At 42.6% G+C, this 144,179-nt stretch overlaps 4 protein-coding genes across 5 annotated transcripts in view; 3 read left to right on the top strand and 1 right to left on the bottom strand.

Annotated features, from left to right (window-relative positions):
- The window catches only part of dnajc24 (DnaJ (Hsp40) homolog, subfamily C, member 24), an 11,058-nt gene extending 8,624 nt beyond the window's left edge, over window positions 1–2,434 (bottom strand). The window contains exons 1-3 of one of the 2 annotated variants that reach the window (XM_079163609.1): window positions 2,360–2,434; window positions 1,089–1,192; window positions 708–843 (exon numbers count right to left, since the gene is read on the bottom strand). In XM_079163609.1, coding sequence (XP_079019735.1) covers window positions 708–843; window positions 1,089–1,190 — 238 coding nt within the window. In that variant the 5' untranslated portion in view covers window positions 1,191–1,192; window positions 2,360–2,434. Of the gene's footprint in view, window positions 1–707; window positions 844–1,088; window positions 1,196–2,359 lie in introns of both variants that reach the window. The other variant, XM_079163610.1, reaches the window with a different exon arrangement.
- Window positions 2,435–74,707: 72,273 nt separating this feature from the next.
- Window positions 74,708–117,976, top strand: ripor1 (RHO family interacting cell polarization regulator 1; the record flags this gene model as incomplete). The annotated part of the gene is made up of 24 exons (XM_079162485.1): window positions 74,708–74,726; window positions 83,026–83,149; window positions 84,667–84,852; window positions 85,809–85,887; window positions 86,248–86,271; window positions 88,453–88,506; window positions 91,458–91,607; window positions 91,864–91,927; window positions 93,472–93,515; window positions 94,219–94,344; window positions 95,868–96,016; window positions 97,999–98,131; window positions 102,087–102,212; window positions 103,396–103,568; window positions 103,734–104,439; window positions 108,423–108,559; window positions 112,106–112,217; window positions 113,238–113,373; window positions 114,891–115,052; window positions 115,137–115,295; window positions 116,301–116,497; window positions 117,279–117,362; window positions 117,454–117,544; window positions 117,879–117,976. The coding sequence occupies 24 exons, from the start codon at window positions 74,708–74,710 to the stop codon at window positions 117,974–117,976; spliced, it is 3,333 nt and encodes a 1,110-aa protein (XP_079018611.1).
- Window positions 117,977–124,704: 6,728 nt separating this feature from the next.
- LOC306698363 (transcriptional repressor CTCF-like) lies at window positions 124,705–138,089 on the top strand. Its single transcript, XM_079162638.1, has 16 exons — window positions 124,705–124,933; window positions 128,493–128,670; window positions 128,814–128,944; window positions 129,123–129,227; window positions 129,330–129,509; window positions 129,836–130,048; window positions 130,192–130,354; window positions 130,968–131,138; window positions 131,276–131,409; window positions 131,638–131,758; window positions 132,142–132,291; window positions 132,387–132,547; window positions 134,368–134,550; window positions 134,643–134,775; window positions 134,876–135,139; window positions 135,734–138,089. The coding sequence occupies exons 2-16, from the start codon at window positions 128,505–128,507 to the stop codon at window positions 135,979–135,981; spliced, it is 2,523 nt and encodes an 840-aa protein (XP_079018764.1). The 5' UTR covers window positions 124,705–124,933; window positions 128,493–128,504; the 3' UTR covers window positions 135,982–138,089.
- Window positions 138,090–139,834: 1,745 nt separating this feature from the next.
- carmil2 (capping protein regulator and myosin 1 linker 2) overlaps window positions 139,835–144,179 on the top strand; it is a gene marked incomplete at both ends in the record, with an annotated part of 56,590 nt that continues 52,245 nt past the window's right edge. The window contains one exon of the mRNA XM_079163572.1: window positions 139,835–139,862. Within this exon, the coding sequence (XP_079019698.1) occupies window positions 139,835–139,862 (28 nt within the window). The remainder of the gene's footprint in view (window positions 139,863–144,179) is intronic.

The raw sequence follows: 144,179 nt of genomic DNA on the forward strand, positions 1-144,179 counted from the left end.
TTCATGAGCGGACGGAGGAGAGTGTAGGAATGCAGCAGAACGTAGTGTCAGCCAACATTTACAGTTATTCAGTCACAGCAAGTTACCTTCCATAAAGATGATACCAATGAGTAATACAGCTGAGGTATGTTTCTGTTGTCAGAGAACTAAATGAGTATGAAACAGGGATTCATTGGTGCTTTCACAAAATATTCACCCATTGAGATTTCTGATAAATCATCATCAGTAATGTGGATATAATGACTCGGTGGGTGAAGGCACATGATAGAACAGTGTGGTAAGTGATGCAGCCTTAAAAAACTAGAAAAAGATTCATCGTATAACGCATTACAAAATCACAATATATATTTTCATATCACTATATCGATAAAATACCGATACGTTGTCCAGCACTAGCATGAATCATAAAGGGGCGGCTGTGGCTCAGGGGTTGGAGTGAGTCGTCTACCGATTGAAAAGTCGTTAGTTCGATCCCCAGCTCCTCCAGTCCGCTGCCAGTGCCGTTGGGCAAAATGCTGAACCCCACACGGCTCTGGAAGGCTGTGTGAGTGGGTGTGAATGAGCACTTAGATGAGCAGCTTGAATGCCCAGTAAGCCATTAACCTATGACGTCATCACAAACAATAATAACGACTAAAGTTTGTCTTGGAAACTAAACAATGAGCATAAAGTGACAAAGGTAGATCAAGTGAAATGTGAGATCCTACCTCTCCTCTGCAGGTCATACTGTCTTCTGGTGCTCAGGTCACTAAGGATCCTCCAGGCTGCATCAACTTCTAGAAACTTCTTCACTCCAGACTCTGCTTCTGAAGAACTCCCCCCTCCAAGACGGTCCGGGTGGTACTGTGAGGCACACAGGCACTTATCTTCAGCTATACTTTACAATCTACTAGTAGCAGGTCGAGAGGATCACTTGTGTGTCTTTAACATATTAGGGTTCAGCTAAATATTTAGTACTAACAGAACAATCATGTGTTTCTGTTTGGACTTGGTTCAGACTTTGACCATTGTGTGATGGACTGCAGTAACAGACAGACACACAGCAGGAGTTGCTTCACACCGACACAGACACAGAGCAGTGTGTTTACCTGTAAGGCCAGCTGCTGGTACCTGTGTCTGAGCTGCTGGACTGAGTCTGAGGGGCTGGCTCCCAGGACAGCGTACAGGTCCTCCTCCACTGCTTCACACATCCCTGCTGGGACACAACGCTGACATCAGACTGACGCATCATTAACACTAACTTCTACGGGCAGAGCCAATGCTATTTCCTCTGGCCTGCATATAGAAGCACCAGAGGATTCATTGTTGCCTCCAATGCATATCTGTAACTTTCATAACGTATTTAAAACCTGCTGGATCAGTTGCTTTTGCAGCAAAACCAGTATGAGGACAGGTAAACACAACCAAGCACACTCCTCTAAAGCCCCAACACGGTATGTGTGACGGTCAGAGCTGCAGATGGACGAACAGTGGGCAGTCTGTCTGTCTGTGTATGACTGTCCTTTGCAAGCAGTCATACAGTTCTCTACAATACTGAAGCAGCACTTCTGGAGGCCAACAATCTGCCCGTCAGCGCTGCAAATGGCACCAGTCCTCTGACTAACATCTCTGTTAATGTACACCGTGTAGTTGGGTTATGTGAGAGATCATCACTATTAAATCACAATCTGTCTTAAAACTCAACATTGATTAGTGAATGGAAACAAAAATGACCAGCAAGCACTTTGATCAGCGTTAATATTCGTAGTCAAGTCATTGTGGAAGAAAAACATGTAAAAATTATATAGTTATAGCTTCTCACACGTGAATATTAATACGTTAAATATCTTTGCGTTTCGGATTGTTGATCAGACAAAGCAAGGCATTTGAAGACACCACCTGTGCTTTGGGGTACTGTGAGGGACTATGATGTGATGATGTAGGTAATGTATACAGCACATGAAGTGGAAAAACGTTCTCAAGCTAAAGTCTTTTCCAGCCTTTATTGTGGGCTCTCAACAACACTAATTATGATTAAAATCACTCTAGGTCAAGTTTCTTTTAGCAAGCAGCTCAGTAATATGCTAATTTCAAGAGCTGGAGACAATGCAGCGTTATCACCGTACACGCGCGCACACGTTACACTAACGGTACTAAACTACGACTATGGCTGTGTCTTCCCACGTACTGTCACATTATCTACCGAGTGGTATGGAGCATGACAGTGTTTGGTAGATCTTCACAGTATGTAACTGCATGAACCAGTGTTCTCCGAGTTAAAGACATGTTTAAAGAAGCCGGAAGTCTGGTTATTGTTCTCATTGAACACGCATTTCATCTTCTATCTGTTTGAGTTCTGTGTGTAAAGCCCTGCGCATACCTCAAAAACAAGCTGTCACCTGAGAGACGACATGGTAGTGTCCCACGATGTTATGTGTCCCCCTGAAAAAAAATGCTGGTTGTTTTTTGGTCCGCTGGCTGCCTGACTTCCGCTGGAGAGAACGACGACTTCCGGTCTTTTTTCGTTTTAATATTTTCTAGAATAAAAGCGCTACAACTCAGTGGGAGAGCAACACAATACAAATATACATTCAGTTCAATGTATATTCTTCACCATCGGATCATTACTGTAACCTTTTAAATAGTTACTATTGCATATAACAATCTACAATTCTAAATGTGCACTAAGTGGTATTGTGTATTGATGTAAAAGATGAAAAGAAGTTTAATAGACATAAGGATATCAATATGTGGACGTATGGATATTTATTTGATATAAATATGCCCTATGCGTGTTTTATTAGATCTATTACTGCTACTGATTGCCATATAAGCTCAACTGTTATAGGATTGTCTATCATAATCTTCTTCTTCTTCCTCCTCTGGTAAACTGTTTGAATAAACAATATTACCAAGTTCACACATCCGCTGAAGTCGTGAATTGTCAGGAGGACAACATAACTCTCCGCCTACTGTTTGAGCCATAATAGGATGATGATGTGACAGAAACATTGCAAGAATGAAGTCATCGTGATGGGTATTCTGGTTTCAGATATCAAAACTAACTTTGATAGTTCCTAACATTGATGTACTAACCTAGTGGTACAGGCAGTGACCACCACTGGAAAAGGTAAATGGACTTGTACTTGTAGCGCCACTCAAAATGCTTTAACGATGTAATTTCACATTCATACACTGATGTCAGGAGCTACTATGCAAGGACTAACTAACATTAACACAACCTTCGCACAGCTTACGGGGGCAAGTGAGGTTAAGTGTCTTGCCAAAGGGCACATCGGCATGGACTGGAGGAGCTGTGGATCAAACCTCCGATATACTGATTAAAGGACAGCTCGCTCTACCTCTGGGCCACAGCCGCCCCTATGTAGTCCAGAACATAGAACAAAAGATGGTAATGTAATTTGAATATACATTTCAAAATGATCGTTATGAAAGCCAAGATCATAGTGTTGAATTCCACTGCCAGACCTGGGAAACAGCAGCCAGGAAAGAGCAGCACGAGACCACATGCTGGGAGATATTTCCCGAAAATACAGACCAGAAGCGATCTGTTAATTGAAATGGGAACAGAGGAGATGAGGTGACACAATGACACCTTTAAGATCTGACTTCCTGTCTGTCACTCATTTATGGCTCTTTAACGAGACCACAGAGGGAGGGAGGGAAGCAGAGACGCTCAGTGACTGACATTGTTGTGCAGTTAATTATTTCTTCATTTTGGGCGAATTAAGGGTCAATTAGTCAAGTGAAAAAATATTCACTGTCAAAATGGGGGGCTGTAGTTACCACTTTATTAAATGTACAGGACTGTACAGTCTCATGCAGTCCAATACAACTGTCCTGCAATAAACCCGCTCTTTGTGAAGCTTTGCTGGCGGTTTGGTATCACACAGATGTTTTTTAATGCTTTGTCCTCCCCATACACGGTTTATGAGCCATTATAATAATAATAATAATAATAACTTTATTTGTATATAGCGTAGTGCTTTGACAGACAAAGCAGCAAAAGCAAGGCAATAATAACAATAGCAGAAGGCTCAGTGAGATAGTCAATACGATAAAAATGAACTGAGAAATAAATAAAATAGTAAAATAATTTAGTAAAAACAACAAATAAAAATAAAACAGAAAAGCGACGACATCACATAAAAGCCTGTCTGTAAAAATGTGTTTTAAGAAGTGATTCAAAAGAGGTTACTGATTCTGCGAGCCTTATCTCCTGTAGCAGGTCGTTCCAAAGCCGAGGGGTCCTGATGGAGACAAAACTCGGTCACCTTTAGTTTTCACAGCCGGAAGGGCCCCACCTGAGGATCTAAGGCGGCGAGCTGCCTCATAAGGTGTCAACATCTCCTCTACCAGAGCCATACATGCTTTAAAAGTGATCCGTAACATCTTAAAATCAATTCTAAAACGAACCAAGTGAAGAGAAGCCAGGATTGGGGTGATGTGATGTTGTCTGTTAAAACCAGTGAGAAACCGAGCTGCTGCGTTCTGAACTTGTTGGAGGAGAGAGAGTGACTTTTGGTTAATGCCAGAGAGAATTGGCCCCTGGCACAGACATACAAAAGGCCCCACCACTGCTCCTACATAGAAGCGAGACCCACAGACTTTATAGTTGTATGGACTCTTCTTTGTGTATTTTTGTGTGTCTTTGTAGTAGTTACACACCTCTGTGTGATATTGTGTCACTTTGTAGTTTTTTCTTTTGTCGATTTGTAATTGTTCTTTTGTTTTTGTAGTTATGTTTTGTCTGTGGATGTTTTGCCTCATTTTGTAGTCATTTTGAGTCTCTTTGTAGTTGCTTTGTTTCTCTTTGTCGTCATTTCGGGTCTCGTAGTATTTTTGTGTCTCTTTGTAGAATTGTTGAGTCTCTTTGTAATTGTTTTAAGTCTCTGTGTAGTTGCTTTGTGTCTCTTTGTAGTCATTTTGAGTCTCTTTGTAGTTGCTTTGTTTCTCTTTGTGGTCATTTTGAGTGTCGTCGTAGTTGCTTTGTGTCTCTTTGTGGTCATTTTGGGTCTCTTTGTAGTCATTGTCTCTCTTTGTAGTCATTTTGGGTCTCTTTGTAGTTGTTTTGTTTCTCTCTATGTAGTCATTTCGAGTCTTTTTGTTGTTGCTTTGTGTCTCTCTGTAGTCGTTTTGAGTCTGTTTGTAGTTGCTTTTTCTCTTTGTAGTAATTTGGAGTCTCTTTGCAGTTGCTCTGGTATCTTTGTTTTTGTTTTGTGTCCCTTTGTAGTGTTTTATGTTTCTTTGTGATCATTTTGAGTCTTTTCCTGTTTAGTACGTGTCTCTTAGAGTGATATGTTGTAGTTGAAGGCCAGGGGGACCCCTGGGCCTGTGCCAGGTAGGCCCATTCAGGAATCCATCCATGGTCCTCCCACATATGGAAGGACATATTATTAGTGTGGTAAAACAGTCCAGACTTAACAAAATGATCCACACTCATAACTGCCTTAAAACAGAATTTAAGTTGATGACTGTTCTTTTTCTCATAGATAGTGTTAGGTCACTGACGGATGGAGCAATTCAAAGCTTGGATGAACATAAAAATCATCTACGTTTGATTCATTAGTACATGAGATGACTAACTGTATAAGAAAATACAGTTCTTTAATAGAAAGTCAAAAGCTTTACTCTTTCTAAAAGCATTGTGGAAACGATAAAATGGCCGGATGCAGGTAAGAGTTGAATTCCTCAGTGCATCTATACTAGTAGGGCTCAGAAAAACTGCTGGTGTTCCACTAAGTTGATTCTTTTAAAACCCTGTTTGTGTTAATAAAGTTGGCGCAATCAAAAATTGTATTCTGCAATGCATTGCAACTTATGTAAGTGAACAGAAGGCAACCACTGTAAGTAAAATTGGCTGATGATTTTGTGATAAAGCATGCTGTAAATCAGGTGATATGAAAAGTATTAACCATTGTAATAGTTGTCAATGACTGGTCCCTCGCATGTATTCAAAACCTTACATGCTAGAGCTGATGGTAGAAGAGTGTCTAAGTATCGTCCCACCGTACCTGCTCCTGTCCATTCCTGTTCCAGGGTGTTGATCTGGGTTAAGGTTAATGATTTCTTCTGATGACTGTCAGTAGCGCAGGTGGCAATATAGGTTTTGTATGATTCAGAGAGAGTAGGCCCTCCAACAATATATAAGGTGGAGAACGCCAGGCCCTTGTGAATGATTCAGACAGCAACCTTGTAACTATGCCTGTGTTTGAAGATTTGAATTGAACTCTCATTCAATTAAAGGCAGGGGTGGTAAACTTCAAAATGTATCTAACCGAAAAACCCAGTTGCCAACTTTTCCCAATGAAAGTAGCCAGCAACATTAGCTCCAAAAGTCACCAAGTCTGCAACACTGACCATTTGTCCCTTCAGGCCTCCCTCCAAAGCTTCTGGAGAGTTATCAGTCCAGGAGATCGTGCAAGAAAGCAGATCTTGTTATCGTTCAGACGTGTGTGGCCCATCAGCGGTTCTGCAGGATTATTTGGCAGAGGTTGATCCATCTGAAAATCGAATCACCTACAGTATGTGAGTGGATTTCGGGAACCGCTGTACACAGCTGTTGAGATGCATTTTAATCATTAGTTAATCATTGCTCAACATTGAAATGTCAATCCTGCACTCATTGTTCATTATTTGTCTTCAGGTCTAATAAATTAACTTCTTGATTCAGCTGTGTGAGAATGGATATATTACAGAAAGCCCAACAGAAAGCCCAAAAATGTAAAACAACAAGTTAAGTACGGTTTAAAAGTTAGTTAACACCTTGCCAATTATGTGTTTTGTAGTAAATAACACACAAAAAACAGGAAGGGTCCTTTAAGTCCAAAAAGGCCCCCACCACTGCCCCAGGGCACACAGAGCCTAGTCAAACTTGTAGGGTGTGCGTATGAGTGTGTGTGTGTGTGGGTGTTGGCTAGCACTCTCAGACATAGAGCAGCTGTTCATTAGAAATGTGTGAGCTGAAGAAACAACACAGAAGATAAAAACAGCAATCTCTGGCTCATTAACGATAGAAAAGAACAACCAGCCAGAGACGATGCACACACACACTCACACACACACACACACACACAAGCACGCACACACACACAGGCCCGTCTACCTGCTTGTTAATTACAAAAGACAATAAAAAACATGATAAATGAGCAGAATAATACAAAGAGCTTCAACATGTCAGTGAGACAGAATCAGTGACCCACACGTCACATTCCTCCTCTGCAGCCCATCTGACTCCAAACAGACTGAAGAATGCACACACACAAAGAAAATGGAGAACAGCTGTTCATTAGAAAGGTGTTAACTAAAATAATAATCATCAACAATGAAAAAACAACAACTACATAAAGAACTCTCTCATTATCTACTGTTGCTGTTATTGTCTCTAATGGACAAACAACACACTTAACGCCCACATCCCAAAAAAACCTCCTCTGCCCTTCATTTGGATTTAGTGTTGGAGGAAAAGGCTAAGATGCAGCGAGTCTGAAAAAAGAGTCCTTGTTATTTAAGACCAGTGACAACGTTGAATAGTTCATTTCAGACAGAATGACCATTTCAAATTGTATCGACTAGATCCAGTCCATTGAGCTCGCTTTGTCCAATTCACAGCATGCGGACACAGTCAGTATACCTTTAGTAGCTAGCATAGCATAGAAGTGCTAACGCCAGTTAATGATGTCCTAACATACTCTGCTAATGTTAGCTCCACAGGTTTTAGAAATGAATATCTCCATTGTGCAAAACACGGGGGGGCTCGGGGGTCCGAGATGCCTTGATTGACCCCCTGAAAGCCTGAAAAGCAACATTTCTGTGATTCTCTAAAATCATTATTATTTAATTATTTGTCTCTTGCAGTTGTCCATAAAATGTGTTTTAAAAGCGTACTAATGGCCAGCCGTTTTCAGAGCACTTTGCAGAACACAGATTAACAAACATGAACCATGACTGAGACAGCCAGCCAGAGCAACAGGTTGACTAAAGCGAGCCTGTCCTCACGTCTGTCGGTGGACCTCTATAGACCACTTTGGGAAAATTTGAACTAATGCCTTTTGTGAAAACCTGGAACATCTCTTCTCTTCTTGGATACCAGGACGACAGGGAGAGGAAGTCTGTGTGTCGGGTTCGTGAGAGAGAGGCGAGTGTGCTGTGAGTATTCTGTTGAGTGTAGTTGGTGCATTGGGAAGTTGTGTGAGTGACCTTATTGTTAACAATATAATATACAGCCTAGTTGCCTTGGCTTGCATCCATGAAATATTGTATATTGCGTATTAAGTCTTTGTAGGACTTCAGCATAACACTGGAGCGTCATTACTGTATATCTCCTTCCAACCTCTTCCAGTAACGAGTATCACTATAAACCTTTAACCCTGACTAGCTCCAAATCCACTAAAGCAGTCTGAACATGAAGAACATCTGACACCATTACATGATAGAGTGGGAGAGTTGTCAGACCCTGGTTGGAGCTGGCCGATGCTACGCTATGATTGGCCAGTCTGCATTTGAGGGGTGGGACAATCAACATTAGGGTCAATTGTAACCTAAACTAAAGGATCCTCTCTAAGGAGGCCCCCCCGAAACCCGCTTCTAAACAGGAACCAGTTCTAAATGATTAAAACCCGGAGTATTGATGCGGTCCCTCGTTAACGGTTCTGCTATCGGTACTTTTTTAGTCCTCGTCTCAAACGTCCTCTCTCTGTCTCTTTGTCTTTGTCTCCGGCTCAGCACAGCGTGAGACTCACATCATGATCAGAGAGAAGAGAACATTTTAGAACTCTGGTTGTCTCAAGCACAATACAAAGTAAGGGAGGAAACAGCAGCAGTTCATCACAACATGTGACCAACAAGCAGAACATCAATCTGTTTGTGGAGCAGTTGAATCAGAAGAACAGGATAATTAATGAAAGGTAATCACAGGTGCATCATTGATTAGCTGAGAATGTATTTGAAAGATTTTAAAACTTCTTGTGTTTCTGCTCAAGAAAGACTAAAATAATAAATCAATGTTGATTCTTTTCTTAATAACTGTCTTTTTCTCACAATATAATCAAAAAGAACCAATCAGCAGTATCGATAAGAGTGCTGGTCTGGATCAAATCCTAATCCTCTCTTCCTTCTTAGTGAGGCTTTAGATCTTACACTGTAATATTTTCTCATACACAATCTCACGGCTGCTAACATCGTTAGCTTTTCATCGTCAGTCACACCATGCCTCCCACAACCTGCCTCAAACACACACACACACACACACATACTGTAAATACAGGCGACTGCAAACTACTAGTGCATGTAAACACACTGGGGTGTAAAAAGACCCCACCTCATCCTAACCACAGCTCTGTTACACACACACACACACACACACACACACACTGTCTGCCCACCACCTGCTTTCCTCTCTTGGCCTAGTGACACACTCAGTTGTCAAGGAGTGTGTGTGTGTGTGTGTGTGCGTGCGTGCGTGCGTGTGTGTGTGTGTGATTGATGACGGGTCGCATCTCGCTGTGCTCTGAAACACTTCACTGATTTAAACTGCTGAACCAGCAAGCGGCTGTCTGTGCATGTGTGTGTGTCGCAGTAGGTCTGAGCCAGAGAAACACAGCTGGTCAACACGAGTTCCCCGGCAGCTGCTTCCTCAAGAAAACCTTGTACACTTCAAAAGCCGGCAAGCCCGCCCAACTGTTTACACTTATTCTTGTTGTTGAACACACTCCAACTCGTGCTGCTGCCTCGTGAAGCTGGTGATAATTACACCTAGAATCTATTTGTATGACATTTACAATGAATAAAGTATTAAGGATTTAGTTTGATCCACCAAGTCCTGAGAAAAGCGCCCAACTGTCTTTGGCTGCTCCATTCCTTCACTTCGGCTCGTTGCCATTTCCTGCTGTGCTGGTGGATTCAATCAGCTTTGATCAGGTTTGAGCCTGAACTGTATGTGGGGGGTCAGTGAAAGCTGGAAGGAGTCAACCTTATCAACTAGCAACCAACCAATGATATGAAAGTAGCAGAAACAATTCATTATTTGAAACTAGACTACATTTAAACTTTTAACTTAAATATTTTACCATGTTTTTGAATCAAAGTAACTAACAATTTCTTAAATTGGTCCAGTAACGAGGGAGCAAAATGAGCTGCGTAAATGTAAATGTTGAGTCACTAAAAGTGTTTTTTGTGTCTGACTACATTATGTAAAGAACCTTTTTCTTTACCTTTCGCTTGATCCAGTCTGTTTGTTATCGTGTCCAAGTCCACTCAAGGACAAGTCTCACTGTAACATGTGAACAGGATCACGATACTGTTTAGTCTGCAGCGTCCTCCCTCAATACTGGAGCACTTTCCCAAGTTGTTGTCCTCATTAGTCAGTTACACACAAAAATACAGGTTAAAAAATACCAAAGTTACCCTTAAGGCAAATATCATACCATGTAACAAAAACAGTGTGGCCCAGACAGCATAAATAATCATAATTAAATGAAAATATGTCATTGTCTATGTTTACTATGTTTTTCTCAGCATGTGCTTTTACAGCCTTGTGTTCATTGTTACATGTGCATCTGGTTCATAATGATAACTTCTATTAATAGATGACATTACTTGATGAATTGCTGAAGGGGTGAGGAGAGGGTGACTCAACCACCTCATTGGCTCGCTGCTACCAGGTCTGCTAAGTGACCAGCTGGCCTGTTCATTGGTTGACTGGTTGTTTACTTTGCAGACTGACAGACTGCTCAATAAACCATCTGACTAACGGGCTGATTGGCTGGTGGACTGACAGGCAGGCTGATGCTCTTGTGATTTTGGTGACTGATATCAGTCCACTCTCTAGTCTGTTATGAAGACTTCACTTTCGGGGTTATGCCACAAATGTGTCATCGTGGACACTTTGACTTGGTTGATATCTCTTACCATTAGAAATGTACCCAATTCTTTCCACCTGTAAATCTGACATACCCTACCTGTCATAATAGCCCCAACTGAATTCCAACGAAAGGAATAAAGTAATATTTTTGGCAAATGCTAATATAATACTAATGGGGTTCATACGTTTAAGGTTTTTATTGTGGAAAAGACTCTGAAGCGGTCCCTAATAATAGTGCAAATGAGCACTTTAACAAGTGTATGCCAAATGCAATATGTCTAAATACTGTCCACAACATCCATTTGTCACTAGACAAACCTAAGCAAAGAGAGTTGAGGGCCAAAAGTAAACAGCTAACTAAAATTACAATATACATTTTTGTATTTTATTATTTGAGTCTAAATTATGTCAGTAAGTAAAAAACATCAAGGAGAAAATACAGGGTGCTCTCAGTTGCGAAGTAGGTAAACTCCAGGTGAATACGAGATGATCTGCAAGTCAAAATCAACTGTGGACTTCTGGGCATTCTCACTCACAAAGTCAAGGATGAGGTTATAATCCCCGGACCTCACTTTGACAATCACTGCTGTGAACTCTAGTGCTTCACTCACAGTAAGACCAAGTATGTCTTGGATGTGTCATATGGAGCCTAATTGTATGCAAAAATGGATTCATGAGAAAACAACCCCAATCATCATGACTTGAACTCTGCCGGGATTTACTTTTCTCTGTAAATGAGGCCCTGCTGTATTTCTGTCGTCGAGTATATTTCTGTCACTGTGTACTTAAGAGTGTGCGTACTGTCTGTCTGTGTGTGTGTGTGTGCTTGTCCTTTTTGTGTGTTCGTTCACAGTGGACTGGGTGTTATGGATGTGTCAGTGTGTGTGCTGAAGCATAAGTGTGGGGCATGGGTATGTGTTCATGCATGCAGGGAATTAATTCCGAGTGTGTGTGTGTTGAAGCGTACTCCCTGTATTAATCGTATGTGTGTGTGAATTCAAATGGAGTGGAAGTTCATACAAACTCAAACAAGTAGGAACAACTTTGAGACTGAACTCTTCATGTCCAACTACTGGATGAAATCTCAGCTCAATATCTACATTTAACATGGACAATTAAAAGGTGTGCATGGATGTAGTTTTCCAAAGATAAAGTAAAATCCAATATTTTATGAAACTCTCCTACAAATACACTGCATGGTGATGTCAGACCATCTGTCTAACACTTTGGTCCAGATCTACTGGACAGACTGTGGACGTCCATGTTCCTCAGAGGATGATTCCTGATGATAACCTCCTGGTGGAGGATGCTCCATCTTTGCAAAAAACAAAATTCACATTGTTCCGAAGGACCATTACTCAGAAAATACAAACTCTCCACAACCGGAAGCGCATGGCTAATTATTATGCAGAAAGACATCATCGGACCTTCCCAGTCACAACATCTTTCTTTCTACCATGGCTATGGTCTGGCCCGCCCTACTCTGCCTCTGGTTTGTTTTCCCTGATATTCTAACTCTGAACTAATCTCACCCCTCATGCTAACCTAAGCAAACAAACCAACAAAGGCATCGCGTAATAACACGCAACATGGTGGGTCAAGAAATCGGGAAGTTCTAATGACGTCATTCTGCACAAAGATTCGCTGTGTGTTTGTTAAATGGGGAGTTTGTGTTTTCCAACAGTGGCCGTTTCTTTTCGAGATAACGGGGTGATGAACAAATGGGCCTCTGGTCCACGAGGACATTTTTCAGACTATTAAAGATTTGGAATAATAGAATAGAATAATAGTATGCCTGCTTGGATAGGTTCAGCGTATCAAAGCACTGCTGAACCCAAAGAAACAAGTTAATGCTACCTGGGACAAATTATGTCCGAATGATTTTGAGTCTGGTTTCAGAGCCATTGCAGAGGTCTTGGTGAAAGGCCCATTAGAAGCCATTATTGTTGTTTAAAGCAAACAGTCGCCTCTCCATGTAGTTGCGTCAAACGCACCTAAATCACACTGGTAACTGCCAGTAGCTCCTCAAAGGACGGTGGTTGGTCCGGTAACAGGCTGGCCAGAAACAAACGCATGACTTGAAGCCTGACAAAATGGATTTTCATGTGATATGCCATCAATTCTTATGTGGTCTTGTGATGGTAAGTATTATCCATCACTAACAAGTGAAGTGTGGCAGAAATCCACTTGTGTTTTTGTTAGCGATAAAAAAACAGACACAGAAAAATACATCAGACGTATACAGAGAAAAGTCCTGTTTGAAATTTTAAAATGCAGTCAGCTGAACATTCATATGTCATAGCAATAGAAGGAAACAACGACTACATGCGTTCAGGATGAACATGTCAAAAACATTTTCAACTAGACTAACTTCAAATGAGCTGTGATAAATGTGACCATTAGTGAACACACATACACACACTCACAATGCTGAGATGTTCAGACCTAAGAAACAAGGGCAAATGAAATCCACCTTTGTATTAAGGATTGTTTGACTAAAGACAAATGCTGACCTGAGCTGATCAATTCATCATTGCTTGACAGGACACTCATTAAACGTATAGCATATAACATGAACTACTCCTAATCCAATATGATGGAGCATGTGATCATTTATATTATTTTAAGGCATGAAAAACTAAAAAGTTTGGTTTCCTTTGTAACTAAATGTATATACAATATAGTTTATCCCTTTTGATATTACACTGGTTCCTTTCCTTTGATTGATTATAGAAATACTGCTATTTGCAGCTTTAAATAAATTAAGTAGTGCCATATATATTTCCTCTCAACCTCACAAAACTCATCACTACATTTACCCACAAACCAAACTATAAATGATCACACTTGTACACTGATTATGGTTATGAGGCCCAGTCCTGGAAGCATTGAAATCCAGCAGCCCCTCAAAATGTCTGTTGGACTACAAACCGACAAATGAAGCACTTGTCAACCAGCAGATTATTGCATCTTGCTCCTGCGACCGGCAATTTTCTGCTTGGTTGTCTGATCACTGTGTTCACTGAGGTGGCTTCACAGTGTCTCTCTCTAATTATGAATCTGTTTCTGATAGAAGCTGCAGTAAATCAAAGTTTGTGTCCAACTTTCTAATTATTTATCTGACTTCAATATTGTTACTGCTAGTGAATGACCTGCCTTCACATCATAATAACACAGAGTGCAGAGCCGTGGAAAATGTTGATTTGACGTTTAATCAATTTGTGCTGTGAAGCGGATCAGAAATCCTGCACTGTCTATTTCATTACATCTATTTTAAGTTGCCTTAACATTGAAAAACACACTTATTGACTGCTTACATTAGTTGTATTTTTTATGAAGAACATTAAGAAAGATTACAGAGCAAATGGAAAATCAGAGAACAACTCAACTCAATAACTTCATTTTAGCATACCTATTTAACTTAATGTCCTACTTAACTGAAAGCTATCAAGCAAAAAAGCCTTCCATTCTATAACTAACCCATTCATCTCAAATTGTGATTTTTTTGGTTAGTATTCTTTTTTGACAGGAGGACTCATAATCGAGCAAAAGTGCCGTCTTGGGTGCCCCAAAGGTAGATAAAACACGATAAAGTGTTGATGAAATGCCCTCTTGGATCCCTTCCAGTGGAGAAAACGTGATAAAGTGCCATATGTAAAATGTCCCAAACCCACATTTGCATTTATGTGGAATCATCACACATTCACAAAGAAAGTAGGTTTTTTTCAAACCCAAATTGTCTTTTCTTGATATTTTAATCTTTTTGTTTAATAATACTCATATAAGAATGATTACTTTGACCAACAATGTTGTCATTTCCAATCCTTTTTTGCTGTCTTTGTACCGTAAGGCCTAACGAACGTGTCAAGTACATTTAACTTCCTTATAAAACATCAGCAAAGCAGTATTTTTAAATATAGCATAATTTACATCCATGTTTACTGACTTGCAGTCTTCTTTTTCCCTGCCTTTGTTTGTGCACTGCATCGCAGAGGCACAGTATAGTATCACAACCTGTAGATCAGAGATGTCTCATAGAAAAACAGCTCCATAGCGCTACTAGAGGTCTAAATTCCTAAAGGGAACCTTCACCATTTTTTATTTGGGAATTAAATTGATTAATAAAACATGCTGTTTGTACAGTGGCATTTGTTGTATACTATGTGAATATAAAGTACTGAGCAATGTCTATACTAGGCTCCAGATATTCACATTTTGGATTTATAGAACTGGGAATTTGTAAATGCAGTAATGGCCTGTGTAATAGCCAAGAACTGACATGTAGCTACTTCAACAATATATTAGCTCTGTGACTGATACAGTAGGCCTGCCATGAGGGAAAATCCAGCACCTAATATGATAAAACTGTGTAAATGAAGAGATTTATAAGGAAAACTTGGTTTCAGCACCAGGAGCTGTCCACAGTTTAAAGACATATCCATCTTGACCTCTTTCTCTTTAGCATCAGTGGGTGAATTGTTCTCGCCAGAAAACCGGCTCCTCTTTATCCTCCCCAACATCTGAAGATACAGATGAGGAGGGGGAACAGAGTCTAGCTGGACACAGAGGCCTTGGAGGGCTGGTCAGGATGGCAGCGGTGAAACTCCTTGATGAGAGGGGCATCCAGAATGTGTCGAGCTGGAACCCAGGATCTTTCTCCTGGACCATAGCCTTCCCAGTCGACCAGGTATTGTAGGCCTCTCCCACGGCGGCGGGAACGAACCAGGCGGCGAACCGTGTAGGCAAGACCTCCATTGATGAATTGAGGTGGCGGTGGAGGCTGAGCAGCAGGAACCAGTGGACTCTCTCGAACCATCATTCCACCTTGGAGACGTGGAATGACAGGTGGACCCGCATGGACCGGGGCAGCTTGACTGCTGCAGGATTGATGACCTTCTGGATCCTGAATGGGCCAATGAACCTGGGTGCCAAATTCTTAGACTCTACCTGCAAGGGTAGGTCCCGGGTTGACAGCCACACTTTCTGGCCAGCCTGGTAGATGGGGGCTTTGGTACGGCGCCGGTTGGCCGCTGTGGAGTACCGGTTGGCTGGGCGGAGGAGCGCTGCTCTGGCTTCGGCCCAGGTACGGCGGCTGCGGTGGACGAAGGCCTGGGCAGACGGTCATGAAACCTCCATCTCCAGGGCAGGGAACAGTGGTGGTTGGAAACCATAAGCACACTGGAATGGGCAGAGCTGGTCAGGGTGTTGAGGACATACTCCATCGACAGGAGCAGCTGAGAACAGGACGATGGATGCTTGGAGACCAAGTGCCGTAGAGCCGTCTCCATCTCCTGGTTCTTGCGCTCAGTCTGGCCATCAGACTGTGGATGGAATCCAGATGACAGGCTGGCTGTAGCCCCAATAAGTGTGCAGAACTCCCTCCAGAATACTGACGTAAACTGAGGTCCCGGTCAGAGACCACGTCACTGGGGAGACCATGGAGCTGGAAGACATGCAGCAGGACCAGCTCAGCAGTCTCTTTGGCCGAGGGGAGCTTGGGCAAGGGCACAAAGTGGGCCATCTTGCTGAACCGATCTACCACCGTTAGGATGGTGGTGTGTTTGTTGGACAGTGGTAGACCGGTAACAAAGTCCAAGGAGATGTGGGACCAGGGCCGATGGGGCACAGGCAGAGGTTGCAGGAAACCAGCGGGAGCCTGATGGGATGACTTGTGCTGGTTGCAGACAGGACAGGCGTTGACAAACTCCCGGGTGTCTTTCTCCAGAGTAGCCCACCAGAACCTCTGCTGCAGGACCTCTCTGGTACGCTGGATCCCGGAGTGGCAAGTGAGTCTGGAGCTGTGGGTCCACTTGAGGACATCAAACCTCAGGGTCTGATGGATGAACTGGCAGTGAGGAGCTTGAACCGGGCCGGTCCTCCAGGGCGGCCTTGACTCTCTCCTCTATCTCCCAGGTGATCGAAGCAACAAAGACGGGGGCAGAAAGGATATTGTTATTGCCAATATGGAATCCCCCTTCTCCACAAACTCGCGGGACAGTGCGCCAGGCTTGACGTTGCGGGTACCGGGCCGGTAACAGAGGGAAAAGTTGAATCGAGTAAAAAACAGGGACCATCTAGCTTGCCGAGAGATGTACTCGAGGTTCTTGTGATCAGTTCATACCAAAAAGGGCAGACTAGTTCCCTAAAGCCAGTGGCGCCATTCTTCAAAGGCCAGATTAAGGGCCAGCAGCTCTTACCAATGTCATAGTTCCTTTCAGCTGGGGACAGCCACCTAGAAAAGAAGGCGCAGGGGTGGAGCTGCTGGTCGTTGGCAGCCCGCTGGGATAGGATGGCTCCCACCCCAACATCGGAGGCATCCACCTCCACAACATACTGTGTCTCAGGATCAGGAACTTGGAGGATAGGTGCAGAAGTAAACCGGGCCTTAAGGTTGTGGAAGGCCTCCTCAGCCAAGGGGGACCACTGGAAACGCACCTTGGATGAGGTAAGGGCCATGAGTGGAGCAGCCACGGTGCTATACCCGCGGATGAACCTTCGGTAGAAGTTAGCGAACCCCAGTAACTGTTGCAGCTGTTTATGTGAGTCAAGGACGAGCCAGGACGTAACAGCTGACACCTTGGCAGGATCCATCTGCACGATCCCCTGTCCCACGATGTACCCCAAGAAGGAGACAGATGAGGGGTGGAATTCACACTTCTCTGCCTTAACGAACAGAGAATTATCAAGGAGGCATTAAAGGACTGCTTGGACATGGTGAATGTGCTCCACTCGGAACCTGGAGAAAATTAGAATGTCGTCCAGGTAGACAAACACATGCCTGCTTAAAATGTCTCTTCTCTCAGCACATCATTAACCTGGGCCTGGAAGAAGGCTGGGGCATTGGTGAGGCCAAAGGGCATAACCAGGTACTCGTAATGTCCAGTAGGGGTGTTGAAAGCCGTCTTCCACTCGTCATCCCCCCGGATCCAGACCAAGTGGTAGGCATTGCGCAGGTCTAGCTTGGTGAAGATGGTGGCTTCCTGCAGCAACTCAAAGGCAGAGGAGATGAGTGGGAGTGGGTAGCGGTTCTCAATGGTAATGTCGTTGAGACCCAGCACCAGCAGGTGAAAAAGAGGGACGGAAGATCCCAGCAGCTAGAGAGGAATTTATGTACGCCTCCATGGCCTCTCTTTCAAGTGCAGACAAGGAATAGAGGCGACCCCTGGGTGGAGTGGTGGCTGGTTGCAGGTCAATGGCACAATCGTAGGGGCGATGTGGAGGCAGAGATGAGGCCATGGCCTTATTGAATACCTCCTGATAGTCATGGTATTCAGTAAGCACCCCTGACAGGTCTGAAGCAGAGCTGGAACAGTCTGACTGCTGGGGTGCAGGAGCTTGTTTCAGGCAAATCAGGTGACAGGATGAGCTCCACCCCAGGATGGCTCCTGTTGCCCAGTCTATTTGGGGGTTATGGCGGCGGAGCCAGAGGTACCCCAGGATTAATGGATGCTGGGGTGACCGCAGGATAAGAAACCGGATGGTCTCATGGTGGTAACCAGACAGGAGCATACAGACTGGCGTGGTCTGGTGAGTCACTGTCCCCAGTAGGTGACCATCCAGGGCGCTGGCAGGAACAGGGCATGGCAGGGGTACCCGGTCGATACCCAGCTGAAGGGCTAGTCCTCAATGATACTGTCGTCAGCAGCAGAGTCAATGAAAGTAGCGAGGGTGTGGGATGCATTCGCGAGCAGAAGCTGAACGTGGCACAGGGGTCTTTGGTTGGGGGAGAGTCTTGTGGTTCGGTTCACCAGTACCTCCCCTACTACTGATGAGCCGTGCCTTTTGCTGGGCACCGGGATATAAAGTGACCAGCCTGGCCACAGTACAGGCAGAGATTCTCCCGGCGGCGGCGCTCACGCTCCTCTGGCGTGAGGCTGGTGTGAGACTTGTTTGACTTGGTTTATTGTTTAGCAAAATGATATTTTTCATTTTTTAAGTGAGCACTGAATACAACCCTCAGTACAGAATGTACATTCATCCAGGACTGGGCTGGATTATGAAAGATTCCCTTCAGTATGTTGTCATCCACACATGAAAAAGTAGATCTCCACAACTGCCTGTTTGTTTAATAATAATGTGTTTTAGGTATTAAATTAGTAACAAAGTGAGGTGGTTACAGGTTAATATGAATACGTTCTAGTCCAGGTTAACAACTATGCCCTCTATAAATGTAGGAAACACAGCTTTTAAACTATAATTATAATGTTACCTTAGCCTTACCTTAATGTCTTATCCCAACTATCAAACTGATATGTTATAATAATGACAAGTGTCTTGTTAAAACACAATAGCTTTGTGTGTAGTAATAAGATAAGTAACACTTCATTTTACAGGTCCCCGAATTTCATGAGTATGTGATAATTAGTAGGTAACGTATTTTACAGTTCTTCAAATTATCCAAAGTTACCCAACATTTATAAAAAATGACCCCAACATTATTTCAAAATTGTATTCCACTAATTCAAATTAAGCAGGTAATAAATAACTGGTAATTTATTTAATACATTTACAGGGAAATCATTTCAACTTCATTGATAGGCATGATGACAATGCTTTATTTCCAGGGCCGCAGTTTTCTGGTAGGTAGGTAATAATTAACAAGCAACTTCTTTGAAGAAAAATTGTAAAGAAGAATAAAAAAAATGTTTAGGTTGAAATCCCTGACCTCAGTTGACTTTATGTGATCTAAAGGTGAGACGCCACGGTGCCATCACACCGTTTGTAGTTTAATTTAGTTTTTGCAATTATGTTAGCGAAGACATGAAGCGGCTATTTCTTACCAAACCAGAGAAGCACTGTTTTCCGTCACACACAAACTTTCTGACAGCTCTAAGTGCTCTGACACACAAACACACACACACAGATTGATAGACACATCGTCTCCTCTTCTTCTCCACACACACACACACACACACACACACACACACACACACACACACACACACACACACATACATACAGAGCTAATGAAGTGTAAACGATATTCCAGACCGCCGCTACAAAAATGGAATTTGCACTTTATGAAACCGTCGCCGCACATACATTTAACACAAACACACACACACCTCACAGCTTTAAAAGGTGTCATTTGTCCGCTTCAGTAACCAAGGTGAATATCCCCCCTGACAGCTCCCAGGAAAGAGACAGGGCAGAGAGGAGCCATTGTCAGCAAAGAAGGAAAGAAAGAAAATAGAACCGCATTTTATTTGAGCTCAAAGTGGTCAAACTTTTTTTACACAACAATATCAAATGTGTAGTTTTCAACCATTTACTCTCAAAGAAAAACAGTGTTTATAGATCAGAAACCCACATGAGCCAGTGAGCAAAGTGTAGGACGGATGTTTAGTTCTATAGTGTCTTCTAACATTAATGGGAGTAAACACTTCCCCTCGAGTTGTGTGAAAACAAACTCATTTTCCACATGATTCCAACATTTTCATCACTACTGAGGTAAATGCTTTCATCACTCATTCACTAGTAATCGATGTCGGTCAAATAGTTGTTCAAACTAAAAAGTGCAATGTACAGGCAGAGCAATTTATGAGAAATATGCTCAAGCTAAGTTCTTATATTTTTTTTAAGTCACGGGCCGCATTGGCCACCCATACTCTAGAGAAGAAGAGAGCGGGACACGGAAGAGAGATGAGGATTGCTGGACTCCTACTATCACCTCCTGGTCATTTCAGGAACAGCAGGCCTGTGTGTGTGTGTGTGTGTGTGTGTGTGTGTGTGTGTGTGTGTGTGTGTGTGTGTGTGTGTGTGTGTGTGTGTGTGTGTGTGTGGGTGGGTGGGTGGGTGGGTGTGTGTGTGTGTGTGTGTGTTTTCTCACGCAGATATGTGTCCTCCATTCATCGGACAAATCACACACACTGATTCTAGTAAGAATGAGCACGAGAGTGTTGAACACAGATAAAGGGCCGGTTCACCTAAACTACTAAATATATTGAAAAAAACAACAACACATGATTTGGTTTTATAATACAATAATATAATGGAGAAGAAACTCTTTCATTCTTTTAATTCACATCTGCAAAGGAAACACTGGTTATGTCCTCCAAAAGTATCCTAAAGCAGGCTGACTTTACTGATGTTTTCTTTAGGAAAAGCTGTAGAAATAGACTTATGAGTCATATGTAATATAGAAATGACTTCATAGGAGGATTCAACCTATCATAATGTCTCACTTCCTCGTATCACTCTCACACAGCCACCCCCTCTCTGTGGGAGTTCTGGATTCTTCCCATAGTCATCTGCAATGACCTTGCTATGGAAAGACCAGGTCTGGAGCCCAGCTGAGACCGGCTGACTGAGTCTTCTTAAACTTACTGCTGATGGAAACCCTATTTCCTGATTGCGCTGCTTCAAAATAAAAGCTTTTAATTTGCTGGGAACTTTTATTCAATCAATCAAACTGTATTTCAGACTCAGGGTCCATATAAGACAAATACAGCAAATTACACATATTGTGAACATTTCTGTAGGAAAATGTGTTTATTGCCGAATTAGCAGTTTGTTTGCGGCTATTTTTAAATCAAACAAGTCTACTAATACTGCAGGGAGGAAGAGTAAACAGAAAAAATAAGGGATGACTTTTATTGTAATGAATAAAAAAAAAAAATGAAATGTGTTTATTACAGTCCACTAATACTGCAGGGAGCATGGATGGATTACTAAAAATGCCAGGAAGGCAGAGTGAGCAGGAAAAACCTTTATTGTGAAGAAGTTATCGGTGTTCATCCATCGTTTTACAGCCGATAAATTCTGTGTGGACACATCCGATCACAAAAGTCACATTGAAAACTCTGTAACCAGACAACATCTTTTCTCTTATAAAATATAAAACATACCGCTTTAAAACTCTTCTGATTGCACAAAGCTCACTTTTGTCTGGCTCGTTCCGGAGGGCACCGTCCTGTTCGCCTTGTTCTGGTTCTGAATGAGTTTACTGCCTCAGGTGGCTGTCAACTGTAACTGTGATTTACTGGCTTTCCCCCCCCCCCCCCCCCCTTCTCTCTGTCTGTTTGTATTTCAGACAGAATGGTAATCATTGGATGACCTAACACCATCTGAAGTTAAATGACTTGGAAACGGCATCGGCACCCTCACACAATACACGTGTCTAAACATATAGTGCAGCCTGTGTGTGTGTGTGTGTGTGTGTGTGTGTGTGTGTGTGTGTGTGTGTGTGTGTGTGTGTGTGTGTGTGTGTGTGTGTGTGTGTGTGTGTGTGTGTGTGTGTGTGTGTGTGTGTGTGTGTGTGTGTGTGTGTGTGTGTGTGTGTGTGTGTGTGTGTGTGTGTGTGTGTGTGTGTGTGTGTGACCGTGTGTGTGTGTGTGACCGTGTGTGTGTGTGACCTGTACTGTTTGCTTGACTGGCTACGACAAGGCTCTTTGTCCTTTTGAATGAAAGCTTGTGGACACACACACACATACGAAGACACAAACACGCGTCCACAAGTCACAGCGGGGGGTGAGAGAGGAGCCTTTTAGCTAATGAGCTTTTTTCAGTCTTCATTTGCTCCCACACTCTCTGCCTCTGCACATATTTGTCCCGCCTGTGTCTCTCCTTCTGTCTCACTTTTTGCCTCCGTTGCAATGTCTCCGTTATTTTCATTAATTCATTCGTCCCTCTGAATCAGCATTTCTGAAAATATGGGTGCTGACCCAAAGTGTATTGGGAACCCTGAGATTAAACATGTTAGGTGTATTCTTTATTCTTTCCTTAGTTTTCTTTTTTTGTTGTTTTCATTCAAAATGCTCCTACATAGTGTATCTTTTGAAGACTGTGTGTAACCTTCTGTATGCATCATGTGCCTGTCAGTCTCCCTGGTACCTGGCTCCTCCCCTCCCTGTAGTGAGTGATGTCAGCGTTAGTCAGATCCAGGTACTCCACAGTCAAGCACCATCAGCCCACACCATGTCAACTTATGTCAAAGCATGAATATAAAGATGAATATCGTTCATATTGTTCAGTCAAAGCACTTTCAAAGCAAAGCCTCAAAGTGTTATGTGTGTCTTTATTTGTCTTGTAGTCGGTTAGTTAGCAAACTCAATCAATGTCCAACAAGGTTTGTGATATGTAAGAAGATTCATTGACTTTTGATCATGTAATCAATGTACTTTCCTTTTATTGACAGTAGGCCGATATAGATGAGTCGCTGGGACACACTAAGCTTCCATTCAGCCCCAATGGAACTCTATATACCCGGCTTTGCGACACAGACAGTACTTCATAACAGTGGGATCTATTCATCGGTGGTTTGGCTCTGATTTGTTTATGTTTATTAAGAATTACCACCTCACGGTTGTATGTAACCAGTCGAGCTGCATTTTACATCCATGTCTGTCCAAAATGACATCACTTCATCATTTTACCCTTTTAGACATTTGTTGAAATTTCAATAATTAGCATATTAACTCTTTTAGTTATGGCCTTAAACTGCCCACCAAAATCTATCAAGTTCATCCTCGAGTCTAAGGGGACATTTGTGCCAAATCTGAAGAAATTCCCTTGAGGCATTCCTGAGATATTGCGTTTACCAGAATGGGACGGAAGTACAACCCAAAAACATAAAGAGCAACGTTTCCATGAGAGGGTCCTGTTTAGTCCTGTTTAGTGTGTATCCTGCATTTAATTAGTTCTACTCCACACAATATGGCATGTCCACATCCTGCTAAGGGGTTTCACACTAATCTTTCCAACAACAGCTACAAGCATATGGCTGTCGGCACTGTCCCAGTAAGATCCAGGTCAAGAACTCTAAGTTCCGATGATCTGGAAAGGTTACATGACAGGCCAGATCACATGACTTCTATCCTTGAGGTGGAACCGCCCCCCCCCCCCCGGCAGAGCTCTGCTCGGCCCCTCTTGTGAAAAAGCTTTAAGTGTTTTACAGCACACTTATGTTTAAGTTTAATGAGGACACACTGAAGAGCAGACTCTGTATCGAACATGAGCTGTGTGTGACCTTCACTGTAATGACTGGTCATCTGTCTGACAAGCCACATCATAAATATCTGATGTTAGATGACCTGTAAATCCATGTCTGTTGACACGAACACGATGAGCTTGGGAGATGAGAAAGTTTTAGCGACAGTGAGTGTAAAACCAGTGCTGTGCAGTCAGGCTATGTAATAATCAAACAAAACCAAAAGTCCAGACTCCCAGAGGCTCCGGTGCCATTACAACCAGCAAGCACACATACTGAGGGTGTTACTGTTCTTTGAGCTAGAGGGTGGCTCTAGGAAAAAAGTATCAGGCTCATTCAAATCAAATGGGTGTATGCCCTTGAGAGCGTGAATATACTAAACATTTTCCTGGTTAACTTCCAGTTCTATTATGAGAAACCTCGTGTGAAAGGTTGACATGTTTTCCTGTTAGTGACACTGCAAGAACGCCAGTGAAGTTTCCAAATGGAAAGGGTTCATCCTCTGGAGAACGAAAAATGTACAAATTGAATGGCAATCACATTTCATTTTGATAGTCTATGAGGACATTTTGGACAGGCCATGGTGCTTAAAAAAAGGACACTGGCAGCAGATTACGGTACAAAACCAGCATGTTACCGTTTATATACAAAGGGTAATAAAACTGAAACTTGTGCATTTAATTCCCAACAAAAAAAAGTAGAAAACAAAATAATTCATACACAATATTGCTGAAGTTTATTACATGTCCTCAATCATTTATACTGCCGACTTTGTAAGAGAAATATTAGAAACATTTATATTTTAAAACTGAAGAGGTACCGTGTTTAGAAGAAACTATAATCACACAAGTAAATGTAAACCTGCATGAACGACTGGATTTGCTAACCAAAGGCAGCGACAAGACACCATAGCACCAACCAGTTACATAAATATATGTGACTGGGTTTTGTGAGTTTGTTCTTGTCATTGTGTTAATTACATTGATTATATGCATTGTCCGTTAATGATGAAGCATCCCGTCATGCGCGTATTAATGTATCTGCACTTCGTGTGTGGATTTGTTTAGCTTAATTTTTACACAAAACAAATAACCTGTAGGGGTTAGAGTTCGGACATTGGATTCTTTTTGGGGTTTGTTTTCTTTGACAAAGCAAGAATTATGGTCTGGAGAAATGGGGATTGTGTGGCGATTGCTTTAGCCCTGTTTGAATCAGTAGGGAACAGCTAAACGCTGCGGGGAGAGTTTTCAGCGTGTGTCCTGCTGTTGTTTTCCTGCTAAGCTAGTTTAGCATAGTGTGCCTCCAAAAACACACGTGCCTCAGCAGAGTACAATGTTGTTCTTCCGTGGTGGGCGTGTCAGGCAGCACGTTGTCTGTTACGTTCGGTGGATTGCCAGGTTGAGCGCAGTGGCTCCACCGAAAGAACATATTTCCCACAATTTAAGCTTAAGCTAGTATTATTCAAACGTATTGTTTGATCCGTAATGCATACCGAATGGTTCAATAGGAATACGTGTATTGTTACGCCCCAAATAACATGTCGCTCTGGCATCATAATGAGGTTATTAGGAGGTGGCTCAATTGAGTAGGACAGCACTGAAGGCCCAGGTATAAAACACACGGCCCACCATTGCATGACAGTGTAAAGGAGAAAGAAAAGAGGAGAAAGAGTTCGAACAGTGTGAGGACTTTGACTGCCTCACTTCTTTATTGTCTTAGAAACACACTTTAGCAACACCAGGTCTCTACTCCCTTTTGTTAGAGTTTTCTTCACCAATTTTAGCAACTGTCATGAAACAGAAGAAACGAAACATTATCAGAGATGTTAACAGTTCAATAATCATGAAAACAAAATACCGGACACTGTCCACGGTTTATGGTGATAGTGTAACTTTACCTCAGCTCCTCGGTTGATCTCCACATGGCTGTGATCAGAAGGATGACTTCTGAAGATGTTCTGTCCAAAGTCACGTTATTATGAAATGCTGTAAGACACCGTTGTAAAGCCACCGTTAATTTGCAGCAATTCATTACGGAGTATGATTTGGTGGCATTTAGTTGTGAGGTTGCAGATTGCAGCCAGCTGAGTAAACCACCCGTCCCTTTTCAAGCGTGTTGGAGAACTAAGGTGGCCTTCAGGTAACGTAAAAACATGAAAGACTCTAGAGCTAGTGTTTGGTTTGTCCCTTCTGGGCTACTGTAGAAATATGGCAGTGCATCATGGTTGGAGTTCCTGAAGAGGACCCACTGTCACGGGAGTTCAGGATAGGACCCAATATCAACCACACGACACAGAATCCGGTACAGAACAGACTTTCACTGGTTTCCCTGTGAACCGACACCGGAAGGTAGGCAGAGTCAACTGTATGGTACCCGTGGTCCGCCACAGGATGGCAGGCGGGATCGACGGTACGGGTTCAAAGACGGTGGTAGACGGTACAGACTGACAACCCGGGCCTGCAGGACCAGGGTTGATATACTGCCAGGAGGATGATTAGTGGGATAAGGATCTGGTGTGTCAGCATGCAGGAGGTAATCGGCTGGAGTGTCCGCAGCTGTGCACCAATCAGGGGTGTGGCCATGGGAGGCGTCTGGAGGCAGAGGAAAAAGACAGAGCACATGGCACACAACAACAAACAGGGGAATGACAGAACACATGAGGAGAGGAGATCAGGGAGGTTAACACACAACGGGTCAGACAGGGATCCTGACATGAACTCCGTATAAAGACATGAAGGGCTCATTCTAAGCTAAAGAAAAGAGCTAAAACTAAGGATTTTTATTCTCAGGTTATTATACACTAATGAAAACATAGTTATGAATATTATGTTATATTTCTGCTAATAGATCCCCTTAAATCCTACACACTGGTTCTTGAGGGTATAACGTGACATTAGCAGCAGCAACACATCTGTATTTCTCTTCACACAGCCAATGGGTGATGGGTGTGGTCAGTGGTGTGTAACCATTTTCCTGACACACCCTGAAGTTAAGCTGTAAAGTAACTGGGACATTTTTTCCCATCTTACATCTTACATCAACAGTCATACAGCTATATGTGAGATGTGAGAAACTTCCGGCTAATTTGAGTTTTCTTCTCGCACATTTACCGCTTTAATCTCAGACAACATCCAAGTTCTTTTCTCGTAAATGTACATCTCGTAAAATTAGTTGTTTTTTTCAGATTATTTTCCCATTCCCCCGGCTCTGATATTTATTGATTTTTACCTACAATAGCCCTGAAACGCCACCATAGTACTAAGATAAGTGTGCAGTGTGTTGGTATCTTGCAACATTTCTTTTGGGGGGGGGGGGGTGTCTCTAAAATTATTAGACAATTATTTACTTGCAATTGTCACTCAAACATTTCTTCACAAATATGAATAGTGGGCGTGTGAGGCAATTATCCGCCGTAAGCACATCCAGCCAAAGCCCCAACAGGTTGCACAAAGCGAGCCTGTTTTCAAGTCTGTGGACCTAATTGGATCCTCTTTGGACAATTTTGATCCAGTGCCTTCTGTGAGAACCTGGATTAAAGCAGGACATTGTCTCTTCTCCTTTTGAATTCCAGGCCGGCAACAAAAAGAAGCCGAGCGAAGGTCAGTGGATCGGGTTGGAGCGTGTGCAGTCTTCAGCCAATTTGACTTGCATACTACGTTTGCTGTTGAGGCTATGTTCTCATCTACTCTTATCTACTGTCATGGTGTGCTCATCAGAATTGCATGTATATAAGCCACATCTTTGGTAAAATTCTACTCCCAAATGTTTTTGGTATAAAGGTATATTATAAATCTGTCTGAAAATGCAAAAACTTAAGAGTAAGTCATGTGATCTAAAAGGATGGGAAATCGTGATAGAAAAGTAAAGAACCAAGACAAATGGGAGAGTGGTAGATAAAGTGGAGGAAGAGGAGGAGGAGGAGGGGGAGTTGATAATTGTGTGTCTGACAGAAGGAGAGAGAGAGAAAGAAGAGGTAGGGTTGCTAATAGTGTGTGTGATGTTGGTATTGATCAGTCGCACAGACAGAGAGGTGGGACGTGACACCATGACCTGACACTGTGGCTAATCGAAAACTAATTCCCCGTCTCCATCATCATCATCATCATCATCATCGGCGACATTCACCTTCTATGACACACACGTTTACAGCTGTGATCGGCCATCGTCCAGCAGCTATTATCTTTGCTCGGATTTCATTTTAAAGAACAACTTGCAGGTTAGAGACCCCAGAGAATCAACGTGTAGGAAAAGGTTGTAGAAACTAGATCTTCACACACAATAATATACACTACAGTGACATCTGGACTATTAAATCTGGAGACGTAACAGAGGGGAGCTTAGTCAAGGTTCAGCAACGAGAAATATGAAATATGAATCACTATGCTAGTTTTGTGACTGAATGAGTTAGAAATGTATATTCACACACATTGACAGACGGCAGTGTTTTAATTGTAATTACAATTCTCTGAATCTCAGAATATTATTTGGCCCTAATACGTCCCAGATGACAGACTCAAATTCCGTCTTTGTATTTGTCTTATTTTCTCGTAAATTTGTACTGATCCAATGTTTGGGTCCAATGGAATTCTGTGATGGATCCAGTGCCCCGGATTGGCCAATACCAAAATTGCTTTCAAAGCCCAGTGCTCCTCCACCTCCAGTGAGCTTTAGGACCCTCCAATAGGATGATGTATTTGGGCCCCCAGCTCCAAAAGTAAAGAACCAGGAACTCAACCGACATACACACACATACACATTTCAGCATTGGCTTCAATATAGAAATGGACATCAGTAAGTCAAATGTATGTAGTGTGTATAAATGATATATATATATATGTCTGTCCTTTCTCTCTCTCTCTCTCTCTCTCTGCTGTCTCTCTCTCTCTCTCTCTCTTCTGTGCGTCTGTCTCTCTCTCTCTCTCTCTCTCTGCTGTCTCTCTTTCTCTCTCTCTTCTGTGCGTCTGTCTCTCTCTCTCTCTCTCTCTCTCTCTGTTGTCCATCTGTCTGTCTCTGTCCATTAGTGAAGGTGTCTCCTCAGGTCGATGTTTAGCGAGGTGACAACTGGGGACGCCCACTTCACTGTAAACATCCAATCATAGACCTTATGACTCCCAGCTGATCCCTGACCCCTCTTCATGCTCAGTGTGTGTGTGTGTTTGTGTGGATCTTTGTGCACACCTCAGACAGAGCACTGAGTGATTACGCTGTCAATAAATGTGTTTATTTGCCGGGGGGGCAGAGTGACGCTTTTCTTGAAAATGAAAAGGTGTTTTGAAGCACTTTGTTGCGAGGCGGAGTGCAGACGTAGCTGTAATCAGATCGCTGTCTGAAGATAATGAGCAGAAATCACAGACTAAAAACGCTCAACGCACAATCGATGCCACCGACGGCAGAAAGATGAAGGCCTTCTGACCAATCGCATCTCAGTGGACACTCTCCTCTACAGCCACAGTGACAACATTAGGAGTGAGTGAGTGCACAGGAGTCTCCTTCAGTCCTTTAATTAGATCTGTGTCAGTACAAGCCACAGAGAAGACGAGTGGCTAAATAAAACCTTGTCTTCAGTTATGTGGATTCATTAGCTCATCTTCTCACCGATGATCGTTACTGCAGTTTTAGTCAGGATGACATGAATGGAAAGGATTCAAAACAATTTACATTTTTGGAAAAGATTAATGATTTGTTTTTTTTAAAACAGATTGATCTCAATGATTCCTCACAGTCATTATTAATGATACATTATATATATATATAATGTATATATATCAGTGGTGGGCCGTCAGGGCCAGCAAAGCCTTCTCTGCTGGCCTAAACACAATCACAAAGTTATAGCTATTTTATAATTTAATAATTTTTCTTAAATACACTACATGTATTATAATTTATAAAAATATTTTCTCTCTTCTTACCCCCCCCCCCCCCCGCGCTGTGTGGGCTTTTGTAGTCTTATTACTTCCTCGTTCATGATTGCGTGGGATATCAGCACATTATTTTTCGTATAGCAACGAATGCTGGATGACAGCAGCCTGCAGTGTGAGACCCTCATGTGGGCATAGTGGGGTCAATGATTCTTGTTGACTATTTCATGGGAGTGATATGTAGGATATTCATTATTCAGCTTGGAGCAGCTCAAACACTAGTTGATCTACCATCGGGGCACTTGTCACTCTGTGGTGTTGCAGTAGATAGCTCATGATGTTGGACTGTGATTGCTTCTGGAGATGTCTGAGCTTTTCATTACATGACAGAGGCCATCATTCAGTTTGTGATTGATTTAAAGAGAAATGATTTTATTTGAAGGGCTCACCAGCAATCTTGAGAGTGGGGAAGCTTTTTTTCATGATGGCGAAGTGATCCATTCAGCAGCTGTAGTAACCACAGGCTCTGGAGGGGTATCCTTCCAAAATGATACGTGTGTGTGTGTGTGTGTGTGTGGGGGGGGGGGGGGGGGGGGGGGGGGGGGGGTAATGAAAATAAAAGACTGAGTCAATTCTGGTTTAGTGGGAACGCATTCAACATTAACCCCCACTTGAAAATAACATAAACCAAAGAGTATATTAATGTGGGTTAAAACAATAAAGACCAATAAAGTCGCCATGATTATCTCATCCAGAGTATTTGATACCTCTTCAAATAATCCTTGGTTTAACACCACAGCAGGCTCTCCTTGAGCAGCTGCTGTATCTGCTCACAGTTTTAGTCATCAGTCAATAAGAATTGCAACCTCAATTTGATTTCATGCTGCACATGATCAACACAGCAGCAGAGCAAAGAAACAAAAGTAAACTGCCTGTCGACTTTAATCTAACAGCTCACTGTGGTTGCTTCCTCTTGCTTCATTACTCCCTTGCAAAATAATTTAAAAAAATCTGCAGACAAAAGAATACCAGTAGCTGTAGAAAATGTTGGGTTTGCATGAGCAAACTAAGATTCATAAGGATGAGATACAAATAAACAAACAGCAGCCCTCTTGCGCTATCTGTAAGCATGAAACAGCAAAACAGCATATATGCTGTTTTGCTGTTTCATACTTACATTTTAGGTTTCTACTAGAGCATGTTCACATGCTTTAATGTTCAAAATCCACATTATTGTTCTTATATTGTCTGTCTGAATGTACCTGTATTAACTTTCTGTCTCAAATGCTCCGTCTCTTTAAGGCCCCATCTCTAAAAAGCCTTTATCTGTTCTGATTGGCTTGTGAGAAAAATTGGCTGCACCTCAGCAAAGGTAGTTCTCAAACCGTGGGTGGAGATACTCAGATGGGGGGGGGGGGGGGGGGGGGGGGCATGGCAGGTTGAATCACAGGTTTTCTCACCAGTGTATGGGCTGGTAACCACGCCAGATGCCGTAATGTATGTAAACAAGCACTGTAAAGTTTTTCATGATGTTTGAATGTCTGATCCTCCTAGAAGCCTCATGCTGGAAGGGTTATATAGCTCGTCTGGCCTGGGAAAGCCTCGGGTCCAGAGGGACGTCAGGAAGGAAGGACGGATGGACATTTATGTAAAAAGATGCAGACAATAAATAGGATCAAATTTGATTTCATGAACTTTAATTCAGAACCTCGATATAAAAGTAGCGGATCATATCTCAGGTTCCATATATATACATCCCACTATCTCCGGCCCAATGTTCCTAGTGTGATGTCAATACATTGTACAGTGATGAGTAACTCCACATACATTAATAATACATAGGGAATACGGAGACTTAGATTATACTGTCAACATATCATAGACTTCTATACTTGATTGCTGTAAAAACAAATGGCGGACGTTGCATGTCGAGGTTCGGTCGCTCCTGTTTTTAACCGGTATCGAATGAAACCTGAGATTTACAAGACTGTTGACGGCAAAGTTATTGTGGAGGATGAGTTGCTTAACTTGAAAAAGAGAGCCGGCAACGTTAAGCCTGTTGTTGGGACCGGAGCTGTGGGCAGCATCAAAACGGTCAAGACCAAGCTGGTGAGTGTCTGCTCCCAGGTTCTCACCAGATCTAGACACTGAAACTGTCGAAAGATCGACACTGTCCACAGAAGTTTCAGCTCATTTAAAGTATCTGCTGAATGCAGTGAGTTTGATGAAATGTACATTCTATTTTGAGCCCGGCAGGGCGGGAGTTACCGGGTCTAACCCGGCACTTGCTGTGGGGGGAATAAGTGTGCCTGCTGGTGCGATGGGCACTCACTGGTCTTACTAAGTGTTTATCCGGGTTTTGTCGTACAACTGTCGTGGCCAGAGCGTAGGGGATAAAGCTCGCCGCATGGTTGTTGACAACCTTTTGGAGAATTGTGACATACTATGTTTACAAGAGACATTCTTACCAAAGCAAGATTTGGAAAAACTGAACTCTCTCAATGATAACTTTCATGGTGCTGGGGAGTCTACAACTGACCTCGGCATGGGAACAGTCAGAGGAAGGATACCAGGGGGTGTGGCTATTCTGTCACGATTAGGCTTTGCCTCTGTGTTCTGTGTTTCTCTACCCTCCTCACTCTACCTGTCAGTCACTCCCTCAGCCTAATTCCCTTCACCTGCATCTGATCACTAATCAAGCACTTCCCCCTCATCAGCACAACTCCTCTCACCTGTTCTTCCCCCTACATAAACTCCTGCCCCTCAGTCACTCCTTGCCAGATCCTTGTATTGTCTACCCGCCCGTTCGGCTAGTCCAGGGGTGGCCAACCCGCGGCTCCCGAGCCGCATGCGGCTCTTTGCCCGGTTTCATGCGGCTCTTACGTTCATATCGAAGTTTGTATTTGTGTTTTTTTAATGTGCGTGTTCGCTTCGCTTGAGTTAAATACGGTATTTTCGTCAAACGCGCATGTGCGGCCACAGATTACGACCCATTTAACGCCGAGACGGACTGTTTGAAAGCCCCGCTAGTCACAGATGAGGCTGCGGCTGAGTTGGAGATGATCGATCTTTGTGAGGAGGACCAACTCAAACCTGCTTTAAGGGAAGGGACCATTGAGTTCTGGAACAGTGTGCCAATGAAAAAATACCCCAATGTCAAACGGGCTGCGCTTAAGATACTGTCAATGTTTGGGTCAACATACGTCTGCGAGTCTGTGTTTTCTACCCTGAAACACGTGAAATCAAAGCATCGATCTGTGCTGACTGACACCCATGTGAAAGAATTGCTTCGAGTGGCAACAACGGAATACAAGCCAGATTTGAAGAGGATTGTTCAAGGCAAGGAATGCCAGAAGTCCCACTAAGTAACATGCATAGTAAAAGAAAAACACTATTGTAAATTATTATATTTTTGTTTGTGGACTTGGTTGAACTGAGAGTTTGTCTGTGTGAGACAGTGCACACAATGTTCATTGTTGAAAATGACTGGCCTGTGGTCTTAGGAGTCCATTTCTGTCATTATCATGTTGGTGTGTGACATTTACAATAAATCTGGCGGAGCAAAGGTATGTGTGTGTGTGAGGAAGGGATAGGGTGATGTTCATGTGTGCCCATGTGTATGATGTGGCTCTTTGCGGTAACACAGTAAAAAATGTGGCTCTTGGTCTTTGACTGGTTGGCCACCCCTGGGCTAGTCCTTTCTCCCGTCTCACTGCCTACCCTGCTGGATTTAACCCCCTCGTCTCTTGTCTCGTCCATGGATTCCCCATTGTGTTCTGTAAGTTGTTGTTGTTCATTAAATATACCCTTTTCACACTACTCTGCCTGGTCTGCGCTTGAGTCCTCCACCATGCCCCGTGACAGAAGGATCTGGCCAAAAGAGGACTCAGCAGACGACCTTTTTCATACCACTCTCTCGGAATGGTATGAACAGTTAGCAGGAACCCGCCTGACCTATGGAGGGCCCCCGAGTGTCCAGAAGGAGAAGAGTGACCTGATGGACTACCTGCTCGACTCTCAAAAGAGGCTGGAACAGTTTTTGGGAACCTGCCAGGCCTATGGAGGGCCTCTAAGCATCCAGAGGGCTAACCGAGAACTAGGCCGCTCTGTTACCCCAAAGAAAAGGCAGAGGCAGAGGAAGGGTCAGTCTTCCGTTCCCGCTGAGCCGCAGCGATCCCCCATTTCCGCTGGGCTGCAGCGATCCCCTGCTCCCGCTAGGCCACAGCTAACTCCAGCTCCCCGTGTCCTGTCGACGGTCCGACCGACTCCAGCTCCCCGTGTCCTGTCGACTCCAGCTCCCCTTGTCCTGTCGACGGTCCGACCGACTCCAGCTGTCGCCTCGGCGGCGCAACCTCTCCCGGACTCGGCGACGCAACCTCTCCCGGACCCGGCCGCCGCCGATGAGGTGAGAATATTCCTAGCAGGCTTTGCCATTTGGTTGAGCCTCGCCGCCTCAGAGCCACAGCAACCTCCTGTGCCTGCCGCTGCCGCCTCCGTGCTGCAGCGACCTCCAGTACCTGCCGCCTCCGAGGAGCAGCGACCTTCAGCTCCTGCCGCCGCCGAGGAGCAATGACCCACAATCCTTGCCGCCGCCGAGGAGCCGCGACCCACAATCCTTGCCGCCGCCGAGGAGCCCCACCCTGTCCAGCCCAGCTCTCCTGAGCTCCAGTCTTCCCAGTCCGGCTCTCCTGAGCCCCAGTCTTCCCAGTCCGGCTCCCCTGAGCCCCAGTGTTCCCAGTCCGGCTCCCCTGAGCCCCAGTGTTCCCAGTCCGGCTCCCCTGAGCCCCAGTGTTCCCAGTCCGGCTCCCCTGAGCCCCAGTGTTCCCAGTCCGGCTCCTCCGAGCTCCAGTCGGAGCCTCAGCCCATCCAGTCCGGCTCCCCCGAGCCTCAGCCCGTCCAGTCCGGCTCCTCCGAGCCTGTCCAGCCTGGCCGTCCGCTGGAGTCCCCGCTTCGAAAGCAAGTCCTGCAGTCCGGCCGACCGCCCGAGATCCAGCCTCTAGAGTCCTGTTCCCTGTCTGATTTCCGGCCTCTAGCGCCCTGTTCACCGTCTGATTTCCGGCCTCTAGAGCCCTGTCCCCCATCTGATTTCCGGCCTCCAGAGCCCTGTTCCCCGTCTGATTTCCGGCCTCCAGAGCCCTGTTCCCCATCTGATTTCCGGCCTATAGCGCCCTGTCCCTCCTCCGGACCCCCTCCACCCACCCGGTTTTGGACTCTGACTCTCGGCCTCGGCGGAATGCTAAACTCCTGCCCCTCAGTCACTCCTTGAATATAAGAAGCTTGACTCATTGATAAATGTGGTCAGGCTTGGTGTTGACTGGTGTATTGCAATACAGTTTACTCATAATGATAAGGAATTCATTATCCTAACTGTTTATACACCCTATGAGTGCAATCACAATGAGGATGAATATCTAAATAGGCTCGCCTTCATCAATTCCTTCATTCAAGATAATACTTCTTCTATATGTCATTGGGGATATGAATGCAGATATCTCAGACACAAGCTCAGTATTTGCCAATCACATGGCTCAGTTTTGTTAAGACAATCATTTTATATTGTCAAGCGAAGTGCTTTTGCCTACAGATACCTATACATTAGTGAGGCCTGGCACACTACGTCATGGCTGGACCGTTGTATTAGTACAGCTGATGCACATGCTTCATTGGGATGTATGGGCATTCTTTATGGAGCAGCAACAACTGATCATATACCTTTTTCTATGTCGATAAATGTTGAACATCTACCGGCACCTAGAGATGCAGCTATTTGTACTGACATTAACTTTAAGGATGTGGTGCATAGAAGAGATCTCTGCTTCATGTACAATGATATTGTAAGTGCTCTGTATAAAGACAGTAAGCCCTACTACAAGCATACAAATAAGACCCATAACGTCAAACCTGGTTGGAACGAGTATGATGCTGAGTATCGTGCTGAAGCCTGTGAAGCTTTCAAATCATGGGCTATAGCTGGAAGACCCAGACAAGGGCTAGTGCTGGAGTACAAGAAGCTCACTAATGCTAGATATAAGTATGCCATTCGCTTCATTTGCAAAAATGATCAAGCCATGAGGGCGGACTCCACGGCCAAGAAGCTGCTAAGCAACAACGTTGTTGATTTTTGGAAAGAAGTGAGAGCTCTTAACTGTAGAACATCTTTACCACAGTGGCGGGCCGTGCATTATATACCTGGGCCTTCTGTGCTGTCCTACTACAGGTGAATTACCTCCTAATAACCTCATTATGACGCATCAATCCAGCAAACCTGCAGCGGATCCACGCATTCCACCACACAAGAGCACGAGCCATTCAAATACTATTCATACAAACGACATGATAGACAAATGAACAGTAGTAACGTTACTATATAAAAAAACAAACGCAGTTTGTCACTTACCAAACTTAAAGAGTTTAATCCGAGAACATCGTTTCACTTCCAGTAAGACGTCCTTCTCAATTCATGGACGCCAGTGATGATAGTCGAGCCTCCCCGGTTGTATTTCGCCGGTCTGCTGCTGCAGGTTCACAGCGGGGCCGGGATCCCACCTCCGCCGGGGCCGGCGGAGACCGCACGTCAGGGCGCCCACCGGCCGGCACAGACCGCACGCCGAGCCGCGGTTGTAGAGCTGTTTCCCTTCGAACGTGTTCGTTGAGTTGTAAATCCACTTGAGTCTCTCCAAAAGTTTTCAAATGCTATGGTGTCCTCAGGTTAGCGTAGCATAGCTCCAAACCCAGCCATAAAATGTGCAACGCTTTTCCGACGCTGTCAGCAAGAAATACCGTTCATACAAATCCTTTTCCTGCTGAGTCAGGGCTGCAGCTGTGGGGTTGACTGACCATTTCTTACGATGTCCAGCTTTTCCTGAAATGTCTTTCTTGAGAAAGGTGTTGTCAGTAACTCCGCCACTAAATCCGTTTCTCCTCCTTATTCAGCCAGTGAGTGTTGAAAAAACAAAGCTAGGTAAAAAAATAAATAAACTACACAAAGCAAAACCTTAAAAGTTTTATTTCTTCCATATCTTTCAATTTGAACTCTTACTCCTCCAACTAAGCTCTGCTGGAAAGTTAAGTTTAATTTCACAATAGTCACGTGCTCGCCCACTGACCAATCACAGCACACGCTGCACCTCACTGCTGAGCTGCTCCTGAAAACAGAGCTGTGTGTTAATGCTGATGTAGCTGTCGGCCAGCTAGTAGCTCTGACACGTCAAAGAATACGCCCAACATGTCAAACTAAAGATCTGATTGGTTGAAGACTATGACAATCAATAATATCGTCCCCATTCACTTAAACTGCACATGGATTCACTGGTGAGTCTGCAGGCCTGGGGCCTCTCTTCTACCTAGAGACACAGAGGTGAAATCTGATTGGATAAAAGCTCTACTTAAAACAAGCTGCACTGGAAGCAGAGCAACTGAGGAGCACAGTAGCTGTGCAATGAGAAAAATATTTGTATAAATTATGATACATGTAGTGTATTTAAGAAAAAGTATTACATTATAAAATAGCTATAACTTTGTGATTGTGTTTAGGCCAGCAGAGAAGGCTTTGCAGGCCCTGACGGACCACCACTGCTTTACCATGCACTGTTGATGGAATTTCAGGACCAGACAACATTGCTGAGTTATGGCGACAGCATTGTAGCACCTTATTCAACTGTATCAAAAGTGATTTGTATAAGGTGGACAATTTTGAGAGTAATGAGTCAATGGCAATTACGTCATATGAGGTGTAGCAAGCTATAAATAAACTGTCCGAAGGCAAAGCAAGTGGTTTAGACCACATTACTGCTGAACACCTTAAAGTTGCTAGTCGAGGTTAGCTCCTCTCCTCGCTATTTGTTTTACTGTCTTCATGATTCACAGCTTGTTACCAGACTCAATGCTGTCTGTTCTCTTAGTCCCAGTCATTAAAAACAAAGCTGGTAAAGTATGTAGCCTAGATAATTACAGGCCCGTTGCTTTGGCCAGCTTACTGTCAAAAGTCCGAGAAAGAATCCTGCTGAACAGAATATATGACTTTATCACCTCCACAGATAACCAGTTCGGCTTTAAAGCCAAACATGGCACTGACTTGTGTTTATATGCCTTAAAGGAAATTGTCAACAAATACAGAGGTCAAAACTCATCAGTTCTGATGTGTTTTATTGATGCCACCAAAGCTTTTGATCGTGTTAATCATAGTAAGTTGTTTTTCAAACTGAGCCAAAGAGGTGTCCTCACATACATTGTGAGGATTCTGGCTTACTGGTATCCAGACTATGCAAGTTAAATGGGGTAAAAGTGTCTCAGCCCCATTTGGGGTTAACAATGGTGTCCGACAAGTTCTGTTTAATCTATATATTGAAGATCTGTCCAAGCAATTGAAAGCCTGTAATACTGGGTGCATGATGGGTAATACTCTGGTTAACCTTCATGTATGCAGATGATCTGGTGATTTCTACTCCATGTAGCGCTGGTCTTCAGCAGCTCCTCACTATATGTGTATATATATATATATATATATATATATGTGTATATATACACTACCGTTCAAAAGTTTGGGGTCACCCAGACAATTTCGTGTCAATTTTCAGTTTCTTCGCAATTTCTCGCATGGAATAGCTTCATTTCTAAGAAGAATAGACTGGCGAGTTTCACATGAAAGTTCTCTTTTTCTGGCCATGTTGAGAGTATAATCGAACCCACAAATGTGATGCTCCAGATACTCCTATGTAGATATTTCATTAAAAACCAGACGTTTCCACCTAGAATAGTCATTAACCACATTAGCAATGTATAGAGTGTATTTCTGATTAATTTAATGTTATCTTCATTGAAAGAAACGGTGCTTTTCTTTGAGAAATAAGGACATTTCTAAGTGACCCCAAACTTTTGAACGGTAGTGTATATGTGTATATATATATATATATATGTACTGTGTATGGTGTGGAACTTGACATAAAATACAACGCCAGTAAGAGTATTATCTTGATCTGTCGTACCAAAGAGGACAAATGTCTACACTTCCCCAACTTCAAATTGTCTGACAAAATTCTTGGTGTCTGTGAAGAAGTGAAATATCTTGGTCATTTTATAACAGAACACATGACCGATGATGAAGACATTTCTAGGCAATGTCATAGGATGTATGCACAACAAACAGTCTCTCACGTTAGTTTGGTCTGTGTACAGATGGAGTGAAGATGTGTCTGTTCAGAGCATATTGTCCACCACTCTACTGCACACTTGTGGTCTAACTACAAAAAAGAGCTTCCAGAGACTTCAAGTAGCTTCTAATGACGCCATGAGAATACTGCTGAAGACACCGAGATGGAGTAGTGCCAGTGAAATGTTTGTGGCTGCACGAGTCAATACTTTACAAACTGTTTTAAGAAATCTCATGTTGTTCAAATTCATTTGTCGACTTAATGACTCTGAAAATCACTCCCAAAATGAGATTATATTGGTTTTAACAAACATAAGGTTTAGTAGCACACACTACCAGTCCAGCTGTGGAGACATTGGTGCAGCTGTCTCTTTGTAAGGCACTGCTAGGCCGATGTACTTTTATTGTTTGTGTATGTCATTTTATGTATTTGTCTCTCTGGACCGTGAGTCTGAAATAAAGTGTATCTATCTATCTATATCCACCTACATCTGAACAGTAATTATAGACAACCTGAGAAGGTCATCTCCTCTCCTTTCTTCCACTCTTTTCTTCTCTCCCCTTTTCCTGTCCTCTCCTCATCACCTCTCTCCTTCACTCCTCCTTTTTCTCCTCTCCTTTCTGTCTTTTCCTACTTTACTCCCTTTCTGTCCATCTCGTTGTCAACAATGCAGCGTCTTTATGGCATTATTTGATAGACAGTGAAAGGAATGAGCCTCTCATTGACATATATCCGATGTAAAGCCCACATTTGAGCTTCAGTCTGCAGTAATTATAGGCAGACAGCGGTTCTATCTATATCAGAACATTAATTACACACTGACCTCGCCGCACACACACAGAACAGTGCAGAACATTAATTACATACTGCTAACGGAGATACGGGATGAGGTGACAACCCAACACTCCTCTCATGACATCATCTGAGAACGTCGGCAATACTCCGATCCAGAGTGTTTAAAGGTGACGTCATTTTCTTTCCAAACTAATAGCAAAAAAAAAAAGTTTAAAGTTTTAAAGTCTACGGGAAGCGGAATATAGAGCGTCTTTAGATTCTGTACTGGGAGTATTCCACAATGAAACGGAATATTTGAGCAACGTACATTTACATCAAATCACTAGCATTTGATTAGACCACTAAAAAGTGGGCGGGCTTTGAATGCAGTGCGAGAAGGAGCTAAAGAGCACTGTGGCTCCACACACACCTCACTTGTCGCTAAACTTTGCAGATTGATTGAATTGGAGTGTGTTATTATTTTAATACCTTTGTTTGCATTTGTTTAAAATGTGTCATTGCCAAGAGCTAAAAAAAAAAGGTTTAAATTAGGCTGCTGAACATATCTGGCTCATCTTTATTTCCTGGTTTTAAAATGTGGCCCAAATAAGAGGACGATATGATATAAATAAATACAAAAAAACAAGTACAAAGACAGATGAGTGCAAGTAAAGTTGTCATCACATATATAAGGATGTACCTCATTGTCATCATACACAATAAACCTAATGGATAATAAGTACATATTTAATAATAAGAGAGAGCCTGAAGTGGCCGCTGTGTCCATGCGGTGACATCACTTGTAGTGACAAACCCACAGAGACCCACTGGACAAACAAGATACAGAATAGTTAACATGTTGTGTTGTATGGAGATTGTGACTCTGGTGAAAATCCAAACACTAATGCTGAAATACTTTCAGGTCGACATCTTACCGATACCGATTTAAACAGGAGATCAACTGAGGAAATGCAATGACCATCTATAAGATAAGATAATCCTTTATTTGTCCCACTGTGGGGAAATTTACAAACGTCTATCTGAATAAAAGTGTTAAATAAATAAACATTTGGAATGGATACATTTCTTGTGCCCATCGTTGGATAAGAAAACTGTCATCCTGCAAAACCTCCCTCCAGACTCCAAGTTCCAACTGAACACGCAGGAGGAGTTCTGATCCTTGTGGTCCTTCGCTGCCATCTTGTGGCAAGTCTTTATCAGGTCAAGACTGTTCAATATGTTGATGATGCCGCAAGGAAACCTGCAGGGAATCAAAGGATGAATTGTTCCAAACTATAAAACACAAGATGGTTCAATCATTTTTTGTTTACCACATATGAAAATGTTTAGAGAAGAATTCAAATAATCTTAATAAACCAAAACATTGCTAATATTGTTCTTGTTTCTCATGTTTTCTGTTATAATCAGCTAGACAACAGATTGCTCACAGGTGTGCGCAGAGCAGGGAGCCGGAGAGGTGACAAGCTGATTGAAATAGCAGGTGTGCAGGAGTACTGTGCCCAGGTAACTGCAGGACAGAAAGAGACTCAGACACACACACACACACACACACATACACACACACACACCAGTGGTGGGCCGTCAGGGCCAGCAAGGCCTTCTCTGCTGGCCTAAACAGAATCACAAAGTTATAGCTATTTTATAATGTAATACTTTTTTTTAAATACACTACATGTATCATAATTTATATAAATATTTTTCCCATTATCTTATTTCCTCAGTTGCTCTGCTTCAGTGCAGCTTGTTTTAAGTAGAGCTTTTATCCAATCAGAGTTCACCTCTGTGTCTCTAGGTAAGAAGAGAGGCCCCAGGCCTGCAGACTCACCAGTGAATCCATGTGCAGTTTAAGTGAATGGGGACGATATTGTTGATTGTCATAGTCTTCAACCAATCAGATCTTTAGTTTGAGATTCTGCCAGAGTGGCCTGCAGGCCTACAGCTACGTCAGCATTACTGCAGCTCACTTTGCAGGAGTGAGGTGCAGTGTGTGCTGTGATTGGTCAGTGGGCGAGCACGTGATTATTGGAAAACCAAACTTAATTTGCCAGCAGAGCTTAGTTGGAGGAGTACGAGTTCAAATTGAAAGAGATTATAACATGTTTAGGGTTTTGCTTTGTGTAGTTTATTTATTTTTTTACCTAGCTTTGTTTTTTCAACACTCAACGGCTGAATAAGGAGGAGAAACGGATTTAGTGGCGGAGTTGACAACTGACAACGTCTTTCTCAAGAAAGACATTTCAGGAAAAGCTGGACATGGTAAGAAATGGTCAGTCAACCCCACAGCTGCAGCCCTGACTCAGCAGGAAAAGGATTTGTATGAACGGTGTTTCTTGCTGACAGCGTCGGAGAAGCGTTGCACATTTTTTAGATGGATGAGGTGGTTCTTAGTGCAACAGTCCTGTTTTGTAGTGCTTGCACTGGGGCCAACGTTAAGAAGCACTTCAACAACCTCCAAGTGCTGATGCAACAAAGGGGGACATTCAATGTGAAGGAAAAAAACATCATTGCTGAAGACTACAAGGTAGTTTTGAAATTACATAACCAATGCTCTAAATATTTATAGATGTTTGTCAGCACATAGCTTTATAGCAATAACAGTAACTTATATAAATAACTCCACCTACGGGACCTACGGCGGACTTTGGGTAAGTACAGCGCAACCATCTGTTTGCTAATCAACAGATATGCAGAATAAACATACTGTGTTACAAACTGATAAAATCAAGACCTGTAACATTGTCTGAGCCAGAATTTTATAAGCGTTACATTTAATTGATGAATGTGTTGGAATTTTTAAGACATTAATAACAATACTGAACTGATTTTTAAAGAATACACCTTTATCTCATCATAGTATTAAATATTGCATAAATTCAACAAACTATTATTTTAGGGTATAAAGATTTACATTAAAATTGACAAACATTTTGAATTATGCTTTTCAGCATGATTTCGGGACCACACCTATCCACACACATTTCCAGGAAATACACTGCCTGGCCAAAAGAAAAGTCGCCACCAAAAAAAAAAGTTCACACTCTAATATTTCGTTGGACCGCCTTTAGCTTTGATTACGGCACGCATTCGCTGTGGCATTGTTTCGATAAGCTTCTGCAATGTCACAAGATTTATTTCCATCCAGTGTTGCATTAATTTCTCACCAAGATCTTGTATTGATGATGGTAGAGTCTGACCGCTGCGCAAAGCCTTCTCCAGCACATCCCAAAGATTCTCAATGGGGTTAAGGTCTGGACTCTGTGGTGGCCAATCCATGTGTGAAAATGATGTCTCATGCTCCCTGAACCACTCTTTCACAATTTGAGCCCGATGAATCCTGGCATTGTCATCTTGGAATATGCCCGTGCCATCAGGGAAGAAAAAATCCATTGATGGAATAACCTGGTCATTCAGTATATTCAGGTAGTCAGCTGACCTCATTCTTTGAGCACATACTGTTGCTGAACCTAGGCTCGTACCTATTTGCTTAGATCCAGATGGCGACTTTTTTTTTGGCCAGGCAGTGTATTTGACAGTGCACCTCGTGATGTTCAAGGTGAAGTGAACGTTTATCATGGGCAAAAAATCCATCTCAATTTGGCTCAGTACTTCCTCCCATATGCCCTCCTGTGGTCTGGAGTGACGCTAGGTACGTTTTACAAGTTTTGTTCAATTATTTAAGTGATCTGAGGTAGCAAAATATGAATCAATATATAATATCAACGTCCACTAATTTCACAATGTTTTAATGTTGTTTAGGGGATCTAGGACGTCATGGGACAGGCCCAGCATACAAGGAAACTCCACAATGAAGTCAGTTAATCCACGAAATCACCACGAAATAGAGTTGTTGGAGGCTTGCTTCTTAAAATGTCGGGATTTTGGTGATGTTTGATATCTTGTAATGGCTGAAAACATTTTGTAATTCTTAAGTTAATTAATTGAACTAAAGCAACAGTTACTTAATTCTGTATCAGCCAAGCAGTAATATCATATTCTTCTTCTTATTATTATCATCTAATTTGATTAAGAGTTCAGTCTCATAAGCAAGCACTATGTCCAGGAAACAGACAAATAAGCTATTTTGTAAAAACAAAAGTATCCCATCAAAGTGTTCTAAAGTCCAAACTGGAGAAGCTGTTGTACCCGGTGCTGGAAAATGATCATGCAAACTGTTAATTCATGCAGTGGGCCCATGTCTAAGGAAGAATCCCACAAAGCACCTAGTTTCAATGGCAAACCCCATCCTGAGAAAGACTTTTTTGAATGTAATTAAAAAGGCACAGGAGCACAAGATACATTCTGTTGCCATACCGGCAATAAGTTCCGGCATCTTCAACTTTCCACTGCCAATATGTGGTGACATATAGTCTCTACGGTCAAACATTACATCAACCAGAAAAAAACCATCAAGTCCATCATTCCATCTGGTAAATAGTCATGAACCTAAAGAGACAGAAATGGAAAAGGCCTGTAGGGAGATACTGGCTGATCCATTGTCAGAGAAAAGGAAGTAAAAAGAAAAAGTATGCGTGTCTGAGAGCCAAGGCAAGACTTACAAGTAACGTTTTTATCCTAATAAAAACATTAAGGTAGAAATATATGGGGTCAGATCAGTCTCAATAATTGCAAATGCACACAGGAAGACTCACAAATGCACACAGAACAATCCACAAATATATTCGATTTATAAATGCACACAGAAGGATTTACAAATAAATTTGATTCACAAATGCACACAGAACGATTCACAAATACATTCCAATGCACACAGAAATAAATTATGATTTATATAAATGTAAAAAAAAAATCACAAATATATTTCTGCATTTGTGTGTATTTGTGTGTGGATTTTTCTATTTGTTTGTGGATTTGTATGTATATTTGTGGATCGTACTGCATTTATTTGTGGATTGCTTCACATTTATTTGTGGGTTTATGAGACTCCCCTGACGTGGCTGGATTCACAAATGCGTTTTTTCACGATGGATCATCTGTAGCCAATCAGATGTCAGCCTCATTTTCAACCAATCACATGAGCGCAGCTCCCCCCTCCCCTCCCCACGAGGCTGCCAGCGTATAATGCTGCGTTCACACCAGCTCTCTCTGACTTTAATTGTATCCATAATAAAAGTTATTGAGAGAAATATCAGATCAGTCCGATCGGCTGCAGCGTCCAATCACATAAGTGATGAACAAAGAGGGGGCACTTCCTTGAAGGGTGTTCTCGTGTGTCCTCGCTCATGGCCTTGCTCACAGCGTCTGGGTCCGTATCCGGACCGCGGTCCACCTATTAGTGATTCTAGATTATTAACCCAGTCTGGCCCTGGAGTAAAATCAGTGTATCTCGGCCTCAGTTATCTGAATCCGCACCCTCCGCTGATGAAGACTTGTTCTTCAACCCCCGTTTAGCATTCAAAGGCAGCATATAGAGATATTGTAGCACATTAACACTACATGTCACACCCATTCATACACTGATACAATTTGGGGTTAAGTGTCTTGCTCAAGGACACATCAACATAGACTAGCGGAGATCGAACCACCGTTCTTCTGATTGAAGGAAGCCCCTGCTCTACCACTGAGCCACAGTCACAATAAGTGTTGATTAGAGTCAACAACGTTCACTCCTTCTGTGGACACCCATAAGTTGAGGCTGCTAAATAAACATAATGAATGACAAATAGTAAGACACACTAATAAAATATGTTGTCAAGGGACTTGTTAGAAAGTACTGTACTTTAATAAACACTTAAAATGTCCTTATATCTGCGCACAACCAGAGATGGGCAAAAATACATCAAAATGTATTTTGATACAAAATACAAAATACCCCCAAATAAATGTATTACAACAAAATACAAAATACTGGTGCCAGAAAATGTAACAAAATACATGTATTTTGTATTTAAAATATAGAAAATACTTTTTTCTAGATTTTCTGCCCCCCCCCCCCCCCCCCCCCCCCCCCCCCCACACACACACACACACAATTAAAGTGCTTTTTTTCAATTTGAGCTGTGTGCCATCTTCATTTAGTATTAACCAGGAACATATACACTGATATTTCCACATCTGAACAAATCTCACAAGTGTTTCTGTTATTATAACATCAACATTATTCAAATAGACCTTGTAGTTAGAGAGATACACTCTTTTGAGTATGGGTATGCAATTTTCGAGCAGAGGCCTAAAATTAGGGCTAGGGGTAAAGAGGCTAAGATAAGCTCGCTGGACCAGAAAGGACAGTCGAGATCGCAGAAGCAGATATTCATCCGAGACTGTCTTGTTGTATTCACAGCGCAATAAATTCACCTGGAAAACTGAATGGACATCATCATCATTCAGTGTGTAACATTTGCACAAAACCAATGCAAGATAAACTGTTTGTAAAAACTCTTTCAGAACGTTGACGTAAATTGGCATTACCTATATCGTGGATCCAGCGATCCGAAGACAAATGATGGTGGGACCTAGTTTTAAAAGGGAGCACAGTTTGAAGACCACGAGATGACCAGCTTTGTGACGTCAGGTAGGCCCAAAGTCACATACCTTCACTCACCTCATCTGAGGATTAGTAGTCATGCACATATAACCACCTGAACCTGTGTAAAGTTAGTATGCGTTTGTTTGTATGGAGGCGTGGGTTCAAATAAATAAACACAGTAATAAATAAATACATGAAATCTGATACCAGTGTTAGATTAATACGCTGTATGCCTCACTGTGTGGAAGTTCCTATGATCACTATTTTATGTCTAAGGCAAAATCAGGCTTGACTTAAACATTGCTTTTCTAACTTTGAAAAACAAAATTAGACAAATAAATACATAGATAAAAATGTACTGAATTGTTATTTATTTAAATATTGGTATCCAATACCGGATCTGCATGCCGTCACCGATAGCTGATTCAGCTATTTGAGTCAGTTTTGGACTGATATCAGAAATATGTTTCGGTATCACTCCATCTGAATGAATAAATATTAACGATAATTACTACTATACAAACCTTGGCGCTCTGTGCATTAGCGTGGGCGGGGCCTCAGGTCTCTGCAGACAGTTGTTGATGTCGTCAGCGGGTCTTTACAGCTCTCTGCTCACGTCTGCTGCTGGATGCGGGATATATTAACCTTTCTAATGCATTTCCTTGCCATAAAACCTTGAATTGCAGCTGTGTTTGAAAGGCGCTGTGACATTAAATGAACCTTATTGCCTTAAGTTCTCAAGCCACTAGACTCGTACTAAACCATCTAAATGTTGCAGAAAGTAATGTTCAGGTGTTTTTAATTGAATTATTCTCTTTAGATGACCAACAGACTAAAGACACTATATTTGGACCAACATGTCAAATCAGTTGAGCTAACCTACTGTATATTTTCAGGCTGTTGGGTGCAAATGAGAAGTCATCAGTGATTGTCCCTGAATTTATACATCAAAATGTATTTTTACACATTCAAATATTAAACATAACAGCAGTACAACTTAGAATTTTCAACAACGATTTACAAGCATGAAATAATTCAAACAAACACATTCAATTACATTTTTTTTTTTTTTTAATTTAAATCACAAATTAAAGATTTGCCTCAGAGGGCTTTACAATCTGTACACATACGACATCCTCTGTCCCAGAACCCTCACATCGAAACAGGAAAAACTCCCCCAAAAACCCCTTTAACAGGGAGAAATGAGGAAGAAACCTGTGGGAAAGCAACAGAGGAGGGATCCCTCTCCCAGGATGGACAGAAGTGCAATAGATGTCATGTGTACAGAATGAACAGAGTTGATGGGTGGGTTGAGTGGGCATTATTGAGGGCAAATCACTGTCAAAATCCGAGAGCGCAAATGAGATCTGTGCGCGAGATCTGTGCTCACACGAGCAAAATTGCTTTTACTGTAGTGAAGGATCTGAAAAATGTTTCATCCACTAATCACTTGTAAGTTATTTGAGTTTGGGAACTTACTTTGCAAATAGTTAATATACAAACAGTGATCCTAACCCTGACTCCAAATCCTTAAACCGGTCAAGAATCTGGAGCCAGGGTTCGGAACGACTGTTTGTATATTAACAGTAAGGACTTACTTTGCAAACAGTTAATATACAAACAGCGATCCTAAACCTGGCTCCAGATCCCTAAACCGGTCAAGAATCTGGAGCCAGGGTTCGGAACGACTGTTTGTATATTAACAGTAAGGACTTACTTGGCAAACAGTTAATATACAAACAGTGGGATCTAACCCTCGCTCCAGATCCTTAAACCGGTCAAGAATCTGGAGCCAGGGTCAGGACCCACTGTCTGTATATGAACTGTTTGCCAAACTCACTTACAAGTAATTAGTGGATGAAAAAGAGCGATGTAAAAGAGCTCGCCAAAGTAAGGCTATCAAAGGCTGTTTGATTTGCACACGTGGGACCTCTACACACGCACGCACGGATCTCATTTATGGATTTTGACAGTGATTTGCCTTCATATTAGGGTTTTGTGTTCATTAGTTAACTCTTTTTGAAGAGTTTAAACTGTTTTTTCTTCGTCTTTTCTTCGTTTTTTCTTAGGGTTTTGTGTTCATTAGTTAACTCTTTTTGAAGAGTTTGAACTGTTTTTTCTTCGTCTCTTCTTCGTTTTTTCTTAGGGTTTTGTGTTCATTAGTTAACTCTTTTTGAAGAGTTTAAACTGTTTTTTCTTCGTCTTTTCTTCGTTTTTTCTTAGGGTTTTGTGTTCATTAGTTAACTCTTTTTGAAGAGTTTAAACTGTTTTTTCTTCGTCTTTTCTTCGATTTTTCTTAGGGTTTTGTGTTCATTAGTTAACTCTTTTTGAAGAGTTTGAACTGTTTTTTCTTCGTCTTTTCTTCGTTTTTTCTTAGGGTTTTGTGTTCATTAGTTAACTCTTTTTGAAGAGTTTGAACTGTTTTTTTCTTCGTTTTTTTCTTAGGGTTTTGTGTTCATTAGTTAACTCTTTTTGAAGAGTTTGAACTGTTTTTTCTTCGTCTTTTCTTCGTTTTTTCTTAGGGTTTTGTGTTCATTAGTTAACTCTTTTTGAAGAGTTTGAACCGTTTTTTCTTCTTCTCCTTGTCGGTGTTCTGGTTCTGAAGATCCTTTTCAGTGGCCTGAAGGAGGGAAGACTTCTCCTGCTGCCAAAGGAGACGCTCGGTTTCTAACAGATCTTCTGTCTTTTTCCGGGCTGCTTTGATCCTGTTTGTCTCCAGTCTCTGCTCCTCCAGCTGGGCTTGGGACTCCTGGTCTCTTTTGAACATCTGCGTAGCTTCCTCCTCCAATGTTTGATGAGTAGCTACGTTCTTCAGCTGGGCATGTTCGAGGTCCCTGCAGGTGCTTTCCAGGTGTTCCGTGAGGGATGACTGTTCCTGGAAACGGAGATGCTCGGCTTCTAACAGATCTTCAGTCTTTTTCAGAACTGCCAAGATGTTGCCGATCTCTGCTCTCTGCTTCTCCAACTTGGCTTGAGACCTCTGGTCTTTTATGATCATCTGCGTAGCTTTCTCCTCCAATGTTCGATGAGTAGCTACGTTCTTCAGCTGGGCATTTTCGAGGTCCGTGCAGGTTTTTTCCAGGTGTTCTGTGATGGATGACTGTTCCTGGAAACGGAGACGCTCTGCTGCTAACAGATCTTCAGTATCTTTCAGAACTGCCATGATCTTGCTGGTCTCTGCTCTCTGCTCCTCCAGCTGGCCTTTATGTGCTGCGAGGAATCTCTGCAGCGTTTGCTTATCATCCCTCTGTGTTCTTCCAAAATCAGCTATGATCTTCACCTGTGTATGATAAAGTTCACGAGCTTTTTTATTCTGGTCTACAAGGGAAGACTTCTCCTCTTCCCATTGTCGATGTCCATTTTTCAGCTCCTGGTCAGCTCTAAGAAGAGCTGCCTTGAGCTTACTGTTGACATCTACCAGTTCAACAATTCTAGCGTGACAGAGGTTCTTAAATAACTCCATCTCAGCCTTGGTGGTGGTTTTAGGCTGAACGTGACGCTCGTGCTCCAGCAGCTCCTGTGTTTCTTTCAGAGCTGCTGCGATCTTGTTGGTCTCTGCCCTCTGCTGCTCCAACTGGCCTTCATGTGCGGCCTGGAATCTTTGCAGTGTTTGCTTAGCCTCCTTCTGTATTCTATCAAAATCAGCTATGATCTTCCCCTGTTTTTGATAAAGTTTACAAGCTCTTTTGTTCTGGTCTACGAGGGAAGACTTCTCCTCGTGCCATTGTTGATGTCCATTTTTCAGCTTGAGACGCTCAGACTCCAGCAGCTCCTGTGTTTCTTTCAGAGCTGCTGCAATCTTGTTTGTCTCCGCTTTCTGTTTGTCCATCTGGACTTGACAGAAAGCCTTAGAAGGGGCTTTCTCCTGACAGACGTTCTGAGATGTCTCCATCTCCCACTCGGTGGATTTCGTGGTTTTGTTTTCGTGGAGAACATCTAGAAAATGTTGCAGACAGTCTTCATCAACTTCTAGGAGGACTCTCCCCTCAGATCTTGTAGGGGTGAGCCTCGCCTCGTTGTCCAACAGTTCACATCTCACTTGTTCCTCCAGTGAACTTAAATAAAAATTCATTGGAGGTTCGACCTCTTTGGAATTGAATTCCATCTCCTTTTGCTGACCCTTCAGCACCTGTCGTGTTTTTTTGTTCAGTGAGCTTTCCATTGCGATTGCCAAATGTGTCTCTGAACCAATTTGCTTGTATATGTGTATGTATATCTGTCTATATGTATCTATGAAATAATCTATGTGAGCTAACTATGGTGTATATGCGTATGTATATATATCTGTCTATATGCTAACTATATGAATCGTCAAATGTGTCTCAGAACCAACTTACCAACCTACTGCACCAACTTACCAACCTACTGCCTGCTGTGAAATGTGTGAGACTTGAAGTAGTGGGTAGGGGCTGAATACCAGTGGGAGGGGCTTAATGACAAAGACAACATTAAAGGCAGAGAATCCGTGATGTCATCATGACACCGTTCTGTCCATGGAGTCCTTCATGGCATCGTTACTATGGATACCAGATTGAATGTTTATCTTTGAATTTATGAATGTAATGATTTCTGATGATCCTTAAAATATGGCAAAGAAATTAAACTATATGTAACCATATATATGTATATGTATATATATGTGTATATATATATATATATATATATATATATATATATATATATATATATATATATATATATATATATATATATATATATATATATATATATATGCAGGGGAGCGTAGTGCTTTCCCTGCTTGGCTGCTTCTCAGACGGCCAATTCAAGATGCCTGCAGAGGTCGTCCTAATCCTGATGTGCACATAAACCCGGAGGGGTTCTGTAGTGTTTAGGACAGTCTGATGCTGGTTGCACACACTTTAACCAGCCGATCTGCCTCGCGTAACTGTGGCATGGCAGTGAGCCACACCACTCCAGTTAGACACAGTAGATGGAATGTGGATTGAAGTGTCAAAAAAAATTAATGTAATACTACATTTACATGTCAATTCTCATAAACTTGATCAAACATAACTGCAGATGGCCGTAAAGAGTCACCAGTGTAAAGGACAGGCCTTCAGTATAGTAGGCCTACAAGTCTACAGGTCAGGACAGACGGGACTTCTGCCTCCATGTCATTAATGTTATAACCGCTGGTTGGAAAATCCTATTGTAGTTATTGTTGCTGTCACAACAATTGACCCATATAAATGTATTACAACAAAATACAAAATACTGGTGCCAGAAAATGTAACAAAATACATGTATTTTGTATTTAAAATATAGGCAATACTTTTTTCTAGATTTTCTGTTTTCTCACAATTTGGTATAGCAGAGCATTCAGGTTTATATAATGTACACAAAGCTCTGGTGAAACCCACAAAAAGGAAGAACAGTCACAGAATGTCAGTGTAACTAAGCAAAGCTATTGAAAGACAACAACTTGATTATGTATATATATATTTTTATTAATGGGACTTAACAGCCCATAAACTTTGGCTTTGTATCAACAAGAAAATATTCATCACATATGACATACAAGCTCCCAATCTCCCTCTTCCTATAGCTAGCTACTCGACTGATAAGCTAACTTGCTAAACACTGGCTATGCACTAGCCTAGACAGCATGCTAGCGTTATTAGCATGTTAGCATCGATCGCTAGCTTGATATTATAACCATCACCATGTATATACAATAGGCTATGTAGCCAGACCCAGACATAAGTTATACATCAAGCTAGTTGACATCTGTCACACTCAGATACAATATTTAACTTGACAGACAATCCGTTGAACTTGAAGATCTGAAGACTGAACTCGTGAACTGTTTCTTGATTTGTGGAGAAAGTATTTTGAGTATTTTAAATACAAAATTACTCCACTCTAAAGTATTTCGTTACAAATTACGTTAGATTTTGAATCGGCCCTATCAAATACAAATTACAAAATACCCAAAAGTAATTGAAATACGTATTTCAAATACAAGTAATAGAAATACTGCCCATCTCTGCGCACAACTACATTATAGTGCGTTACTTCATGGCTGCAGCTCTACCTCATTTCAAACGTCCAGCAGATGGCAGTCTAGTACAACCTGAAGTCTTCTTTTTTTATATTCCTATAATGGGATGTTTCCTTACCAAGGTCAAGTAAAGGAAACACCAAAAAATCAAGTTTACAAATAAATGCAGGTTTTAAATCACACAAAATAGGATGTTTTTAGGCGGTTACTGAATATAGGAAATAGGAGACATTTTGTTCATTTTTCTTAAATTTGAAAATCTCAAACTAGAAAATGAAGACCACCTTTTGTTTTTCACTATTCATTAAGGGGAGCACAGAAAGCATTTAGTGTCCTGGTCGCTCTGAGGCGCCAGGCTCCTGTTCAGGCCCCTATTAAACCCCCAGTTGCTCCTTGTTGCCTAATAGTACATATCCCCACAGTGTAGACTGCAGACAAATACACAGTAGCTTCATGCACACGATAGCTTCAGTCTCAGAAACTAACTGGTACCTCCATTCTGGAATACTACAGTCACTTTGTAGAACTTTCTTTAAACACAAAGAGTGTAGGCTTGGGATCTATTAGCATAATGTGATACAATATTCATAACTATGTTTTCATGAGTGTATAATGACCTCCAACTAAGAATAGTTTTTGTTAGCTCAGAATGGGCCCTTCATATCTATATAGGGAGCTGGTCCTCTTCAGAGTCTGCAGTGTTGTACCACCATATTTCTACAGTAGCCCAGAACGGACAAACCAAACACGGTCTCTAATGAGAGCCTTTCACATTGTTATGTTACCTGAAGGCCACCGTAGTTCTAGCGTACAGCGTGTAGTACAATGCACTTCTCAGAAACGAATAAAATGAATGCTACACACATGTTACATACCCACTTGACAAAGAAATTCTGGGTAACAATAACTTCAAAGCCATTTTACACACTGCAAACACAATTATACACAAACTAATATAATCAACGAGAAGATGTACCACAATATCACGTATTTTTCGCCATGACTCAGCGAACTACGCACTCCGGACAAGGCTACGAACAAAAAGCTAACGGCTAACACGGTCGACCAATACATCAGAAAGCAAGAGAATTCGACACAGAATCCAGAGATATCTTCAGAATTTCTGTCTGTGAAACCATTACAAAGATACAGCCAACAAGCCCCACAAAAACAAGCCGCTCCACCGCTACACAGATGAAAAACAAGGGCTTGCAGGCACCGATAAAGAGTGTCTCTCCAAATGTACAATGGACACACTGTGTCATACACAGAGAAGTTGTCATTGTAACGTTACTCATGCATATACTTTTGAGTCAAATTTATTAATTTAAGATAAATTATTAATTTGCAGGCAAGTTTGCTGATGAAGAATTTCTAATGAAACTGGCCTATCTCAGTGACATATTTGGAAAGCTGAATTAATTAAATCTTCATGGCAAAGATAAGCACCTTCCTCACCTGGCAGACAAGATCAGCGGTTTCACTCGGAAGCTGGAGATGTGGAACAGGAATATTCATTCCTTTGAGAATCTGAGTGAATTTGCTGAAACCAGTGATTTGGATGCCACCACAGTGATTCCTTGTCTCAAAGAGCACATCTCTTCCATGAGAGGATACTTTCAAAAATACTTCCCACACAACAGTGCTCAGAATGACTGGGGGAGAGAGCCCTTCAATGCAGCAGCACCTGCTGATTTCAGCTCTGCTGAAGAGGACCAGTTTATGGAGATGACGTCCGACTCTACCCGGAGGCTGAGGTTTACAGAGGTTTACCGCTCAAACACTGAGTGAGTTCTGGGCTGGCTCTGTGTGGAGAGGGAGCATCCACTCATCAGACAGAGGGCTGTGGGCATTCTGCTTCCCTTCGCCACATCCCACCTCTGTGAGATCGGCTTTTCTGCTGTTGCCTCTCAAAAACACCATACAGATCTAAGCTCAACATTGAGCATGAATTGAGAGTGGCCGGATCAAGTCTGCAACCCCGTTTTAAAAAGAGTTGTAGTGGAAAGCAGCTCATTGCAGCCACTAATACAACCTGATGGCTCACATATCTGCACTCATTTAGTTTGGTTTTGCACAGGTTGCACGTTATTGTTGTTTTGAAAAGATATGCAGTGCAAAACTCAGTAAAACTCTTTATTGCCAAATATTTGTATTTGTTTTGTTTAGTTTTTCACAGGTTGCACTTTATTGTTATTATCTTGAAAAGATATTCAGTGCAAAACAGGTTAATTGCAGCCACAATAAGCAATTTCTTGCCAAATATTAGTTATTTTTTGCACAGATAGAACTTTATTTGCATTGTTCTAACAAAGTGATTGCACATTTTATTTGTTTTTGTCTGATGGAGCAATCTGGTTTACTTGAAAGTGATTGCAATATTCTTTATTCTATTATCACAAAATGTTGTTATTTCAATAAAAGTTACAATTGTTACAATTGTGTTGGGGCGGTGGGGCGTGACAGAAAAAGTTTGATCAAACTAATTGCCGCCCAATAACCAGTAATCCATATGAGCAGCCAGTTTTGGCCGGATGTGAAGTGACTATATTTTAATTTGAAAGGGCCGATCGGAAGTTTTGACGTGAGTTGCGTTGTGCTTGATGCCGCTTAAGTGAATGTTGCTGATGGAAGAAAGCCGCCGCTGAGGGAACGGAGAGGATGTTTCCGAGCAGACAGCACCCGGCTAACGACCACAGCGGTGGACTGAGAGAGGAGCTTTAGTCCACTCTGCTGTTCTTACCGGATAAAGAACACATTTGTGTCCACTGGCTGAGGAGAGGAGCCACAGCACCGCGGCAAACATGTACGTTGGTTCAAATGTTTCTTTTTTCCCTTTCATATCTAACTAGCTGTTACGACACATTGTTTCTCCCGCTAACTCCTCGGGGTTAGAAAGAGTTACCTCTTCTTTCTGGTTGGGGGCTTAGCGTGAACGTTAGTCCGGGACATCTTCCCTAACTGCCTCCGTCTGCTGCAGTCCCGACACGGTCTCTGCCGACCGGCGAGTCAAACCGTGTTCATAAGTCTTTGAATTCTGCTGTAACGGTACCAGCTCGAGCTTCAGTCTGTCGGTGTGAATGAAATGTCCCCTAAAGACTCAGTGAGCGGCACCCGCACGGAGGGACATCTCGAGTCATGTTAGCCGAAGACACCACGGAGAGCTGTGCACTTCTTTAGGGTCTCGTCGCGAGCGTTGTCACTCAGTATGTAGTATTCACATTGGTAGTGAATATTTGTCAAAAACTAAATGTGTCTGTGCACATTCTGTTCATGTGCGCGTGCATGAGACAGTACCTGCGGTAAAGGACAGTGTCCGTGTTCTCACGACCAAAGCTTATGACTGACTATGTGCGCGCGCGTGTGTGTGTGTGTGTGTGTGTGTGTGTGGAGCTGGAGCTGGAGCGTTAACAAAAGAGTTTGTAATGAGAGATTGAGACATGATGAAATTAAAGTTAACGTTGCTTTGATTTGTGTGTGTGTGTGTGTGTGTGTGTGTGTGTGTGTGTGTGTGTGTGTGTGTGGAGCATTTGAGTAGAGTGTTACTACTGAATAAGGTCAGTGTAGATGTTATCATGTAAAATATGTTAGTCTGATAAAGTAAAAATAAATTCTGTTGGGTCACATTTATGTAAAAAAGACCATATGAAAACATTTCACACGTGTCCGTCTGTAGAAAACTGCTCATTCATTAATATGAATTGATAGACTCGCGTACTCCTTCATTAAAGGAATGGAATACAAAATACCAAAAACATGTGACTCAAACTTTGAAATGAAATAGAAAAAAATAAACTTAAAAAAAATATAATGACTAAACATCAAAGAACAGCAGCTTGTCTTTTCATTTTCTATCTCCTGTGTCTTTAATGACATCTGGAATGTTGGAGCTGGTTTCCATCTGTTAGATGATGTTCTGTGTTTGTAGGGTTATGAAAAACAGGAATCACCATAAAACATCCCCAGTTGTTTAAGACAATTGTTTTTGAACATTTTGTGTTTGAATATGCATGTGAAGCATTATTACACACAGAACATAGGAAGTTTGGTGAATGTAAGAAATACTGAAGTGGAGATTTATCATCAGTCTGAGAACAAACTCATTTAGAGAAAACGTCCTTTTTTATCAAAATCAATAAAGTGCATGCAAAGCAAAGATTTTATTTAGCTGGTGTGTCTCGCTTTAAAGAAGACATTTCATTAAAAAGACTGTCTCAACAAAGTCACCACTGAAAACACAGATAGGGAATTTTATCATGCAACCTTTTTTAAACCTTGTTTTTTTTAAATAAAATCATTTAAAAATAATCTGTTTCCAGCTTCTCAAACATGAGAATTTGATGCTTTTTATGTTTCAAATCATTGTAATCTTGTTATGACATCTGACAAGCTGTCTGTCTCCAGATGTGAGTGACAACATTCTTGGCATAACTTTGAAATGCAGCACATACTGCAGTAGTACTCTGACACACACACACACAGTCCTGTTTGATTGTGTTCCAAATGTTGCTTTAATAGGTGAGAAAAACAAAGTGTGGGAACGCTGCCTCTGCGTGGTTCTCCAGAGCCCAGTGAACAGTAGGACCTTTGTGCCGGAGCAGGGCTCTCGCTGTCAGAGGACCTAATTCAGCTAATGATCAGGACGGAGCTAACAAGCTGCATGAAACAGATACAGAGCGGAGGACAGACACTGTACGCACTCATCTGATCCCCAACCATTCAACATCCATGAAGCCAGATGGGTTCCTGTCTTCTACCTTATCTGTGTACTTCTGCTTTAACGTTTTCGCTGGTTTTCTGGCTGTAATGCAGTAAAATGGATGGATGGACAAATCTGGAAAATGTTCGGCAAGAAAATAATAATTCAACATTCAAGGATCTTTTATTGTCATTATGCAACACGGGGATGCACAACCAAATGCAGTTGTAGCCCATTTTCAAGAAACACATGACAAACAAAACAAAAACAGTTTTACATTCATGTAGATCATCTTTTAAATGTTCATCATAAGGAACATAAACAGCAGCAACAGCAACAATTCTCTGACCAGATAATATGGCCGACATCTTCACATTCAAAACTCAACATGAGGAAAACATTGTCCATCAACTCTGACTGACATCAACTTATTTTCCTGCGACTGAACATCAGACAGTCAGGAGCATGCTGGGTAGAGGAGTAGCCTCAGGTCCTAGCTGGGTTAGCTTAGCTTCCATCTCAGCTCTCCTCCCTGAGGCTGCTTGGTGGTGTTTGGTCCGGCAGGTCTGAGTAGGTGGGCGGCGATCGCCTCAAAGTCCGCTGCACCTTTTCAGATGTTGAGTATATTCCATCATAAATGCTCCAGTAATAAACATAATTCTCAGTGATGTACTCCATTAGTATAATAACAGAGGTACTAACACTGTATATAATATACACAGTGAGAATACCAGTCACTGAACAAGAAGACACTGTTCATGTACAGAGTGTAGACACTTAACGTAAAGAGTGTAGACACTGTTAACGTACAGAGTGTAGACACTGTTAATGTACAGAGTGTAGACACTGTTAACGTACAGAGTGTAGACACTTAACGTACAGAGTGTAGACACTGTTAACGTACAGTGTAGACACTTAACGTACAGAGTGTAGACACTGTTAACGTAGAGTGTAGACACTGTTAACGTACAGAGTGTAGACACTTAACGTACAGAGTGTAGACACTTAACGTACAGAGTGTAGACACTGTTAACGTACAGAGTGTAGACACTGTTAACGTACAGAGTGTAGACACTTAACGTACAGAGTGTAGACACTGTTAACGTACAGAGTGTAGACACTTAACGTACAGAGTGTAGACACTGTTAACGTAGAGTGTAGACACTGTTAACGTACAGAGTGTAGACACTTAACGTACAGAGTGTAGACACTTAACGTACAGAGTGTAGACACTGTTAACGTACAGAGTGTAGACACTTAACGTACAGAGTGTAGACACTGTTAACGTAGAGTGTAGACACTGTTAACGTACAGAGTGTAGACACTGTTAACGTACAGAGTGTAGACAATGTTAATGTACAGAGTGTAGACACTTAACGTACAGAGTGTAGACACTTAACGTACAGAGTGTAGACACTGTTAACGTACAGAGTGTAGACACTGTTAACGTACAGAGTGTAGACACTTAACGTACAGAGTGTAGACACTTAACGTACAGAGTGTAGACACTGTTAACGTAAAGAGTGTAGACACTGTTAACGTACAGAGTGTAGACACTTAATGTACAGAGTGTAGACACTGTTAACGTAGAGTGTAGACACTGTTAACGTACAGAGTGTAGACACTGTTAACGTACAGAGTGTAGACACTGTTAATGTACAGAGTGTAGACACTGTTAACGTAGAGTGTAGACACTGTTAATGTACAGAGTGTAGACACTGTTAACGTACAGAGTGTAGACACTGTTAATGTACAGAGTGTAGACACTGTTCATGTACAGAGTGTAGATGTGTTGTTACAGTCAGGTAGCTTTGTGTAGTCCGTGACGTCCGGCCGTCTGTTGTCAGAGGAACAGCTGGTGCTTCGGATTCTTGATTATTTGTTTGGGCTTTTGTTTTCTTTTACAAAGCAGGAATCATGGTCTGGAGAAATGGGCTCATGAAGGAGTAGTGTCACGGGGCTCAATAGCATTCAGCATGTTAGTACAGCCTGGTTTTCCTCTCCAGAGTAGGGTCTCATATCCACGGCTATAAACATACCTTTAGCCCTGTTTGAATCAGTAGGGAACAGCTACCTAAATGCTACGGGGAGAGTTTGTAGCATGTGTGCTGCTTTTGGTTTTCCTGCTAAGCTAGTTTAGCATAGCGTTTATGAAGGCAAATCACTGTCAAAATCCGAGATGGCAAATGAGATCAACGTGCGTGTGTGTAGAGGTCCCGCTCGTGCAAATCAAAAAGCCGCGCAGAATATCTCTGCTTGCGTGTGTAGTAGAGTAAAAAGTACATTATATACCTCTGAGATGTAGTGGAGTAAAAAGTACATTATATACCTCTGAGATGTAGTGGAGTAAAAAGTACATTATTTGCCTCTGAGATGTAGTGCAATCTGAAAACCACCTCCATACCGCCACCTAGCGTCTGTGTCAGAGTGATATGGGGTCAATCTAAAGACGAGGATTGTAACAATGAAATTTAGTTATACAATGGTGACTGGGTCTGCCCACTTGCGTTCACACCAAACGCAGCGCAAATTATTCAGATCATTTTCAATGGACACTGAAGCACAGTGAAGCATCAACCAATCGTTTGTTTTTGTTTCACTATTTCTGGTCCAATCTAAAATATGGAAGAACAGCGTATTGTTGCCGTTAGCCAGTTCCTGGGTGCTATTCAACAACACAACTACACCAACGAGCGATGGAGCTACACGATGTATCTGGACACGCTGGACCGTTTTGTAGCTTTGTCGAGCGCAGTGTGAACACAGAATACCTCCGGGAGGACACTGCGTTTAATGCGCCGTTACCACATGTGTGTGTGTTCATGTTGTTCATGTTGGTTAAGAAAAGAGTGAAGCACCACAGAGAGAGCAGCAGATTGAAGCCTGTGATAATGTACATGTGTTGGCCCACAATAAACCAGCTCTGAGGCCCCAAAAGTAACCTGACATGGTTTACCCAGCCTTAGACCCTCTCGCTGTCTCCCTTTCTCACACACACACACACACACACACACACACACACACACACACACACACACACACACACACACACATGCTCCTTTGAAGTTAATGACTTCCTCTGGTGTAGTAGACTTCCTTGAAGAACTGGACAAACAGCCAATTAACACAGAAACATGGACATAGAAACACTTATACAGACACACACACACGTGCCAGTCTGGACTATTAAAGTTGTAATGACTTTGACTCTTCAGATTGACCGTGCTGTGAAGCTTGGAACATTTTCTACACTTATGTTACAAGTTCTGGAAGATCTTGTAGAACATGCTACATTTTGAAATATGCACTCAGTTGTCAGTTAATTAGAAGTATTTCTAATGTTTAGCACATCAGGGAATATGAAAATAATCTCCTCATTAACTTGAGTGTGGACATGAAACGTGGGATGCAGAAGGGTAAAAAGTGTGACCTGTGTGTTTGAACGTCAGCAAATCATCCAAACGATTCTGCTCTACCAGCCTCTGCTCCGTGGAGTGAAACACAACTTTTCTCTTCAAATTCGGACTGTTGGCTTTCCAAATGATATGCAGATTTTGTAAATGAAAGCGATCATGCTTTGGATTTTGTTTTGGGAGGTATTGTTGTCGAAGCATCTAGGCATTATTATTACCGTTTGAACTGGAGATAGTTAATAATCATACAGTAATAAAGAGGACCCAAATCTTTGCTCATGGGGGAATGTTTGCTCCCTATAAATTAAAGCGTACTGTCTAGAGCTGATCTATATGAAATAACTTCTGTTGTGATTTGGCGACTTATGAATAAAAATGTACTTGATCTGTCGGGTAACATAAAGAATGTTTCTCCTGCACTGGTCAATTTACAGATGTTCTATTTTTGCTTCCATAAAGCGTCTTCTTTCAGACTAGTGGAAAGAAAACATTTATTTTACTACTTACAGAAAACGTGTAACACAATAAATACTCCTCTTAATATGAGTAATGAAGTGGTGAAGTTTCATGGTGATATCTATGAGCGTTTGACTCTATTCACCCGTAGAGTCTCTAAATGTGTGTAATTAACTAAACGTCTCTTTAAAGGACGTTTTCTCTAAATGAGTTTGTTCTCAGAGTCTGATGATAAATCTCCACTTCAGCAGCTCTTACACACACCAAACTGTACACGTTCATTCCTCTCTGTGTTCTGAAGGTTCACACAGAGGCTTGTTTGTATAGAAGTCATAGTCTGATTTATACACATTTTTTTACGATCATTGTGGGAAAAATTGATTTTTTTGAATGCCTGTTGACAATATTTATAGAGTGATACAAAGATATATCCAAAATTCCCTCTGGAAACACGTTGGACTCTAATATGTCGACAAAATGAAAGAAGAATTGTGAACCTGGCTTTTTCTAATGTTCACGTTTCAGTTCTGCGAGATAATACCTCATTTATATATTTAAACATAATTATTCTGAAAACTTTGAACAGTAACAATAATTGTCTTACGGTTTTATGGTGATATCTATTAGTCATATGTGTTAACTTTCAGAAGCCTGATTATATTATCTTGGAACTTCTGATCACATTGATCATGTATTTGCAGTAGATTTGATAGCAGTGGGGTGAAATATGAACTATTGTGTGTGTGGTCAACAAACCATTAGAGTAGTCATCAGCCGTTAAGCACACATGGGTGGGACCTTAAGAACACACTGTTATTATCCCACCTCAGACTTGACCTGACCTGACGTCTAACACAGGTTGTGCTGCTAATCACAGTAATCATATACTGCAGGGACTGAAAGAGCTGCGAGCCCTCTGCTGACCTGCACAACTAAGTGTTATTTTCAGCACTGCTCACTTCTTATGCTGCTGGTTAACAGAGCAGACTGCCTGAAGTGTAGACCAGGAAAAGCCCGCTCATCTTGTCACAATCTCTTCTTCCTCACTCCCGTTGCTCTGCACTGATCCAGGAACGTTTCTTTAACCTGATGAGTTTGTCACAGAGGTTGTCTCTCCTCTCTGCCTCTGGTGGTGTCTGCACATGCAGATGGTTCAGGTGAGAGAGATTATTTAAGGATTACTGGCCTTCTGCCTGTTGGACCAGAGTCATGGCAACAGACAGGTTGGGAAAGACACTCGGTGTTGACTTGAATCCTTATGCAACTAAGACGCAACCCTGTCCAACCCTTGTTGTGTGTGTGTCTTATGGTTTGTAAAGTGATGGATTGTCAGGATGTATCGAATCCCAAGAAATCAAATGGTTGTTTGAACTCCATAAACTACCCAGTACACTACCGTGTGTTCTACCTGCTTTGTGCTCTTACATGTGTGGGATTGGTCGGTGCAGTCGGATGATGTCATGTTAAAGCGGAGTTGCCACCAACTGTGGAGTGTTTGCTTCAGCGTCTTTAAGGGTTGTAAATACTAAGCAGTAGAGGTGAGCTGGTCCTGGACGGGTGAGTCTGTTGCTCCCTCTGGAAGAAGGTGGTGGTGACAAAGAGCGTGCAGACAAAGCAAACAGAGCAGCGCTGAGTCACAGAGCTGCAGAGGTGTAGTGAAGAGGTATCAATCTGGCTCAAGTTCTAAACATCTAAAAGAGACTTATTTCTGTGCCCACAAAGGCCTTTATCGTCGTGTGGGCCGTTACATTTTTCCTGGTCCTACTTTTAAAAACGCTTCATTTAACTAGAGACAACAGAGATGTTCCCAAACCAATGTTTCCTTCCTGAAACCGATCCAGATACCTGATGCCGTTCCAAAACCAGAGTGGGTGTGTATATGTATATGCATGTAGTGTATGGTGTATACTGTATATATACCACAAAAAACACCCCTAATGTATGTATATATGTGTGGGTGTATATATGTGTGTGTGTGTGTGTGTGTGTGTGTATATGTATATGTGTGGGTGTATATATGTGTATTTATCAGTGGCGGGCCGTGGATTTTATACCTGGGCCTTCAGTGCTGTTCTACACTTCTAATAACCTCATTATGACATCACAGCTACGGGTTATTATTTGTTTCGTGTAAAAGCCGCATATTCACATTGTATATTATGTTATATGTTATTATGTTATATGTATATTCACACATATAACACTGCAACATTTGACAAATGAAATAAAATGTTGCATGAAGTTCAACACCTATCATACAAAACACGAAATGCAGAGTGCAGATACATGAATACGAGCATGACGGGACGCTGCGTCATTAACGGACAATACAGTCCAAATCAATGTAACACAATGACAAACTCACAAGAGCAGTCGCATATATTCGTATGACAACAAAGCAACAAATCAATCCAGCAGACCTGCAGCGGATCCACGCATTCCACCACACGAGCACGAGCCATTCAAATACTATTCATAAAAACACCACGATAGACAAATGAACAGTAGAGGTAAACAAACGAAGTTCACTTACCAAATGCTGTCTAACCTCCTTTCTTTGTTGACAAAGAGTTTAATCCCAGTACATCAGTTCCAGTAAGAAGTCCTTCTCCATTCATCGAGCCTCCACAGTTGTATTTCGCCGGGGTCGTCGGCGGCGGGGTGTTCGTCTTCGGCCGCGGACCGGCGAAGGGCGGGCCGCGGTTGTGGAGCTGTTTCCCTGCGAACGTGGTCGTTGAGTTGTAGATCCACTCGAGTCTCTCCAAAAGTACCGACGCTCAGTTAAAATGAAACACATTCCCAGCCATAACATGTGCAACGCTTCTCCGACGCTGCATACAAACCCTTTTCCTGGCTGGTCAGGGCTGCTAGCTGTGGGGTCGTTTCTTACTGTCCAGTTTGTTCAGAAATGTCCTTCTTGAGAAAAGCGTTCCCAGTAACTCCGCCACTAAATCCGTTTCTCCTCTTTCCGCCATTTCATATTAAAAAAACAAAGCTAGGTAAAATGTCTTTCAAATATTTCCACTTGAACTCTGTCTGCTACAACCAAAGGTCTGCTAACAATCATGTTTCGCGGGCACATAGTCACGTGCCCACCCACTGACCAATCACAGCACACTCTGCACCTTGCAGCAGAGAGGCATTTGGACTCTGAGCTGCAGTAATGCTGACGTAACTAGGCCTGCAAACCGCTCTAGTGCGTCCATGAATCTCAAACTAAAGATCTGATTGGTTGAATCAACAATATCGTCCCCATTCAACTTAAACTGCACATGGAAGCACTGGGTGAGTCTGCAGGCCTGGGGCCTCTCTTCTTACGAGAGACACAGAGGTGAAATCTGATTGGATAAAAGCTCTACTTAAAACAAGCTGCACTGGAAGCAGAGCAACTGAGGAGCACAGTAGCTGTGCAATGAGAAAATAAGATAATGGGAAAAATATTTTTATAAATTATAATACATATAAGAAAAAATGAAATGTATTGAAGAAAAAATATGAAATTATAAAATAGCTATAACTTTGTGATTCTGTTTAGGCCAGCAGACTGGTATTTATGTATGCATATATATATATATATATATACACATGGTATATACACATGACCACATTGACATCCATGTTCAGATTGTGAGACTCTGATTCAGGTGATGTTTACAAAACTAATGTAAATTTAGGGACATAAAACAACATTCAACACAATCTAGAAACATCTCGGTCATTTTTCTACCATTATTCTAACACAAGTATTGAAGTATTTCAGTGTGGCTGTGTGTGAACCTATTAGACTGGCTACAAACTAGTAATTAGCCCGCTGCACTCAAGTGACAGTTAAGCTGCTTATTGGCCAGCTGGAGATTAACCAGAAAGTCCCCACTTCACAGGGGTCCACACACACACACACACACACACACACACACACACACACACACACACAGTCATGTGATGCTTAGTGAAGAATAGTCTGTCAGCTCAGTACCAGGCTCATTGTACTTCAGCAGAACGTAACACGTTTCATCATCCAGAGCAGCATTACAGGACAGGGTTTGCTTCTTTAAATCTCTGGAGGGCCGATGTGACGGTGTTACCGATCAACACTTCCTGCTGTTGCTTCACAATAAAGGCCTTCCAGCTAATAAATAGTCATTCAGTTACTTGGAGTAACTTAGCCAAATAATCAGATATTGGTTCATGCACAGAGGCCATGGGACATTTGGCACCGCGGCTGGTGTGATCATTGCGAGATGGTCTCTTGTTACTACTGATGTGAAAAGGGTAGCAGATTAACTTTGAATTCTTAGTAAACTAGACAGAAGATTGCAGAAGAAGAGTTCTTATTGTGATAACATTTTTGATTCTTTGTCTCCAGCTGACATGTTTAAAAAGCAGAACCCTGTCAAAGTGTTGCACGATATGCACTCGATGGCTACATACGAGACATTGTGCTAAATCTGTGTTTCCCATAGGATTTTGTGAGACTATGGTGGGTGGCAACGTCCCTCAGAACAACAGGTTGTATTTGGGTTTTAAAGTTTGAATGCATCAACCTGGTGCACTTTGAGAGCAACGTTCCGAGGCTAGATCTATGAAGAACGTTGTGCTCTTGTAATCAACATTGTGCTCTAGCTAGTGTGACGGATACCCTCACGGTTCAGCACACAGTTTAACGTTAACCATCACAGTGTGAAATAAAGTTTTACTGACATCGTTATCCACCAATATTCAGTAAAATATGTGATCGGGACATCATTAATGCTTCTGATAATGATACATTGTAAACAACTGACCGGAGTAGAACTAATGGACAATGAACGAAGGTCTGCTCACTTACGTTATGATGCGTTCAGGCTGTAACCATCGCCGAAGTGTGAATGGGGAACCTATTGGTTCTTTTCCTTCACATATTTAAAGTGCTGTACCTATGAATCTTGTCAGTTGCCTGTAATGATTACACGGGATATGAATAGGGTCTGTTATTGTTATTATTTAATTTGACCTCGCTGTATAAATTGTGAGGGGGGGGAGTGACGTGAGAGGAGATTGTGTGCGCCGACAGGGGAAGCCGTCGGTGTTTAGTGGACTCAAGAGATCGCGTCTCGCCACGCTTCAGCTGTTGTTGACTTTGTTTGGTTGTCATCGGACTGGTTTGTGTTACTTTAAGGAACTTTGGAACTGATGGGACTCGGGGTTTGAGTGATAGTTTGTAAATGTTTAGTTTATTGTGCCGGAGGACAGCGGGAGCCTCGCGGTTTTTGTTTTGTGTGCTGGAACCGGTATGCCGAATGCTTTTGCTTTATAATAATATATGGTGTTATATTTAACTGACTGTGTGCATTCTTTTGTGTCTGTCATTATAGGGAATAATAGAGAGAGCCTTTCAGCGTGTTTTGTACCTTCAACTATGTTATGCAGTCAGATGCTAGTTTACACTCTAAGCACATTATAATACATCATTAAATCTAATAATTACAAGATTTGTTTTTATTTCCTAATCATTTCAATTGTGTGAAAAAAGTAAAAAAGGATAACATGTAGAATATTTGATGGTTTACTGACTTCACAGTGGTTTAAATGATGTTTGGGACAATAGTGTGGATCCTTGCCGTTGACTATGCATCTCCGCCGTGATGAAGTGAGCGCTCAGTCTTTTCCTCTTCATAGAGGAACGATCTTCATACTGAAGTGGGTGCACGAGGGGATTTTGTAGCGTGGTCGTATGTCTTTCTCTTTAAACAATGCCTATAGACCGTAACGGTTTTGTCCACCACCCTTATCCATCATTATTAGTTACAGGGAAGACAAAATGCTCCCAAACTTGCGATTTAAGTGATGCCGGGAGCTTCTGAAGTTCCTCCGCTCGCCATGATTTTAGACTTTCACCGTTAGATGCTTTTAACCTGCTCCGTTCATGTGAACACACTACTGCTTTATATCTGTTCACTGACACTGGTGAACAGATAATCGGGGACTTGTTACTTGAAAAGGAACAGCAGCAGTAAAACTTTATTACACACTATGATGATTACACTGTAAAAAAAAATAATGTAAATACTCAATTGATCCGCGGTTCACAAGTGATCCGTTACACCACTAGAAGATACCATATTTGGAATGAGGAGGACACCTTATATGTCTCTGGTAACTAGAGATTGAGACCATAAACTCATGTTTACTGAGGTAATAAATCAAGAGAGAAGTAGTCATTTTCTCATAGACTTCTATACAACCAGAGGAATCGCCCCCTGGTGGACATTAGAGACAATGCAGGTTTTAGAACACTTCCACATGGCTTCACTGGGCAGAACCGGAGGTTGCTGCCTGGCCCCGACACAGTACCTGGAAGTAACACTGGGTTTCTACTACAGGTTAGCAGCTTAAGTTCGAGTAGATAAAAACACTGTTAACTGCATTCCTTACAGTTTTATCCATGTATTTTGGGGAGTTTTCAGGATGCTAAAAAATGACAAAAACCTCAGAAGTGTTCCTCTCATAGAACTCCATGCATTGCTACAGTATGTGGAGCAATACATTGACAAACCTGCTGTGATACGTTGCGGTTGCTAAGCTGTGATTGGACCACTGCTGTTCAGAGGAGGGGTTTAGCAAATGATCAGTGGGCAGTGAATGAATATGCATCGGGTGTATATGATGACGAGGTTTGAGGTTAACGTGTAGGTTTAACAGCCCAGGTCTCATGACCTCTGGTCTAATCTGGGTAGCAGATCTAATGCAGTGTGTGAAATTCTAAAAAATATGAAGCAGCAGCAAAAATAACCTCATCCAAGGAAAAGGAAACAGGTCACCCACAGACTGTTCTCCATTCTCTGCTGGTCCATGTCAACAAATAGTTTCTCACAGACGCAGAAGTGAAACTCAGCTGAAACAACGAGTAGCCGTTAAAGCTGCCTTTAAAACCCTTACTACAGTGTGCGTGTGTGTGTGTGTGTGTGTGTGTGTGTGTGTGTGTGTGTGTGTGTGTGTGTGTGTGTGTGTGTGTGTGTGTGTGTGTGTGTGTGTGTGTGTGCGTGTGTTTTACTTCAGTCTCAGGCCGTGCCAGCCTCCATGAATCTTCACTGTGAAGTCTTCTGGAATCTTCTGTTTATGAAATCCTCCCCATAACGCTGCCCTGTGGTCTCTCTGTCTTCTTCACTGACTGTTTGTAGCATGAACTGTAGTGACGTGTGTGTGTGTGTGTGTGTGTGTGTGTGCACCATGAACATGTAATAACTGTCAAAGCCGAGGTAAACACAAGGTTTAAAGCCCATTCTGTGAACTTGTGATGTTTGTAGAGAAGCAGGCAGGATGTGCATTATCATCATTCTATCAACCACTATCCCACAGAGATCTCTGGCACTTCTACTACACAATTAATCCATCCTGAGAAATTACAACCAGGGTGTAGCTGAAGGTTTTTCTGTTGCATGTTTTTTCATCTTGAAAGACTGAGATAATGAGAGAAATAATTTCAACCAGAAGTATTACAGCCGGTCCATTATACAAAATTGTCTATACTTGACATTCAACGGTTTTTATACTGGTAATCCAATTTTGTGTCAGTCACTACACTATGAAATAGGAACTTGCAGAAACTTCAAAGATAATCCATCATTGAATAAACGTATTTATATATGTTTGATCAGCCCCGGGGGTATCAAGATTTTAAAAGTGGCAGAAAAGCATCAAAGCTGCTCTACAGTAACGTCACAATAAGAGAAACACCGCTGGTGTTTTAGATGACGGAGCGGCCAGCAGAGGGAGGCCTCTCAACACAGTCCGTGCTCACCACATGATGACACCGTCAACTCGGACAAGAACGTACTGTTACTGCAAAGGACATTTCGCTGTGATAGACTGGCCATGCAGGACGTTCATTCTTCTGTTCGGGAATGAAGTGAAACTAGCGGCTGCCTGGTGGGTCGGACACTTTGAAAAGAATGTTATGCTTTGGAAAATGGCCAACTGTCAAGGAAAGTGTACAAACGTTGTAGTAAATGGGCAAAACTGCTGTAGACCTTTACACCTGCTAGTTAAATGAGCTATACGCGCTGGCTGAGTGCAGGTTGCTACAGCTAACGGCTAGCATAAATTTAAATTGTATGGACCCAGTAGTAGAGCAGAAATGCCCCCTATTAGATTATTTTTTATATATGTTAACAGTTCTTGCACCTTTGAGGGAAGAGGAGGAATATTGGGTGAGTAATGGCAAACCTCCTCCACAGTCCTGCCCGTACTATTCCACTCAACAGATTACCGAAATGCACCAAGAAACGCAGTGAAGAAGAAGACTGCAAGCTGGCGAACATAGATGTAAACAATGCTGGATTTTAAATACTGTAAGAAATGATTCGTGAGGAAGGACAATGCCTTTAACACACAACTGTTTTAGTGAGTAACACTAAATGTAACAACAAAGGAAACATTTCTAGGGCCCCTTTAAATTCTGCTACAGCAGAGCTCCAAGAGCCACAAAGAACAACACAACCTTTGGTGGAGGAGCTTATCGAAAAAGCTGAGGGGAAACAAACAGACCTGATCTAGAAATAGGAATGTAAAGAATGTGGCTTCATTTCAGCAAGGTGTGTGTGTGTGTGTGTGTGTGTGTGTGTGTGTGTGTGTGTGTGTGTGTGTGTGTGTGTGTGTGTGTGTGTGTGTGTGTGTGTATTACGTGTTGGGCCAGCATTGCTTTGAACCCAAAGAACAACATTTGAGCTCACTGTTGCAACTAAAATCAGTCCTTACAGACAGGCTCACCTCCCACTAACATTCTTGGGTAGTTAAAGGTCCCACGTGATATTTTTGTTGCAGTAGTTGCGGTTTGCAAACCCAACCTTCAAAGTTGGCTCCTCCTCCCCGGCTCATTGAGGGTGAGGGTGCTCCCCAACCCCCAGATTCACTCTGGTTTTGGAATGAGTTTCGTCGTTTTGGGTTTCTCAACCATTTTCTTAGCCTCCTCTTGGATTTGTGCTCACGATCCAGCACCTACGTTTTTATAGAGGTTGACGCCCAGAAAAGTCCAAAAGACAGCGAAATAAGAAGAAAAGAGAAAATACAGGCAGAGGGCAGGCGCTCCCCACACAGATGATATATGTTATATTATATGTGTTATATTCTATTATATAAGTGGGTGTAGTAAGTAAGTAGTAAGTGGATGTAGTTTCTTGGACCACCAGTTAGTTTGTGGACTACGTTTTGAAGCCTTGAGTCGACTTCGGCCGTCACCATCTTGGTTGTTTGGAACCAGAAGTGACACAATGTGGCCGACTGTGTCTCAGTGGTAGAGCAGGGTTCGATCCCCGGCTCCGCTAGTCCATGACAGTGTCCTTGGGCAAGACACTTAAGCCCAAGTTGCTACGATGTTCCTGCAGTGTATGAATGGGTGTAAACTGGAGTTAGTCCTGATGGGCAGGTGGCACCTTGCATGGTAGCACCTGCCATCAGTATGTGAATGGGTGAATGATGACATGTGTGTTAAAACATTTAAGTGGTCGAAACACTAGAAAACAACTATACAAGTACAGTCCATTTACACAAGAGGGAGGAGCTAAGTACAACTGAACGCCGAATAAGACATTTCAAGCGAACTGTTATGCCGTGTTCACACCAAACGCGGCGCGAATTCTTCGCTCGAGTAGATTACATACAAAGTCTATGCACAGACGCGATGAGACTGGAGTGACGCGAATTTGCCCCCAATGCATGAGTTGAAATTTTTCAACTTCTGCGAAAAAATGGCGTGACGCTGTGATAAATACTGTATCCGTCTGTGTTCACCCAGAGCTCTACGATCCCTCATAACAGTAGAGACCGGACCAAACTATGTGTATACATGTGTGTGTGTGAACCATATGGTACAAACAATGAAATAGACACTGCCGTATTTACGTCTAGATGACGTTATTGTGAGTGTTGATGGAGCTGCTACCATGTTAGCATAGCCTAGCACCGTTCGATCCGAGCGCCATTGAGAAAACAAGTACAAATCGGCATCATTACGTAGTTATTTCGGAGTCCCTTTTTGTCGGTTTATTGCCGTTAAATCACAGCCAAATCAGTTTATTGTGTGTTCATACGACGTGTGGCTCGCTAGACACAGTGAGCTCGATGAAATCCACGGAGCTCCTCCGGACTATGTTATGAACCAGACATGACGGCGTTTAGTTCCCCGTGATATCTGGGACTTCCACAACACGTACTGAGCAGAAATAGAGGTGATTTTTTCCACGGTTGATGGCGGACAGTTGAACGGCTTTCAGGGCAATAAGCCACGCCCCCTCTCCGGCGCGTCCAGCGCTATTCACGCGACTGAACACAAATAGGCCCCGGAGAGACCGGCGGCGCGAATGACGTGATTAACGCGATTCGCGCCGCGCCAATCGCGTTTGGTGTGAACACGGCATTACAAAATATCTTTCATGAACACACTGTGAAAAGGTTAAAGTTGTAAGACGAAATCACGGACAATTCTCAGACACAACAACACTGTGATAGCAACCTGTCAATCACCGTGCAGCCCCGCCCTAAAGCATCCCCTGCTTTATGGTCTGTTTGACTCTAAATGGACCATCATTTACTAAATGAACATCATGCTGTATTGAAGAAGACTTGAAACTAGAGATTGAGACCATAAACTCATGTTTACAATGTTTACTGAGCTAATAAATCAAGAGAGAAGTAGAGTCATTTTCTCATAGACTTTTATACAATCTGACTTTTTGCAGCTAGAGAAGTCGTCCGCATGACGCTGCCACTACCAGGCTTTATGGTGGGAAAAGTGTGTTTTCTGATCACACGTTTTGTTTCAGTCAACTGTGACGACCCAGCCTCTAACATGGTGGCTGATTGCCTGATGCAGAGCACCTGGTCCTGGAGCATAGAAGCCCTGCTCCAGTGTTGCTCTGCCCTGGTCTTTCTCTGGCATACTTGGAGTGATCTCTGCCAGTGGCGACCGATTATATTCTGGTTTGGTCTTCTTTGGTTTCGCTGACAACACCTCCACACTTCATCACACATGCATCCATGCTCACATTACTGATATACTGACTGACACACTTCACAAAGGTAATAATTTCCTTATTTAGTTAACAATAAATACGTTACTTTACCACCATCCCTTGTGTCTTGTCCATATTTGTCATGGCCTAAGAGCCGGGTTGTGACACAACCAACATTTTGTCTTCATGCCCGAAAAACTTGATTTTGGTCTCAACACTATCCCACATATTACTTCAGTTTTTTTTTTACATCAGCCTTAAAGCTGTGAAATATAAATAATTCGGGCAGCAGCTGCTTTACACACTGTGGTCTCAATGTGGAAATCTGTTAAACTGTGTATTCTGTTGATCGCTGTCAAAAGAAAAAACTCTTATTGACCCTTGTTGTGTGTCTCAGTGTGAGATGCAGAAATCACCCTTGTTATTTGTGTGAGTCAAATGCTTCCTTTGTGTGAGTGTAGGTGAAAAAGCAGCTGCTCTTCACAGATAAACACTGGGCTGTCACTCCCGTCTCACACACCATGAATGTCTTTTTGTCCATAGAAAGAGGGTAATGATTCAAGCACTCCACCTGATGCTGTTAGCAGGTGTCAAGACTGAACGCAGCACTGTGGAGGAACATGCAAGGGACTGTGTGGGAGTATTGTCCTGCTGTTTATGTTTGAGTGAAAGATCCATGAGGCCATCAGATGCTAAATCAATGATTTATAATACTGTGAGACTGGATTTGTCCACTCTGGAAAGTTGTTACTGTGATAATCATGCAGTCCTCTCTTTCTTACGACAATCAGAAGACGAGTCACAAACAGACCTGTAACCTGAGGCTTCCACCAGCGGTGAGTTCTTCAGAGTGAAGTCAAAGCTTCACGTGTTAAAGCTGCATTCTCTCTAGTGTCCACCAGGGGGCGACTCCTCTGGTTGTATAGAAGTCTATGAGAAAATGACTCTACTTCTCTCTTGATTTATTACCTCAGTAAACATTGTAAACATGAGTTTATGGTCTCAATCTCTAGTTTCAAGTCTTCTTCAATACAGCATGTTGTTCATTTAGTAAGTGATGGTCCATTTAGAGTCAAACAGACCATAAAATGTGATTGACAGGTCGTTACCACGGTGTTGTCCATTCTGGGAGTTGTCTGTGTTTTCAACTTTAACCATTTCACAGTGTGTTGTTACTTCATCAAAGTTAATTGTATCGTTTTGGTGGCCTAATATCGTCTCATTCAGCGTTCGCTTGTACTAAGCTCCACCCTCTCGTGGTACTTCTGGTCCCAATAAAATAAGAGGGCGGCGGCCAAAATGCCAAACTGGAAGGCTTCAAAACATCCGTCCACAAACCAATGAGTGACGCTGCTGTGACCACGTCCACTTCTTACACTGTGGGCACAATCTTTTGCCATTTTTGAGGATTAATTTTATTATTGAACAACTACAGCGCTCTCATTCAATCCAAAATGTTAATAGACCTCAAACCTGAATATTTGAGAAAGTAAAAGTGAGGTTTTATCTTTCTAAGGAGAATATCTGTGTGTGCACAGTTATTGGGCAACTATTAGTGTGCAGAATTATTATGCAACTAAATGAAAAACGGAAATGTTCCCATCTCACTTGTTTATTTTCATCTGTTAAAGTGAGAATAATAACCAAACAACTCAACATTTCAAGACAACAATCATTGACCCCTCTCATAGCCCCTCTTCTCTTCAATAACTAATAAGCCTTCATTCATGGATTCACTGATCAACCACAGCCTCCCACACTGTTCACCGGAAATCTCCCGTTTAAGAAGCACCCACAAGTTCTCAATGGGGTTCAGGTGAGGTGAGGAAGGGGGCCGTGGCATTATTCTTTTATTATCACTCTGGCTTTTTACAAATGAATGAACAGGAGTAAACAGACTGACAGGTAACTCGCTGATTGGACAGTTTTGGCGATTGTCATCCTGCATTGTGACGGACAGAAGGTCCTGCAGTATTTTAATACTTCTGATGTGTACATTTAAGTTATTTAGTGTCACAAAGAAATAACTGCTAATGAGCATTTCTAGTTTTATTGTCATAGACTATTGAACCTGCTTGTTCTGATGTGATATGACATCACTGAACTGAATCCTCAGTTGAGTTGAGCTCTCTGTCCCTTGTGAGTGAACGAGCAGCCAGGAGGTCTCTGGGTGTGTTTCTATTCAATTGTCAAGTGAATTTAAAGTAACTTTTAAAATGTAAGCAAAAAGTAAATAAGTTGCGTTTGGAGTGAATAAACTGAGTTACAGTGTAGTTTGGTCAGAAGGCTGAGCGTGGCTGAGAAGAAGAAGTAGAGCCTGGCCATCCAATCATATCTCACCATCTCTGGGAGAAAAGTTTCAGTTGTGTTTCATGTCCAGAGACGTGTTCAAGTACAGCTGATCAGTCATGTGAGTTAAATGTTCGCTATGTCAGACATTGTGTGGCTACTCCGTTCCATAATTCATTCATTGCAGCAACTCTTTTTTGACAAAAGGCAAAAACAAGCGTCAAGCAAACGTGTGAAATGTGCGAAATTGAAGAAAGTTTTGTTGAACTTTGCCGTTTTTTCCATACAGCTTTTCTCATGCGAAACTTCGTAATGTGCATAGAAATATGTGATCCTCAAAGCAAAATGATGCTAAAGAACGTCAGTGAATGAATTGGTGGGTACAGAATGACGTGTGTGGTCTGAAACAATACGCTCAACGGGGAGGAGGAGGAGGGGCAGGAAGACCGGGTGATGTCAGTGGGAAGAAGAGGAGGGAGGACCGCCTTGCTTTTTCTTTTTCCTCCCTCCCCCTCCTCTTCTTATCAGTGTGTGTGAGGCAGAGAGAGGATCAGTAGGTGAGTGGACCAAGGATTAACAACGGTGACAGTTGCTATGGGGGAAGAGAAAAAGAGAACTCGACCGGGATAGACAGAAACACTGTGAGTGGGTAAAACAGAAAGCGAGAGATCGGAGAGTCCACTTGGAAAGAGGACTGAGCGCTTGTTTTCTGGAATTGGGAGGACCCCTCGCTAGGAAGACTTGCCATCAACCAGCACAGCTACCATGTACAGTGGATATGGAGGTATGACCCACCGCGGTGCAGCGCATCTCTAATCATTAACTCTCTGTTAGTCAGGAGGAACTTACAGTTGCTGGTTAACAGGTAACTTATCAGAGCGGATGGCTGGAGAGTACCAAAACAACATGACCTGTAACTTGTTTAGAGCAGCGTTGTTTGGTATCGTCATGTGGTTTAATGGGAAGCCCTCTCTGAACACAGCAACATGCCATCAGTCTCACTGTTCATGACTTGATTAAACTGGTCAGTGGTGTTTCTGCTGCTGATAAACAGATACGGTAGGACCATGCCACTGCATTCTGTATCAAATATATGTATATATACATATATATATGTATATATACATATATATATATATATGTTGCAGCATTAAAGAAGACCTCAGTAATGTGTAAATGCTTTTAGAGGAAACATCTGTCTGTCAATGTAAACAGGAAGTCACTGCTACACCTCACACCCTCTTCAGAGGGCTAGAGATGTATTCAACTTAACTGGCAAACTTTCTCTTGATCTATCTGCATCCATGCAGACATGTTCAAGTGTCAGAGTTTATGTGCTTCTGTCTGATTATGCAGCTTAATGACCGTTTGAATTAAGTCCAATGCTATGAAACTAAGCATTTGTAATTTGAATGTGTATTGTTTAAGAATTCATTGTATTCAATACAATCTCTGCATACAGATTCTGTTCAGACTAGTGACGCCTGCATTCTATAACTCTTATTATATAAAAGCCATCACCTCATAATTAAAAAGCATTTCAACCATATTGCCTCTTATGCACTCTGTAAATATTCAATATCAACTCATGTGAGGAACAACTAGAAATGATAAAGACTTTCTTGAGTTATCATTCGATCATAATGACTTATTTTTGTTCATTTTTATTTTGTACTGTACTAAAACCAATAGAAACAGTATTGGTTTCCTGGCAGGTGGGGAATATATTAATAAATCTATCATATCATATCATCAGTGGCATAAAATGGTCTTTAAATGACATTAATACTGCGTATCACAATTATTTCTGGGACAATATACCGTCCAACAAAATCAGTTATCATGCCAGGCCGAGCCTGGCACCTGTTCACCCCAGTGTGACTAGATCGCCAACATCTGGGTCAGAGATCCCATCAGCGGGCCACAGCGGTCTGGAAAGCTCTGGCCCTTTACTTATTTATGAGCAAGTTTTCAAACACAAGTCTCCTTTTCCTGGAAGTGAGCGAGCGTGTGTGTCGTCCTGTGACTCACTACAGCCATGAAGTGACCCTGCCCTCCTCGCAGGATGTTACTCCCTCCTGGGTTTCCTTTTCCTCAGGACAGTGATGTGAGGGAGGGAGGGGCCTGGACTTAAACTAAACTGTACTCAATGTGGAGGGGTTGAAATGGGGATGTTGTGAGGGGAGGAATATTCAGCTTGCTTAATATGCAGCGTAGTCAGAGGACCACCTTTAGTCTGCTCACATCCCTCAGTAGTTACAGGTAGAGATGAATGGCCCTCTCCTTACCTGAACTCATTTTATACCTTGACCATCTCTAGACTTAAGGCATTTCCACACAAACTATATCTGCACAGAATCAAGCACATAGTAAATCCTTGTGTTCCACACCAAACACACAGTTTCATGCAGTGGAAAACCATATGGAGTGATGGGCTGCCCCCTATTGATCTGTATCATCAGTTGAGAATCCCTCGAGTGGACTCTGGGTACATCCCAAATCTCTTATTTGTCATTTTGACGGCTGTCCCAAAGCTCTTATTTCGATCGAGGATGGAGGAGGGATCTCCGAGGAGCCATGGGCGAGGACGCACGAGAACAGGAAGTGTGTTTACGGCCGACACGCCCCCTCATTGTTCATCAGTGATGTGATTGGACGCTGCAGCTGATCGGACTGACTGACTGAGTTTAACACCAGAGTGAAGACGGATCAGATTAAACTCTTTTATATTTGATTAGTTTTCTGATCTGGTTTAAATAGATGTTCATTGTAGTCTGAACAACAAAAGGAGCACAAACAACTTTCTTCATTTATTAGAAAGATTTGTGTTTTCATGATCTGATATTTCCCTCAATAACTTTAATTATGGAAACAATTAAAGTGAGAGAGATCTTTTTACATCATTTATCATCATTTCATTCAGTCACGTGATCATTCCTGAGTGTCTGATGAGTTACATGAGTAAACATGGAGCCTAATAAATTAATTCCAGTGTTCGAGAGAAACCATAATCATATTCTGGGTTAATTAATAATGACGTCACAATCAGAATTTCAAAACATACAGACGAACGCATTCCGTCGGTAGAAATTGATCCTGAGCTCATAAACAGAACACAGTGGTCAGTGAGGTATTAATACCTTCATATCCAACCCTTACAGCCAGGTCAACTGTGCTTTTCCTGTTTCCTACTGTGTGTGTGTGTGTGTGTGTGTGTGTGTGTGTGTGTGTGTGTGTGTGTGTGTGTGTGTGTGTGTGTGTGTGTGCATGCGTGTTCTGCCAGCCTCTCTGGATTTGACATTCCTAGATATATAACGCCCAATTTTCCCAGGGGTGCAGACACACCCACGTGAAGAGAGCACTTGAAGTGGGCATAAGAACAGCAGACTGACTGCTTAGCTATTCTGAGAGCCTGAGGCTGCAGCAGGGACTAGAACAATGGTCACAACATGTACTGTGCATTACTCATACTGGTTAATGCCTTTGTTTTAGTCTGGGCAAGGTATAATGTCTCAGAAGTACGTAGCTGCATACACATACAACATTCATTCATTTCATTTTCAGTTTCATTTTTCGTCATAAGATAGATAATAACGCTGATTACATGTCAATCTGCCATTTCCATGATTAGATCTTTTTTGCCCAGAAGAAAGCTGTTTTGAGTTTAGAGTACAATAGAATTTTATGTGATTATTTTTACCCATCAACTGCTAGAGCTGCCAACAGAAAATCTATTTTAAAATGTTTGTATAGCGTGTTTCTGCATTGATAAATGGTTGCAGCACTTTTTCCTCGATGGTGATGTTGCGGTTTGTGCCTCAGATGTCGACTCTGGTCTCTGGGCTTGTAGTGAGGTGATGTTTGATACAGTGTAATATTTTTTGGATGTCGTTCATAAAGCTCTGACATATGATTGGTTAGCTATACCTTCCTTCCCCTGATGTGTTTGACTATTCGTTAATTATCAAGCAATATAGTCTGTCGACAGTATATCACATGTTCTGATTCTTAAATGGAGGAAATGTTTCTGTCTCGATTAGTGTTTTTATCGTTTCTGTCATCCAGCCCCAGTGTCAAAGTGACAGTGAGCATGCACAGCAATTTCCATAACAACATGGGTCGTATTTGTTAAGATCTCTAACATCCCAATCCTGAAAACAGTGGAATGAAGACTAAGTGGTGTGCGGTTGTTTCCAGAATAGTCTGGGAGAGAGAGGCCAGAGAGCATCAAACAATAGGCGTGGTGTCACACACTCTATGGAAGGCCGAGTGTGGCTCAGAGCCACGGTCCCAGTGTTCATATGAGAGCAACAATAACACAGGAGTGTGACTGCAATCAGTTGTTATCATTGGGCAGGACTGGACTGCTGTTTGGATCAGGTAGGGAACACAAAATGCAACCCAGTCTGATGGCTTTAACTGTGTGACTTCTGGTATCTGAAGTTTGAATGGAGCCGATGGCTCGTTAAACTAAATGTGAAGCTGACTGATTAGCTCGTGAAAGTCAGGTCAGTGGGGTGTGACGGAAGGAGAAATGTGCCGACTACCACAGCTCTGTCTGAACTGTGTCTCTGACGCGGAGCCCCGTCAAGGTTGGTGTTTCATATCAGTGTTCAGGGGTGTGACGCTACTAACAAATACATTGCTCAATTTTGGGGTAATGGTTAAGTGCGGGCAGGGACAAGTAGAAATCCAGAAGATGACACTTATTTTGAAAAATGCACACGTTTGTCCAGAGTGAGAACCATGCAACAGGCCTTCTCTCCCTATTAGAGCGAGATAGTTACACTGGTACAAAACCACATTCATTTTATTGCTGATTTGATGGAGGTTTATCCACTAAGGATGTGGGATGACTGGAAAGAGTACCTTTCTCTGAATCCAGCAGTGATGTCTAGGGCTGGGCACCTGATACCTTTAAGGTACCAACCGCAGTAAACCAGTACCAAGAAACGTCTCCAGTCAAAGGATACCTGCAATCAATCCTTTTTCGTGCACAGATCTATAAAAGTAAAAATAGACTATATGTATGGTTTTGCTTGCAGCCAATCACTGCACGCGTTCTTCAATTTATTGTGATGCGTGATGCTGCAGCAGCTACAACCCATACAGCTTGAGGTGCCTGCTGGCACACAGCTCTCAACATGGACATGTCTGAGCCGCCGGCTAGAAGCTAACAGTGCTAACAGTGCAAACAACGCTAACAACACAACAGTGCTGACAGAGCTAACAGTGTTAACCTGGGGTCGGGGGGGGGGTTACAATGTGGTCTTGCCACTGTGGGTCCTGGGGATGACGCTGTATGAGCGCTGTGCAGTGAGGCAGAGGTTATCTAGCCAGCGACACACATGTACAGCTTCCATTCACAGGGTGGCTCTTGAATGAGGTACTTTATTGGTGTCGGTGTCACTTTAAGGGTGCTGTATTGAAGTCTATAGTTTTGCCTCCTCATCGAAATTACTCAATTTGCATCAAAAACCTTTTCACCTTCCTCTGAAAGAGTCAATATTCATAAATTCATGGGGAGCCCCAGTGAGGGCTACCTGCAGATTTAATACATCTGTTCATCCATCTATCTGACCGTCTTTATTCTTTCATTCTTTATTTTTGTACTAGCAGTTTGCCATGTTGTTGTATAGGATTCTATCATATTGTAACAGGCACCTTATACTTTGACCACCCCAGCTTCCAGTACAGTGCAGTGCCTCAAATCCACAGACCAAACTAAACTGAACACGCCACGAGCCAGATTAGCAAGTAGATCGGCCTCACAGACCTGCTGTGGTTTGAGAATTTAGTTCCTTTTTTTCACTCGGAGAAGCTGACACCATAATTATCAAAGTGTCGTAGGATGTCTCTCCTTTATTGTCCACCATGTGCTGGCATCAATAACAGACCAACAGCTGTACAACTCATTGATATAAGACCCACATGTTTCAGAGAGACTCCTTACTGTAAGCAGACTTATTCTGTAGACCCTCAGAGAGAGAACTGCTGTGACAACACAACATGATGATTTAGCAGGAACTCAAAGAGGGAAGTGTCCTGATGTGACGGTCCCGGGCTGACCCGACTTTTCCACTTGCTCTGTTTGTCCACTCTTCCTCTCTGTGTCTGCCTTTATCTCTCCCTACTCCCCTCCAGCTCCTCTGTGTGAGGACTTAAACTAGGTTAAGTCAACAAATGAGTCCCACAGCACACACACACACATTCTTTAGGATTTTAAGGGTGGAAGTAAGTAATTACTTTGACTCCTGTTTAAATCCTGTTACTGTTATTTTGAGTATTTTAATACTTTTACTGCCAGTTTGAATTGTTCCTTGTTATTCAGAGTACATGTTCAACAATGTTTTTTTCACTACTTAAAACTTTGACGTGAAAGTTGTACAACAATCGATATGGAAGTACTCTTCACATCCCTCGTTGAACTCTAGCCGAGCTGACCTTTTCTCTTCATCCAGATGACTGCAGCCCTCAGGACTATCTCCCTTTGTTCAATTTCCTGTCAGGAGAGGCAGTTACGTCTGACTTCCTGTAGGATTGTGACATTTCCTGTACTGTAGGACGTGGGGGGGGGGGGGGGGGGGGGGGGGGTCTTCTTGCAAAGGCTTTTCAGCAGTTTGGAGCAACAGGATGCAGGACGCTGGATCGGCCACAGTAGGAAAACACTGCTTCAGCTGACACAAGTTAACCGCTGACTCAAGCCACAATAACAAATCACTGCTGCTGGCAACAGACATGAAAAACGGTTGTCACAATGTTTCCAGATATCAGCCACTGTGGTTTTGAATAGTAGCCATTATAAGGGACATAATATTGATGCAAAATGCTTCTGGATGATGGATTGTAACATCAGAGACACTAGACCCATCACAGATTTGCGGGCTGGATTTAAGAGCCTATGTTCTGTACTTGTAGACCCAGTTAGAGTTAACAGATACTTACTGTGTACCGCTTATGTTTCACATCTGCATACTCCAAATGCTGGAGCTCCTGACTGAGAATGATACATTTCTTGATTTTAGATTCATAATATGATGATGAAAGTTTACATGGACATTGTGACCCCTGGAACTCATCAGACCTAATCAGCCGGTCGTGTTACCAGAGAAGACTCACTGCACTGTTGGTCTTGTTGTGTTGCAGATATTACATCGTGGTCCCTCTTTGTGGAACAGCTTAAGGGGTAAATGCATTGACTGTATAAGTGGGCGGCGTTGTCATTGTGACGTCTCTCATTGGTTTACTGCCGTTTTGAAGCCTTGAGTACTGCGATTTTGGCGCCATATTGTTGTTTTTTGCAACCGATGAGCGGAAGTTACCATATTTGTAATGCGGAGGAGTGACGTAGAGACGCAGTATACGGCCCTAAAGCATCCCCTGCTTTATGGTCTGTTTGACTCTAAATGGACCATCATTTACTAAATGAACATCATGCTGTATTGAAGAAGACTTGAAACTAGAGATTGAGACCATAAACTCATGTTTACAATGTTTACTGAGCTAATAAATCAAGAGAGAAGTAGAGTCATGTTCTCATAGACTTCTATACAACCAGACTCTGCATCGGCTACACTCAGCTGCCAGTCCACACAGTCGATTCGGCTCCGTGACTAACTCTCGTGCCGGCTTAGCGGCTGAACAGCAGCGCCCCTCCCCCACCCTTTTATACAGAACAGCGAAGTAGAATAACGATGAACAGTGGCTCCTTTAACAGGCTGTGTGAAAGGGGCTTTAGAGACACAACTTACAACCCCAGTGGCGCTTAGAGGAATCATTTGATCCGCTCTTCAGTTCGGCCTCTATAGAGACCACCGAGCAAACCATTTGGAACGGGTATTGACCGTTAACAATCAGTGGCTGATCGATTGCAGCACCTGATCAAGTTATCCTTGTGCTTATTTTGGCTTAAAGGCAGGGTTGGTAATCTTGATGAACTAGTAAGTGAACGCAATTTCTTTTTTTATTACCCAAACAAAAACCCTGTTTTCTAATAAATGTAGCTAGCAGTCATCCAGCATGGTGTTAGCACTCACAGCTGTTAAGCTAGCAGCTTGTGGAAAACTCAGGTAGACAGGCAGGTAGTCCGTCCAACCGTTACATTCGGCACCAGAAGAAATGATTAGACCGGCTTATTTCAGTCCTGCTACAGCCACAGGTACCAGATTATTTATTTATTTTTGTCAGAGCATTTGATTGCTGTCAGGATGTAATGAGAATTTCAACAAATATAACGAAAAAGTGTTTTTGAAGAAGATTACCAACCCTGCCTTTAAGTAGACGGTGATTACAAGAACATACTGCTGTTTGTTGAATCTGACACTTCTAATCAGAGCACTGGACATACTGGTCCCAGTGACTCACTGATAATACACTAGTACAAGTTAAGGAGCGACTATAAACAGTACTGTACAGCACTGAATAGGTGGCAGTGCACCGAAATGGCTGTGGTGTTTAGTGGTCATAGCAGATTATTCACATGACACGTGATACGCGTCAGTGCTTCCAGCAGCAAACGAGTGAGAGAGCTACACAGTTTGTGTTTTCAACAGTCCTTTCTGGTTTGATATACTATGATGAGCTGTAAGTTCAAATTTGGACTTAAGTGAAAGGTAAAAGTAAAAAGCCTTCACTTTTACTTCCCACAAACCTAAGAGTAAAAGCTATTTATCACATGTCTTAAATTTAAGAGAGCTGTATTAACTCCAAATCAGGCATCAGACAGAATCAACGAGACCTGGCGTCACACCAATCACAGAACCACCGATCAGATCGGAAGATGCCCACTAGAAAAAGAACGGTATGACGTGTTGTGTTTCATGTGAAGTCACTCACAGTTAAATCCCCCCCGGTCTGAGGGGCCTCGCATCCTGGTTAGTTATTGAAAGTTAACAGGTTTTTAATCTGTCGATGCTGACAGATAACCACTCACAGGACCCGGCATACTAGCAGCATGGCATCACACAAACCACCACACAACTATCATTGTGCGCTGTGGTTGAGAGAAAAACATGGCCGATCAGTTGGTCACGGTCTATGATGTCAGCAGTCTGTTGATGGTTCTTCTCCTCCTCTCTGTACAGGGAGTCCATCCCGAACCCTGTCCACCATGTCGCTGTCTGTTCGCCCAGCCAGACGCCTCACCTCCAGATCCATCACTAGGAGCCAGAGCTACACTGGAGTCAACACCTACGACAAGGCCTACAGGTAAACACACACACACACACATGCTATGGGGAAGTACACACTCGACAGGACATCCTGTCAGGTGGAGCTCAAAAGACAGACAGTCTGGCTGTGTGTGTGTTTCTGTGTGTTCATATGTACCTCAAGGACATGCTTCAGGCTAAAGACCAGTTAAATGGGAGTGGCTTGTCCAATTGAGAATAAAATTCATGACTTTTGGGTCATCGTTGAGTGAAGTTTCTAGAATATGTATGTAAGTCAATGTAATGTCCCCAAAAGTGACCTAAGTAAACGTGTGTGTGTGTTCATACAGGTGTGAAATAGCCCAATATGGATTATTATAACTTAACCTTAAAAGAATTACGATCTTTCTCAAAGTGTTTCTGGCCATAAACTACAGCAGCTGCCACCAGTTAACAAAAATCCTTTTCACTTTAACACAATATTTTTCATCTTACTGTATAATCAAATCAGATTATTCAGTAATAAAAATAAATGTTTCTTGTTATAACAATATTTCTCTTTATCTTGTTATAGTAATCAACTTTCTCTATATTACAATTTACCAACATATCTCATGAAAACAAGGAACGAACAACATCCAACTTATCTTGTTACAAGATTAACTTTTAACTGGTTCTGAACCAGTCTCAGTCTAGTCCTGATCCTCTATCAGACCTCCATCAATAAACCAGAACATCAGAGAGAAGATGGTCTATTTCTATAGAGCTATTCTTAACGCTCGTCATCGGAGCCACCGGGTCGGATTCTGGTGAAGCCAGATGAACTCATGCAGGTTCACCAGAACCTCCTTCAGTTCAGACTCCAGCGGGGCCTCCAGCAGAGACCAGCTCGGAGGTCCAGTCTGGACCCGTTTGAGGGAAGGGAGGCACATGAGAACCAGAACCTGGACTGAGCGGCGCAGACTGTTGCAGTAAAATTGGAGGATTTCCAAAGGGACTCTGGTGCTCAGAAACACTACCTCTTTTGTCCACAGGGACCGCCAAACGTTCCTCATAGTAGCTTTAAATAAGTGAAACATTTTAATGAAATCAATCAACTGGGACAACTGGTACTTGCCCCACCAGTATAACCGTGGCCCAAAATACTGTTCTTACATTTCATTATGGATTACTTCAACAATACTAAATGCGTAGCGATAAAATACTTATTTTTTCACTGTTGACATAACTTTGTTTACTGCATAGCTAATTTAAACAGAAGCTTCTTGTTCTACCAGCATACCAATTTATTATATTACACCGACATTTTGGTGTAACGAGATTTGATTGGTTGGTTGTGTGTGATAACAGGAACATTTGTCGATGTAACAAGATAAGATGACATGTTTTTATAACAAAAATAGGTGCTGTTTAAAATAGAATAATTTGGTATCTGGCGATGACAAGACAAATATCATTATAACATGAACAATCTGCATTGGAGACAGATGGACAGACAGATATGTGATGTGAGCTGTGACTCATGTGATATGACAATGCTGTCAGATAAAGCAGAGTTTGATCCAGCTGATCGAGGATATTTAAAGGACAATGCTGCTGTTGTGGCAGGAACCTCTCGGTGTTCAGCGCTCCAGGTCTCAGCAGGAAGCCCAGCAGAGCCAGCAGGATGTTCACCATGTCCGCCAAGTCCAACCCACCACCTAAGGTTCCTCAACCGGAGCGACTGGATCAGGTCTATGAGGCCCTAAAGAAAGGCCTTCAGTGAGTACACTCAAACACACATCCATATGGGATCATATCCCAGTCACTAGGAGCACTAGTGACTCCTACTCACTGACGGATATTTCTGCAATATAATATTATTATTATTACATATAATGTAATATAAGTGTTTCTACATTATACTACTGTTTAGGTTCAGGACAAAGGAACTTTCATGGGTTGACAATAAATTTGCCGGACTTGATTTAGTGAAAATAATAGAATGATAGCAAAAATGTCCATGTCTATGTATTAAATAGGTTTTCACAGATGAACTTTAAATAATCGTCTCCAATAGAAAAATCAAATAAATACATAAATAAAATAAACTCAAGTACGCCCACACTGGAAAAGCTAATACAAAAAGTGTTTTGTTACTGCTAACATGAGGCTTAAAGATCCCATCAAATGGGCAATTGAAATTCTGGAATAGTACAACCAGTGAAGTCACAACTTTTTCAGCCTATCAAACCAAACTGTCCTTCTCTCCTTAACCAATACACCATTGGTTTACACTTAAAGAAACATTTTTGGAGATAGTCTCATTTGCCGTCTTGCAGAGACTTCGATGAGAAGATTGATAGCATAGTTGTGACATCACAACGTTACGGTCCTGACTGCTCCTTTAGAGGCACAGTGTCTGAATACGGGCTGTGTGCATTTCTCTGTGGAATGAGCATTTTGATACCTTCACAGTCTTTGTATAGCACCTCGACCTGTTTTATTAGAATAAAAAAAGACATCTTACTTTCTACAATATGGGACCTTTAAGAGTGATAAATCCTGGAGAGCAGCCCAATGGGACCGCTGGCAGGGAGAGATGGTCAGTTAGTGCACAAAGAACCAGAGGTATCTGCTTGGTTAGATACATTCATCCACTTCATACTTCTGACACTGTGTGTGTGTGTGTGTGTGTGTGTGTGTGTGTGTGTGTGTGTGTGTGTGTGTTCTCTCAGGTCCTACCTGCAGGTTCATCAGATGGACATGGACAGCCTCAGCAGACAGATGAAAGAGTCAAAGAGGAACTCCAGACTGGTATGTTCTCTCTATACTGTACCTGTTCAAGCCCAACCATATGAGAATATTCTTATGTCTAATGTGGACACAGGCACTATTATTTCTTAACTTGTGGATTTTTGCCAGTGTCCCTGAACGCAGGCAAAGGTTTCAAAAAGGTCGCTTTTCAAGTTGAAAAATGATCAGAATTCCTACCAGCCCAGTGATTGGCTGGCAGTGTGTGCTGTTTCAGCCTGTGGCATTGAGCAAACTAGACATCTTGAAGTCAATGTTGAAAAATAAAAATATTCTGACAAAGTAAAATATCACTGACCATAAAGAGTGTAGTGATAAAACATCTTCGAGATACTGATGACCTGATGTTCTCTGCCTCTACAGGGTTTCCTGTATGAACTGGACAAGGTGAGCTACTGTCAATTCTTACGTACTTACCTCAACTGTAGAGAGAATGTTGACAGGTTTATATCAGAGACAGGCCTTTATTTCTAATTCCACCTGTTTTAAAAAAAAGTGCTCTATACGATATTCAAAGCATATCTATTCAACGGTTCTCAACATTGCGACGGTCGGCTGAGCCGGCGGCTAGTAGCTAACGGTGCTAACAGGGCTTACAGTGCTAACAGAGGCAACAGTGATGACAGAGCTAACAGTGTTTCAATGAGGGGGAACTGGAGGGTGGGCGTTACGCTTCCACGACGACACCGTCGGTCAGGACGGTGTTATCAGCTGTAACCGCTGTATGAGACCAGTGCAGAGTGAGCTAACCAGTAGTATTTAAACAAAACAATGCATACAGAGGGAGAAAGACTTCGTTCTCTCATCAGGTAGACGTTACTCCACTATATCTTTACAGAGACAGTAGTTGTGCAACGGATCATAAAACTCACGGTTCAGATTGGATCACACATCGGATCAGCACAAAAGAAAAAAGGGATCAAATGTAACTTTTAGAGATCCCTGATCATGTGTTTTTGCTGCTTATACTAATTGCCGCCTATACTGATTGATGATCATTGATGATCCATCCATACGACTGTGGCTAAGTGGAGAGCAGGGCCGTCCTCCAATCAGAGGATCGGCGGTTTGATCTCCGGCTCCGCTAGTCGCATGTCGATGTGTCCTTGAGCAAGACACTTCACCCCAAAAATTGCTCCCGTAGCTGTGCCTACGGTGTGAATGTGAAAGAATCTGAATTGTAAGTCGCTTTGGATGAAAGTTAATCAGTTGCTAATGTAATGTAAATGTAATAATGGCAGATACAGATCCCCTTGTTGTTTGAGCAGCTGGTCTTTCATCATAAAACGACACAATTCAAATGATTAGGAAATAAAAGATTGTATTTCTATTGATAAAAAACAATCTTGTCATTGGTAGTTTTAATGATGTATTATAATATGCATAGAGGTAGTGTAAACAGCTCATAATTCATCTTTAATACATTTTTATGTTGCTGTGAAAACATCTCCTTCAAACAACAAGATTACATGTGAACACGTCATGATAACTTTATAATGTACCCATGTGCCCAATCCTCATTTTTACTGAGCAGAGCCTGAACGCATCATAATGTAACTGAAGTGAACCTCTGTTGGTTAGCCGTTAGCGGTGCTGCTAATGTTACTAGCTCTCCTTGTGTCAGTTTAAACACAGATTGGTTGTTTACATTGTATCATTATCAGAGAACAGTGAACAGAAAACATGAATGATGTCCTGATCACATATTTGACTGAATATTGGTGGATAACGACTTCATTTCACACTGTGATGGTTAACGTTAAACTGTGTGCTGAACCATGAGGGGATCTGTACGGATCACGGCTCAAGATAGATAGATAGATATATACTTTATTCATCCCCAGGGGGAAATTTGTATGTTACAGCAGCAAGGATATACTAATGCAGAATATATATACTAAAATAACAGAGTAGGACATATTAAATGTAAGAATATAAGAAGATAAAATAACAAAAATACACAGTATATACAATGAAATAGAATAGTGTTAAATGAGTTAACTAGGTAAAAAACAGTAGTGCAAAAATCAACCGTCAGCAAACAACAGTGTAGCGGTGTGTAGTTATGTGAAGGATGATCTGGCCAGAGGTGATCAACAAGGATCCGTTACACTACTAATAGACAATAGTTGTTTTTCTGCTCTGAATATTGTATGGGGAACCTTTAAGTATATGGCCATATTTTAGTGAAACTAAATGTCACAGTTACTGCTCTGCTGCTCTACACAAATTATTTAAAATCACTTTTACTTCTCTGGGATTTTTTATGGCTGTAAAGCTAACCTCAATGAATCTTAACACGTCCTGCACATGTGTTGCACAATAAAAAGCCTTTCAACTGTTTAAAGGGCATCATTTCCTGCTAGGCTTTTAATTTGAAACATATGTAGGAAGTGCTGATGGTCTATCAAAAAAAAAAATGAAACTCACTACATTGCAAGTGACTGGAGCCACCAGTGTTCAGTGTAGAAGGCATGAGCCTTATTTACAACGCTGACCTGAGCCTTCAGCTGGACTCTGTTTGTGTTGACCAACGGGAATACATGTGACTCTTCTTCCCTCTGACAGCAAGTGAAGGTGACTGAGAGGTACATAAGACGACTGGAGTTTCACCTCAGCAAGGTAAGACCACTGGGATCCCCCTCAAACAACAATGCCTTTCAGCATCAGAAAAGTTCTAGAGAATCAAACCTGTCCTAATCGTTTTGGTAAATGTCACTTAAATGTGTTCATGATTTCATTCTATTGGACTGTGTGCTTACATTTAGACGGTGCTTTTGTCTTCACGTTACCTTTTAATGCCCTCTGACAATTGGTTTTGTTGTGGGTTACTATGTACATCTGGTGCCACCAAGGAGCTTTTTGACTACCTTAGCGACCTCCGCATGGGATATGGGTGAGCCCCCCCCCCCCCCCCAGGTCTTCAGGTGCTGCCTCCTCCATGTTGGTCGGGTTTAGGCGTTCCTCAAAGTGCTCTTTCCACTGCCTGACGATGTCCCCCGTCCGGGTCAGCAGTCCGTCCCGTCCCCCGCTGAGAACAGCCTGGGGTAGGCCCTGCTTTCCCTTCCTGAGCTGTCGGATGGTTTGCCAGAACCTCCTTGAGGCCAACCGAAAGTCCTTCTCCATGGCCTCCCCAAACTCCTCCCATGCCCGCGGCCACTGCAGCTGCAGCCCTTCTGGCCTGCCGGTACCTCTCAGCTGCTTCAGGAGACCCCTGGGCCAGCCAGGCCCTGAAGGTCTCCTTCTTCAGCTTGACGGCTTCCCTCACCTCCGGTGTCCACCACCGGGTTCTCGGGTTGCCGCCACGCCAGGCACCGATGACCTTCTGGCCACAGCTCCTAGCGGCCGCGTCCACAATAGAGGCTTTGAACATGGTCCATTCGGATTCCATGTCCCCAACCTCCCTCGGGATGTGTGAGAAGTTCTTCGGGAGGTGGGAGTTAAAGACCTCCCGGACAGGGTCCTCCACCAGACATTCCCAGTTCACCCTCACTATACGTTTGGGCTTGCCGGGTCTTTCCAACCGGTTACCCCACCATCTGATCCAACTCACCACCAGGTGGTGATCAGTTGACAGCTCTGCTCCTCTCTTCACCCGAGTGTCCAAGACATACGGCCGCAGATCAGATGATACGATTACAAAGTCGATCATTGATCTCCGGCCTAAGGTTTTCTGGTACCAGGTACACTTATGAGCCACCTTATGTTCGAACATGGTGTTCGTTATGGCCAAACCATGGCTAGCACAGAAGTCCAATAACGAGACACCACTCGGGTTCAGATCGGGCAAGCCGTTCCTCCCAATCACCCCCCACCAGGTTTCTCCGTCATTGCCCACGTGAGCGTTGAAGTCCCCCAGGAGAACTATGGAGTCGGCAGGCGGTCCCTTTCCAGGACCCCTCCCACCGACTCCAAGAAGGCCGGATACTCTGAACTACTGTTTGGTGCATTATCACAAACCACAGTCAGAGCCTTGCTCCCCACAACCCGTAGGTGCATGGAGGCGACCCTCTCGTTCTCCGGGGAGAACTCCAACACAGCGGCGCTCAGCCGGGGGCTCATGAGTATCCCCACTCCCGCCCGGGGCCTCTCACCTTGGGCAACTCCAGAAAAGGACAAAGTCCAACCCTTCTCCAGGTGCTTGGTTCCAGAGCCAGTACTGTGTGTGGAGGTGAGTCCAACTATATCTAGCTGGTATCGCTCCACCTCCTGCACCAGCTCCGGCTCTTTCCCCGCTAGCGAGGTGACGTTCCACGTCCCTAGAGCTAGTCTATGTTGCCGGCGATCGGCTCGCCCAGGCCTCCAGCCTGACCCGACCCTGATGCTTGTCCCTGCGGGTGGTGGGTCCACAGGGTGGCTTCTCCATGTTGTTTCTTCGGGCTGAGCCCGACCGGGCCCCATGGGCGAAGGCCCGGCCACCAGACGCTCGCCGACGAGCTCCCCTCCTGGGTCTGGCTCCGGGAGGGTTCCCCGGTTTCCCTGGTCTGGGCGAGGTGGCTGAAGACCGTGGGCTTGTTATCATCAGGGTTATTTTGAACCGCTCGTAGTCTGGGCTCTCCCCTGAGACCTGTTTGCCTTGGGAGACCCTGCCAGGGGCTGCTGCCCCGGACAGCATAGCTCCCAGGATCACTGAGCCACTCAAACTCCTCCAACACGTTAAGGGGGCGATTCGCGGAGAAGTAGGAATGTATCGTATAGGAATGTATGTAGGAATGTATATGATGTAAATAATATGTATGACAACAATGGAACAACAAGGCCTCATGTTATTGCTTGATATTAACTATTATCTAAATATTCAACTATTGTATTTCATGCTGGTCTCGAGCAAGCAAGATAACTTTAAAGGGATAGTTTATATGTTTTGAAGTGGGGTTGTATGAGTATAGTCAGTGTATTACCTACAGTAGATGGAGGTAGGCAAACCCCCAGCAGCAGCAAAAGTCTTTTAACCAACCAAAAATATCAACACCAGTTGGAAGTGTATGCTATATTAAGAATATTTTCAGCCCTTTCCGATGGAGAACTGAAGCCCTTATATCCATCTGTGCTCAATGACTCCGGCAAACCCTTTAAACACTAAAGTCACACAATAACACACTAACTAACCGGTAGACCAGCAAACCCCGTGTCCTGATACGTCAATTGCTGTTTTTGACAATGGAGTCGGGTCGCTTTGAAGAGAGCCATATAATGGCTTCGGTTCCTCGTTGGAAAGAGCTGTCTGAGGTCAAGATAAAGTGGTGAAAATATTGTAAGTATAGCGTTTTTAGTGGGCCATTCTTTTAGGTGGCTGAAATACAATTTGCTGTGGCTCCCGTCCGCAGCAGTGCATTGCTGTTCTTCAAACATGGGGCGTTCCAACCGCCATCTGTGTGTTGGCAGACAACTTCAAAACACCCAAACTATCCCTTTAAAGTGTCTGAGTGGAATGATTTTATATAAATATATTGCATAGTGTTTGGTGTAATGATTGAAAATGGTGGTACATGTTGACCTTTCCACCTGCCTTGAGGCTGCTTTCTTCTTCGGGTCGGAGGATGAAACATGTCCCCTCTTCACCTCTTCCCCAGATCGAGGAGCTCTATGACGCCTACTGCCTGCAGAGGAGACTCCGGGATGGAGCCAACAAGATGGTGAAGGCTTACACTGCCTCTCAAATCAGCAAGGAGGCCAGGGAGAGTTTAGCAGAAGCCAATAAAGGATACAAAGAGTACACAGAGGTAAGATGAAGAGGACAGAGGAGAGGAGAGATAGAGGGAGGAAGCGGACTAAGATGAAAGGGAGAAACATGGTAAAAGTACTGTGTGAGAAAAGGGCCATTGTGTGAGCAAGGAGAAGGGCACTAAATAAAGAGTAGGATATTACATAGGATGTAACATATCACAACTAAAGGGCTCTTTTATACACCACAGCTCTGTAGTTCATATCTGTTTGGTAGAAATGGATTAAAGTCTCCCTCTCTCATGTTCTCTACAGAACATGTGTTTGTTGGAGAGTGAGTTGGAGAACCAGCTGGGGGAGTTCCACATCAGGATGAAAGGTAAGAAGGAAACATCTGGCTAGTTCACTTGTGTGTCTCCACTCTTCCTCCTTCCTCTCATCTATTTTATCATTCTCTTCTTGAATTAGTCTGTTCCTCGTCTTAAGGTGCGTTCACACCAAAAGCGTTTCACGCGTCGCGAATCGCGCCAAACGCGCCAAACGCAACGCCGGCATCGCCGGGGACTATTTGTGTTCATTCGCGTCCATCGCGTCCAACGCGCTGGACGCGCCAAAAAGGGGGCGTGGCTTATCGGCCTGAAAGCTGTTCAACTGTCCGCCATCAACCGTAGAAAAATAGCCTCTATTTCTGCTCAGTACGTGTTGTGGAAGTCCCAGATATCACGGGGAACTAAACGCCGTCATGTCTGGTTCATAACATAGTCCGGAGGAGCTCCGTGGATTTCATCGAGCTCACTGTGTCTAGCGAGCCACACGTCGGCTGTTTACTACAGCTGTATGAACACACTATAAACTGACTTGGCTGTGATTTAACGGCAATAAACCGACAAAAAGGGACTCCGAAATAACTACGTAATGATGCCGATTTGTACTTGTTTTATCAATGAAGCTCGGATCGATCGGTGCTAGGCTATGCTAACATTACGATAACGTCATATAGACGTAAATACGGCAGCGTCTATTCATTGTTTGTACCATATGGTTTACACACAAACATGTCTACACATAGTTTGGTCCGGTCTCTACTGATATGAGGTATCGTAGAGCTCTGGGTGAACATGGCGGCTACAGCATTTATTTTCTGATTTAGCAACGGCAGGACTTCACTGATGACGGAGAGAGCAACTCAACGCTGATTGGCTATCGCGCTGGAGCGTCACGCGATTTTTTCGCAGAAGTTCAAATATTTCAACTTCAGCGTTTGGGGCGTTTCGGCGTTTTGACGCGCCAAACGCGACGCCCCAAACGCGCCAAACGCCCCAAACGCGTCTGTACATAGACTTTGTATGTAATCGCGCCGCGTCAAACGCGTGAAACGCTTTTGGTGTGAACACGGCTTTAGACGTGTAACAACAAAATCACATATGAAGCAAACATGTCATTTTAATGTACATCCTAAAATGTCCCTCTTTATATATTGATAAAACATGTTGATTAAAAAACAGTGCTACTGCACCCTTGTCAGAAATATTCATGATCAAATGTGATCATAATCATAAATTAACCAACTGACTTCATTTTTTACTACCAGTACCAGTATGTTGCACATGCACAGTTAGAGAGATTACCTCCCCAGACAAAAGACAGAACAAAGGACTGAAGAGTAAATCACGTCTCAATAACATTAAATGAGGAAAGTTGATCTACAGGAGAATAAATGTTAGAAAGCGATACAGAATGACTGAGAGCCTGACTTCATTATATTTCATCATATTCTATTATGTATGTATTCAACTGGTGCCTGAATTTCTGTTTTCTTTCACATAAATACATGTATTTCCACCATAAATTGATGCATAAGAAATCCCTAAAATACAGAAAATATAGTGTTTGATGCTACATCTGTTTCTATTTGTCTTTCAGGTCTGGCTGGATTTGCTCGATTGTGTGCTGGTGACCAGTATGAGGTTAGTTACTCTCTCTCTCTCTCGAATTGAAATATCATTTATTGGAATGGCCATAATCACTGTCAAACCAATCTAAATACGAAGAATATTATACAATACACAGAAAAGGACCAAGATGTCTATGAGTTATGAACACAAATGATAATACAGATAATAAGAATACAACAAATAAATAAACATTTTGAAAAAAGACATAAGGCATCTGTCTATTCTATCTGTTATTATTATAGTTATAATTGTTGTTAAAGTTACTACAAGGAACTTTTAACTGGTTATGAAACATCAATTTAATAGTGATACCTCTGTATGACCTATAAAAGCAGATGCTACTGCATGGGGCCAAACAATCTGAGGTTTTCCAAAGGGAATCTGGTGTTTGGAAACACTTCCAATTTTGTCCACAGGGACCGCCAAATCAACACACAATTAAATGTCCTTGTAGTAGCTTTAATATGTTGTTTAACATTTATTTTGGGCTGTACAAATTGAATTGAATTAGAAACGGTAGTGAGGTAGTTTGCTATAGTACACCATCATATCAGGGCCAGATAGCATTATATACTTTGTGTTATTTCTGCCAGTTTGTGAGTGTATGAGAGACTAAAAAACAAGGAAGCTGACTGTTGGACACAAAGTATACACACACAGCTCTGCTGACAGGCACAACTGAGACTGATGTGCGCGCATGCGTGTGTGTGTTCAGATCTTTATGAAGTACGGCAGGCAGCGGTGGAAGCTCCGCGGCAGAATAGAGATCAATGGCAAACAGTTGTGGGACAGTGAAGAGATGGTGTTCGTTCCGCTTGTCAGTGAGTTCCTCTGTGTGAAGGTCAGTCCCTCCATATGTCTTTTTTAAATGACTTTGGATGTATTTTTATGTATACTTAGTATATGGTAGCCTATGCATAATTCATGTTGTCCCTTGGTGTTTTGCGTTATTGAATATGCCCATGATCCAGGATTCTGTACTAACGAGTTGGTCCTATATATATATATATATATATATATATATATATATACACACACAGTATACCAGTGGCGGGCCATGCATTTTATACCTGGGCCTTCACTGCTGAAATACCACCTTATAACCACATGATGGCGCCACAGCTAGGGTTATTATTCGTTTCTTGGGCTGTAACTATATAACGTTACGTATTTGTATTAAACCGTTCAGTACGAGGCTTACAAACCGAACAAAACGTTTGAATAATACTAGTGCATTTGGAAAATGCAGAAGCTTAAATTGTAGGAAATATAATGTTTTCTGCACTCACTAGGAGACAGCGGTCTATGTGACCTCTGAACCGGAACAAAAGCAGCTGTGCCCCGCAAGTGTTCCGGGAGGCTAGGCTAACTAGCTTAACGGAAAAACAACAGCAGCAACATGCATTCTGCTACATACTCAAGGGCCATTCAGATATTAGATGTAAAAAAACGAACCAGCTGACTTACCAAATGCTGATCACATCCTCTTTTCTTTGTTGACAAAGAGTTTAATCCCACAGTTAAATCCCAACTCACAAATCTGTTTCTCCTCCTTCAGCCATTGAGTGTTAAAAAACAAAGCTAGGTAAAAAAAATAAAAATCTACACCAAGCAAAATGCTAAAAATATCATAATTTCAACCATCTTTCAATTTGAACTTGTCTTACTACTCCGACTAAGCCTCTGCTGTAAGTTTCATTTCGAAATAGTCACGTGCTCGCCCACTGACCAATCACAGCACAGAATCTCACTGCAACGCTGCTGCTAATGCTGACGTAGCTGTAGGCCTGCAGCCCGCTCTGGCACGTCAAAGAATGTTAAACTAAAGATCTGATTGGTTGAACACTATGCCAATCAACCATATCGTCCCCATTCACTTAAAAGGGATCACTGGTGAGTCTGCAGGCCTCGGGCCTCTCTTCTACCTAGAGACACAGAGGTGAAATCTGATTGGATAAAAGCTCTACTTAAAACAAGCTGCACTGAAGCAGAGCAACTGAGGAACACAGTAGCTGTGCAATGAGAACATAAGATAATGGGAAAAATATTTGTATAAATTATGATACATGTAGTGTATTTAAGAAAAATTATTAAATTATAAAATAGCTATAACTTTGTGATTCTGTTTAGGCCAGCAGAGAAGGCCTTGACATATACAGTGTATATATATATATATATATATATATGTATATATATATAGCACCTTTTACGTCTCTGATGCCGATAAGGACACTCATGTTCTTACTGCTACTGTTGGAGCTTGATAGTGTAAAGGTCTCAACCTGAATGATTGACATAAATGGACCTGTTGAAGGCAGCCAGACTTTGGTAGCGTGATCAAACTATGTTTCTGTGATCTCCTAGGTGACGGAGCTGAAGAGCTTAGCCAATCACGTGGTTGTAGGGAGTGTTTCCTGCGAGACCAAGGACCTGTTTGCTGCACTCCCCCAGACAGTTGCCGTGGATATTAATGACCTTGGGACTATTAAACTAAGCCTGGAAGTCACCTGGAAGTAAGTTTGGCCAACAATCATGTCGGTGTACTGAGAATGATCCTGAGCCTCATGAGTCCTGTACTGTTGGTTAAAATTAAGGGTTATTCATTAACATAGCTTAAAGTTACTGTGAGAAACTTTTAACTGGTCCTGAACCAGTCTCAGTTTAGTCCTGATCCTCTATATGACCTCCATCAGTAAACCAGACCATCAGAGAGAAGATGGTCTATTTCTATAGAGCTATTCTTAATGCTCGTCATCGGTGCCATCGGGTCAGATTCTGGTGAAACCAGATGATATCATGCAGGTTCACCAGAAACTCCAAGATGACTGCATACCCTTCACACCCTGGACACAAGCTGTTCCAACTCCTCCCCTCTGGTAGGCGCTACAGAGCTCTGTACGCCAAAACCACCAGACACAGGAACAGCTTCTTTCTGCTGGCCGTCACTCTGATGAACAATGAATCATACTGCACTACTACCTCTGTTTGCACTATTACCACCACTTGCACTATCACCTCAATTCCATTGCCATTGTTGTTTATAGGTTTATGTTCATATATACACAGGTGCCTCTCAATGAATTAGAATATCATCGAAAAGTTCATTTATTTCAGTAATTCAATTCAAAAAGTGAAACTCATATTATATAGATTCATTACACAGGGGGATATATTTCAAGCGTTTATTTCTTTTAATTTTGATGATTAAGGCTTACAGCTAATGAAAACCCTAAATTTAGTATCTCAGAAAATTAGAATATTACATAAGACCAATTAAAAAAATGATTTTTAATACAGAAATGTTGGCCTGCTAAAAAGTATGTCCATTTACAGTACACAGTACTGTAGAGAGAGAGTCTATGGACCTAAACCCCAGAGAGAATCTATGCTGAACGTCCCTATCGAAGCAACCTGGGCTTCCATAACACCTCCTCCGTGCCACGCCGCACTGATGCAGTAATTCATGCAAAAGGAGCCCCGACCAAGTATTGAGTGCATAGTACTGTGTACTGTACATGGACACTTTTCTGTAGGCCAACATTTCTGTATTAAAAATATTTTTTTTAATTGGTCTAATATGTAATATTCAAATTTTCTGAGATACTGAATTTTGGGTTTTCCTTAGCTGTAAGCCATAATCATCCAAATTAAAAGAAATAAACGCTTGAAATATATCACCCTGTGTAATGAATCTATATAATATATGAGTTTCACTTTTTGAATTGAATTACTGAAATAAATTAACTTTTCGATGATATTCTAATTCATTGAGATGCACCTGTATACTTGTTTGGATATATATTTATACTTGTAATGTACATAGTTGTTAAATGTTTATAGCTACATCTGTTCTACTTTTTTTTTGTTGCCCTTGTTTTATTTGTTATATATTTTTTTTTTCTTGTTTATTGTAAACTTGTGTATGTACATTGAGAGCAAAGTGGAAACTGGAGTCAAAATCCATGTATGCGTACGCACACATGGCCAATAAAGCTGATTCTGACTCCAGCGTGGCCTCCAGCAGAGACCGGTCCACCGTGGACAGACCCAGATCCGACTTCGCTGCAGCCTTCCACCTGCAGTCGGAGCTCGGGCGGGAGGTGGAAAGCTCCGCACCCGGCAGCAGGGTCTCCTCTTCCGGCCAGGGAGAGGCAGAGCTTCTCCTCGCTGCTCCGCTGGGAGTCAACACCGACACCATGCTGCTGGAGGCCCAGGTCCAGCTGTCGCCAGGTTCGCTGGAGACAAGGGAGGCACGGGAGAACCAGATCAAGGACTGCGCTAGGCAGACTTTGAGACCTTGCTGCAGTAAAATGAGAGGTTGTCTTAAGGGACTCTGGTGCTTGCAAATACTACCTCTTCTGTCCACAGGGACCGTCAAAATCAACACAAAAGTAAAGTTCCTCATTGTTGCTTTAAATATTATATTGAATATTTATTTATTTATCTTTTATCTCTGTCTTCCCCTGCCTCCATTCCTTTTTCCCCTCTCTGTCAGTCCATTTGATAAAGATGACCAGGGGTCAGTGGCAAGCACTGTCAACAAAGCTCCAACCGTCAGTAAGAGACTCTCAACCATCTTCAACCAGAGTCCTCCTGACACGCCATCTTTACGTGAACAGGCCTTCTATGTGAGTTCTTCTGTGATCTATTTGCTTCTCTTTTACACTTGTCTCTCCAGAGTCACGTTTCACTGATGCTTTTCGAATCTGGATTATTTTGGTATTTTGTGCGATATTCACTACCCTTATGTTTGATTAGTGGTGCAGACCGAGGAGCTGAGGAAAAAACACATCTCTTCTTTACATAGACTGTGATGCATGCAGTTTGTTTGAGTTTTTGTAAATTATTCATGTTCATAGAATTGATCGGATTCATCACGTATGGAATTGGCCGTGTACTTGCGGAGAACAGGAGTTCAGATCTCGTGGTTTAGATCCGCTGCCGTGGAGGGAGAAATTGAGTTTTAGCCAGCAAGCCAGCAGTCCCTAACTTTCCCTTTTGTTCCACCTGCTGCTACTTTGACGTGCAGTCTCTGCCTCGGAGTCTGACCAGGCGGCAGCACTGGCCGCTGCTGGACATCTTCAGAGACACGCTTAGCCAGAGCTGTTCCTGTAGCGACAGCTCACCAACAAGACCGCCCACTGCAGTAAGTCCATACGGAGTAGAACCCCCGGCAGAATGTAGGAACACACAACCTACTGGAATATTGACTAGTGACAGTAATGGTGGTGTAGAACCTAGAACAGTAGTCTCCGTTTGTCTGTGTATGGCTTTATGGAAATATGTATGCAAGGTTTCCAAACATTTCTTCAGTTGATTTCACTGGTTGAGAGCAGGAAGGGGAAATCTGCTGCTCTGGTGTTTGGTCAAACTGAAGATCTGCATACATATGACTCCCCACTGGCCTATAGGGCAACTACAACCTCCCAATAGAACCTTGACAGTACTTTCTGAGGATGAACCTTGGAGAATCGTGGACCTATAACTCTGTATGATGTTCTGATGAAGTTCTGACAGTGTAAAGCCTGTGAGACAGCCAGACAAACAAACCTCCAGGTGAACTTGTTTGGAAGAGATATGAATGATGAATGGTAAAATAAAAAGTCCAATATAAACATTGATCAAAGTTTCTGCTGAGTGAAGCCATGTGGAAGAGTCTTAAAGCTGCATTCTCTCTAGTGTCCACCAGGGGGCGACTCCTCTGGTTGTATAGAAGTCTATGAGAAACTGACTCTACTTCTCTCTTGATTTATTACCTCAGTAAACATTGTAAACATGAGTTCATGGTCTCAATCTCTAGTTTCAAGTCTTCTTCAATACAGCATGATGTTCATTTAGTAAATGATGGCCCATTTAGAGTCAAACAGACCATAATAATGTCTATACGTCTCTACGCCACTCCTCCTCAGTCCAAATATGGTAACTTTTGTTCATTGGTTGCCAAAAACCCAACATGTCCAATAATGACCCAAGATGGCGAATCGCAGAACTTGACGCTTCATAACATCAGTCCACAAACCAATGGGTGATGTCACGATGACTACGTCCACTTCTTAAATAGAGACTATGTCTTACACCTACTGTACAACTATGTACCAACTAGGCTTGTGCGAGCACAGTTTTGTGAGCAAAGGATTATTACCGACCTTTCAGCTGCGCTCACCCTTTGACCTCCAAACAAAGTGCTTTAGATAATCTGGATAAACTCTTGGTGTGTTTACAACCCGTCTGATTGTCTGACTGCATCGAACTTCAGTGTAGTGGTATCGCTCTGTTCTCAGATTACAACCATTACTTATCATGAGTGATACAAATTATGGTGAAAACTATGATTGCAACACCTAAGTTGATAAAACAGGAATTATCCTTTATTCCTTGAACACCTCTCAAAAGTGCTGCTGAGTGTGAAGGCCTTAGAAACTGATAACAAATGCCTTTAAAAGCTAGGAATTTGACCCCTACATGATCTCAAACAACATTTCGTCATCCGACCACGACGAAAAGTGTCTCTACCTGTTCTGAATGGTTGGGTCGGGCCGATGTCATCATTTTCAAACCGGTTTGATATCACACCAAACACTGGATAGGGAAAGTCCACCAATTTGACTTACTATGTGTAACACTAGACTAGAGAGAGAGAGACCATGAATGAGAGCGTAGCGACACCAGTCCACCTTGTGGCAGTAAAGCAAGTCTATGGTCTGTGGATTCACCTCTTTTGTCGGCTTCAAATCCAAAACGTTGCCATGTTTGGGCAGTTTTAGTTTTCGTTGAGACAGGAAATACGACAGGGGCATGGATGGCACCTCCACGAGCCCCTTCCTTGTGGAGGTTGTAGATTGTGAATGGGGGGGGGGCTGTTTTTGACGCAGGGTGTTTGGCGGTGGTGGACTTTGGCCTTCCACTACCGTATCTTGTCTCATCAGCCCAAAACACACATCAACTTTTTAGTTAACAAATGCAACATTCTCCCCTTAAGATCATTCATGGTGTTGCTCTTCCTAAGTATGAACTGTGATGGAAGCAGCTGTTTGAAAAATGACAAAAGTAAGCTTGAGAGAGCAGTTCAAGCCCCCACCTCCTTTCACGCCTATGCACACACGGCCAAGCACTGCACAAACAAAGTGGACGTGATCGTCACGTTGTCTATTTTTAAAGGTCACAAGGAAATAGAAGGACACAACCCTCTTTTGATTCCAGCGTTGTAAAATGTGTTTCAAATGCTGTTAGACAATCCGAAAAGCACCTAGTTTGAAGCACACTGAGGCGTTGTGTAACAATGCTATGATAAGTATGATGACTGATGACTTGTAATGTTGTCATGTTTCTGGTCGATATGTTGAAGTTAGGTGCTGCGTTACAAAGCGCATTCTTTTTACAATTAATACAAACCATATCCGCCCTCACAAGCTACGAACTGTTCAGTATACATTCAGCTGGGACTCACTACTTCCTCACTACTGCCTCATAACATTGCATCTTGAACTTTGACCCTCTTTCTCATTCATCCGCTGTGTAGAGGATTGTGGGTCAGAATAGCTAGGACATCCTGGTGCTGTTGGCATACGGCATTTGACATGTTATGTATTGGGACATACTTCATCTTTTTTCTGGTAGTGTGGGTGTTGGAACACACAGTGTCAGTTTGTAGCAGCTTCAATAATTTAGTTACCATTCTGATGCTCCTGTCATCTATTAAAACAATGTAGTCTCACAGATGTTAGTTTGTACTAAATATTTATATCAATAGAGCAGCTTTTACAATAATTCCATTCATTTTGGCACATTGATCAACTTACTTTCAGTTGTTTGTTTAGTCACCAGGTCTTAGTATGTTGCAACATCCCATAGCAGTTTAATAGGGAGAAGTTCTCTGAAACTTCCCGTGTGTCCACTTAGCTTTGCCTCAAGGTTCTCTGTTGACATATCCGTTTCCATTCGGCTGTTCTTGTGCAGTACGCTCACTTTTCTACAAATGTGGTCACTGAAGCAGAATGGAAGAGAACAAAGCAGAGTTGAACGCTGCTCGTTATATGAACTGAAGATAATTAATGACTGTGTATTTGAGATTGTTTAATCGGTGCACCCTGAATCGTCAAAAGCTGTTGATCCAATTGCACAGCAAAGTGGAAGAATCCAGAGTCTTACACAGCGAAAATAATCACTAAGTGTGTGAAATGTGGGAACCGGCCAGCTGGGTTGCCGTGCGGCTCACTGAGTCTGCAGTGTGGTGTTGGCCAGTCTTAGCCGGCCAGCTGTCAGTCTGTTGAAGCTCGTGGCCCGGATCCAGAATGGAAGTGAGGCCCTCAGTTCTTTTTGTGTTTGTCAATTAGCCTCCAGGATTTTAAATAATGGAAAGCACAGTGGAATTACAGTTTAATGGGACAGTTCACTCCAACATTTAACGCACATATTGTTCCTCTTTCCTCTAGTGCTATTTATCAATCCAGATTGTCTGCCTCCTCTTGAATATAATGGGACGAGATGACGCTCTGCTTGTGGCGGTCAAAGCGCCAAGAACATACATTTAAGCCACCACTTTCTCCTCAGTCCAGCCTTTAACACAGCGCTGCTCTCTTATAGAACATGCTCCGGCGTCATGAAGAGTTAGAGAACGGAACAGCGTGGTCTAATTCATCCGAATCCTCTGATGACTCCTCCAGTCCTCGGCTCTCTGTGGGAGGGCTACGCAACTCTACACATCACAAGGTAACACACACAGATGAACCTTCTTTATGATTCTATCCAGCTCTTCTCTCTGTCTACCACGGTGTCATTGTCTTTGTTAAGGATTGGTTTGTACGTTAGATCAACAGTGGAAGGGACTGAATCTGAAGCTAATGTGTCTGCATGTTGCTCCATCATGGTGATCCATGTGTGTGTCTTTCACTTTTAACAGGTTGAAGAACCATTATTGGTTCTTACACATACAGTCTATGGTTACCTCTTTAAAAGCTGCTCACACATATCTAGTTTCATTTTTAAAGAAGGCTTTGGTATTTCCTAAGACTGCTGGCCACTGTAGTTTTTATCAAACATTAACTTTTGTTTAATTATTATATCACTGTGAAGGTATATTATGTGAGAAAGAGTGCTGCAACACTAGCATTGTCACCTCGGCTCCACCCTTTTCCTCTCTCTGAGGAGAAAACTATCTTGGAATGAGAATTTGCCTTTTTCTGTCAAAACTCAGCTTCATCAAGATGTGCAGGATTGGTCTGTTTCCTGGTTAGGAAGGATAAGCGTACAAAAGATAACGATACTTGTCCATATGTTGTAAACACATGGATTGACATGGAATATAGAAACTGTGTTGAGTTAATTTTGGGAGATGTAATAGAAGAATAGATATTCATTACAACAATCTCAGCTTTTCCATCACATACAAATATATTTTGTCGAAACCATATTGACCCTAACTAACCCTAACATTAAAAGTGCTGAATTTGAAATTCAAAACATATCTAACACGGTTTTCAACACGACGACAGCTACGACAGCTTGCAGATAACGGTGCTAACAGCACTAATAAAGCTAACATTGCAAACGACGATGCGGTCGGTTAGAACAGTCTCTCCGTAGATTTGAGGCTGTGTACCTAAACTACTAAGAACTAGAAGAGCTGCATTTAAAGTCTCACAATGTAGTTCCTGTACTGGTATCTAACATCTTCGGTGAAGGGAAAACATGCAATAACAAATCAAAAGAAATTCAGCAGACAGCAGTAGAGCAGCTGTTCAATGAGGGTTTGATCTGGTTCAGCCAACCGGTCTATCATTCTATATCAGAACGAGCAAAACCGAGGGGGAACAAACGGGACACACCTTTTGTTTTTGCGTTGGGTTGGACTGTCTGTGTGACTCAGCGTGTCTCCATCTCTCTCACTCTCCAGTCAGTGGTGGTGACACCAGACATCCAGCCAGCTGTGAGTGGGACTTCCTCCCCACAGCCTGACATCTCGTTCTGCCCCAGAGACTCCTCCTCCTCAACTCCAAACTCCACCCACAAAGTCTGCACCATCAGGGAGGTTCCCGACACATCCGGACACAAAGCACAGAGCGACAGGTAGAGTCTGATTTTAATGTCTGTGCTTCTTTTTTGGGTGGAATTTATTTAAATTATACTTTACAGTCTCATAATGTGACATTGTTACATTTGACCATGGAGACAGAGATGCATTGTGTGCTAGTGTCAATACTAACATGAACTAACACTCAAACTGATTTGCAGGGAAGAGGAAAAGGGGAAGGTCACTGTGATGACAAGACCTGACAGCGAGGACGCAGGGAAACAGTCTTCCACCACAGCGGATGGGGCTTCGACCAACAGCCATGCCTCCCGCAGCTACTCGCGCTCTCTGAGCCACATCAGTGAAAACAGCACCGATGGCATCGTGTTAACGGACAGATCAGCCGAATCCGGAGAGGTGATGTCTTTGGCTTCAGGGCTGTCCGTCAATGACATCGAAATGGAGCTGTCCAGCAGAACTCCTGAGCCGCCCAGCTGTACTGCCTCAGACGCTGACATGTCGCCAACCAGGCTTGCTGTCTTCAAAGAAAACACAAGACCTGACGACGTCACAGATATACACAGGGAGGAACTGGACCTGTCCGGCTCTGTCCTATCATCCTCCCCTCCCAGGACTGAAGTAGTGGACTCTAATACTCTGTCACAAATGAACACAAACCCACCGCCAGAGTGCAACACGTGCCTAGAGAGCGTGGACGTGACGTATGTAGCCCGCCGGGTGTCGGTGGAGGAGGAGACGCCAGATGAAGGAGCAGATTGTCTCTCCAGGGAGGGTGACGATCCTGTGGACAGTGGGCTTGAAGATGCCCTGGCAGCTGTGGTTTCCTCTCTGGATGATTATAGAGGACAGTTCCCTGAGTTACAACTACTGGAGCAAGAGCTGAAGCTGCTGCAGGTCACACTAAAGGTGAGGATGGAGCATGTGTGGGAAACAAGAAAAGTTGCTTTTAGAGGTTTGTAGTAATTGTAATTAGGGTCCGAGCAACCGACAACATCAGGCCACGAAGGCCCAATTGAAATTTGAATGCACATAGTACATCGGGCGCATATTTGGGGGACTTGCCATACTCAAAAACTCACCAAATGTTGCACGCCATCTGATATAGGTTGCACATTTGTGTGTAAAAAAATGGCTCTCAAGCTCCCTAGAAGTTGGACCGGCAACGCCCTTTGGCCAGTATGTCCGATTCACTTGAAATTCGACACACATGTCCAGCTCCGCTAGCTCTACAAAAAAGCCTCTCAGACCCCTAAACTTTGCCTACTTAGATTTTCCGCCATTTTGAATTTTGTGAAAAAGAAATTGTAAACTCCTCCTGCACGCTGTGTCCGATTGCTACCAAATTTGCCCTGGATCATTATTGGATCGACATCATCAAAAGTTATTAAAAGCTTTTTGATATCTTTACAAGATATGGACCAATAAACTTCTTAGGGGCGTGGCTTATATATCAATACACATAGCTTCTCAACCATTTGTCCTAAAATCACCAGATTTTCAGCATATGTGCACATTGCATCCTGTAATATACCCTGACATTTTCATTTCATTCAACCACTAGGCGGCGCTACAGTAAACCCGCCTTGTTTTTTTGTCACTTTTTGCAGTTTTTAGCCTTTGTACTTTAACAAACTCCTCCTAAAGAATTAATGTGATCAACCTCAAATTTGGTCAGGATGCTCTTCAGACCTTTGTGATGAAAAGTTATCAAATTCGTGAGTTTTCATGGAAGAACCTTGACGTGGCGTGGCGGCCATTTTTGCCTCATTCGGCATGAACAATAAAGTTATTATAACTCCAAAGTACATTATTCAATCTGCAAAAAATTACATATGCATGGTGCTACTTCAAGTCTGAGCATATATCAATGTCAACATTTTCAATAACTCATAGCGCCACCTACCGGCAAAAGGAAATGTCACATTTTATACTTTTATTTACTCCTCCTAGCCAGTTGACCAGATCAGTCTCAAATTTAGTGGGCAGCCAAATTACATGATTACCCATCAAAAAAGCTGATGTAACTCAGCTGGATTTCTTCTAAACGGTCCCAAACTCCCCATGCTTGATAACACTCATAGCCTGAGGATGTCCACAAGCAAATTTTCACTAATACTCACAGCGCCACCTGCTGGCTTTTACTCAATGTGGTTTACACTTGATATAGCGTGTTCTGTAGCGCCACACAGCGGATACAGGAAGCGGTGGACTATTTGCAAAGCATAATTTCCAGTGTCAGGTGGTCCAAGCGGGGAAAAAACGTACAACAAAAGTAACTGTTACTTTGTAAAAACAAGTTGTCAAGTAGAAGTAACGCCACTGTCTTTTCCCCACTTTGTTTATTTAATGTGGATATGAATTACACAATTTCAACCCAAGATGGTGCTCCTCAGGTAAAGGTGAAGAAGTGATTTATGCTTGGTATGTGTTGAATTGTCACGTCACCATCTCCTGATTACATAATCTGTGTGATCACAAAGATCCCATGTGAATATTTTGGACAATAAGTAACAATATTTTTTAAATTACATTATTTGCTTGTTGTCTCACATATTATAATATGATTTGGCAAATGAGATATACATCGACCATGTTTTCTATTATGTCTGAAAGTAAAGAGTATTAACATACAGTATGATGTAAATCACATCTGGCGATAAGATTACACAAGTTGCTCAATTAATCTCAATCAAAGAAAATGTCCACTATCAGATAACTAATTACAGTTAATTAGGAGATAATGATGTGGGGTTTCATCATGACCATCAGTGGTTGAAACATTGTATCAGTCATATCCATATATAAATAACAATAGTCTTTTTTTTACGTGCATAATTTCCCGGCTACTTTTCTGTGCCTCTTAATCAGGCTTCATACATACAGTTGCAAAGATGCACGCTGTTAGCAATGTCAGAGAGTGGGTTATTAGTGCAGAAAAGCCATTATCATTTCAATTAGCCTGTTAGTCACTTGTGTTAATTGCTAGCAAACACATAGCTAGCGATAATGCTGATCGCTGGGATACACATATCCAAGTGAAGTGCATGTGAACTCAAATTCACAAATGTTTACAAGAGTTTGTATTGTACTTTGTCCCAATAAGAATCCCTTTGCAGCACTCTCACCTCACCGGTGCAGGAATGAGTGCTGCTCAGTCAGAGAGCAGGAGTAGTACTCATTTTGAATATACAGCGTATCCTGACTGTTTTCCTACGAAAGTCCTGCAACACATGTCGATGTAGTTCTGGGCGGTATGACCAAAAGTGTGTATCACGGTATTTTTTAAGATTCTGGCGGTTTCACGGGATATCACGGTATTGTTTTCTCCCCTTGACTGTGTTGTTATAGGTTTATAGTGGCTTACTCTACTGTCAGGAGAATATAAACACATGTTAATGTCATCACGTTTGTTCGTATAAAGTTGGGATAGCAGTTTGGCTGAAGTATTGTCGCCCCGGTCAGACGTTCCTTGAATCCAGTGTTTTAATCGTTGCTCTGAGTCTTTCTGACTGTCTGTAGTGGGACCATGTCCTTGCAGAGCTGGATCGTTATTGTGTTCTTAATGTCGCTCCACCGCTTGCTTTTCTTGTCATATGCTGCCTCGAGCAAAAGCCTCTTCAAGCGATGTCTGACCCTTCGGCTTCACTGTTTCACTCGCGCTAACGTTACCGGTTGACGACCGTCATCACACTCTTGGTATTCCAACTCATGTTTTCTGCTGAGGTGATGGAGTGAGTTGCTTGTGTTACCACCAGCAGCAACAACAGCAGACACAGCTCCTCTCTTGGGCACAGACTGTATCGGTGCATCTCCGGTCTGTCTTTGTTCATCCTGCATCGCTCTGTTCTGTTCTTTAATGTAACGTTACGGTAGCGACGGAGCCTCTCCAGCTGTTAGCAGACTGTTGTGCTAGCGGTCTAGCTATCTAGCGAGTTGTACCCAGCATGCAGTTCGGCAGTGTAATTTTATAAATGTACAATTATTAGTGTTACAAATTGTTTATGTTTAACTGTTGTGTCGTGGTGTTTTGCCCTGTTATAGAGAGTTAGTTGTGGGTTATTAATTGTTGTTATAAAGTTATAACCATGAAGGGTCCCTCAATACAGTTAAGACAAGTAGCTCCGACCATTGAGCCCCTAGTGGCGAACAATATATTCTGCTGCCTGTTGAAGAGCGACAGCAGTTGTTTCGGCTATGCACCAGTATGACGGTGTGTGAAAAATTCATATCATACGGGAAATGATGAAAACCGGTATACCGTTGAACCAGTATACCGCCCAGCACTATGTCGATGCATGCAGTCTTTTCAAAATAAACTCCCGTCTTCACAGGAAATAACTCGGTTAGGTTTAGGCATAGTCTGTATGGAAGTGGACGTAGTTATCGTGACGTCACCCATTGGTTTGTGGACTCACTTTTTAAGCCTTGAGTTCGGTGATTTTGCCGTCGCCATCTTGGATTACGGCCGTTCCTGTGTTGTGTTTTTGGCAGCTAATGAACAGAAGTTACCATATTTGCAACGCGTAGGAGTGACTTAGAGACGCCGTATACGTCTCTGGTAGAGACCTGACAACCAGTCTGCCCTGTGGTCTGTTAATATTAGCAACTAGTTATGTGAAAGAATGCTCTTGTTTATCTGATGCTGTAGCTTCAGCAGTTCAGCAGTTACTCTGCTCTGAGAGTCATGAGGAGTGTTCATCTGTACTGCTGTGGGCATCAAAGACATACCTGACTATTGACGTATGGTCTGACTTTGTGTGTGTGTGTGTGTGTGTGTGTGTGTGTGTGTGTGTGTGTGTGTGTGTGTGTGTGTGTGTGTGTGTGTGTGTGTGTGTGTGTGTGTGTGTGTGTGTGTGTGTGTGTGTGTGTGTGTGTGTGTGTGTGTGTAGGGCGGTAGACACAGCCGGTCGCCCAGCGCGGTCAGCCTCACAGTGGAAACGGCTCTGGGCAGCTTCGATTTCCTCAACACATCTGACTGGGAGGAGGAAGAGGAGGAGAAGGGCGACAAGAGGAGTAGAAGTGGAAGGTCAGTGCTGACAAATGAACTGCAAGTGTAAAATACTGAAACCCAACCAAATGTGTGATTTATCCAAAACCACCGCACACTCTTCATCAGTCAGTCAAATAAATGACATGTTCAACCAGGACACTATGTTCACATGTTTATTAATGGGACAAAAAATGTTTTAATTGGTCCAGTATACTATTGAGGGAGAAACAGGTGTCAATGTCATCACTCGGGGAAACTCCTCACTGTCAATATATGTCCACTTCAGGTGTTCCATCATGGAAAGAACCCTCCAGAGATATTAAACACTGCTGCTGTTTCTTTACCTTTTGCTTGATCGGGTCTCTTTGTTATCACCAATTTGACCAATTTCCAAAAAACATTGTCCCTATTTTTCACTTTGAACCTAAATATGTGAAAATAGTTTCCAGGTTGATAAATACTGAAGTTCTCCCTAAACGTCATTTTCTATACATGTGAATGATTTAAGATTTGTTCCTATATCAAGTAAAAAATGTGTGTTTTCACGGTTTCATTTGTTCCCAGTAAGCAGACGTCCAGTCTCATCTAGCTCCTGTTATTGAAGAGTGTTGCTGCCATCTAGTGGAGCCGTGTTGTACCATCACGGCTCTGTTAATTAAACTGCTGTTTGCAGCTGAGAGGAGGCTGGAAAAAACGTGTTTTCATAACTTCCTCGAAATAGAGGGATTCATTTTTCTTGGCTAGATTCTTTCCATGTCTTGTTGTTGTATATAGTGTCGTACCCCTGTGTAGGTTATGATATCTTAAGCTAAAAATGTCATCTCATTTCTTGCTAAAAATAGTTTTATAATGACACCTACTAAGAAACAGTATGAATTATTTTTCAGTTCACGCACTCGTTTTAATAAGCATACATTTTAACCCAGTTTACTGGATCATTTCATCACCATTAGTAATGCCTTAAAGTCTTTTTAAACATGAATATGGTCAAATATTCAATATTGGCAATGTAAATTCAACAAGACTAAGATTCAGCCATGTTGATCTGCACTTATGCACAGTAGTGCAGGGAGCAAAATGCTAACACATTTTTAGCATGCTAACACTTGCTAACTGGCACTAAACACATACTACAGCTGAGGCTGATGGGAATGTAATATATGTATTCATAAACCAAAGTATTGATAATCTTAAAACCTGACCTGATGATGGCACTAGAGGAAAAGTTACGGCGAACATGTTGGGATATTTCACTCAAAATCACAATTGCGACCCTCATGGTGGCCCTTTAATAAACGGTCTTATGAGGACCATGAAAGTCTACAAAACTTCGTCTTAATCCATCCAATGATATTTCAGCCCAAAACAAAGTGGTGGGCAGACTGACCTACAGACCTCGAGCCATGCTGCTGGCATCACTAATACATTTAAATAAGGTTTTGGTATTATGGGTTAGGAGTAGACTAACTCTGCACAGCTGGCCAATCAAGAAAAGTTGTGAATAAAGGCATATTCACTGGAGCTACTGCCCTAAGGACAGAGCTACAGGATGCTCAGGGCCATCTGTAATGCATGTAATGCAAAATCAATGTATTTAAATGAAGATAAATGTCTGTTAAGTCACTATCTTTCACTGAAGGCAGTAACATAAATGTGTGATTGAGCCTAGTGCAGGGCGGTATACCGGTTTTCATTTCCCGTATGATATGAATTTTTCACACACCGTCATACCGGTGCATAGCCGCAACAACTGCTGTCACTCTTCAACAGGCAGCAGAATATATTGTTCGCCACTAGGGGCGCTGTGGGCGGAGCTACTTTTAAATGTATTGAGAGGGACCGTAGTCATGATTCTAACTTCATAACAACAATTAATAACCCACAACTAACACTCTTTAACAGGGCACATCACCACGACACAACAGTTTGTGACACATAAACAATTTGTAACACTAATAATTGTACATTTATAAAATGACACTGCCGAACAGCATGCTGGGTACAACTCGCTAGCAGACAAGAAAAGCAAGCGGTGGAGCGACATTACGAACGCAATAACGATCCAGCTCTGCAAGGACATGGTCCCACTACAGACAGTCAGAAAGACTCAGAGCAACGATTAAAACACTGGATTCAAGGAACGTCTGACCGGGGCGACAATACTTCAGCCAAACTGCTATCCCAACATTATACGAACAAACGTGATGACATTAACATGTGTTTATATTCTATGTACTCCTGACAGTAGAGTAAGCCACTATAAACCTATAACAACACAGTCAAGGGGAGAAAACAATACAGTGAAACCGCCAGAATCTTAAAAAATACCGTGATACACACTTTTGGTCATACCGCCCAGCACTAATTCAGCCTATATGTCCCACTGATGAAAGTTTTGCAATATTTATATATTTGCAGTATTATGAACTGGGTGTCTGTGGTGACATTTCCAGAAAAAGTGCTGTATAAACCACAGTCTGTATATAAGAAGTGGACGTAGACGTCGTGACGTCACCCATTGTGGACTGATGTTTTGAAGCCTTGTGTCAGCGTTTTGGCCGCCATCGTGTTTTTTTTGCAACCAGTGAACGTAAGTGACCATATTTGGACTGAGGAGGAGTAACGTAGAGACGCTGTATAGAGACCTGTCAATCACTGTGTAGCCCCGCCCTAAAGCATCCCCTGCTTTATGGTCTGTTTGACTCTAAATGGACCATCATTTACTAAATGAACATCATGCTGTATTGAAGAAGACTTGAAACTAGAGATTGAGACCATAAACTCATGTTTACAATGTTTACTGAGGTAATAAATCAAGAGAGAAGTAGAGTCATTTTCTCATAGACTTCTATACAACCAGAGGAGTTGCCCCCTGGTGGACATTAGAGAGAATGCAGCTTTAACACATGAAGCACTGACTTCATTTTTCAGAATCGGAGTTTGCCTCCAGGGTACATACAGACAAAAAATGGAACTACACACAAAATTCTTAAAATAGCATGTTAGTATGGAATCCAGACAGCTAAACGCTGAGCTCAACATCTTTGTTTTTACTCTAGTGGACTGAAATCTTAAGGATTGTCGCTTTAAGCCAAAGTCATACTTTAAGCATTCGGAAGTATGCAAAGGTCCACTAGGGTAAGCGTGACGTACATATGGTCAAAGGTTGTGCACGTTGGTTCTATGCGGACGTCTGCGAACCACCAATTTGTTGTGGCTCTACAAATGGGAGCCTAGCGATGTACTGCTCATGTGTGGACGGTGTCCTCCAAGTGCACACTACAAACAGAATTACTACGCGTCTGTTTGTGAATATAACCAAGGCTGAAGTGTGTGTGATAATGTTCAATTTGTGCCACTATTGTAACACTGTTTTTATATCATGTTAATTGATTATGTGTTGCCTGTTTTATATTGTCTGTTATCCTATGTGTCTGTATTTGCTATGCTGAGTGACTAATTCCCCACTGAGGGACACAAAAGCATGAATAAACTGGACTGAACTTAAATCCTGACACTAACGGTGTTAACGTAATCATAACACTGATTATGTCATTGAAAGTGCCTCTTGTGTGTCTGCAGGTCTCTGCAAGACAGAGGCTGGGACAGCCCCACCTCCCCCCTCACCACAGGCTGCACCACTTTAGACCGCTCCCTGGTGGTCCACCTGGAGAACTGCAGCACTCAGCTGTTGGTAGGACACTGTTCTTATGTCATTTCAGGTCTCTAGCTGCTCAGTGCACATCTCATGGGACAAAGGGCCTCATGCAGGAAGCGATAAGAACAAATTCCCTCTTATTTTGTTAGTACCCAATGATTTCTGGGATTCACCAAAGTGTTCTTATTGTTGCTCTTCTCTTGGGTAAGAAGTATAATTCATTTTCCATTGTTCACGTTGTATAATGAACAATGTCAGTTTCGGGGTATTACCTCGTCTCATTGGTCTACTTGTGTTCATGTTATTCTGCTTCAACACGGTTAACGATTTGTGTTATTGTCGCATTGAATGAACATGTGCAACGTAATTCAGCGCACCAAAACGTCAGCTTGTTCCATTATCCAACTTTAATAATGAAAATGAAGTAAAGGAAGTTGAGAGTCTGAAACAGAGACAGCTCGCCTTCAAAGTAAAAGTTGCTTGATTTCAGAATGTCAAGCTTCCAGCTTAGCAGAGATATTTGATCTGTCAATCCATCTTAGACATAAGCAGCACTTTATAGACAAAAAGAGGAGGAGAGTGATCTTATTCATCACTACACTATTCAAGGAGTTGAATTTGAAGTTCTGTTGTGAAGAAAAAGGAGCCGTAGTAGTTGAATAGGTACTTGTTACGGCTGTGTTTACAATAGTTCAAGTATTAAAGTAGAAGTATTTTTTTCAATTTTACCAGTACATATTATTTCTGATTATCTGGCATAATTTGAAGTATGAAGTGGTTGGCATTCATTTTTAGAAGAAGGTTAAATGCTTTTGTAACCTGTGGAAATCCATAGTAAGTCAAAGTCGTACATTTTGAAAAAGTAGCTTTAGCAGTTCTAGTTGTAGTGTTTGTTGTAGTTGTACTACTGCGGTAGCAGAACGGTGGTAGCAGTTTTAGTCATCATCAAGATTTCTGTGTGAAAACGACATCAGACTGGTGTGTTCTCTGATAAACAAACCGTGTAAGCACTGAAACGGTGGACCACATGAGTGATATCGGACATCTTGTCTGCAGTGTCTGGGTATGTTTGGTCCGCTGCGCTGTGGGGAGATGTTCGCCTTGGACAGACTGCTGAGGGAGGCTCGAGTCCTGGAAATGATCCGACGCATCGCCAAGGACAACCCGAGACGCCTCAGACCGCCTGCTGAAGGTAGAGCTGGAGTCTACGCGTGTGTCTGGACCTCATGATCAGCATCTATCACAATAGTGTCACACAAGAAAAGCCCTGAGCGTAATGTCTCTTTTCCACTGAGCCCTCCGTGTGTCGTCTCATGATGTTGGTCAAATTGATAAATTGCTCCCCGCTGTCCGGTGACCCATAGATGACCAATACACATCAACACATGATCAAATACACATCGGTGCATGTAACAGCTGTTTTTATGACAAAGGCACAGTGAATGACGACCTAAAGTACACAGTGCATGTTGCTTCCTGATAAGATGAGCCTGGCAGCAAGTCAGCTAACTTGCATTAAGTGATACATCGTTTTTATTCATTTGACAACAGGATTCTCCATAGTGTTGTTCTGCTGGTCACTGCTGAACAGAGGCTATAAGATCAAACAAGTAGCTGATCAAAACACATAAACTACAAGAAAACACAGAAACCAAGAGAGCACACATCCACTAAATGAGATACGTAATAACTTTTTTACTTTACTTTAATTTACTCTACATTTTCATCTGGATTTTAATCAAAATACACAAAGTATCGCATTTGAAGTTTCGCATTATAAAAAACTGTATGGAGTGCGCAAAATAAGTTGATGTGCTGAACAGATTATGAAAACGCCTTTACCAAATAACTTGTGAATTATCTCTTAGTGCTGACCTAAGTCACATGACTGATCGGCTGTTTCTGCTGTTGGCAGCCCTTGAATCAGTTCATAGGTTTGTCTTTGTCTCAGGACAGCATGAAACAATACTAGCTGACATGAAAGGACAATTACAACTTGACTAATTCAAACGAATTCCACAAAACATTGTTTGTTTAAAATTCAACTTGACAACTGGATGGAAACACGACTAGTGATGGACAGTTGTGCTGAATCCTGAGTTGCTGTAGCACCACTTCTATCAAAATGCTGCAGGATTTTACAGGATCACTCAGAGTTGATGTTTGCACACGTCATCTAAATCAATGTAGACTTTCTACCCTCATACTTCCGTCCCCTTCTCTCGGCCCTCACCCATCTTTGAACTCAGCCTTCATCTCAAATACACGCCTGTAAAGTTTCGTGAGTGCGTCTTGTGTGCTTTCGACTCCATCATGTTGGAACATCTGTCCACAGTAGGTGTCTCCAGGACCACATTTTGCCATTATGACACACACACAGACCTACAGAGTGAAAACAATATCAGCCACACGCTGTCGTGACTGGTTATTATAGTCATGAAGGATGGTTAGGGTTGGATCAAACAGCAGGAATGAGAGCAACCCATGTGGATTGATAGACGACATGTTGTAAAAGTGAGAAAAACGAAAGGTTTCTGTTCCCTTGTCGGTTGGTCAAACAGCTTCTGAAACTTCTCCCTGATGTCCGTGTTAGTGTTTCTGTGAAGTCTCCGTCTGCAAAGGTGAAACTTCAGTAAGTTGATCCACAAATAAAAGACTCCCTCTTACCTTTCCTCCCTTGTCTCTCCGTCCTATCGTCCTCCGTCACAGTGATACCACAGCTGGGCCTGTGCCTGGGTGCTGTGTCACTATGGCAACAGTGTGTGGGGCAGGGCAGCGTGTACAGCGTGTCTGCTGAGAGCTTCCTGGTTACACTGTCTACACTCTACTCTGGGATTCTGCCTGAGAGGGCTGGCAACATGGCCGACACAGGTACAACCACATCTGGACATGTGCAGTACATGTTAGTGTGTGTGTGTGCGCGATGTTAACAGCTGTATGTGTGTGTTTGTCCAGTGTTCCTGAGACTGGTCGAGCGAGTGCTGGATCAGAGGTTACCGCGGCGGGGTGACGGCAGAGACGGAGTGATGGTGACGCTGTTCCAGCTGTGGAGTTACTTTGAGGCCAACGGCATTATAGACATGGAAACACTCATGACCGAGCTGGCAGAAGAAGGTATCACACCCACATGAAGCTTAAAGCTTAAAGCTAGGTTCAGTAGTGTTGAGAAACGAGCAAGAGTACGATAGATGAACCATCCCACTAAAAAACCCAGCTCAGTGCTGCCAACTCTTTTTACAATGAAAGTAGCTATTGGCACGAGCTCAAAGGTTAGCTAAATCTAGAGAGAAAGTCGCCAAGTCAACTCTCCAAAGCCACTCCCCCAAAGTTATCATGATGAACGTAAACAACCAACATGAGCCAGGCTGGTCTATCCAATGTTCGTAGACATACCTTCAAAAAATAATCCTACGACATTTTTTTCATATGTTATGCACGTAATCATGAACGAGGAAGAATAAATACCGCGGTTTATTCCCCATGTGACACGAAAAGTCAATGCTGATGTTTTTTGTCTCGCGTACTTTTCTTTTCTTTTTAATGAAGCTAGCGTAAATTCATGCAGGATACGGAAGTTATACGCCCCAGCTGTAACCAGCTGACAGCCAGCCGATTGAATCATAGCTTCCGATCGGCCACGCACCAATCACAGCCCACTCTCACTTCACGGAGGTTTATTTAAATATGGCTTCCTTCTCACTGATTCATTCTACATCTACGCTGCTACAGACCACACTGCTGGCGAAGCTTCGCCTCCTCCACCCCAGCCTCCACCTCTTTGTTAGTTCATCTTCTGGCAAATGTTTGAAATGTATTTAAAAAATGTACCTCTGTCCTGTAAACCCAGGGGGGTTATTGCTCGTGCTCCCGGTCTTAGCTCAGTAGCTGCTGGCTAATCCGGGGAGCATTCAAAGAGCGGAGCCATTATCGCCAAGTTTAACTGTATTCCATTTGTTGCAATAAATGGTTAAAATCTATAACGAGAGTGTTCCTGACTGAAATTTGATTAATTCATAACTGTCAGGGTGTAATGACAATTTCAACAAAAAGATGACCAACCCTACCTTTAATGAATGCCGAAAAGGCTTCTGATTGGTGACAATAACCTCCCTCCAACAGTGTGGTTGGTGCAGAGCCTGGCGTCATGTGACCAGGAGGTGATCGTGCACGCTCTGCGGCGTCCTGCAGAGTGCAGCCTGAGGAGAGAGGGGCTTCACGCTGTGGCCAAACTACTGAAAGACCCACGAGGCAAAGTGTCGGCGTCTGCCAGTTCTGTGCTGAGGAGCTTGGCTGCCCAGCCCCGACAGAGAGAGCAGGTGAGAGGACACAGGACGCTTCAAACACTTCAGATAAGAATATTTCAAATGTATTTTTCTTTAATAAATTGTGTTCTTTTTGACTTTTCTCTTTGACCTCATGTCATGTCTGAGACACTAAGCATGTTTCTCCGATTGTACTGTTTAAAGGAGACGTATGCTCATTTTCAGGTCTGTACTTCAAAAAACTAAAAGATTAGCTTTTGTCAGTGTGAACGGACCCCTAAAAAAACATGGGAAATCCATAATGATGACTCAATACTACTAGAAAATGCTCTCACCTCCACCAAGGAAGCAGTTCTGTTCAAATCTGTAAATACGGAAACATCATTTCAGAATGCATTCCTTTAATTGTGAACTGCAGCTGGTGCTGTTCAAAGCGGACAGACACAACAGACATGTGAAGGCACATTGTAGTGATACACACTCTTATAGGGTTAGTTATTGCTGAATCAGCATGAACGCTGTCGGTTTTTGTTTTCTTCTGCTCACCAACACATTCGGGTGATGCCGTCGTAAATGAAATGTTTTAATTTGATGGCCGTACTACTGTCACACAGATCACTGATGCACTACAGTGTGGTGTTCATTCTACACATAGATAGAGGCATGGATCAAGTTTACAGTTACACTTAGGAGTTCTGAAGTTCAGATAGGAGGTCTGAGATAGGATAGGAATCCATCTCTTCTATCTTTGAAGTGTTTTTTCATCAGCAGACCCAGCAGTACATAATGACCTGTAGTGCAGACGTGTCAATACTGTGTCCATCCTCCTCCTCAGGCTTTGGTCAGCTGTTTGGAGCTGCTGGAAGACCAGGACGTGGACTCCAGAGTGTGCGGATGCAAGGCCTTAGCTTGTCTCAAGGTACACACACATACAGCTGTTATCTACATCTGTTCACGTGTAATATGTCCTCATCACGCTGACCAGTGTGTTCCACCTGTTGTGGTTCCAGGCCAAAGAGAGTATTGACCAGTTGGTGTATCTCTGTCGAACGGACAAGGATGAAGTCCGAGATGCTGCCAAACAAGCACTGCTAGTGCTCGGTAATAATAATCCTCCTATTCCTTAGAATGACAGCTACATTTTACTGGTTGTATTGATTCAGACATGGATATGTACTATCTATAATAATGCACTTTACATTTACTCAAACTATAATTGCTTTTCTGTATTTGTTTTCATCCTTTTTCCTTTTTTTTCACAAGACCATAATTAAGCAGAAATAAGAAACATACATCTTGCATGTTTTCCACCGTTTAACTTTGTCCAACACAAATGTCTGTGGAGCGGATCAACGCATTAATTTATTCATGTGTCCATTCTTTCATCCCACTTCCCTTCTTTTTTTTTTGTTCTTCATTGAATTGCGTGGAGCAGGTGAGGAAGGGAAGATGGCCTACAGACATGTGGAGACGTCTCAGGACAGCATACCGAGACTCTTCGCTCCAGGAAGCATGGCCAGCACCGCTTTCTAACACCACACCCACACACACACACACACACACACACACCACTACTACCACTAAAACACATATACAGTATATACACTGTTGGAGAGGTTGCAATAATACTCACATGGAGAACTACTTTACACTGGGCAGACATTTAAAGTCAGTAAGCTACAAACACACCGGTTTGTGTTCATCAACGTGTGCTAACTACTCAGTCGGACTGTAACTGTCGGGAAGAATGTACAATGTGAGCAGGCTTGAACGAAAGGATGGAGGGAAGAGTAGAAGGATGGAGGGAGGAGTAGAAGGATGGAGGGGATGCTGAGAAACTCATTCATCCATGTCTCAGACAAATCCAAATATGTTAGCAAAAGTCTCGAGAGCTATTCCAAGTCACTTTGTCTGATGATTCACACTTTCACGGCCTACGAATGTTGAGCTTCTTGTATTCGTTTTATTACTCCCTCCTTGGTGAACCAGTGGGCATACGTAGAGTAAATATTCCATTGTACCCCGACCCTTACGTTGAACCACTTCTCTTAATGGGTTCTGATGTCTCCAGTTTAGGCTAAAAACATTTTTGAACAATCCTGCTCCAGACGGACATGCCTGCAAACTGAAGAACATTTCTTCTCATACAGCTCTGCCTTTACTGAAGCCACTGGCTCTCTGCTTATGCTTGCTGGTTTTGCCAGACGGCTGTGGTGACCTGCACCATGCTGTAGTCTGTAGTGCTTTTGTGACCGAGTCAAAGCCGAGTCCAAATGAAACCAAGTCAAGACCTTGACCAAAAAGGAAAACGGTGCCCTTTTCTTTCTTTTCTTTCTTTTCTTTTTGAAATCTGCCGAACTGTTGCATTTTTTGCCAACCGTGATTTGTGATTACTGCTCCTAGGAATAACATAGTATTAGAAACATTGTATTCCTGCACAGTATTTATGCAACAGTATAAACTAGGACTGTAGGAAGTAGGACTGAGACCGGCCTCTTGTGCTACAGCGCTGACCTGCAGCACTGTGCAATGAAAACTTCACCACGGGAACCACTTCACTGGTGCATAAAACGCTGTGATGGACTCACTTAAATAAGAGAGAGTATTGCTTTGTTCTCAAAATATAGATATTCTGAACTTATACATATACATTTCTGAGTTTGTGAACTCATTAGGATCCATACTGAAGCGTCACTCTGAAGTATTCGTAGAAAGATAGGTTCTGATTTATTTTTTTTAACTAGAATTATCTCTTCACGGTTGTATACGTCCGCCAACCACTCAAGTTGTAGTTTACATCCATGTCTGTGTAAAATGTCATCACTTCATCATTTCATCCTGTTAGATATTTTGTGGTAAATTGTCCTAATTTGCATATGATGTGTTTTATGAGGTCACAGCGACCTTTGACCACCAAATTCTAATCGGTTCATCCTCGAGTCCAAGTTGACTTTTGTGCGATATTTGAGGAGCTTACCTCAAGGTGTTCCTGAACTAACGCGTCCAGATTGGGACAGACAGACAGACAGACTGAGAGAACTAGAAACAGCGTTGGAGGCGGGGCTCTGTTCATTCCTATGAAAGTGGAAGCAAAAAAAGTTAGACTTCCAAGTAGGGAAATCAGATAAAGTTGTCTGGATCTTCCAGCAATCTTCCACATCAGTGAACCCGGAGAGCAGGCGCACTAGCGTTCCCTTTCACCGTTAATCCCGCCTCCCCGCCGCTCGGTCTCAGGCCCTTCCACATGAACGGACAATAACTCTGGATTCAGCTATTAGTGCATTTTACAACTTTTAGGACCTATTGATTTAACTAAGCACGTAGTGTTTGCAAAGGGAACTTGATTTACCTTAAAGAAAAAAACTAATCGCTGATTTGCAGACGTATCTTTTCCAATGTAAGTCGATGAGAAAAAGATTTTTGGGCCTCATGGCATTCCAAGGTTTAGCCACTTTGTAAAATTAGCTTCAAAGCGCGGCACTCTTCCTGGGAGCTCGGTATGGATGGTCAACCTGAAAACATAATTCCTAAAAAAAAAGGTTATTAGACTGAGGAGTTATTGGTGGCTGTAATCATTGTTCCTCTCTGGCTATGACCCTCATGGCTCGACTACACTCGCACCTCAATCAAACTAGTTTATACAAGGTGTAGTCTGACTACATCTAAAGGTAAAAGTATTACTTCTCACCAGAAGGTGGAGTGGAAAGCCTCCTACTGGTTTAATCACCCATCTCCGTTTAGTGCAGTCTCCACACAATGAATGAGGACTTTGCACAGTTCAGACTGTCTCTCCAAGGCTTTCAAGGTGTCGGACATGTTTGTGAGAGCTTGACAGAAACGTTCAAACGCCGCCTATTGTCACAGCCCCAAACCGCCTGGCCAATCACTGAGTGAGGAGGGTGGGGTTCTCGGCACTAAAAGAATCTGACATATTGGGGGTTTCAGATGCTGTAAAAGCGTCAACATGAGGCTTCAGGAAATGCAAGTATGGAATACATCTTGAAGAACCAAACCAGTACTCGTTCCTACTGAGCGCGTCGCATCACAGCAGGCATCAAACTCTTGACTTGGAGGTTGACTTTGGAGAGTCCTGCAGGTCATAGGACTGTGTTGTTGATATGATGAGAACATACAGTATACGTCGGACGTGTTCTTTCACATCGGGATGTGTCTGTGAAGCCTGGTGTGACATTTTGATGCAGGTTCAGCAGCTCCAAACACTTCTACTGCTGTGAAACGAATGAAGTATTCTGACTGACTCACAGGCCTTTATGTGGAACGCTGACAATATTATTGGCACCGGATGAAAAAGCACAGCTCACATTGTAGTTCTGCTTGAGACTGTAGGAAAGGTGTGAAGCTGCTTCTGCACAGAGAATGGTTTCAGCGATTCAGTGCCATTACTGTTTATAATATTGACATATCTTATTCTTTATGGAAACACATCAGTGGCGGGCCGTGCATTTTATACCTGGGCCTTCAGTGCTGTCCTACTACAGTTGAACCACCTTCTAATAACCTCATTATGGCGCCACAGCTACGGTTATTTCTTTCTAGGGCTGTAACAATACACGTATTCGTATTAAACCGTTCGGTACGAGGCTTATGAACCGAACAATACATTTGAATAATACGAGTGCATTTGGAAAATGCAGAAGCTTAAATTGTGGGAACTGCGCTCACGTAGGAGACAACGGGCTGTGTGACCTCTGAACCCGGAACAAGAAAAAACAAACCAAAACACAGCTGAGGCACCGCACATGTGTTCTGGGAGGCTACGCTAAACTAGCTTAGCAGGAAAACAACAGCAGCACACAATCTACAAACTCTCCCTGCAGCGTTTAGCTGTTCCCTACTGATTCAATCACCACACAATCCATATTTCTCCAGACCATAATTCTTGCTTTGTAAAAGAAAACAGCAGATTAAATTGTCCGGACAATAACTCTGCGCATGACGGTATGCTTCGTAATTAACGGACAATGCATACAGTCCAAATCTATATAATTAACACAATGACAACAAACTCACAAGAACCAGTCACATATATTCATATGACAACAAAGTATGATAAATCAATCCAGCAGACCTGCAGCGGAACACGCATTCTGCTACACACTGGAGGGCCATTCAGATATTAGATGTAAAAAACAAACGCAGTTGACTTACCAAATGCTGTTCACTTAAAGACAAACTCCATCCTCCTGTCTTTGTTGACAGAGTTTAATCCCACAAAAAACAAAGCTAGGTAAAAAAGAAAATAATCTACACCAAGCAAAGTGATAAAAATGTCATAATTTCTTCCATATCTTTCAATTTGAACTCTTGCTACTCCGACTAAGCTCTGCTGGCTACCTTAAGTTTCGTTTCCCAATAGTCACGTGCTCGCCCACTGACCAATCACAGCACATGCTGCACCTCACTGCAGAGCTGCACCTAAATGCTGACGTACTTGTAGGCTAGCTAGCAGCTATGGCACATCAAAGAATACGCCAAACATGTCAAACTAAAGATCTGATTGGTTGAAGACTATGACAATCAACAATATCGTCCCCATTCACTTAAACTGCACATGGAGGCACTTGTGAGTACACAGTAGCTGTGCAGTGAGAAAATAAGATAATGGGGAAAATATTTGTATAAATTATAATACATGTAGTGTATTTATGAAAAATTATTAAATTATAAAATAGCTGTAACTTTGTGATTGTGTTTAGGCCAGCAGAGAAGGCTTTGCAGGCCCTGACGGCCCACCACTGAAATACATATATGACTATGCCACTTGAATTCAGTTTTCTGTGATTGTAAATTGTTTTGTTTTTAAATCTTAACAGAGTCTTCATTTGTAAATGTATACTTTGTTTTATAAGATGTGTTTTTACTGCAATGACTGTACCTCGGAACATACTGCTGTGGGGGGGACAGATTACTGGGTAGGGATAGAACAGTTCGTCCAGGTCTGAGATCAGTTCTCTTTAAATTCACATCAATAACAGTTGAACCTCAGACTCAAACTAAAAATTTTAAGAACAAGAATTTACATTAGCCTGTTGCGTTCACATTGACATCCTAAAACGTTCGAATAGGAATAATCATAATTAATTCAGACTCCAGACCTGGACTCATAAATTATTAAAGGAACGTGCCAGTGTTTTTGTATGTTTATGCCACTTACTACAAATGACGTACTAAAGTCTTTACATTGCTGCTGACCATTTCCCAAAGTAAGCCCATTGCACTCACCAAGGAAAACATTAAAGGCCTTATTGTGTGATTATGGACCACATAATTACAAGATGAGTATTTTATCATTTTGACTCAGTATTTCATAATAACAGCATGTACTTCTTGTAATTATGACTCAGTAACTCATAATTACAAGAGCTGTAATTATGAGATGACAACCTCATAACAACATGAGGATTTCTTCATAATTCTGATGTAGGACCTCATTTTTAGAGATTTTTTCTTAAGAGCTTGTAATTATGAGATACTACGTAATCGTTTAGGACTCATTCCTTTATCACTTTACTGATCCAGTATACAAAGATGCACAACACAAGCTTGGGAAAAATGCCAGCATGAGGTCAACAACGTGGTTCTTAGTAAACGGGTAAAACAGGATGCAAAAACTCTGGTGTCATTCTTTAGAGTTGCAACGTACCTAAAGAGTTGACTGTCGTCAGTGAAGATTTCAAGATGTCTGGCCCCGGTGATTCATCCGGTTCATTGTAACCCTTTCATTTGTTCCACACTGCTGACTGTGATGTTGCCTTTTTATTTCCTGTTTCCAGTCTCATACTGTATGCTAATGTTATCATGTAAACATGTTGTATTGATGTCTGTCAGTTTGATCCAGACTGAAATATCTCTACATGTAACTGATGGATCCATGATATTTGGTTCAGACATTCATGTTCCATAACATAGTTAGAATTGGTGTAGAGTAGAGTAGGAGAATGGGACAAGCAGGAGGGCTCAGGTTCCTAATAAACAATGTGCCAACCCTGTTACTGAGCAACGTGTGTTTGCTCATTAGTTCCTTTGAAGTCATTCAGCATATAAAAAAACATTAAGAATCAACTGAAGAGATATTAACTAAGAATACTCCTATTAATAAGAAATAAGATACAAAATATCAGGATTTGGGCAGAAAAATGTAAAATCAGAAATGAAAGAATTCTCTATAATCTCTATAATGATTCATTTTGGAACAGATTTTTCTCACTAGCCCTAATCCAATTTCATGCATCATAGATGCATTATGACTTAATGATGTACTGTCTTGTTGCTAAAAAAGAACATTCAGATGTTGTGAGGGGGGATCAGACAAATAGCTTGCTGTATATTGTGTTCAATACTACAGCATATGATAAGCAACATAGGACTGTTTGTATATGTGTAGAAGAGGGCTTCCACTGTGTTAAATGTATTTACACTCTGGGTTTCTAAAGGACAGCAGCAATCTGCATCTCTGTGCTTTAAGTGCCTCGTGGTTTCATAGTAACAGAGATGCAATGAGAGATAGATATACTTTATTTAAGAATGAAGACATGAAAAAAACACTGCAGCACACTTTGTTTTCACCCACAATCTGCATACATTGTGCAGCATTGGAAATGGAATATTATATATTTTTCTTTTTCTTTTCTAAAATATATTTCCAGGCATTCTGGTGTCAAACATATACAAAATATTAAAATGTGTTTAAAGATTGTCCCATGTGTCCCATGTTTTTTAATTATACAGTGAGTATAACATAAATAATCAGTCGTAGAAGTGCCCTGTTGTTTTAGGTCGTGAGAGACGATCAGCAGACTCTTCACAAACTGTGATGAGACAGCAGCTGTAACAGCGTACGGACCATGACCGAAGCCATCATTGGTGCATTGATTAATAATTGATGGACACTACTGATTGTACACTCAAACCTTTTAAAGGCAGTCATTTCTGTGCACTTTTTTGGTTTCCTGGTCATGTTTTCACTTTAATTTTGGGCAAACATGCCTGAGAGATGTGACTTCATGCTACACAGCAAGTCGACTGCTACAGTATTAACTACAATTTGATACTGTGCATTCAACAGATGCACTCAGGTCATTTGAAACATTGTTCTATTTGAAATGAACTCATATCTTACAACATTTTTACTTGTTATGCCTAATTCCAATGTAGACTTTGACATATCTCCGAGGGTCCTGAGAGAAGCATTCATTCTATCGTGATGAATGAGCTTCAATGTATCCAACGGGGCGCCCCTCCTGGCCAATCAGGGGCTCTGCAGCAGCTTCGACACCACCCCCCAGCGGCCGCACAGGCGCACTGAGCTCACAACTGCCATTTTGTGGCAGAGGCTACTCTGCTAAAGCGAGAGAGGGATTAAAACAAACTGCGAAGAAGCCTGCGTTTCTCACCAGCGTGTTAAACTTTGTAGCACAGGCTCTCTGCTTTAGCTCGAGTTAAACGGGGAGAGAAACACAGAAAAAAGAGGTAAAGTATCACTACTTTTCTGATATGGGGGGAGTTTGCAGGATCTTTAATCGGCCTCTAGGTGTCACGATGGGGCTCTGGGTCCGGCAGCTCGTCGGAGAGTGTTTGTCTCCCTCTATCGTTATCGAAAACCCCGTCAAAATACGTTTAAATAACCCAAGTAGTCATAAATGTACACAACCCGCTGTATTTTACACGCATCTGTCACAATATCGTCGATGATAACTTACGAATGCTTCGACGATTTGGTTGGAGAGTTTAGGCCGAGGCGTCCATTTTCTCGCTTCTTTGTTTCCCGTCTTTACAGCCTTGACGACATGGAAACTGGCGGGTTTAAGTTATCGCCCTTAGCTAGTGTTAGCTTGTTATCTTTAGCTAATACACGCCAGGTGTTACACACACATTCACATGCCTAAATGCACGATGACATTACTACGGGTGTGCACGCAAAGAGCCTCGTAGTATGTTACGACACTCGACTGACTCCACGTTTTAGCGTGTTTCATACTAACTTAAACCGCTGTAGCAACTCACGTTAGCCCACAGTTAGCGTTAGCTAGGTCTGCACAGAAGCTAGGCCCTTCCCCCGTCGTAGCGTTACGCTGGGACTGTTGAAAGTGCTGGAATCCCAACAAGTAACCACATTAAAACATCGATTTGGCGCATCATTTAACTGAGCTGGCTGTGGTCGCGTCTGTCCTCGCTTGTATTGAACTGTAAGTCGGTTCAAAACGCTTTTCTGGTTGCGCAGTAAATACGCGGAGAGTTCCGCTCGGGCCAGCGGAGAGAGTGACGAGGCATTCGAGTAACACGGAGATCACAGCAGCCACCGATTCCCTAACACCAAACACACCACGAGTGTTTCCACCGAAATCAGCCCTCTTCCACGGTCAAATGTCGCACTTCTCGCCCCTTTTCCGTAACGGCGCTGTGGTCGGATTTGGCAGTTGTTGTTGCACCCGCTGCCCGCTTGTCTCTCTATTCTAAGCCCACCTTGAGCATCACAGCCACAGATGTATGTTACAGCAGAGAGCTCCCTCTACGATTCGGCTTGGAGAGCTACAAAAATACCGCTATAGAAATGCCGGCAGGGAGGCGACAGCTCAGCGCCGTCGCCTTGTTGTGGTAAATGTGTTGCAAAGCATCTATGAAGGCCTTTACAAGAGCCTCGCCGGCTTCCACCAGTAAGAACCATTAAGACAAGTGGACACGGAAACCTGCAAACAAGCAGATGTTGTTGACACTAACTCGGCCATGCAGCTGCTCCACCTGGTTCAGTACCCATGTACACTTTACATTGACCCGTCCGACCAGAATGCAGCTGTGGTATTTTTAACAATATGAGTTGACTACTTTCCGAGGTTATGTTATTAGATACTCTAGTTGTTGAGGAAAATAGACACAATATCCAAAATATCAGTGGTGTTGCTGTATTTGGCATACCGTGGTAGATGAGGCAGTCGTGGTCAAAGAGTTCATTGCTTTGTTAAATAGTACACCGTGGCCTACACAGAGACTCAGTTACTGGACCACTGTGAATGTGTGGCAATTCAGCACGGACCGAAATCACCAGCGACTTTTTTCCGTGTGCTTTTAAAACAAGTGACATTACGATTTAGAGCTTGTGTGAAATGTTCAGAAAGGATTTCAAGGCCCGTGGTTATCAATCAATACCTGTAAACCCTCAGCTTTAAAGATTCTTATCTTGTACAAAACCTTCAAAGACAGCTTTTGTGAGTCCTTGTGACCAAGATGCATACAAAGAGGGACGCAGTGGAACAATGAGCCTGGCCGGCTCTCTCTATTGATGTCTTGTTACTTACCAGACACGTGTGGAGCCTTTCACCGTGTGCTAGTGTGTGTGTGTAGTCACACACTCTTTACCAAGCTGCTTTCAGCGGTTGAAGAAAAAGCATCAGTGCCGAATGTTGCACAGTTTTCTGCTTTGAACTGATGTTCACAAAAACAGTTAATTTGCATGAAGTTTATCCCTCCCGGGTTTACAAATGGTGACATTCAACCACAGGCTTTCAAATCATTTTGAACAGTTAACTTTATCAGAGATGTGTAGGCTGTTGCAGTCACCGTGTCTGTGTGTGCAGGAAACATCTGGGTGTGTGTAACATTTCCCTCTTCCCTCCCTCAGGTTGACAGGGACAGTCAGGTAGCAGACAGGCATTTCATTCAGCAAAGCTCAGCAGCAAACAAAAGGGAGAGCAGCTGTATCACAGCCCTGCATGCTGCAGCCCGGCCTACAGAAATCATGAAAACAGTTAATTTATCGTTGCTGTTCCAGGTAACACTAGTAGTGTTAAGTGGCAACATATTTACAACAATGGGCTGTTTGAAATGTGTCACACTCAAACACCTTCTTTCAGCAGTAGATTCAAGGCAGTTGCACAAAGAGCAGAACTAAGCTCCGTTAGCCCACTGTGAGTCCGTTCAGCTCAACCCAACAGAGCATGTCACTTCTGACTGTTAAACCACACTCAGCAGCAATACGTGCTGCTAATGTATCACTCTTGGCCTGGAATTCAGGACTTGATTCATGAGCAGAATGATTATAGTCACATGATGGTGTGTGTACAAATCCTACTGCAACTCTTTCATGTCTATTAGATGGAAATACACCAGCCAATGAATGTTTTGATGCCCTCTTTTTCATAGCACACGATTAACAGTTCTGTCCTTTATAAAGCGTAAAGCATTCCCACTTCCAGCTTCTCAAATGTGTCCATATGCTGTTTGTTTCTTTTTAACCCTCTGAACCCCAAAACCTGCAGCCGGGATGGAAAATGTTTGCTTTAAACAATCTCCTAAGCTAAACGGACTCTACTTGTATCTCTTTAACACTACATGTCATCATTCATACACTGACATGGCTACCATGCAAGGTGCCACCTGTTCATCAGGACTATGTAATCATTGACACACTCACATATACCTGAATCCTCTGATTGAAGGACGACCCTGCTCTACCACTGAGCCACAGTCGCCCAGCTACACCGTTTATCACAGCCAGAAGCTGTGAAAATAGTCATACTCGTCAGATTTGTATCTTTCCGACGGTCCTTGAACACGTCATGTGCTTTAACTAGACGCGCCTCAAGGAAGCCATGATTATCTCGGCTGAGACCAACACAGCTGTGACAGGAGCAAAGGAACGGTTCAGCGGGTTAATACTTTGTCATAGTAAATTGAATATAATGGCCGTTTGGTCAGACCAAACTAGAAGTAGGGCTACGACCATCGTCACAGTGTGTGCACAGATACACAAGAACACACATGCAAAAAAACTGAGTTTTTTTTTTTTCATGAACCAGACAGTCAAGGGTCAGCTCTATGTTGGCAGTTTAACACGTTGGTTTACAGTCTTGTGTGATGAAAGGGTCTGACGGTTTTTATTGTGATAAGACGAGGTTATCTAATCGGGTATCTGCTTCATAGTGTAAGACTGAACCCCACTGTAATAGAGCAAACGTGTTTCCAGTTGATGGCTTCAAAAGCCAGAAAGAGGTGGAATACACTGCTAGATCATTTTTGTTCCCACATATTTCAGTTCCTACCCAGCATGGACGGAGGGCCAACAGAGGGTGTAGGGGTAGTGGAGGTCCCGCACAAAGACTTCCCCTCCATCCAGGCCATTCACAGCCAGGATGCCATGGTGGCTGACCTCCTCCAGCAAGCTGCAGAAGCCGGGGGCATGGTGGAGGGACAAGCAGGAGTCCTGGAACAAGGTTCTTACTAATTGCACATGAAATGGTCCCACATGTAAAAAGAGCACACAGAAGTAGATTTCCAGTGAAAGTAGAAATGGTTATTGCAAGTTTTTGTGGAGAATGTGGTTAAATAATTTATTCCCAGAAATGTTGTGTTTCAGGTCACGGGGACAGAATGGTAGCAGCTGCTCAGCAGCAGCTGATGGATGCTGGGGTGGGGGACGGTGGAGCCGGGGTTGAAATGATGGTTATGGACTCACTGGATCCCACCCTGTTGCAGATGAAGACTGAGGTAAGCTCACTGTCAAGAGCTTTGTGTTTATGTCCAGACCTGGCAGCCGAAGCAGGAAGCAGGCCTGGTCTCTAAAGAAAGATGGTTTGGATGTCACTCTCAGCTTGAACTGAGGATTCCTTATGTCCCTGCTGGAGTATGGAGCTCTGCCCAACATTAAAATGGAGTTGATTTGCAGGTGATAGATGCTACAACGACCGTGGGTGTCGTCGGAGGGGTGTCGGGTGGCGCTCACCAAGCAACTGTAACAACCGTGGACCAGACTCAAATCATCACTCTACAGGTAGGCGCTCCTCTGGAGCCATTTCACGTGATAGAATCCTCCAGTTCGTTCCTCTTGTCTCGCTGTCTGGTGGGTGCTGACCTCAGGTCCCCTCGTTCTCAGGTGGTGAACATGGAGGAGCAGGCGGCTCTGGGTCTCGGGGAGCTCCAGCTGGTCCAGGTGCCGGTCTCTGCCACTACCGTTGAGGCCCTGCAGCAAGGCACCTTTGTAGACACCACTGCTATGCCGAAGGACGGAGACCCGGTCATCTGCCACACCCTGCCGCTGCCGGAGGGCTTTCAGGTAAACAGACGGACGCGTTCATCGTCGGGCTTTAACTTTATGCCTGACTGCATTTGAAAACTAGCAGCTGCATCACTTTTAGGAGTATTGTGACACTGGAACTACTAATTCATTTGTGAAGATGGTTGGTGTGCAGTTACATAATATATTTAAATTCAAATTACAGGAATTTATAGTTTTATTTAACTGACTTATTCTGGTTGCCTTTAAAATACGTACACATTTTTTGTTCAGTAACGAAAGACATCGCACATACTTTCTCTTTTACACTTGAGCAACTGTGACTTGTCTTACTGATGAATTCAATGAATGCGTTCGATGTGTAGGTGGTTAAGGTTGGAGCTAATGGGGAGGTGGAGACAGTGGAGCAGGAGGAGGGAGGAGACATCCACCCTATAGAGGACGAAGATGAGGAGGTGGGCAACCAGCTGCTGGACGAAGTGGAGGAGGAGCCCATTCAGCCTCTGAATGACGACCCAACCTGGGCTAAAGACCCAGACTATCAGCCCCCGTGTGGAGCATTCAAGAAGACCAAGAAGGCAAGATAGCTGTGTGGTATCAGTCTCTTTGTTCTTGGGGATGTGACACTCTTCTCTGTAATTGAACTGGATTTCTACCACATGCTAAAAGCTTTAACTGTCATCAGCTTAACATGAGGTGTGATGGCTCGCTGTTTGTCCAGGGGAAGAAGAGTCGTCTGCGTTACGCGGAAGGAGATAAGGACATGGACGTCAGTGTCTATGACTTTGAAGAGGAACAGCAGGAGGGCCTTCTGTCTGAGGTCAATGCTGAGAAAGTGGTGGGCAACATGAAACCACCCAAACCCACCAAGATCAAGAAGAAAGGTGAGATAATGCTGTTTGCTGGACTGAGGGCGTAATGGAAGTGACACCATTTTCGTTTGGTTTGGAATACAGCCACGGTTGTCTTGTGCCTCCCATAAAGACTTAAAAGGTTTTTAAACTGCCACATGAGCCACATATGAACCACTGGATTCTACCCATCACTCTTAACTATAGTAAACATAAGTAGCTCTTCTATACTATACTGTCACAGTTCCTTCAAATGGATTGTGAAGTGAAAATGTTCACAGTGCTCACTGCACACCCACAATGCATTGCAATTCATGTGTTAGTTCAGATCTCATTTAGCTGCTCTATCACAGCCGATATTCCTCCTGGGGTCCACTTGAAAATGTCTTACTCAGTGACAATACAAGTGAATACCACGTAAAACAAAGACTAACACTGTGAACTATGTTAGCACTGTTGCCGTCATTATCGCTGTTTGCACCCTTAGCTGCTAGTCGGCAGTTTAGACATCTCCGTATTCAGTTTGAGTTGTAGCTGTCGTGGTTAAAGGTATCCAGTACAGATACCCAGCTCTAGGTAACGCTGGGTGATGGTTCAAACACTGTCATTTAATGCGAGGTCTGTGTCTGTCATTGCTGTGTGTCAGGAGTGAAGAAGACGTTTCAGTGTGAGCTGTGTAGCTACACGTGCCCTCGACGCTCCAACCTGGACAGACACATGAAGAGCCACACAGATGAGAGACCTCACAAGTGTCACCTGTGTGGACGAGCCTTCAGGACGGTGACCCTGCTAAGAAACCATCTCAACACACACACTGGTATGCGCTACCACACGTCTTCATACAGACAGCAACAGTAGCAGTAGTTTTAAGAGAAGACATAACAATGGTTGAGTTTTTCAATACCATGCAGCACGTGGAAAGCTGACACGTGTCTTTGTTTTTAATGAACGCAGGAACTCGTCCGCACAAGTGCACAGACTGTGATATGGCTTTTGTGACTAGTGGAGAGTTGGTCCGTCATCGTCGCTACAAACACACACATGAGAAACCCTTCAAATGCTCCATGTGTGACTACGCCAGTGTGGAGGTAAACCCAGCTTCTGTCTGCAGTGTTTTTATGTGACGTTTTCAAAGTGCAGTGTATTACATTTTAGTGCCTGCACAGTATATACACTTTCGCTGTGCTTGAGTAAAACAGTAATGGTGGATGACAGACTCCAGACAGAGCAGATTCAAATATCACTTTGTCATATGATGGCAGCTTATTCTCTTTTGCCAGTGTTCTGAAATGTGTTTGTGTGTGGATGTTGTGTAGGTGAGCAAACTAAAGCGTCACATTCGTTCCCACACCGGTGAGCGTCCATTCCAGTGCAGCCTGTGCAGCTACGCCAGCAGAGACACATACAAGCTGAAGAGACACATGAGGACACACTCGGGTAAAGTGGACACCTTTACTTCTGTTCTCTACTTTTAAAGCTGTCGAGGAGGAACAGGTGGTAGTTTTTGGAGTATTGTTTTTAAAATATTTCATATGAAAAGGGTTATGTTTATCTCCCTTACAAAAGAATGTGTCCCAATCAAAAACCCCATCAGTTGTGAACTACAACCAACTACAGAACTATACTTTACTTTAAGCATTTAAGCACTGATGGATACAGGATTGTTCAAATCTATAATTTTGGGGTAATTCATAAATTGTGTGTCATACGTCCTGCATATTGTTACCTCTTAGGATTCTTTTAACGTTCTGTTAGATGAAAAACATTAATTATAGCATTGAGCAATGCTACACCTGTCTACATCTCAATCCTCTTCTCAGGAGAGAAACCTTACGAGTGCTACATCTGCCACGCCCGATTCACCCAGAGTGGAACCATGAAGATGCACATTCTGCAGAAACACACAGAGAACGTGGCCAAATTCCACTGTCCACACTGTGACACAGTCATCGCACGCAAGAGCGACTTGGGTAATACGCTCACTCACACAGACGAGATGGTTTACTTTGCCATGTCGTTTTATTCCCTCAATGTGTTTTCTTTTGTCGTCCGTGTGCTCCTCCAGGTGTCCACCTTCGTAAGCAGCACTCATTCATTGAGACTGGAAAGAAGTGTCGTTACTGCGACGCCGTTTTCCATGAGCGCTACGCCCTGATCCAGCACCAGAAGTCCCATAAGAACGAGAAGAGGTTCAAATGCGACATGTGTGACTACTGCTGCCGCCAGGTGTGTGCATACACATATCTCTGTGGAGTCATGTGCGGGCTTACCATTTCATTTGAATGTCGGTACCACTGAAATGATAAAAATCATTAACTTTTGAAATGAATAATAGCAAAAACAAAAGTCTACAGCCCTGATAGAGACTCTGAGTTCTGTTTACCGAGTTGACCATCTCAGTTTAGTGGGTTTGCTGGTAGATGGTAAACATTGTTACTGTAGGACTTCAACGTTTGACCTGCTCTGGCACTAGAGCAAAAGTCTTTAGGATTCATACTCTGGACCATCCTTCTAGTAGTCGTTGAGATATTTAATTCTGGACCAAAACGATGGACAGACCCAACGACAGACCAACATTGCCATCCACAGGGCATTGCCGCTACCATGACTTTACATTTTTAATTTTGAATTGATGTACAGTCCTTCTCCACAACTAGACAACTAAAGATGAATATGAGACAAGAGATCAGCGTTTAAGCTTTTATTTCCAGGTATTTACATCTAGATCTGTTGAACAACCGCATACATAGCACCTTTTGTACAGGAACACCTGATATTAAGGTGAGCAACAGTGTAAGAACTCAAAATAGATACAAGTGATACATTCTTAATATTTAGCTGCAAATTCTTTGCTTTCAATAACTGCATCAAGTCTGCTCGCCAAAAATCACCAAACTCTGGTGGGGGGGTCCCTTGAGTTTCCTCTTTAGGAAGTAAAATGCATCGACTCGGCTGGTCTAAAACCTTCCAGCTTCCCCCCCGATGAACTCCCCGGTTGATAGGCAGTGTGTTTTGGGTCTTTGTAGTGCTGCATGATGAAGAATCTCCCAATCAGTTACGATCAGGCCAGAGTATTTCTGTAGACTTCTGAGTTCATTCTGCTGCTTCCATCGTGTGTTACCTCATCTCTGTAGATCAGTCAGACGTTACCTCTGCAGCGTCTCACAGATGAGCTCGAGTGTTTGGGATCATGATTCTTTCTTTCTGCTCACACATTAGGTTAAAGGCTCATCTCTGTCTCATCAGTCCATACAACTTTGTCCCAGAACCGTTTGTTTCTTTTCTTTGTCAGAACCTTTTTTAGTCTTACTGCTGATGAATGGTTTGCATCTTCTGCTGTAGCCTCCGCAGGGCTCCAGACTGTGGTTGTATATGTGACCATTTTCCGAGCATGTGAATTACAATTTCATATGATCACATTCCTGCGAGTGTACGATGATCATTCTGTAGTGGAGACCGTCTATTCCTTCTCCGCCTCGGTCTCAAAAGTCAACTTGACGAGTGAGTGTTGAGCAGTTGGGATCACGGAGGGTCAAGCATCCTTACAGGCTTGTGCTCGCGCAGCAGAAATACTTTTTTGCTCGCTCTGTGCGCTCACATGACATGCATGCACCTGGTTTTTACATGCGCGGTTTGAGACTCATTTAAACGCTGTACGGTGTACAGCATGTGTATGTACCAGTGGGTTTCCTTGGTCTACTGGTTTCACGTCTGTTGCTCTGTATTCCAGTGGTTTCTTTCTTCAGGACATTCCACATGGTTGTACTGGCTATGGCCACTGTTTGTTCTGATTGATGTCCCTCCTTCTCTCAGCTCCCATAGCCCACTCACTTTAAAAATGAATGGGTTCAAACATATGGTGCCATCTTCTAAGTTGTTTAACAGATCTAGATATAAATACCTGGAAATAGAAACTGAGCTGCTGATATCTTGTCTCATATTCATCTTTTGACATTTGGCCTCACCGTTCCAATGGTTCCAGAAGGAACTGTGTGGCTCTGTCTGTGTACCTGTGTTTGCTAACGTTGTCTCGCTGCTGGGTCCAGGAGCGCCACATGGTCATGCACCGTCGAACTCACACTGGAGAGAAACCATACGCCTGCAGCCAGTGTGAGAAGACCTTCAGGCAGAAGCAGCTGCTGGACATGCACTTCAAACGCTATCACGACCCCAACTTTGTCCCCACCGCCTTCGTCTGCCCCAAGTGTAGCAAGACCTTCACTCGCAGGGTAACGCCACTCTCTACCTGTCGCACACCCGAGGTGCTAATGAGTAATCAGTTGTAGAAGTCGACAGAGTCTTTAACGGTGTGTTCTTGTAGAACACCATGGCTCGCCACTCGGAGAACTGCACTGGTGAGGTGGAGGATGCTGAGAATGGAGCCCCACCCCCGAAGAAAGGGAGGAGAGGAAGAAAGAGGAAGATGAGGAGCAGGAGAGATGAGGATGACAGCGGTGAGAATTTTACATTGCATGCAAGCGTGGGCGAGATGCTGTTTGTTCTGGTCTGATCAGTTGACCTGATGTCTGTCTTTGTTGTTTCTCTGTGATGCAGAGGAGGAGGATCATGCTGAAATGGATGAGGAGGAGGAGGAGGAGGAGGAGGAAGGTGAAGGCGAGGGCGAGGAAGAGGCATCACTGCTACAGGAAGAGGAGGAGCCAGAAAGCATGGAACTGGACCAGGCCCCTGCCGCCATCCCAGTACCGGCTCCTGACGAGCCACCGGTCAAGAGGAAACGAGGCCGACCCCCAAAGAACGCACCCAAGCCTCCGACACCGAGCAAGTCCGCCAGGGTGGCTGCCAAGGCGGCTGCTTCTGGTGAGAACACGGACGGGATTTATTAGACCAGTTGATGTGGAGCACAGGTTGTTTTTAGTTCATGTAATATCTAAGTACTGTAAATGCACATGCACCATAGCTAATGTTCTTTCCTAATCCTGTATTTAACGTGATCCCAGTCAGTCATGGTCCACCTGCTGACTGGAAGTATCAAGTTAAGCCCGATCTGTTGGATAAACAGCCGACATGAACATACCCAGAATGAATCAGCAATAGCACCTCAACTGTCACACCAACCGTGGTGAGAATTTTCCTTGCGAGTAGATTACATACAAAGCCAATGCAAAGACACGAATGGACGCAAAGTTAAAATCTTTCAACTCAGGCGAGAAATCTGCGTGTCGCTGTGTCTTTAAAGCCGATCAGTGTTGAGATGCTCCGGTCATCATCTTCGCGACATTGAATCAGGAAAGAAATATTGTAGATGTAGGTGTTCACCCAGAGCTCTACGATACCTCGTATTAGTAGAGACCGGACCAGACTACGTATAAACCATATGGTACAAACAATGAGAAAGACGCTGCATGCGCTACCTGCCGCTTTGTCATTGACGTTATCTGTTGTGTTCTGCAGCTGCCGCCATCATTCAGGTGGAGGATGAGAGCACCGGAGCAGTGGAGAACATCATCGTGAAGAAGGAGGACAGCGACGCCTCTGTGGCGACATCTCTGGAGCAGGGAGTGGCCCTGACCGTGGAGGGGGTGGAGCTAGACGGGGAGGGGGTGGAGACTGTGGAGCTGGCCGTGAACGAGGAAACGGCAACCGCCGCCGCTAACGGAGATCTGACGCCGGAGATGATCCTCAGCATGATGGACCGGTGAACTCCACACAGCCACACGTGTAGCCGGACTATGAGTACACACATCAACATTTCCACATCCTTGGCCTTCTCCTTATGTACCATCTGTGTGGGCTTTTAACGGCAGCCATTTTGCCTCCATTGAAGTGGCTACAAAAAAGATGGCGGCAGCAAAAACAACCATGCACAAAGAAGGGAAGCCGCATGTAAATATTTACTCACACTAACTTCAGATCCATGTCCATCAACTGCATACTGATGAGTGTGGGTCTCTCTCACACACACACACACACACTAGCAGATCCCACGTCATATACAGATATCGTCCAAGCTAATGACAGACTGCTCTCTGCTCTTAATGCTTTTTTCAGTTTGAATGTCTTCTGAATGAGTCATTGTGTGTTTTGTTTCTACCCAAAGCCACATCCTGTCAGTCTCTACCCACACACAGCTCCTCTACATGTCGCTCTGCCAAAAGGAGACATTATCTGATCTACCTTCACTTTTGACTTACTGGCTCTTCTTGCAACCAACCCGATTTAGCAAATTCCAAGCCTTTACATGTGTGTATATATATATTTATATATATATATATATAGATATAAATGTAGCTTTTCCTAATGAAAGCTAGTATACGGTACATGACTTTGACCATCTGTATATGTGTACCTCCTCGGCCTGTTTAAACACATGGTGTAAGTTATCAGAGTGTATTCATGAGCAGATCCAGTCTGATGAACAGAAGTCGTGAGAAGTGACATCCAGCAGCCGACCTGGTTCTAATGGAAACTTCCCTCCGTCAGCTTCCTCACCGATGGAACATATTAGTCATCCTCGTTAACATGTCGAGGGAGCTACTTTACTGAACTATCTTTGCCGGTTAGAGGAAACGCAGAGGGTGAAACGTTGTTCTATAGTTGTGATTTTGAACATTCCAAATACTCCAATCAATGTGGAATTATGTCAATGCTTCTGACAACAAGCTTCTACCAGCCGCTCTGATTTCTCCTTTAAAGTTCATTTAGGTTTTGGAACGAGGAATGCACGATGCTGATTGATGATGCCGATAATCTCACTTTTTCTTTTTTCTTTTGAAAATAAGGTCATAACGCACTTAAGTCAATAAAAGCAATTTGGCTTTTTTTTGGGCCGTTTTATTTATATATATATATATATATATATTATATTGTGCGTCCATACTTACTACTCAAACGACCCCCCCCCCCCCCCCCCCTCTCCACTACAATCAATGATCATCATCTGTGGCAGGTGGTTTGCATGTAAATACACATTTTAAAGCCTTTTCTTTTCTGATTGATGGCAAACCTTTTTTAATATTTTTGGAGACGTTTGTTAAGCTTCTCATGTCCCCGTCAACATGCTGCTGCTCCGTGTCCTGATGAGCCTCCACTAATCTCAACCGCTGACATTCTGGAACTCGGAGCCGTTTAGCTGCTTTCATTTGTGGCCCGGCTACAGTTTCCACTGCGGTTGGTTGAGTTCAGTGGTGACACAGAAGCTTGGTCTCTTTCTGTTCTCCTGAACCCTTTCAGTGAGGTTGGTTTCACCTTTTAAAGAGCAGCAGGGGTGTTGAGTATCTGCTGAGAGACTCTAAAAGCTTCTCTAACATGTAATAACGTCTCAGGCCTGGACTAAGGCGTTCCCTTGAAGTTGATACGGAGGTCTGTCTCCTGGAGGAATCAAGATTAGAACAAAAAGCATCAAATGATTTGTCTTCTGAAGAGGTTCTGCTGGTGTCTTTATGTGGCCTTTCTGTCATTGTTCGGTGGAACCACTTCCATCAGCTGGATGGCTGCTGTCTGTAGAGCAGCGAGGACACAGAGAGACGTCGCTGACTTTAGTAAGATGTCTGACATCTCATTCTGTAAAACAAGGTAGACCAAATGTTCTGTCGTCAACCGCTCGTGTTGTTGTTCTGCAGGCGGACGGATGGATGTTTGACTGTTCCCATAGCAACAGCATTGCTTTTTGTTTGCACATTGCTCGTTTGTTTTTGGCAGAAGAATTCAGAGAGAATGGTTTGAAGATCAGGAACACAGAAGAACCCTTTGTTATGTTGGAAGATGAGACACTGTACAGCTGATGACAAATAAAATCCTCCTAATGGGCCTCTGTTCGTTTCCAGGTCAATATATACACACACACACACACACACACACACACACACACACACACACACACACACACACACACACACACACACACACACACACACACACACACACACACACACTTGTGTTTGATAAAGGTGATCCATCAGATGTTGCTGCTTCAGTGTTTGTGCCCTGCAGGCTTCAGGTTTACACGTCACATCTGTGTGAGCTGCATACTGGATCTTGATTGGCTTCCAAGATAGTGATGTCATAAAACCCTACACAGGACACATGAACAAGGGAAATGGAGTTGTGACCGCTCGGAGCGCTTTAACACTACACATCAATCAAACCACCGATCCTCTGAAGGACGACCCGCACCTTTTAGGTAACGGGCCTATATTATTGACTTAGGCCTATTATAGTACATCAGTAATATAGGCCTGTATTACTGATGTAGTGAGGAAAGTTTCAGCAGGAGGGGGCAGTGTCTTTCAAAAAATCAAATGTATTGATTTAACAATGCAAATACTAACAACAACGCCGGCTTCAATACCTTTATACATCAGAGCGCATGTACGAACGTGGCACGAGCAGAGCGGCTTCTCTTCATGTGAGCAGTTGGTAGTTTATCCTCACTCTAAAAGTTACACATTTAAGGTAAGTGCTTACAAATGTACCTCATTCAGTCCTTCTATGCACAGTGTATGTGTAGTTATTTGTCAGATGTATGTCTTATATTACCACCCAGTCTAATTAAACGCCTGTCACACACACACACACACTCCTTCAGTTAACTTTTGTCCCCTTGGTTGTTTTTTTTGTGTGGTTATATTTGCTGTCTTTGGGTCACTATAATCCAAAAATAAAAAGCTGTCAAACTACTCGTACATCATTCTGCACAATGGAGCTCAAACATGCACATTTCTACACAAGTATATGTTTAATACAACACGGTTAAAGGCCATTCTGCAATATCTTTTCATACTTCCATACACTTCAAAACTAAGACTTTTGTGCTCTCTGTTTGAAAGACTAGTACTTTTTCTAGTTCTGTTGATACTTGATCAAAACACTTCACTTGCATGATTAGCAAAAGCTAAATGCTTTTAAAAGCATTTCTGGTGCCCCCTGCTGGTCAGAGGTCAATCAAACAGCCTCGTGGACGTGCACGGACCGAACACACCGGGTCGATGTCTGAAAATCAAACACCACCTGTTGTTCTTTTTGAGTTGTCTGATATGATTTGGAGTCCTTCATCTGTCTTTAAACGTCTCATTGTGTGTGTGTGTGTGTGTGTGTGTCTCTGTCTCTCTCTCGTTCTCGTTCTTCTCTACGTTCACTACAACAGTGACTCGACGTGGAACAGGATGTGTGTCAAATTTCATAAAGTGTGCACAATAAGCAAGAAAAGGAGACGAGTGTGCAAGCATGCACGGTGGAAAAGAGAAAGTGGGTTACATGAAGCTACGCAGCTACGGTGTGTGTGTCTGTGTGTCTCCACCCTACACATCTTGACATCTACACTTTCTGTTTTCTTCTCCACGTACCAACACCTTCCTCCTCTGCTCTCTGCTCTACCACAGGTTTATACGGATTGTCTTTTTCTGAATACATATACTTTCCTCTGAAAATATGGGTTGTTGACTGCATGTGTTTCCCTCCATTATTTCTTCTTTATGTATTGATAATGTGGTGTAAGACACCGGAGGAGCAGTAGATGATCACAGCTACACTTTTAGCTTCATTGAAGTGTAAAGGATGGACTCCGTCCCTCAGAACCTGAGAGGTAAGCCAACTTCATCAATGCTTTTTTTCACAGTTTGAAGATATGGAAAAGAGCAGTAAGGTAATAACCAATGGATTTAAAATGTTTTACCTCATGGACAGCACATCACATATATATATGTATGTATAGTTCCCAGTGAATTTAGTTCAAAGTGATGCAGTCTGAGCCGCTAAACCTGTGATAAATCCAGCATCAATTAGGCTTAAAGTTAGGCTGGGTCATGTTTTTAGAAACGGGTTCAGCTCTATCCTCTATCTATGGTTCAATCACACTAATTGATGGGAGCTACCTGCCTGTCTACCATTCACTGCATGTCACCGGAGTCTTCCACAAGCTGCTAGCTGGACTACTTGTGAATTGTGATGCTTTTACGTGTCTTAAAAAAGTCGGTTGCTAACAGTTTAAATGAGTAGAACTAGAACACTAGTCCTGAAGTCATGTGACCGTGGTGGAGTTCCTTTACGTAGCTTGTTAATTCTGGGGATTAAATTCACGCTTCAGAAATCATAATCATTAGTGAAGATGATCTTGCTGAACAAAACGTGTCAACATCAGAAACGTTTGTTTAACACAGAGATTATTTTCTACAATAATCCAAACTTCAATGGAAAAAAATCCATTTGTCTTTTTGTCAAAGGAACCAATGATGCTAACTTCCTGACGGCCTACGAGAGACATCATTTAGGACTCTATAGTCATATTGGTTGTTCATGTTCATGATGGTCATTCTGGGGGAGTGGCTTTTAGGACTGTCAGTGTTGATGACCTGAGAAGGTGTGGCTTCTACTTAATGGCTTCTATTGCATATTAAGACGCAATATATATATATACGCCAATATTACCGGTAGTATTATTGAGGTTCAATTGAGATATCGCTTCTCTCTTTTCTGCATCTTAGATTCATACTCTTGGACTGAATCTTGTATTCGTGATGTACAGTCCACAAATGGCTCCCGTCATTTCTGTATTTGAGACATACATCTTTGTTTGAGACACATACCTTTGAAAATTACATTTCTGTATTTGTGATGGAAAGACATGAACTTAACATTTCTTAACATGAACCTCATTCTGAGCTTAATGTTAAGATAGTTACTCCAAGGGGCTTTTATTTTGAAAGGAGGCCTTCTCTACTGGCCTAAACAGAATCACAAAGTTATAGCTATTTTATAATTTAATATTTTTTCTTAAATACACTACATGTATCATAATTTATACAAATATTTATCTTATTATATTATTATCTTATTTTCTCATTGCACAGCTACTGTGTTCCTCAGTTGCTCTGCTTCCAGTGCAGCTTGTTTTAAGTAGAGCTTTTATCCAATCAGAGTTCACCTCTGTGTCTCTAGGTAGAAGAGAGGCCCGAGGCCTGCAGACTCACCAGTGAATCCATGTGCAGTTTAAGTGAATGGGGACGATATTGTTGATTGTCATAGTGTTCAACCAATCAGATCTTTAGTTTGACATGTTGGGCGTATTCTTTGACGTGTCAGAGCTGCTAGCTGGCCTATAAGCACGTCAGCATTACGTGCAGCTCAGTTTTGAGGTGCAGCGTGTGCTGTGATTGGTCAGTGGGCGAGCACGTGACTATTGTGAAACGAAACTTAAAGAAGCTGGCAAAGCTTAGTCGGAGTAGTAAGAGTTCAAATTGAAAGATATGGAAGAAATTATGATTTATTTTGCATTTTGCTTGGTGTAGATTCTTTTTTTTTACCAAGCTTTGTTTTTTTAACACTCAATGGCTGAAGGAGGAGAAACTGGATTTAACCGTGGGATTAAACTCTTTGTCAAAAAGAAAGGAGGATGGACTTTGTCTTTAAGTGAACAGCATTTGGTAAGTTAATTGCTTTTGTTTTCACATCTGGAGTAGCTTTAATATGCTTGTTTATATATTATTATTTGTACAACTTGTCTTTATGAAGATGGATTTTTGTTTGGTTTAATATGTGATAGGAACTATTGTTACGTCCAATGTTGCTCTGGGGACATATTTAGCCGATGCCAGTGTTGCCAACTTGGCGACTCTCTCGCTAAATCTGGCGACTTTCCAAACCCTCATGGCGACTTTTTTTGTCAAAAGCTACTAGTGACAAATCTAGCGACTTGTTCTGGTGTTTTGGAGACTTTTCTGGTGTTTTGACTCTGAGGTGAAAGCTCGTACGTTCTACACTGTGTGAACGAGCAGCGGGTGCTGCCGTGAGCCGCTCCGCCGCCACAAAGCACTCGCAGGCGGTCACTCTCACAGCAGCATCGCGCAGCAGTCCCAGCTGCAGATAGAGCAGAGAGGAGACACACTCTCAGCGTATTCATGTATCTGCACTCTGCAGTTAGTGTATTTACAGGTATTGAGCTTCATTTTTACACGAAACAAATAATAACCGTAGCTGTGTTTCAGCTGCAGGACAGCAGTGAAGGCCCAGGTATAAAATGCACGGCCCGCCACTGAGTAGTAGTGGTAGTAGTAGTAATAGTAGTAGAACTATTAGAAGTAGCAGTAGTAATAGCAGTAGTAATAGTAGTAGAAATAGTAGTAGTAGTAGTAATAGTAGTAATAGCCGTAGTAGTGATCATAGTAGTTGAAATAACAGTAGTGTTACTAGAAGTAGTAGTAGTAGTATTGGTAGTAGCAGTAATGACAGCAGTAGCAGTAGTAGGCAAGGCAAGGTTATTTGTATCGCACATTTCAACAACAAGGTGATTCAAAGTGCTTCACATAAAACCATTAAAAGCATCAAAACATAAGGCAAAAGAAAAGGAGATTTAAAAACAATTAAGAACATTCATCGAAACATTAAAAACAGTCATTAAAACACTACAAAGCAGTGTAAGAAATAAAATACAGTAATAAAATGCAGGAAATTGATTAATATCTTTGAATCAGGTTCAATTAAAGGCAGCAGCAAACAGAAAAGTCTTCAGTCTGGATTTAAAGGAGCTGAGGGTCTCAGCAGACCTGCAGCTTTCTGGACTTTGTTCCAGATATGTGGAGCAGAACAACTGAACGCTGCTTCTCCATGTTTAGTTGTGACTCTGGGAACAGGAAGTAGACCAGTCCCAGACCACCTAAGGGGTCGGGATGGTTCATGAGGTAGCAGCACATCAGAGATGTATTTTGGCCCTAAACCATTTAGTGCTTTATAAACCAACAGCAGGACTTTAAAGTCAATTCTTTGTTGGACAGGAAGCCAGTGCAAAGACCTCAGAACTGGAGTGATGTGATCCACTTTCTTGGTCTTAGTGAGGACTCGAGCTGCAGCGTTCTGAATCAGCTGCAGCTTTCTGATTGACGTTTTAGTAGTAGTAGTAGTAGTCTACTATGACTAGTCATAGTTGTAGTAATAGCTGTAGTAGTGGTCGTAGTTGATATAAAAGTACTATTTGTAGAAGTAGTAGTAGTAGTAGTTTTAGTAGTAGTTGCAGTAATAGTAGTAGCAATAGCAGTTGTAGTAGTAGTAGTAGTAGTAGTGGTAGTTGTACTATAAATATATTAGTAGTAAAAGTATTAGTAGCATTAGAAGAAGTACTAGTAGTAGCAGCAGTGATATTTGTAGTAGTAGTAGTAGAAGTGGTAGTTGTAGTAGAAGTAGTATTAGTAGTAGAAGTATTAGTAGCATTCGAAGAAGAAGTAGTAGAAGTAGTTGTAGTAATAGCTGTAGTAGTGGTCGTAGTAGTTGAAATAACAGTAGTAGAAGTAATAACAGTAGTAGTAGTACTAGTAGTAGTCATACTAACAGCTGTAGTAGTATCAGTATTGGTAGTAGCATGAATAGCAGTAGTAGTAGTAGTAGTCATACTAACAGCTGTAGTAGTATCAGTATTGGTAGTAGCATGAATAGCAGTAGTAGTAGTAGTAATTGTAGTATAAGTAATAGTAGTAAAATCTCTAAGACCTGAATGACTGTATGAGAGAGACACACAGAGACACTCTCCAAGTCATGTATGTGTGTGCGTGTGTCAGTGTGTCTGTGTGTTTATCAACTTCACTAATTAGCTCAATCACAAACACCTGTGTGCCTGCAGCCTTTACATAGAGATAAAGAGATAAAGCTGTGAAAAACCTGTCAAACAAATCCTCAAAACCCCCATAACCGTAGCTCCTATTGCTCCGATATTAATACTGGAGAGGAAGGATGACTTGATGAACGGATAATGTGAGAATTGTGTCTGTAGTGTAAAAAATGTGGCTTCAGTGGCGATCTAGAAATGGGGTACCGTGTTCTGTGGAAGATGTTCTTGGAGTAAGAATTAACATTGGTCTCTATGGAGCAGAAAGTTGGTTTTCCTCTCAATTAAAGGCTGTTGAGCCAAATGTGT

The sequence above is a fragment of the Pholis gunnellus genome, assembly GCF_910591455.1.
Source record: "Pholis gunnellus genome assembly, chromosome: 7".
Classification (NCBI taxonomy): Eukaryota; Metazoa; Chordata; class Actinopteri; order Perciformes; family Pholidae; genus Pholis; species Pholis gunnellus.

Excerpts from the sequence above, each read along its gene's own strand:
- LOC306698363 (XM_079162638.1), top strand. The coding sequence starts at position 128,505 with ATGGACGGAGGGCCAACAGAGGGTGTAGGGGTAGTGGAGGTCCCGCAC. Across the intron at positions 131,410-131,637 it reads GTGACTACGCCAGTGTGGAG|GTGAGCAAACTAAAGCGTCA; the intron begins GTAAACCCAGCT and ends GATGTTGTGTAG. Across the intron at positions 135,140-135,733 it reads TGCCAAGGCGGCTGCTTCTG|CTGCCGCCATCATTCAGGTG; the intron begins GTGAGAACACGG and ends TGTGTTCTGCAG.